This window comes from Rhinolophus ferrumequinum, chromosome 17 (assembly GCF_004115265.2).
Source record: "Rhinolophus ferrumequinum isolate MPI-CBG mRhiFer1 chromosome 17, mRhiFer1_v1.p, whole genome shotgun sequence".
In the NCBI taxonomy this organism is placed as follows: Eukaryota; Metazoa; Chordata; class Mammalia; order Chiroptera; family Rhinolophidae; genus Rhinolophus; species Rhinolophus ferrumequinum.
Window position 1 is genome coordinate 27,625,838 of NC_046300.1, and position 137,356 is coordinate 27,763,193.

A 137,356-nucleotide genomic window follows, 5' to 3' on the forward strand; every position below is an offset into this window, starting at 1 on the left:
TCAAGGCGGGGAATCCTGTGACCATGGTGCTGGCAGATTCAGTGTTTAGGGAGGGCTTCCTGGTTCATAGAAGATAACTTCTTACTGTGTCCTCCCATGGTGGAAGGGGCTAGGGAGCTGAGCTCCATGGGATCTCTTCTATAAGAGCATCAATCAATCCCATTCATGAGGGCTCTGCCTTCATGACTTAAGCACCGCCGAAAGACCCCACCTCCTGCCACTACCACATTGGGCATTAGGATTATAACATGTGAATTTTGGGGGAACACAAACATTCAAACCATAGCAATAAGTAATTCCCAATATTTGAACGAATAACATGCTTCAGAAAAGAAATAAGAGGAATAACCACATACTATTGTGATGATTATCACTACATGTCTCAAATTGTTTTAAGTGTCTTCTACTATGGATATTTTTAAAAGTATAGTAGTCCTCCTTTTCCGGGTGGGGGGGATACATTTCAAGACCCTCAGTGGATGCCTGAAACCACAGATTGTACCAAACCCTATATATATATATATATATATATGTATATATATATATTTTTTTTTTCCATATACACACATACCTGCAAGAGGTGGTATTGCAGATGAGCTTCCATCTAAGTAGGTCTCCATATGGTGTGAGCAATCAGGTATTTAATAAGAGGTGTTTCTAAGGAAACAAAAGAAAACCAAAGGTTAATAGTTGGAGCACATTATAAACTTAGTTTCTGAGTCTAAAGGACAGTCAGTGGAGAAATTTTCTAGATTTGAGCTTGAAGCATCTTTAAGTGGCAGAATGACAGTCTCAATCTGATCAATTTTCCTTGCTTGCAGTTTGAATGTCTGATGATGTCAGGGTGTTCTGGTGAACTCGCTGAGTGGCCTCCACAGAAGTAGACATGAAGATGGTGCATATATGATCTGTTATGGAGATGTCTCTGAAGTTTCTATCTATTTGTCCCCCGTTAGCTAGCTAGGGTTGGGGGGAAAGGACAGTTTAGTGTTTAATGATTGTAAGTCAGAGGGTAGGAGAAAAATGGAACTGTTAGTTTGAAGAGCTATAGCCAGATATTAGAGGAAACTAGAAGAAATCAGGACCCAATCCAGTTTGCAGGTAGATAACAAAACCTCAAAGGCAATAAACAGGACTAGAGTCTAATAGTGGGTACACAATAGTTTTCTATTGAAATACAATTGTTCTCTCTACAGTCACCCCATTTTTAACAAAGATATTCACAGTCACATTCATTTGCTTGCAAAGTAAGTCTAGTCTCATTAAACTTGCCCTGGTTATTTAAATAAGTATAGCAAGAATAGTGACTTTAGGCACATTTTTAGATATAATACCTCAGTTAAAGTTTTGCTAATATCCAAGGGGCTTTATTGGCTCCATAAAGTCAACTTTAGTTTCTTAAAATTGTCTAGTAATAAAGAATCTCAGAACAGATTTTTTTTTAATAGTCTCTTTCGGCAAAGAAGCATGAAAGTTCAATGAGATTCAAAATGAGTACACTGTTCAAAGATAAAATTGTGAAGAATTTCAAGAAGACCACAGAACATTAAACCAAGTGTGAAGCCCTTCTGAATACAGGGCCCCAAGCACAAAGTGCGGGTGTCATGAAAGCCATTTAGTGAGCATTCTAAACACTATGGCAATGAGACAGCAAGAGACAGGGAGGGACATACATATTACACATATCTCATATGTTCATATGCATGCTCCATTGTCTCATCAGACTTCACTTACAAGTCACAAGCTCAAAGATAAATTATTCAGCATTTCATGATGGCAAGTGCAGGGCCTTTCTGAGCCTAGGTCGCACGCCCACGAATCTAGCGCTGCTCTCGCTTTCCACTTCATGCCCTCTAACCTCAAGTAATTAAAACGCCTCTCTGCTCCTTCCTTCCTGATGCCTTTGCACTGTGAGCTGCACTGCCCAGCAACAGTAATCCGAGGACTCATCGAGGTAATCTGGTGGGTGACACTTGGAGAACAAATTATGGGCTGGAGAAGGATGTTCTAATCTCTTCTATGTAAACTAGGAAGGCCTGAGGTGAGGCTGAGACTAGAGTGAGGATGTAAATGTTAGTTATCTTTATAAATAACAACTTGATAATAAATTGAATCCTAAATTCAAAGCACTTGTTTAGGTTTCAATCTATTGTTTGACTGTCCCCGTGAATATTTATTGACTTACTTCAAATGGCTAAACAGATGAATCTTTAAGTATGAACAGACTAGCTCCTACCTTTATGCCACTTGAACAAACAGGCAATGAATGACATTGTCAGTGCCACAAGGAGTACCAAGGGGGCAAGTACATGGCACTAAGAGCGTACAAAGCAAGGTACTAAGGGGGCTTTGCGGGTAAGTCTTCTGGAATTCACCTCTACAATGAAACCTGCGGCATGGATAGTAAGTGGGGCCAGGGTGGGGAAGGAAAAGACTCTTCTTGACAAACATTAACAGCATGGGCAAAAGCAGCAAGAGGAATTACAATGAAAAGAAAATTCAGAAGAGGTGGAAACATGGGGTTCTTTAAGGATCAAACACCGGAGGGAGTTAAATGCAGAGGAGAGCCGTAATTTAAGAGTTTCATGGCCAATCACATCTGCATTGCCAAAATATCAGTCTATGAAAAACAGAAGGGAGTGGAGTGTGCAGTCAGTCAGTACTTGTGCAGCTCATAAAGAGATCAGGTAGTTGGCTGGATTAGGGGATGGAAAATAGTGAGGTTTGGATGTGAGAAATACTTAGAAAGTAGAATTGACAGGACTGGGTGGTTGAATGGATGCGGAAAGGCTAAGGGGAAATAATCAATAAGGAGTCCCCAGACTTCTGGGTCCGTTAATTGGATGGATGCTGGTACCACTTCCTTAGGGTTAAAGAGCCCGAGGTAGCCGGGCAAAGAGGAAGAACCTGGAGCTGAATATTTCAGGTATCTGCAACTTACCTAAAAAATATCCCGTTAATCCAAAATTTGCTCCCTATTTTGGTTTTAATATCCCTAAAATCTGCCTCCGTGCAGCAGGTTCACTGCTTGGGCGGGCAACCAACCAAAGAGATTATTCTCACAAGAGGGAACCCTTGAGCACAAGCTCGAAGACGGAAAGCTAAAACTAAACAAACAGGAAGCTTTTCGACGCCCTAAAATACCCACCCCTCGCAGGACTGGGAGGGGCTGCACCTCTAGAAGCCGGCTACTCAGAGCGGAGGCGTGCCAGCACACCCACGGGCTGACTGGGGGCTCCGCCCTCCGGGGCGGGGGCGGGAATATACCCGGATGTGGATTCTCGGCTAGTGTGTGTCACGTGAGGACGCCCGGTGGGGCGGGACTCGGCCTGCGTGTGTGGCTGCGCCGTTGCCTCACGTGACCGCCTCCTAGCCAGCCAATGGGTGATCGCGGCGGCGAATTTCGAATGTGGTCGCTGTAGTAGGCGGGTAACGGGAGACCGTGCCTTAGACCCGGAGGGTGGGAGCACCGTGCACACTCAGCCGGACAGTTTCACGCAGCCTTGGAATGTGAGGAAGAGGGCGACAGCTGCGGCAGAAGTGGTGGCCAAGATATCGTTGTGGACGTACCTGTGGGAGGCGGATCTCCTGGCCCTTTTCCGGCTACGCACCCACTTCTCCCCCGCCTCCTGGCTTTCCTGGAGCCCCTCGGAGAAAGAAGCCGCAGGATTTTCAGGTGTGGATCTGGCGTATCGTGACCCTTGTTCTTCTTTCGTAGGGGTCTTTCTGTCGTTCTAAGTTTGGTGTGCAAAAGCTCAGGCTGTGGAGTCGGACAGACCGGGTGCCTTTCTCTTTGTTCAGCCACCCGACCCGCGCTTTCCGATGACCTAATTTCCTCTTCTGTTAAATAAACGGGGACCCGAACCTCCTATCCTACCTTCTAGAATTGTGTGAATTAAGTGATGTGTAAATAAAGCATTTACAGTGGTTAAACGCCAGGCTCAACCTAAGGGCGCCCAAACTGGCAGCTCTTTGTGCAGCGCAATACTGTTGACGCACTCCCCTTTGGCTTTCTGGGTTACCATGGAGAACCCGGTGCTGACCAGTGACCTACCTGGCTGCCTCAGTGGCTGGAATGATCAAAGAATTATAACAGAGATCAGATAGTCTAGGTTCTTTTGAATCCAGACCCCTTACCCAAATACTATACAGATCGAGGCTGTCATCCCGCACCTTGACCTGTTTTCATTCGTTCTCTCCATCACACTCCCTATTACCACCATCGGCCTAGATAGGAAATAAAACTAACGATATGGCAAATTTCTTTTGTGATTTTAAGTTGATTAAATGTAATAGCAGTATTTTATATAACGCTGTGCTTTTAAAATACTTTAAACTAAGTTGATCAGTTTCTCAATCTGTATGGCTCTCAAACATCTGTTCCAACTTCAAAAACTCCATTATGGTAGGTTGTTTTATACAACCCACTTTACATTAGTGCATTAAAAATAGTTGTGCTTGCTCTACGGGAAACATCCCAGTAAATATTGTATCTATACTGGCAAAAAGAAATATTTAAATGAAACCTACAATATCTATATTTAAGACCCCAGACACTGCACAGAGGGAAATAAGACTGGAGAAATCCTCAAGAAAATGTAAGGTTCAGGAAAATATTTGACTAAGAGAATATGAACGTAGCCTTTGTAGTGAAAACCATCTACATAGATTGTTGTAGGAAACAATTATGTTTTTGCAATTTTAAGATCCACAAGTGCAATCCAGGGTATACAATGTTCATGAAAAGTAGTTTGACAGGCTTAGTAGCAGAATACTGAGGCACATCTGATTTGCAGCAGTGAAAGATTCGAGTAGACTTATTAATATACTGAGTAGTGTATTCCACTGTCATTGCATGCTTTGCTACTTTTAACTGTGTGTAAAACAATCATTACTTAGTCTGGTTTACTATATTCATGATGTACTGGGAGTTAGCAGACCTGAGTTTTAGAATAACTTTGAGAAAACTGACATTTTCCTGTGCCCCAGTTCCTGCTGGTTCTAACTCCATCATTGTTATAACAGCTTATTAAAATTATATATAGTCCTACATAGTTTAAACCTCGGAAGATCATTTTGACTTTCTAGAGAGTGTGTGCATATCTGAAGTAATAATTGGGTTAAAAGAGTGTGGAAGAGGAGACAAATATTCAGGTGACCTAATCTGATAAATTAATAATATAGAGAAAAACTGGAAAACAAAGCCCAGATATATGATTGCCTCTAAACTAATGCTATAAACCTAATAAACACTAAAACTTGGTCATAAACATTGCCTGAAGGAAACATAAATAATAATATCAAAAACGTAATTTTAAGCATTTCCCATAGTACCTACTATATAGTTAAGCCCCCAATGAGTATTTGTTAAAGAATAAATAAGTAGCATACTGTAGTCTTTGGGTTGGAAATCCATATTTATTAGACCTTCCTTATGAAGTACCTGAGGAGGATGATATGCCAAAAATACTGAGATTTAAAAGCTGCAAAATCTAGATTATTACTAGGTTAGCTGTGTACTTTGTGCTAATTCTTCAGTTACTAAGTCTCTGTTTAATCATTCCTTATGAATAGCCTGTGTTTTCGATCTTTTATGTTTGATGATATTATCTTTATTGTTTTAAATTCCTAGGCAGAAGATGGCCAAGGAAAGGATCCTCAAAAAGTCCTTTCAAGATAGTCTTGAAGATATAAAGAAACGCATGAAAGAAAAAAGGAATAAAAACTTGGCAGAGATTGGGAAACGAAAGTCTTTTATGGCTGCACCATGCCAAATAATCAGTAAGATTTTCATGTTGTCCTTTTGCATCACTTTTTAAAGTTTAGATTTAATAACTAATAAAATATTTTTTATCCTCTTGTAGCCAACACTTCTACACTGCTAAAAAACTACCAAGACAACAACAGAATGTTAGTTTTAGCTTTGGAAAATGAAAAATCCAAAGTAAGAGAAGCCCAAGACATCATCCTACAGCTGAGAAAAGAATGTTACTACCTCACATGTCAGTTATATGCATTGAAAGAAAAACTTACTGCACAACAAACAGAAGAAACTGCTCAGGTATTTTCATTACAGAGTCTGAATTTCTTAGGAAAAATTGTTAAAGCTATGAATTAGTAGATCAATTGTAAACCTATGAAATAGGTCAATTACATTATTTAATTACTGATCTGTTATAATTGATCAAAACATCTTTCTTCAGTGCTTCAGCACAGCTATTGTGTGTGGGCAGTTAAGAACGCTTCAGGCATATAGGTGATTGAGGCTTGTACGTGTATAACTTGGTTTTGAAAGCATGTACCATGTTTCCCCGAAAATAAGACTTAACCGGAAAATAAGCCCTAGCATGATTTTTCAGTATGATGTCCCCTGAACATAAGCCCTTAATGTATCTTTTGGAGCAAAAATTAATATAAGACTGGTCTTATTTTTGGGGAAACATGGTAGCAAGACAAGGTAGAGAAGAAATAGGTTAGCCTTTTGCACTGCTGGTCCTTTTGAATGTTGAGCTAAGTGCATCAAAGATAGGACAACTAAGCTAAAAGTCTAACAGTGGTAGTTGAAGGAGATTAGTCCAAAAGTTTTAATCAGTGCTATAAATCTTACCTTTTCTATGTAGTTTTGCTACATCCAGTGGAGTTTTTATAAGAACGACCTTAATTTGGGAGTGGGAAGAATTTAAGTGCTTTTTAGAGAATCATTTTTACCTACTAGAGGTCTAAATAAAGAAGACTGTACATTAAACTCCCAAATAAGAAATGTCCTGAACATTTTGCTGTCCATATTTTAATCTGAATCTGCTTGTGTCCTGTGCTGTACAGAAGGGCCAGCCAAAATATAACAGACGTGGAGAAAGCTTGTTTTAGGATACTGTTTGTGTCTCATTGCACACTAATGCTGAGAAGCGTAATGATGAACTAATTTCTCCTTTCCTTTTCCCAGAAGTCACTGCCAGGGAAACTCATAGGGCAGACAGAGAAAGAAAAAAGCAGTGCTGAATGTCAGGTGTTAACGGAACAGTTTACTTTCTTCCCAGGTGTCCATTAGTTTGCTATGCCAGTGAAGACAGTTGTGTAGGCAGGAGACCAGAGGAGAAAGCCAGACCACAGTGATTAGGGTAGGGATATGGACTTCAGAAAATTAGTCACCTCCCTGTTGATAGGAGAAGTCAGTGAAAGAGTTCTTGCTTCCCTGCAACTAAGGTGACTCCTTATTTTTTCTATGTATGATATATAGAATGTGTTGTGTGTGTGTGTGTATATACATATATATGCTTATATGTGTAATATACATATGTATACACACATATACACAATATATACATATACAGTGTGATAGAAAATGGTCTCTATAAAGATTAGATATGATTTCTTTACCTTCATGTGAGGGTTAGATTATTTTAAAAAATAATTTGCCTTCAGAATGTAATCTTTCCTAATTTTGTCCTTTTCCTTGTTTGGTCAACTGGTGAGGGGAAAACAATCCCTCCAAAGACATATGAATCTTCCTCTTCCCTTTCCCAAGTTTTTGTTGAAAACACACATAGAATAGTGTAAAGTAAGTACCCAATAAGATAATCACAAAAACAGTGGGGGGGAAATTGTTATTGCAGGCCTTCTGATATTTATCGATGATTTTTAAGTATTTTTTAAAACATGTTAGTTGCTGGGCAAAAGTGTTCTTACATTTACAATATCAAAGTTTGTTTTCTGCCATATACTTGTTGCATATGTCACTCATTCTCAACCATCTCTCTACACTCATACTTCTATATTTATCAAGTCAATTTAGCAGTGATGGAGAAGCTTAAAATGGATTAAGAAGAACGTTTTTCTTGCCTACCAATTGTTAACTTAGCTTATAAAGATTAATCAGAAATTAACTTCTAATAGCCTTTGAGTCCCTGAATTTTACAATGGATCTTTTTAATAATATGTTTTTAAATTATATCACTCTGTAGTTAAATAGTCTCCTTTATTTACCTTCAGTAATAATACTAGTTTTAGAACATTAGCTATACTGATAATAAATTTAAAATTTAACAGGATTAAATTTCTAGTCATTTTGTTTCTGATGAACAGTTTTAACCTATTCATTATAACATTAGCGTATTATATGTGCAACAAATATCAAAAAACAACTGAAATGAATTACAGTGATTTCTAAGGAATCATACTAGACCTCTCATCTTCCTAATTAATACAAGTCTGCAAATCTGCCTTTATCTATACTTGTGTTCTCTATCTTCCCTCTTGTTGCAGTGACAAGTGTCCCTGCTCCTAAGTCCAGGCCCTCCTCTTACGCATCAATTCCCTTCTTTTCATCTCCTCTAGGACTTGGCTCCTGAAAATTTACGCTCTCTTCCAACATGTATCTCCCTCTCTGCTGAATCATTCTAGTTATCATACAAAAGTGCTTTAGAATCCTCAACCTTAAGAGGAAAAGAAAATAAATGAAATCTCTCCTGATCTCATATCTCTCTATGCTTATTTCTGTGCTTCTGTTCCCAATAGAACTTATCCAAAGGGAACTTAGCACTTAAAAACTGTGTTCATTTCCTCAGCTTCCATTCACTTTTTTTTTTTTTTTTGAATATTTTTTTTTTTTATTAATTTATTCCATTCACTTTTGAACTCACTCTTACCAGGCCTTTACCCATGCCATTTAATTGTCAATGTGTGTCAAAGTCACCGAAAATTCCATGTTGCCATATTCAGTGGTCACTTCTTTCTCTTTGACCTTGAAGTAATATACAACACAGGATTTACGCCTTGCTGGAAATACTTTGATGTCTTACCTTTCTTACCGCCATATTCTCCTAGTTTTCTTTCTATCTTTCTGACTGTTCCATGTCAGTCTCTTTTGCTGCCTTCTTTACTTTTAAATGTCAGTTGTCTTAGATCCATCTTTCGAGGTGTGATCAAAAGATACAGTGAATGTTTAATAAAAAAAATTTATTACAGGAAAAGACACATTGCCATTAATCCCCCTGAAAATACACCCCCTTGCTTTGAACACTCTTATACTATCGTTCTTGCCACTTTCTGAAACAGTTCTGGAAGTCCTCTTTCTGAGTGTCTTTACGTCATCCTCCATCATGACAATACTCCACGTTACATATCGCTTCTGGTACTGCAATTTCTGTCAAATAAAAACATTACAGTGTATCCTCATCACCTTATTCACCAGATCTGGTACTGTGTGACTTCTGGCTCTTCCCCAAAGTCAAAATAACCATGAAAGGAAAACGTTTTGAATCGATTCATGACATCCAGGCAGACATGACAGCGCATCTAGAGAAATTCATAAGATTTCCAGAACTGCTTCAGAAAGAGGCAAGAATGTTGGGATAAGTGTGTTTGAAGCGATGGGGTGTGTTTTGAGGGGGATTAATGGCAATGTGTCTTTTACTGTAATAAATTTTTATTTAAACATTCACCGTATTTTGTGATCACACTTCATATCATCCTCTCCCATACCTTTAAATACAGTCTATCTGCTGGTAACTTCCAAATTTATCAGTCAAGACCTAAAGACACATACACACAGAAAAAGAGAGAGCGCTACTGCTTCATATATCCACTTAAATATTTATAAAGGATCTCAAACATATTTTGTACAAAACACAACTCTCTTTTCCTCCTCCCAAACATCTTGTGTACTTCTACATTCCTCTGTAGAAGTAATAAAACAATAAAACAGCCTACCCATTTGCTCAAGTCAAAACCTTAAGAGGCTACCCTCTCCTTGTCCCCACCTCCACTCCTATTCAATCTGAGTACACTTTGTTATCTCAATACCGACTCAGCTTCACCTCCATAGCCGCAGGATTCCAGTCCTGTCTAATATCATGTCTTCCTTGATTTACTGTGCCTTCCTAACACCTGCCCTTGGCTCTTTTCAATCCATGTCTCACACAGTGGCCAGACTGATCTTTTTAAAACTTAGATCATTTTATTCCCTGCTTAATATTTAAGCAACTTCCCATCACACTTAGACTAAAATCCAAACTCATGACTCTCAAGGCCTTACGTTATCTGGCCTCTGCATGCACATCTCCTACTGTTCTTTTCAGTGACTATTTTCCAGCCACAATGGCCTTTCTTTTCTAAACACAGCAAGATTTTCCCTACATCATGACTTTTATATTTGCTATTTCCACAGTTTTCTTTTCCCCCTGCTCTTTCAATCCCTGGCTCCTTTCCATTGTTCAGATTTCAGATGAAAGTCGCCCTATCTAAAAGAGCCCTCTACCTCAGTTACTCTCTGTCACTTCATCCTGAGTATTTCCTTCATAGCACTTAACACTACTGAAATGATATAGACATATAGATATAGATATATATGCAGGGTGCCAAAAAATGTATACACATTTTAAGAAAGGAAAACTTAAAACTGTAATACTCAAAATATACCAATAACAAAAGATGAATACAAGTCACGTTTGACTTCTGCAATTACAAGAGGTGCTCAAAGTGGTTACTATCAGTGTCCAGACACTTCTGATTACGGCAAACTACTGCATGAGCAACGTTGACCAAAGTGTCCACTTGTATACACGTTTTGGTACCGCCGGTATATATCCTTTCCTTTTCTAAAGTTTCTCTCCCTATGCTAGAATGTAAGCTTTAAGAGGGCAGGACTTAATCTCTTTTTTAGCTACTAGACCCAGTTCCCAGAACAGTGCCTGGCAACATGGTAGCCCATCAGTAAGTGTTTATTATTGAATAAATGAATGCTTTGTTACGGATATTTCCGTTTTACCAGTGTTTTCTTTGTTTTAATACATTAACAGAACCATGAAGTATATCCTTGTGGAATGGACTCCAATAGTGACAACTCTGGGGATTTATTTGTGACGGATTTACCGTTAGTATCAAATTCATTATTATGATTACTAATACCAAGAAAGATTTAATTCTGTGATCCATTTATAAAAGAATATTTGCATCATATTGACTCATATTTAGAGTCTGATGTTCTCCCTACTGAGAACGTATTTAAGAATATTTGATATTTTGAAATTCTGTTATATAGAGCCAAGCCAACGCCTTATATTTAGTTACTTTTTTGATGTCTTAGGAATAAGAAGCTTTTGTAGAATTTTAGAATTATTCACTTCAGTTATACTTTTCTTGTATCAAGATTTTATTCTAAGAAGGATTGGTTATTCAAATGATGGTATTTTGCTAGTATTACAAATAGACTGATTTAGAAAAGAAATATAATAAAACATATTTAACACCACTGTCACACTGTCTTGCTGAACCAGTTTATTCTTAAATACAATCAGATCCCATATACACTCTTGCCCTTCTCTCGGATCAAGTGTACTGTTTGCTGATGAATTATTGAGATATAATTACATACAGTAAAATGCACAAATGTTTATTATACAGTTCAGTGAGTTTGACTAATGTATATACCTGTGGAACCGAAACCTCAATTAAGACATAGAGTACTGACATCACTCTACCTCGGCTTTCTCAGTCTTAACACTTTGACATTTGGGCCAAATCATTCCTTGTTGTAGAGAGCTGTCCTAAGCATTGTGGGATATTTAGCAGCATCATTGGCTCTACCCACAAATAGTAGTAGCACTCCTCTCCCCCAGTTATGAGAACCAAAAATGTTTCCAGACGTTGCCAAATATCCCCTGGGGGAATATAATTGTCCTCTAGTAGGAACAACTGCCATAAGCCATTCCCTCAGATCCCTTTTGAGTGTATGCCCCGTTCCTCTCAGAAGTAATCACAAATATGATTTCTATCTCCATATTAATTTTAACCGTGAATAGTTTTAAAACTGCTGAACTTTGACGATTTGATAAAATATTTATGTAATAGGCAAAAAGTAAGATGAGGTAATTGAGTTTTTATAAGATTTCTAAAATTGTAATTAGTTGATTCCCATAACTCTTTTACCTAAAACTATTTAAATTTTGATGTCTAGAGGTGAAAATTTTAAAGAATTTTTAAAAATAAAAAAAATGAAACAGCCAGTAATAGTATTAGAACATAAAGAAAATTTCTTTTTCCATGAACCAAAGGAGGACATGTTTTTTTAAAAAAATGAAGTGTTTACTTCAGAGGAATCAGTAGTTAAGCAACATAAAAGCATTTACCATCAAAAAAATTACAACTTAGCTGATAATAGAGCAGACTCCTAAAGAGCTGAATAATCAAACTACATTTCCTTGATGTATTTTATAAATCAATTCTGATTGGCTAGTTTTCCAGTTAAATGAAATTATGAGTTATGGCATATTTTTAAGGAAGAACGTATCCAGTTTGATACGTTAAGGTATTCCAGTAGGAGTTTAATGTCAGTTGTAACAAATCAGCCTCCATGTAATCAGTATAAATGTGTTTTGGTTTCCTTTAAAATAGAACAGATGTACTAATTTAGAATGGAATTATGAAATAATACTGAAAGAAAGAAAAAATCTTAATTTTAAGAAAAAAATCTTAAATTTATTTTTATTGCGTAACTGTTAAATAAATTTCTGTTTTTCAATGGTATTTTCTAAGGCAAGTTCCTCTTGAGGAAGATCACCTTCCAGGACAAGGAGAATCATTCCAAATGCAAGGTAATTCAAATGAAAATCTGAGAATATCATTACAGGAAAGATGAGATCTTTGAGAACAAGTGACATAATTCAATTTTCCTTTTCACTTTTTAAATCTGCTTCCCTGGTTTGCTTCTACCTACAGCAAATCTGTTTATGTTATACAGACTAATAAGAGATTTAAAATACATCCATTTATTTTGCAAAATCTATAATCAGAAACCTTGGACACAACTGCAGCTACAATTTACTGAGCCAGACTGTGTCAAGCTCTATGTTAGGCATTTTACATATATTGTCTCAGCCTTCACAACAACCTTGGATTACAGGGTCCCATTTTACTCAAAGACTCAAAGAAGGAAAGTATCTCATAAGAAGTAGCCCAGATGGTAAGAGTTAGGGTTTAAACTCAAAGCTGACCTCCAAAATTATCCCCTTCTACTTTTAAATTGGTATGTGCCTGTACTCCAATATCAATCCTCTCTACTTGAACTAAGCTTGAAGCAGGGATAGTATTCGAATAAGCTAAACCAAATATCCTCGCTTTTATTGAAAATACAGATTATATTTCTTACCTGAAAGGTTTTCCAATTGTCCCATTTTACTCATTTTTTAAAGAACAACTTAGCTCCCATCACTGTCTTGGTGTATTTGTCTTACTTTGGAATCCTGTATCCTGTACACATAAGATAATATAGACTACTAGTTATCTTTAAACCAGGAGCACATAAAACCCAAGTTAGAATATTCTTTAAAGTTATGTAAGATTCTATCACAGATCAGATACAAGCCAGCACCTGATCATTGCCAAATAAATAGATGGTAATATAAAGTGCCCCAGATTTTTATTTACTTAAATATGGGGAAACTACAGAATGATTTCATTTATTCTATTTTGAACTTTGAATTCTAAGATTCTTGAAATTAAAATTTCCATAGAGTAAAACTATTTTTCTCATTTACTTTTTAAATTCTCAGAGCAAATACCTACTATTCCTCAAGACAGACTAGGATTTGATTTGGATTCAGGCGAAGATAAATCTACTGATAATGTTTTACCTAGAACTGTATCTCTCCGTCGCAATTTAAAGAAACATTTTGATGATCTATGCGAATTCAGTACTTTGGATAATTTTGAAATCAGTCATTTATCAGAACAGTCTTTTGAATTGGAAACAATTAGATCTGTAGACCCACTAGTAAACATGCATGTGTCTGAAAATGTCGGACAAAATGTTTGTCAATGGAACAAAGATCAAATTAACTTATCACCAAAGCTGATTCACCAAGGAAGATCTAAAACAAAAGAAGACTTTTTAGAATATAAATCTGAAGAAACTAGAAGTAAGTGTAGAGATGCACAAAGAAGAAAAAGAGAAGAGAAAAGAAAAGCTAACAGGAGAAAATTAAAATCTGTATCTAAGTATAAAGAGAGAAAAAGTAAAAATAAAAAAACAGTTTCCAAAAAGACGTTGGATGATTTTGTCACTTCTGGTGATGATGCTTACAATTTTAATTCAGAAGAGGGTGTTCACCTCACTCCTTTCCGACAAAAAATGAGCAACGATTCTAAAAGAGAAGAAAACAGCAGTGACTCCGAAGTGAGCATCTGTGAATCAAGTGATTCAGGAGATGATTCTGATGACCTCTATTTGCCCACTTGCAAGTACATTCAAGGTCTTTCCGAATCAAATAGGAGTCCAGTCACCAGGCCTCGATCTAAAAGAACTCTAAAATGTAGGAATGAAAAAGAGACCGACGGTGTTCAGCCAACAGAAACTCCTACCAGTAAGTGATCTACTTGTTTGCCTGCACTTTCAATGTGTATGATAAATGATCATTCCCGATGCTTATATACTACATTTGCCATCTGTTTCTCTGGGGGAGGTTAGAGACTTACCATCTGTCTCTGAGGGAAGTAACAACAGTCTGATTAAATAGTGGGGCACTGAGGGTAGAAATCACAGTTGTGTTGTTCTGACCTGCTTTCAGCTAATTTAAATCCTCTTTAAGAACAAATACTACTTGTTATGGAGAAAGCATTTTTACTTTCAGTAAAAGAAGCCTTCCAAGGTGAGGAATAAACTGTGGAGTTAGGCTGTTAAAATATCTTTTATACACTCACCTGTAACGTCCCCTTGAAAATGAAATCAAGCTTGAATCCAGTGACTTGTCATTATAATGGCTTTGTTTTATATTCAATTTGACAGGAACCATGATTTTAGGTAATTTTCTACTTAGTGAAGGTGGCCTAATAAGACCAAAAAACTCTTCCCTCAATTGACGGGCTTAGTATTCTTTTGTAAGACATTTGCAAAACATCTAAAAACTGTGGCTTAGAAAATCTTTTGTTAGAGCAAAAGTCAGCATGGTTCAGAGGCTGGTGATACCGCCTGCACCTGCCCACAAAGATACTCATCTGGGAATTTTCGTTAGTATGGTAAAACCCACATATACAGTCAAGCTGTCGCAGTCTCAAAGTTTTGTCATATTTCATTTGATCCTACTAGGAACAACTCTATGAAGTGTAGGTATCAGGACACTAAAGCCAAAGACTTAAATGACTTTCCAGGGTCAACTAGTAAGGTGGTAATATGCTATAATGATGTTACAGTAAGGCAAACAATATTGGCAAAATGTTAATTACTGAAGCTAGGTAACTGGGTTCATTATCATTATACTGTAGTCTCCATCTCTGTGTATACTTGAAAATTTCCTAAGTTTTTAAAAGAAAAAAAGAGTCCATTCTAAAACAGTGCTACTCGGGGTATTGTACCTGGACCAGCAGCATCGGCATTACCTGGAAACTTCTTAGAATTGCAGAATCTAAGGCTCTTCCCCCACACCCTTTAATCAGAATCTGCATCTTTTTAAAGACAAGTTCCTCGGGGGTTTGTATATACATTCAAGTTTGAGAAGCATTGTTCCAGAACATAGCAACTGATGTTCTTGCTTAACCATACTTTTCATAACGCTGGAATAATTTGTGTAATATAGTATGCTTATGTGGCGACACAAAAGAGTATTTGAAACTCAGATAACCCCGGAGAACATGGTTGTTAAATAGTCATTTTACAGTTACAATTTTGCTTGTCTTGTGGCATGATTTGCTTTTAAAGCTATTTGAAGAGATTGTTTGTCTTGCAGTGACCTTACTGTGTGCTGGGTACCTGTCTCCCAATACAGATGTAGCTCCAAAGTAGAATAATTTGCTTATGACAGGAAAAACACTGGGTAACTTGAACCTACTAGCTTTACTAGAGGGAACCCCCTTTCTCCTGGTTTACACAGAGGCTATGGTTTAGAATTCTCATGTATTAATAGAATGAGTTTAAGTAGCATTATAAGACTATAGGGAGCCACTTGATAAACTTTGGTACTGAAAGAGATGGTTTTGATGATTCTAAAGAGCAAGATGTGACTAAAATGAAATTCTATAGTTTAATTCATTATGCCCAAGCTATCCTAGAAAATTTTTAATCCTTTTTTAATTTCTAACAATTTTAAGTTTTAGTAAACTGTTGTGTCAATTTTTCACATCTACAATAATTAATATTTCAGTGTTATCAGGGATGAAAAAATGAACAGGTTAAAAATCTTATAAAGTGCTGGATTTTGTATACATTTAGGATATGTAATTGCATACAATTTTATTTCCTGTGGTTTGTTTTGTTGGTGGTTTTTTTTTTGGAACCATATTCAGCAAAAGTTGTTTTTGTAGGTGCACTACCTGAAACTCACCAGTCACCTCATTTTCGCCTGAGGGACATCACCAATGTCTCCTTGCATCCTGTAGTGCAAATCAGAAAACTTTCTCTACCTCCAAAAAAGAATAAAGAAAGCCCAGCAGTGTCTCTGCCTAAGCGTAGGTGCACGGCTAGTGTGAACTACAAGGAACCCACGCTCAGTTCGTAAGTATTTAATTTGTGGGAACTCACCTTTCACTGGCACATTTTACAATAACTTTATACTGAAGACTAAGGTTAGTATTGGGATGCTAACAATCTCTTTTTACCTTTATAGGAAACTGAGAAGAGGGGACCCTTTTACAGATTTGTGTTTCTTGAATTCGCCTGTTTTCAAACGAAAAAAGGATTCCAGACGCAGTTCTAAAAAAAAAGTATGAAGCAAATAGTATGCAAAAAGTATGAAGCAGTTGTCGGATGCTGTTTAAATTCATCCTACACCCACTTATAATGCTCCAAGAGAATCCGTAAGCTGGTACACAAGGGTGTTGAACTATTGCCATAGAATATTCTGTTGACAGGACTCTAGATCATGAACATTTCTTCAAAACTGTATTTATTTCAATTGTGATTTTTTTTCTTAAACCTTTAATAGATTTAATTCTTTCTTTTAAATATAAATAACTGGACTTACGCACTATTATAGATTTCTTATACTGCCTAAAAACCTTAATTTTAGTCAAAATGTACCTTATACCAACATCTTGGAAATTAATAATTATTCAAATTAAGATGTGTTTTAATTATAAACCTCTGGCATTGTTCTTTTTCCTTTAAGTGGGGAATGCTAGAATGAATGATTTTTGAAGACAGGCTGAGGATCTTTTGAAATTCCTTATATATTTGAATAAAATCAATTCTTGACATTCACAGTAAGGTATACCCTATTGTTTGTGGATCCCTTATATCATCGCTGTATTTAATTTTTTAGAGAAAAATGTGTATGAGATCATGATTAGAGAACTGATGGTGGCTTAAACTGAGTGACTGGATAAGTAACTAACTCTGAACCCCAAGCTCTAGATGTATATTCTTCAAAGTGATCAGCAAAATCACAAATTATGTCATGGACTTTGAGGATAGTTCCTTAGTCAAAAACCTCAAATGTTAAATGTCTGAATGCCAAAGTTTTTGTTGTATTTTTGATCAATTAATGAAAGGGAATTAGTTCAGTTCTGAAAGTTCGAAGCAATGCTTGCATATCTCTTTAAACTTTAAAGCACTGTAGGTTATTCAGTTTTAAAGAGTAATAAAGTTTGTGTAAGATAGTGCATGTGTTTTTCTTCTATTCTTTAAATATCAAAGAGTATGCATCTGGTTGTCTTACTCTCTAGCCTTCACTGTTATCATCAATCTTAGACATTTCTGTACCCACACCTTGGTCTTGTCTATTGTCACTGCCATGAAACTCTTAGCCACCCCACCATACTCAACCTAACACTTCTTTCTTTCAGCTTTTCATTGCGGACTCTTCAGGTCCATGATCAACAAATTCTATTTTACCAGGGGACTTGTCCAATCCTGACCTCAGATTTTAACTGTGTATCTTTCTGCATTCTGTTATCAATCACACCCAAATCCTATTCATCAGCCAAAATTATTTTATTCCTGATGGAATCACTGATTCATGTCTCATACTCTCCTGTCACAATCTCTTATTTTTCCGGTTTGTTTGTTCAACCACTCCCTTTCCACCTGTTCTTTAAATTCATAAAAACAAAACCCTCTAGAATAGCTAGGTTTAATTAAGATTAAATACAATTTAAAATTTCTCAGTCATAGGAGCCACAATTCAAATGCTCAATAGCCACATATGGCTAGCGGTTACCATTTTGGGGTAAATGCAGATATAGACTATTTCCATCACCACAGAAAGTTCTACTGGACAATACTGCTCTAAGCCAGCAGAGGTCAAACTACAGCCAATGGGCCAAATACAGCCCTCTGTCTGCTTTTGCATGGTCTGCAAGCTACAATTGGTTTTTCATGTTCCTAAATGTTTGGGGGGAAAATCTAACAATTGGTATCAATTTTGATGATAGAAAACATTAAATTTGAACCACAGTAAAATACTTACGTAGTAGCTTTGATTTTTACTTTTGGCTTGCAAAGCCTAATACTTAACTCTCAAGCCCTTTATGGGAAAAGTTTGCCAACTCCTGCTCTAGACCATTTACTGCCTTTATTTTTACTTTATAAATCTTTCTCTTCTGACATTTTCTGGGCTCACTTTGATCTTTATCTTCATTTTCAAAATAATCATTCTAAATGTGATGTTTTTGTACTTTTTTTCTGTATTCTTGCTGTAGCGTTTATCCATAGACTATTAAGAATTGTTTTGTATGTTAACATTTAACGTGAATGTTATATTGTATGTCTTTTTGCCACTGACTTTTAATGCAATTGTTTTTGAGATTTTTCCATGTTGGCAGATGTAGGCTATTTTCTTTGTTGTACAGTATTTTGTTATGTAAATAAATCACTTATTCTTTTGGGAGATAATTTGCTTCTACTTTTTCATTATTATAAATCAGTCCTTGTACACATGTAAGTTTACATGAAGTTGATACCTAGAAGTGGAGTGTCTCTCTAAAGTGGTTGTACCAATTCTCCTCAATGAATATATTACTCTAACAGCAATTCATGTTTCCAGTTTCCCCACATACTGTCACTTGGTGTTACTGAACATTAAAATTAGCCAAGCCAATGAGTATGAAATGGTTTCTTTTAATTACTTACACGATTTTATCATATTAATTGCTTGTGAGAATTCAAGTGTTTATTGGTCATTCTCATTCCTTCTGTGAACTGCTTGTTATATCTTTTGCCCACTTTTCTATTAGAATGTCTTTTTCTTACTAAATACTATGGGTTCTTTATATATTCTAGATACTATTCCTTGTCTTTATTTACATGGATTATAACTATCTTTCCTCAGTTTCTACCTTTTCTTTCTTTATTCCTTGTTTATAATGTCAATGTTTGGGAGTTTTAAATATTAGTATCCTCTATCTTCTAAGTAAAATTTGCCTATATCCTATCCCATATACATCTTATATTTTGGGTAGCAAGAATAGCCTCAAAATTAAGTTGAAAATATTTTCTTTTTGCTCTATGGAACAAATTGTACCAAAGGTGTGGTAGCACTTGCCATTAAGACCATTTACCAGGTGCTTTTGTGGGGAAATTTATGTCTTAGTTTTTTAATAATTATAAGTCTAACAGGTTCTCTAATTCTAATTGATTCTATTTACCTTTTTCTTAGGAATTGTCTGTTTCATCTTTTATATAATGGCTTGAGTTATTTATAATATTTAAAAATATTTTTCAAATCTGTACTATCTGTAGTTATGTTAAACTTTATTGCCTAGTTGTACTTGCTTTTGTACTTGAGAAAAATATAAATTCTCTGAGTGCAATGTTACAATTTTCAAATTTTTATCTTTACCAATTTTGTCAGGTTCTCTTATTTACTAAAAGTATAATAATACCTTACATTATTTTTGGATTTGTCAATTTTATTTCGTAGTGAATTGTTGCTTTTGTCACTATTGTACTCACCCCATTTTTCCCTTATAATGGTTTTCTATTATATCTTAAAGTCTGATGTAGCTAAGGCAACTTACATGTAGTTAATATTTACCTGCATTTAGTTATTAGGCGGACAATCAGCTCCAATGCGTCTTTGGGAGCAACAATTAATGTAAGACCATATAAGACCTGGTCTTATAGTAAAATCCTGGTCTTATAGTAAAATATGACCGGGTCTTAAATTAATTTTTAATCCCAAAGATGCATTAGAGCTGATTGTCTGGCTAGGTCTTCTTTTTGGGGAAACACGGTATATCATTTTTCATTTCTTTAAGCCTTCTTCCTATGTTGATATGTTTTAGATGTATCTCTTTAAGAAGCATATTAAATTTTGGTTTTTTTAGTCCAAACTGAATTGTCATCTTTAGTAAATTCAATCCATTTATATTTATTGTGATAAGTGCTATAATTTATTTCTATCAAATATTTTGTGCTGTCTACTTTGCCATTTTATTTTTCTTACTGTTTACCTCTAGACTGATAGAGTTGTCTTTTTTTAAGTGATCATCCTTAAATGGCTTACCTTGTATACTTGACTGTTCCGAAGTCCAAGTTTCTGAAGTACATTTTTTATGTCATTTTGATGACAAATTTTCAGGTTTTTTTCCAGAAATTAAATTTTGCTTCACTAGATTGTTGAATAGCCCCAGCATTTAATTTTCTTATGGTCTTTATTTTGCTGTTGAGAAGTTTTATCAGTCTAATTTTTGCTTATTTTATTAATATATCCTAAGCATTTAATATTGACTTACTATAAATGTATTTTTAAAATTCATTTTCACTCATTTCCTTCTAGTTTATAGAACTGCAAGTGATTTTCATACATAGGTCTTAGTAAATTCACTCACTAGTTCTAGTACTTTTGTAGATTCCTTAGAATATTTTTATGTCCATGATCTTATAGTCTATAAATACAGTTCACTTCTGTCTTACTTGTATGCCTTTCCTTGCCTTATTGCGCCAACTGGAACCTCTGCTATCATGTTGAGAAGTGATGAGAGTAGACATCTTTGCCTTAGTCTCAACCTTGGGAACACATGGTATCTCAGCATTACTATGATGCTGGCTGTAGGTTTCTACTGATAACGCTTATCATATTGAGAAAGTTTCATTGGATTGTTTGCTGCGAGTTTTTTTCCATAAATCATAAATGGGTGTTGAATTTTGTCAAATGCTTTACATGTATCTATTGAGGTGAACTTGTTTTTTTCTCCTTTATTTTGTTCACATCGTTAGTTACATTAATGGATTTCCACTGTTAAAGCATCCTTGAGTTAATGAGATAAATCCCACTTGATCATAATCTATTCTTTTTTATATATTGCTGAATTCCATTTGCTAATCATTTGGTAAAGGTTTTCACATCTATGTGAGGATTATTGGTTGAATAGTTTTCTTGTAATTTTTTTCTGGCTTTAGTATCAGGGTAACAATACTGGTCTCATAAAACGTTTTTTGCAAAACATCCGTTTTCTGAGTTTGTGTAGGATTAATATTACTTTTTTCCTTAAATGTTTGACAGACTAGTGAAGCCATCTGTGCCTTGAGTTTTCTTTGAAAAGTTTTTCATTATGAATCTAGTTTCTTTAATTGATATAGGGATGTTTAGGTTTTATATTTCTTCTTTAGTCAGTTTTGCTAATTTGTGTCACACAAGGTCTTTTTCCATTTCATCTATCAAATGACATGGCATGTTTATAATATCCCCTTATCCTTTTAATACCTTGCATGTGAGCTCTAGCTATGTCCTCTTTCATTCCTGATACTGGTGATTTATGCTTTGTCTTTTTTCTTCATTAGTTAAACTAAAAGTTTATCCATTTTTTTAATGACCTGGTTATTTCACTGATTTATCTCTTTTTGTTCATTCATTTCGTTTCATTGATTTGTACTCCTTTATATTCCTCCTCCTACTTTGGGTTTAATTTGCTTTTTTTCTTAAGATAGGCTGAATTAAGACCTCTTTTGTTTTAATGAGTATTTTAATGGTATAATTTTCCTCTTAAACACTGTATTGGCTGCATCCTACAAATATTAATATGTTGTTTTCACTTTCATTTAGTTCAAGATATTTTCTGATTTCACTTGTGACTTTCAGTCTTTTCCCTCTATGTTTCATTTTGGATAGCTTCTATTGCCGTATCTTCAGTTTTACTTGTATTTTCTTCTGCTTTGTCAAATCTTCTATTGATTCCATCCAGTAAATTTTTCACCTCTGGAAACTGCATTTGGTTCTTTTTATACATTATCTTCTATTTTCCTCTTCATTCTACTCATGTTTTCTTTATATCCTTGAGCATACTGATGTTTACAAAAATTGTTTTAGGGGCGACCAGATGGCTCAGTTGGTTATAGCGTGAGCTCTTAATAACAGGGTTGCCAGTTCGATTCCCACATGGGCCAGTGAGCTGTACCCTCCATAACTAGATTGCAGGACAACTTAGAGCTGATGGGCCCTGGAGAAACACACTGTTCCCCAATATTCCCCAATAAAAGTAAAAATAATAATAATGCTTTCAAATAAATAAAGTTTTAATATCCTTGCCTGTTAATTCCATTATCTTTCATCTCTGGATCAGTTTTTATTGGTCAATTTTTCTTTTAGTTATGTATCTTTCCTACGTCACATTATCTTGTAACTTTTTACTGGATACTGTACATTGACAATTTAACATTTGTATAAACTATATTTTGTTGTATTCCTTTAGAGTTTTGAGCTTTGGTCAAGCAATTAAGTTACTTGGACATCAGCTTAATCCTCTTTAGGCTTGGCTTCAGGCTTTTGGAAGCAGGTCTAGGGTAGCTTTTACTCGAGGGCTCCTTTAGCCCCAGTACTAAGATAGGACACAGCTAAGGTCTCCACTGAATGTCCCACGTATTTAAACAAGGTCTGTCCACTCTGGCTGCTGGGAGCTGGGTGCACCAATGATTCCCAGCCCTCTACAAGCCTGAGAGTTGTTCAGCTTACCATTCCCTGCAATTATTCTTTACCCCACCGCTGTTCTTTTTAGCTTCAGGAAGTATCACCCTACAGATGTGCAGATTAGTATTCAACTAAGACTCAGAGAACCCGAAGCAGAATTCTGGAGCGCTTTCTCTGCATAGCTCCTTTTCCATTACTCTACTAGCAAATTCTAGCTTCCTCGAAACTTCAACATCTTCTCAACTCAGTAGTACTGGACTCTGTTTGGATTCCCCCTCCTTTGGCCACAATTCTGAAACTGTCTTAGAAAGAAATATAGGATGAACGTAGGGCTCACTCTGTTGTTTTTCCTTCTTTCTGGGATCAGAGCTCTGTAAGACCTATCGTCCAATTTCTGGAAACAGTTTATTAATATATTAATACTGAGTCCAATTTCCTCACTTATAATGGGTGACAAGCACTATAGTGGTTATGCCTTCATGGGCAGAAGTGGAAGTCAGTATTCTCCTTGGGATTCACTGACTATAAATATCCACGTCTTTTATTGATGATAAAAAAAAAGTTCTTAGTTTGTTAAGCATTGCCTTTTCCCATTCTCTACTTACACAACTTCTAACATCATTGGACTTTGACTTATCTACTATTCAGCACCAACTGTGCCAGGCACTGTCCTAGGCATTTGGGATACCTCGGTGAGCAAAACAAATATTCTGTCCTAATGGAATTCACATTGTTTATAGCCAATCCTCTGTCTCCTAATTCCTTTTTCCTATTTCTTTGCCTATGTTCTTTCTGTTTCATTCCATTAGTTCTCTATTTCAGGTCGCTCATTCTATCCTTGGCTGTATCATAGCCTATTTAACCTGTCACTTAATGTTTTGCTGTTTTTAACAATTATAAGCACTTCTTTTCTTTTGGAGTATTGGTGTTTTCTCACATTAGGCATCTGAACTTGGTACTTGTTGGGTCTGCTGACTTTTGATTATGATTTGTTTGCTCTATTTCCTAATTTTTTGTGAGCTCATCCTTCACAGGACACAAAATTTGATCATGCTTATCAGCCATTTCCTATTTCCCTTAAAATAAAATCCAGTATTCTCAATATGGCCTATTATGGCACTATACCATTTCACACCATTCCTCTTTGCTCTACCACTTCTGTCCTTTTGGTTCTCTCAATTTTATGATTCTTTACTGCTTCAGGGATTTCTCAGCCTATACTGTCCCTGCCTTCCTTTCTCCAAATTGTGCCTTAGTCAATGCCCATTCATCTTTCAGCACTAGCTTAAAAGTCATTTCCTCTGGGAAGCTTTCCCTAAGCTGCCACTTACCAGATTGTGCTTTCCTTTTTATGGTCTCTTAGCACTATACCAATGGAAGCTCCAGAATTTCCTTATAGACTGGACGCTGTGACGGTGACTTCTGTGAGATTGGGGAAGGGAACCAGAGAGTGCCTAGGAAACTTCTTAAAGCTACATATGCGTGACAAGTATCTTTATAATTTAACTAGTATATTGATAAAGCCACCCTTGGTGCCACCACTGTAAGCTCCCCCTTCCACTGTAACGCTTTTAACAGTTGTAATTACTTGTTGAATGTCTGATCTCCCCATGAAAATGTATGTACCTTTGATCGTTTTTTACCTACAGTAGCTTTTGTGAGCCTATTACTAAAGCCCAGGCTCCTTACCACGGTGTTTCACGACCCTCTCCAACGTGATTCCCGCAATCCATCATCACCCTTCACCCAACCTCATATTAATCTCTTACCTCTGAATTCACATGTTACCTTGTCACATGGTTTACATTTCATTTCCAGTAATAGATTTAAGTCTTAAAAGCTGGCAACTTATCATCTTTGTAAAATATTAAAAACTACATAGGAGAGATGCTGAGTTGTACACAGAGCTACAACTGCGCAAGTATGTGCGTGTGCTAAGGAGCAGCAATGCTGGCACACTTAATAGCGGTCTGCGGAAAAGAAGATTTGAATTAGAGCTTGATCACAAACTTATTATGAACCAAGTGTGTACTCTATTCAACTCTAAAACAGCTGACATCAACCGAACCCAAGGACTTTCTTACAGGACATTCATCTGTTTCACAGATACAAAGTAGGAAAACTGGAGGGGGGGGGCGGGAAACTTTTAATTTCTAAACCAATTAACACTTCTTTAGGTGTATTTTTTTTCTTTGTTTACTGAGTGACAGTGGGCAAGATGCAATGGACAACTCAACAGACACAGATACAGTGTCTCTCCTCTTGAAAACTACTCACTGATGTGCTGTGGATTTTTATGAAACTTCCTACAAATGCAACAATTCTAAACATCTTCAACAAATTGCTTAAGAACTAAGAGTTAAAGATATAATCGATGGTCATCAAACAGATCATACATTTTCCCTGTTAAAATCAAACTGCTAGAAGAAGAAAACACACCACCAGGTTGAGAGCTTTTCAAAATATAATTTAAAACTATTTTGTACCAGTACAATATATTAATTTTACAAATGTAAAATTTTATCAGCTGTTAAAGCATTTGCAAAAACCACACATCCTACTTCAGCTTTATTGCACAATATCTATAAGAAAATATTAATTTTTAAATTAGAAAACATAAAAATGCTTTCAATATAGAAGAGACAATCTGATTTTAAAGACAATACTCTATAAGAATGTCTACCCAGGAAATAACAAACTTTCACAGGATACCAAGCTGGACAGATGCTTCGGCAGATCCAGTACAAAGCACTGTTTAAAACCAGTCTGAGATACCATGTTTCCCCGAAAATAAGACCTAGCCGGACAATCAGCTGTAAAGCGTCTTTTGGAGCAAACAAATATAAGACCCGGTCTTATATTATAGTAAAATAAGACCGGGTCTTATATTAATTTTTGCTCCAAAAGATACATGAGAGCTGATTATCCAGCTAGGTCTTATTTTTGGGGAAACGCGGTACTTAATCCAAACTGTATCATTCTTCATTAGAAATCTAGATGCCACTCAAGGTGGTTTCTTATACTTAAAAAAGTTGAGGCATTTTTCAGTGTGAGCATTCTGAATATCTCTTACATATTAAAAACAATACTTCCAACTTAATAGCCATTTGTAGGTTCTTTTTCCTTCATGCAGATTATCTCTGGCAACTGTTCTTAATGACTATTAAATGATCATCTTAATTCACTTATGCTGATAGAAAACATCAAGTTAAATACACTTTTAAAAGCTAGTCCTTTACAAAAATCAGTTTATAAATTTGTATCATAAAAATTAGTGTCAAGACCATCAAGGTGGCCTTCATTTGTTTTATATTAGTTGGTTCTCCCAGAGTTGGGATGGCAGATGTCCCACTTTTCTATGTAGTGTTAATCAAGAAATAAATCCAAGCACGAATCCTACAACAGGTTAATAAGGTTGTAGGATGGATTTTAGTGGGATATTACCCTGGGTTTATAAACCAATGTCGGTGTGAAAATACTGACAGCAGATCTTGCTGGTAATTTATTTCACTTTAGATAATGAATATACATAATCTAGAGAGGCAAAAGGAAAAATATCCATATATACATTATGACTGAGGTGGTGTGTATCATAGAAAAGGAGAAAAAAATCCTTATTTATTAGAACAAGGGTTCACCATATTTGATACATATATAGAATATACCTCTTTTCCTATTAAAGTATGTTGATTCAGTTTCAAGTGTTTTCAAATTTATGCCTTTGTGGCCCAGGAAATTGCCTTCTGGAACTTATGGCCTGCATAAGCAAAGTCAAAACATTCCACATTTGTGTAGAGAAAATAATTATTAAAATAGTGGTTGTGTACTCACAAGTTTGTTGTAGGTAGACAGAATTATCAAAACCCAGAGGCTTATAAAAAAGTTTGCATTATTTAGAATTTCTTCCTTAGGAATTGAAGCAGTTGCTCTTCTGGAACTGCATTTTTTTCAGAACTGCTCAAAGCACCTCATCTAGATGAGTGTTTTTAAAATATATATATAAAAAGTCTACAATGAGACTTCAAACATCACATATTTCACCTTTTACGGGCTTTTTATCATGTATTCCTTGCTTAAAGTCCTTCAGAAAAAAATAAAAATAAACTCTCACATTCCATTAGGAAAAAATGGAAACATTCATGGTCTGAAATTTTCTGGATTCCCCCAAATCTTGGTACTATGTGCGATTTCCTCAAGTACAGGTTTTGAGGAAATCTCTGATCATCTATTATTGACTATTCAGTTAATAGACATGCCATAGAAAATTTACATGAATAGTAGTAAATAGATTAAAATCTATTTCATAAAATAAAAAATGTTCTATGACTTCAATTTAAATACGTATCTGAAAAGCTAAGAGGAGGTTTTTTGTTTTTCAAAAGTGCTAATTATTACATTTACAAATATCTTCAACACATTATGTCCAATTTTTTGTAAAACTAAACCACCTTGCTTTAGGCACACTGCTTGATGAGTTTCTAAGAAGCAGAGGGGGGAAAATCACTTGTCAATTAATCCAGCTTCCTTAATTTTACTGAAGAAGAATTTCTCCAGGATATTGGCACATTTGTAGTATTCACTCTCAGGGGGGTTGTACTCTTTGCAATTGGTAAAGACTCGCTGTAAGTCTGCCATGAACAATTTCTTAGACACGTAGTACCTATTCTTGAGGCGTTCGCTCATGGTTTTCAGATCTGCACAGGAAAAAAGAAATATTAGCGATCTTTGACTCCTTTTACACATTAGCTGACAAAAGTGAGATTGGAAAAGAAATCTGTGTCATCGATTTGATTCATTTTTACCATCCCAATGCCTTTGTTTAAGAAAAATTCTTATGATCAGGGAAAACAGTTCTTAAATCTTATGTTTTTTCTTTTGTGAGTGTTTCTTGTATAAAGTCAGAGCATTTTAACATTGAGGGGACCATTATTAGTCATCTGGCCGAATCCCCTATTCAGCACAAGAAGCTAAGTAGATCAGCAGTGATACCTAAGTGTGATAAACTAAGTACTGTTAGTTATTCATTCGGAATTGTGAATGAAGAGGCTCATTCTATATGAGGAGAACACGTGGAACCTTTGTACTGAATCATTTCATTACTTAAATCAAAACAATCAAACTGTGTTAGTTTCACTAAAGTCACAGCTGTCTTGGTATTGTAGAGACAGAACTAGAAAACCTGATCAGGAATACATCTGCAAATACAACAGTGACCTTGCAGGTAAAATGGTTCAAATGATTTTAGTTTCACCATCCATCAATGACATAAGAATGACAAACTTTACTTAATAACCTACTTTCTAAAGCCAATAAGCCTTGTGAGACTATTGTAAAAAGAACAGTTTCCCAATACATCTCCTTGCATTAAACTGTATTATTTTTACAAATGAAAACAGTGTTTCATATAAACGTATAAGAATACAATGGGGCTTCCTTAATTTTCAGTCTCAGGATTAATTTAAAGAATTCCATGCAGATTAAAAGATGCTCACATCTTCTACTTATTAACATTAACTTATTAACATTGTCTATTTATAGGTCTCTAGTTGTCTCTTAAGTCTGATTCAATATAATTAAAAATTATATTAACTATGCATGAAAAAATAAGTCAAAATTACTAAAGAAATAGTTTTAAATATCAATAGCCCAAATTCCCACTATATTATCAAATTTTCCAGGGGGAAGGAAATGTATAACCAAATACATTGGGATTATCATTTAATAAGATAAATAAATTTATGTGCAACATCTCAAAATGGGAAGAACTTCATTTGCATCAAAAGCCTAACTTCCCACAAGCCACCAAACAAAAAATGGAAAATATCTGCTTCTGCCTATTTCCTTTGACTAAAGCCAGCTCAGTTAAGAGGTACGTCATCACATCTGTGAGTTCAACCATCAACTTTTCTTCTCAAACTGAAATAGTTTGGAGGGACAGAAAAATTGTAAAGTGTTAAGATACACAAAGGCTCAAAAAAGACCCCAGTAAGTGTCTCACCTAAGTGTGACTGAAGAGATGACGATGTCCTCTCATTTAATGAAGAGCAATGAAATTGTGCTTCTCGAGGTAAAATCAGATGTCTACCTTCCTTCTACCTAAATGCCTACCACTTAATATATGCTGCCACATAAAATATTTAAAAAATTTTTGGAACAAAGAAACGTGCTACCCAAAAAAGAAAAGTAAGGGGGCAGGGGGAGAATAAAACTTGACACAAAGAAGTTTATCCGAAAGCTTTTCAAACTCTTTTTTAGAAGGGAAAGGGTAAGAAGAAATCGGAAGAGCCTAAAATATATCAGAAGCGAAACAAGAATCATAGAAGTGTTTGGACCTTTCTGATTAAATTACAACCAATTTTGCATATTTCCTTTCTAGTCTAAAGTGATAGACAATATCTTTCTTCCTCTAGCCTTCTTATATTCTTTCAATTGACCAAATGGCATGGGTTAAAAAAGATGATTAAACATCAGTGATACCAAATATGGAGATACCATTGAGTTATCCTATTTTCCTTCCCTCCACGCCCACTTGGGAATTCTGCATAAATCGGAAAACCCTGCCTAGCAATCCATGCGTGGTAAGAAGACACGTTTAGGCCAGACTACTCAGACAATGTTCCTCAATAAAACAGGTTACATCTCATTCATTTGGAAGAGTTTTTTTAGGGCACAGGGGAAAGAGAAGACATGTTTTTGGAAACAGCCAAGAAGGTCATGAGGCAAGTCAAATTATGGATTTGTCAATCTTGTCCTCAGACTCATGACCATCTTAAGGGCAAGACTACACGTTTTACCCAGCATCTAAAGGCATCCCAACAAAATCTTTTTAGCTCCACTAAAAAGCACCGTTTCCTGTTTTAATCAACTTCGTCAGGTACACACCTCAGATTTTGTGTGTGTGGCACTCAGCTATACACACAAGTGGTAATCAAGTGGAGAGGCTCACACCCTTCTCAGATGTCACCAAGCAAATGACTTCCAGAAAGCAGGCTGTGAGTAGGCTATGACTGACAGGGGCCACTACACCTACCAACACAGGTCTTCAGAGTGCAGGAGATGGGGGCGGGAAGAGAATCATTCTCCCCAAACACATACAACTTTCCCAGGAGGGTTTCACAAAAGTAGTTGATATGGTCCAGGAGGTGAGAATGCAAAAGTCAGTTAAGTTTGGAAATGGACATAAAGGGTTTCGACATACGTTTTATATCACGGGAAATACTGATTCCCAAATCACCCTTCCATTCAGAACTCTAGACTCTGTCAACCCTCACTTTGGTTTTCATGTAATGGAATACACAGAAGCAAGGCAGAGACAAAAGGGGAAGAAAAGCATATGGATGTGTGTCCACGTTAAGGATACTGACTACTGGTATTATGATGACTGTATAAAACATTCATGTGAAAATGAATGCCAAAGAAAACATCTAAAAATAGCTGTTATCAGGGAGCTAATAGCTCCCTTTCATTCTTCCTTCTACATTTTAATCCTTTCTTAGTACCAGGAATAGATGACAGGTAGAAAAGGGACAGAAGACCCAGGGTCTCTCCAAAAGAAAAAAATGGCCACACACCAATTGAAAAGAAAACACATCGGCTAGCTGTCTATCATCAGCACCATGCCAAATTTGTTTAATTTGGGGATTTTCAATTGATTCAATTAATCATTCATTTTAATATAGTGCAGGCACAGCAGCAAGTTCCACAAGTCTACATTTCTAAAGGCACTTGTTCGTTGTTTGGTTTTGGATTTGGGACAAAGCTCAAAATAGGAACAAGGAGTGACAGTAATAGGATCCAAGAGCATGAAAAATCCAGGACTGCATTAACTACGATTTCCCCGGTAAGTAGAGCAGTCAAGCAGCCTTATCTAACTTCTTCTATACTGCCTTCAAAAATTCTCAGACAGACTCAAAATATATCAAAAGGACAACGTGATGTTTTTCCATTTGCAACCCAACAGGAAGAACATAAGCAAGATCATGTCCAAAGAACCAGTGTTCTTATCTAGTGCTGTCTGCAGTCCCCGGTGGGCTTTCTGCATCTCGTGTTGTTGGTGTAGAGGCTCCCAAAGACAGCTGCAGAATGCCACTCATGAACACAGCCACCCACTTTCCCTTTGTCACGCTGCTCTGACAGCACCGCCCTCCTCGGGTACATGGAATCCCACTGCCCATCATACACACCCTACCCTACTACGGCAGAGTACGAATCAACCTCAGCAACCATTTGTCCCCCACACCGCCATCCACAGAGCTTTAAATCTATACTTAGAAAAGGTTAATGGCATTACCCATGGGGAACCTTATAACTTCATAATATCCCGGAGCTTCTGTTCTCTTCACGGGTTCCATGAAGGGCCAAGCGCTTTGATGGCTCTTGGGTAAAGAAAAAAGTAAGGTCTCTAATATGGAAATTCCATGTGGGAAATCATTTCAAAATATTTGCATGAGGTGAATGAAAAGAAAACACCCACCTTCACCTGCTGGAGGATGCTCTTGAGCGTGCTGTACAGCTGGTCAGGGTCTTTGGGTTCTTTACTTGAAAGGAAAAGAGTGAACACAAGGAACAAGGATTAGTGTTTTACCCTCTTACTTGTTGATTCCTATTCAGCTCATTTTTATAAAAACAAAACAGGAATTATTCCCGAAGTGTTTAATGAAAATTGAAACCCAACAAGTGTTGTACTGGTGACTACAATCAGTTTGCCCACTTTCTCTAAGTTGCTGGCGGGGGTGCGGGGAGGGCGGGGGTGAATCACTCCCATTAATACATCCTCTTGCCCATCCTACTTACCTTTTCTCTTTTCCACTCGGTTTCCAGCCTGTCTCTCCTATACGTCAACGAAATTAAACACTGAATGAGAACTGCTTTTGGTCAAGAGAATAACAGTTAATACTTATCAATAATGCAATAAATTACAGCCGTGCCTCAGTAAGTCTATTTCTGAGAAAAGACTGAAATTAACTGCAGTTACCTCCTTATACAGCTAACAATAGGACACACTTCCAACACTGACAACCCTGCTCTATATGTTAGTGTTTTTTTTAAAGGATCTCCAACCTTTCAAACGAAAGCATAAAAAATAAATACGTCCAGTATTGTGGGCACATGTATTTCTTAAACGCAAAGTCACATTTCTTTGCCAATTACCATGTGAAAGAGTTAAGATGTTATTTTTGGTTAGAACAAACTCTGTCCTGGTCTCTATTTTATTTGGCGAAGACCCTGCTTGTAATGTAAGATGGTTTAGTGTAGCAGAAAGAAAACAAAGCCTGGAGTCCAATAGACCTGGATTTTACTCCTTGCGCTCTCTAAAAGCTAACGTATCCTATAATAACTTAAATAAATATGTTATTTAACCTTTTGTCTCTCAGTTTATCAATCTATAAAACAGAACTCTAAACATTAGATGATGTTATCCACAAACTGGCATGCAGTGATATGGCAGCTATTAAACCATTAATAGGGATAATACGGGAAAGTAAAATTTCTGGGTCTGGCAGTGAAATCAAGATCTGCTATAGAGTAGATTTTTTAATGAAGAAACAAAGTTTTGTGTGTTTTTTTCTGGAGACTTTCAGTTTGTTTGATTTTGTTTTGCTTTTTAAATCTTCAATGTACCAGAAGATCCTGGACTTAAACCAAATGAAAGTGCCAATATTTGATAGCTTTTGATCTACACAAACAGCTACTTTGTATGTTTTAACCCAATGCAACTCACCACTAACATACAGATAAGAACCCTTGGGAAAACTACTGTAAACTAGGGAACTTGAAACAAATTATATGATTTCCAATCACTGTCGAGGAAGTCTGGGAAAACTAGTTCAGTCAAGCACAGACGTAAGTCGGTTACAACCAAGATGGCAATGAGACGTGGAGTGAACAAGCAAGATGTTTGGAGGAGATCAGAATCGGACTGCTTCTAATTCTGACAGTTACTGGCCATGTGCCAGTAAGGTTAAAGGACTTAACCATTCTGAGACTCAATTTCCCCATTTGTAAAAGGAGAATTCCCCTACTTTCAAGGTCACATAGGGGTAGTACCTAGCACTGAGCTACCAATAGCAGGAGCTCAATTAATGATGGACACTAATAGCTACAAAAAGGGATCATCGAAGCGCTCTTTGGTTTGTTTGCATTGGGAAGTAGAGAAAAGATATAAAAGGAAAGCATTTGCTGCCTTCTTAAAAGACTAGACATACCACAAATGGAGCCGGGAGGGCAATAACTTTTAAAGTACTGCACTCTAGTAATTGTTTCAAACACATCTGGTGGCATTACTAAAAGATTTTGCTTTTAAAAGAAGATCTATACATACTAATTCCAGGAATGCTTTCTATTGGAATCTGTCGAACTCCATCTTTAAAACACGAAAGGCCAGGGTAGACTTTTCGAATCTGAGCTTGTTTTCTTTCGATCAGCTTTTTAATGATCTGTAAAGCAGACAAAAAAAAATGTGTTCAGAGACAGAAGTTGATGGCTACAGCTTAAGTCCGCCAACCTAAGGAGTCATTTTCCTAAGAAAATAAAGCGTTTAGGAAACCAAAAGGGAGAAAAAGGTGAATGCCACTTAACAGGTAAGACATGAAAACGTGGTATTACACAAACCAAGCCCATTCAGTGTCATTCACACAGCCTTCTTTGAATACTTGTCCCCTGCCATCAGAAAATCCAATATTGAGACAACACCCTGCCCCGAGAGCCCGCTGTCCTCTTTAGCATGAGATCCAATTATTTTGCCCTGCTTCTTCAAGGAGCCTCTGCCAGAACTACAGTAAAGCAGCTGAGCACCTGCTACCCAGACATGCGTCAGAACCTCTCCAATTCCCAAGACTAGGACCTGTTCCCTTCTGACTGAAGGGGCAAAAGAGCGGGCCTCAGAAAGTCCCCAAAGCCTGGGAGGATGGCCTTACTAGTCACATTTTTCGAGGCTGGATCCCCAACCTATGCCATTTGCATCCAAAAAGCAGCTCTAAGGAGTTGTCTGTTAAGGCATCACAACCATGATGTGAGGGAATTTTGAGAGGTGTGTGTTTCTTTTATACAATAATTCCTAATATACTAAGGTCATTATTTCCAAAACTGAAGTTTTCCCTTTAAAGAAAGAAAATAAACAACAAAAAAAAAAATGAAAAATTAACTGTATCATAACTGATATAACCATTTGGGGTGGGGGGTGGGGAATAATAACAATCATTAAATCACTAAATTCACAAAACAAAACAATGAAAAAAATTCTAGTTTGATCTGAATTTTTCAGATCAACTGTTTGATCTGAAACGTATCACGGGTAAATGATGCAGCATGGATTCATAATCCTAACACTTCAACAAAGAACTTCATAAAATGAATGGACTACTAAAAGCAGATTCCTGTAAATCTAGTTCAGTGCTGTCCAATGGAAATATAAACTACTCATGCAATTTAAAATTTTCCAGTAGCCACATTTTCTTTAAAAAGTAAAAACAGGTGAAATTGATTTTAACAGTTTATTTAATCCAATATATCCAAAATATTATCATTGCAGCATGTAATCAATAGAACAATTATGAAATATTTTACATCCTTTTGTTCATACTATGTCTTCAAAATTGGAATGTATTTTATTCTTATAGCACATCTCAATTTGGACTACCATAAATCAAATACTCAGTAGCCCCAGGTCGCTAGCGGCTGCCACTTGGGACAGGGCAAATCTAGATGGATGCTTCCTTTCATTTATTTATAAGTACAAGTCTTTTTTTAAAAAGATTCCCAATGGCAATCTCTTAAATGAATGCCTTCAGAAAATATAATTTGAAAAGTTATTTTCCCCTTACCAAGGGCTTCTCCAATGTGATAACCCACCAGGTAGTTTCCATACAACACCTTGAAGGTGCTCTCCTGGTGAGTGACTGCCAACGGGGATGAGAGGCTTCCTCTGTGCCTCACTTTGGAGAAAGGAAACATTTCATTTATGTTCCAACCTTTTCACCTCCCCAGAAAATGTCTTTACTTCCTCACTGTGTCGTCATCTTTCTCTCCTCATCTTTCTCTCCATCTGTCAGTCCATTGCTATCAGTTTTAGCCTTCCCAAACAGAAAATTTGGGAAGACTCCCCTATCTTGAATGTGTCACCAAGTCTTAACATGTCTTCTTACAAAAAGTCTCACGGCTGTGCCTCACCCTGACTCTGGCTCCTCCAAACCCAGTCCCTTGTAGTCTCATTATGTGGATTAAGATTTTAAATTATCCCTCCCACCTGGCCCGCACACATACGCACACACATGCACACACACATATACACCCAATTCTGCCAGCTCATAGCCCATTCACACTTTTCTCTGCTAGGGGCTTTCACTATACACCCACCAGTGGTCCTAGTGAGTCACGTGCCCATGAATCTACTTGGACTCCAAGTCTTTGCTCATGCCGATTACCCGACCAGGCTGTCCAGTTCGAAACCCATCTCCCACAGAGCCAGCCCAGATGACGCTAGGGCCCTATGGATCCCACCACTGCCCTGGAGTCAACACTCACAAAACAAGACTGAGCTCTCCATTCTCTGTGCCACCTGTCCAACTGCACTAGGTTTCTCTCTCCATCTCCACTATCCTCAAGCACAACGTATGCTGCTCTTTATGCTTTTAGGGGCTAGGAAAGTCCTCCATATTATTTAGAATTTGTTTGCTACCGCCATCAGTCCCCACCTCCCTCAAGGGGGTTCTCAAGGTTGGAATAAATGATACTTGTAAAAAGTATTTGAATTCTGTGGAAGAAGATACATGGTTAATCCAAATATTTTATTACGGTGACTTCAGATCTCTTTTAAAAGAAGTAGGTTCACAGCTCCACGCCTTCATCATCCATTCAGCATGTTATAGAATGCTGGAGGTAAAGAGGGAAGACGAGGAGAGAGGGAAAAGAGATCCAAGGAGAGACGAGAAAGAGGAAAGGGAAAGGAGGTTTGCGTTCTCAAAGACTGACTGCTTTTATTAGCTCTGTGCTTATGGCTTTCCCCTTTTTGGAGGAAGAGTCAACAGATCTGAGCTATGTGAATTTGCAGACCGTGTCAGGGATGTCCTGCTCTGAGCTTATATTGTGGAGATGAACTGGTGCTGCTGGGAGGAAAAATGAGGGAAGAGCAGCTGACAGCGCTGTGATGGCTTTAGTGGGACAGCAGCCTCTAATGCGGAACAATGAGCTGCTGAATTCAGACCTTCTCATTAAGCCCCAAAGAGAACAATGAAGAAAGCTAGCTCTTCAGAGACAGCCAGAGAGAGGAGCCTGCTGTGCTTTTATTAACTCTCCAAGTACCCTATTTGGAATTCTCTCTGAGGCTGACATTTTGACCAAGAAACAACAAAGGTTGTTTTTATTTTCTAAGTTAAAAAAAAAAAAATGCCTTTTGCTCACCTCACTTCCCTAAGAAGCATAAGGACAAATGTGAGCCACTTCCAAGTAAAAGGAAAATACTTATCAAGCACCTGCTATGCACCAGCCACTTTGTAAATTGTGTCTGTAATACGGCTGATGGTGATACCTGACACATAACTAAGAACTGAGATTAAGGGACATTTGTAGAAACTAGAAAACAAAGGCAGGTTTAAGACAGAACTTCTAGAAGTTACTTCTGGAGAAAAGTGGACTAGACTGAATAACATAAGTATAAAGTAGAATTGATGTGGGATGACACAGATGCAAACGCCCAGTATTTGACCTCCAATGAACTAAGGGAACAAGGAGGTGATCCCAGGCTTAACACACAAAGTTCATTCATTTATTAAACGGCCTCTGTGCACTCCCCAATTATGTTCATTATATGTTATTTTTCCTGTCTTAGAGAAATGTAAAATTGCTGTGTAGTCAAATCTATGAACCTTTCCCTTTACTGCTTCTCTTTTAGTTCATATGCATAAAAGACTTCACCCCTATATTAGATAACCAGTCACTTTAATACCCAGACATGCAAGCTGTCAGAACTTGCCGAGTAAAAGGAGTGATTAATACACACTAAGATAAATGTCTATGTGAGATGATAATAAATAATTGAAATTCTAACGGGTAGATCAAACTAGTGCTAGAGAACGAACACAGGCTAAAGTGGTTCAATTTTTGGGGGATTTGTTGGGAGAGGGAGGTGGCTCACAGATGAAAACACCAAGCAAGAGGGTGAACACGTCAGTAATGACCTCTGGAGAATAGTTTAGAGAGGAAAGTAAAGAGACAAGTTTGGGAAGGATGCTTGAGGCCAGATGAGGCATCATGTTTTCCAAGTTTTATATTTTATACCAATTTAACAAGTGTCGACACTCTTAGGAAAGGTGACCTAGAGAGGAGATAGATGGAGGATGCCTTCAAAGAAGAAATCTAGACAAACCATAGCACACTGAGATTACCACTCCCAGTAGACCGATACACGCACAGTCCAGTGATAGGCAACTCACCCTAACTAAGACTGGCCTGTATAGAGGGAACATGAGTCAGTCAAGAACTCACCTCCTTCTGCTTCTTAATGATGACAGAAAATTCTGTGTATGGGATCCGTGGATTTAGCTCACATCCCATTAAAGTGGCTCCTTCATAATCCTTGATATAGCCAACATATTTGGTTTTAGGTATTTTAATTTCTTTGGAGAAACCCTGCAAAGTAAATAAATTCATTCATATGGGCACTGCACATCAAATATCTACTGAGTGCTAATTATGTGCTAGGTACTGCGCTCGGCATCAAGCTATGTTTCTTTCAAGTTCCTATCATATTTTTACGGCAAATATTAGCATGCTATTTCTCCAAGAAGTTCATAAACAGCAAAAATCAAACTGTGCAAATAGGAAGCAAGACAACATAAAAAAGTAATCCTAGTAAAATACAACATTAAACATTTTTAAAACAGAAACGGCTATTAAATAAAAATTAGGTTTAATTTTGCATTAAATTGCATATTTGCTCCCAAAGTGGGAAAGGGGGTCCCCAGGATTCTCAACAAATCAATAATTAATGATCTAAATTCTGAAAGAAAAGTTTGTGAAAAATACACCAATTAGAATCCTGATGTTGAGAAAATGAAACCCCGAACTTTACAGGCAGAAAACTTCCAGACCATTAGAATGTGTGGTTGTTTCAGTGACATTAATGCTTTGCAATATATTCATTTACATAATTTAAGCTGTAAAAACATAGTGCTACTGGGTATATATTCATATATTTATAATATAAACATAATTTTCCTTACAGTGCCTATTTCAGTTTTTTCCAGAAAATGACTGGGGCTTCAGAACTATCACGAGCAGTTTCCTGCCTCCTCTTCCAGCAAAAACTTACTTTCCAAGCAATTATTGCCATCATCCTCAAAGAGGACCCACTACAGACAAGTCATTTAAGAACCGTGACTGAGATTTCACGTTTTGCAATGTAGTTACAGCCTAGGAAAGCTGATTCTCAAGCTTTCAGTGAAATAATCCCACTGTCTGATGAGTTTGATTATAAAAGCCACAAACATCCCAAAGAATGAGAAAAAAAAACAAACAGGAGATCGATTATGTGACATTGGAAAGTTTTCTAGTCATATAAGGACTTATATTTGAAAAAAAAAAAGTAAATAGAATTTATGTAATAAAATCTTTAAAATTCTACATATTAAAGAAAAAGCCATGAGCAATGTTGAAACAAGTGACAAGCAGAAGGGAAAAAAAAATCATAAAATAAAAGGTTAATATCTTTATATACAAAGAGTTTTGATAAACCAATGTAAAAATAAGTTATTTTAATAGAAAAAGAGGCAAAATACAATGAATTGGCAATTCAAAAAAAAAAAAAGAAAAAGAAACACAAAGGGTCAATGAACAAAGAAAAACAAGTGAAATCTGACCATGACCAAATAAATGCAAACATACACAATTTGTTACCCATGAAAGGGGTAAAAAAAAAAAAAAAAAAAATTTCAATTACCAACTACTTTCCTGAGCCCCCCACATACTGCTGACAAGAACAGAAACTGTTACAGTATTTGGCAATGCATAACAAAACCTTAAATCTGTCTGAAAGCAACTCTACTTCTAGACATTGATTCTAACCAAATTACGATAGATGAGGGTAACACACACGCACATGCACACACATAAACTCACATATGTATACTTATATACAAGAAATACCTAAATGTCCACAAAATGTGGTATTGGTTTAACAGTTTTCTATTTGTACAACAAAATTTCAGAGAATCATCAAACATCACATGAAAAAAGAAATCAGAATATATTAAGTAAAAAGGCATGTGATTAAATTACAGTATGAGCCAATTTTTATATTTATATACACACACTGACAAACACACACACACACACACACACACACAGAGAAAAAAATAGTAGACGGGCATACGTCAAAATATCAACAGTAAATTTCTCTGAGTTGATAGAATTACAAGCCATTTTTCCTTTTTTTCTTTGTGCTTCACTATATTTTCCAAAATTTAAAAAATATGCAACCAAAGAATAATCCTTAAAAAGATGAGCTGAAAACTTCTGGTGAGAAAGGACTGAGATAGCAGCCAAGTTCGCAGCCTGCTGTGGGCTGTTGACCCAGGATTGTCTGGAGCTCTTCCTAAATGTCAGAATTTCCTCTCTGCTGTCACAAAGGGAGGCCTTCTACGGACTGGATGTGTTTCTCTCACACATGGAGAACTCTACTCACCCAGCACTGGGAATTTCTCCTTAGCCTGGGATACCATAATTTAGAATGTCAGGATGCAATATTATGCTTCACTTATAGATGACATTCATTCATTCACTCAACAAATATTTATTTAGTACTCACTATGTGCTGGTCATGCCCTCAAATCCAGTCTGAAGTTTACTTATGGCTTAACGCTTACAAAATAAATGTACGTCCTTCTTATAAGTAGAAAATACTGGAGGGGAAACCTCTTTGAATGAATGCTACCTGAGTGTATATTTTAAAAAAGAAAGGCAGAACAGGGCTGCATAGGGAAAACCTACCTGTTTCTTGAAATATCCAATTGCATATTCATCTGCATATGTGAGGAAGTTCAGGATGTCATGTTTTATATGGTATTCTTTCAAATGATTCATCAGGTGTGTTCCATAGCCCTATGTGAAAGTTAGTAGACAGACAAATACATTATTAGGTTCTCAAGAAAAGAAAGTCCTACAAATTCACTGGGAAATATTAGCAAATTAAAATGTTTGCACTTTAATATATTTTACCAATAAAATACTAACCCCCTTTCTTGCATTTCTGAACTTTGAAAACGAGCTACAATACCAAAAAATTCAAAATCCTTGAATAGAGATATAATAATTATTTAAAATACAAGTTTCTGGTTCTTTGAAAATAACACACAAAGACTACTAGCTCCTAGTTCAATCCTTAAGATTACTTGCTGAATATTAATAAAGAAGTTTTTGGAGTAAATATGGATTATGAATTTCTGCTTATCTTTAAAGTATTTGAGAACCTGAGATAAAAAGAGCAATGTAAATGAAAAGTGCTAATCTTTACTAGAATGGTAACTAATCCCAAGTGACTGCTGTACAGTGCAAATCAGCAATCCTTCAGCTATTTCATCACACACATAGGATTTTCAACTTGGTCTTATCAGACCTTTCCAAAGAAGGTCTAAGAAGCCCAGAATCTCTGAGTAAGCCAGAACACATTATGAAGTAACTAAAGATAGTTGATTAAATAAATGGAATATGGAAAACAAAATGCAATCACCAGGTGTTTCAGTGATGTATAAAGCTTAGGGAAAAAAAACCTATAAATTTAAAGTGATTGTTTTAGAACGTCATAAAAATAGGTGAAAGTAAATCCAAGCATCCAGATACAAATTATATTCACATAAATGTTTTAGAATTTGGTGACACACTTTTCCAAAGAACTCAAACATGCTTACAGGTACGATCTCCTGAAACTGTAGTACCTCAAGAAGAGAAAGAGCTTTGGAAGTCATTTGATCTAACTGTCTATGCCATGTGAAGCTGGAAGTCTCCCTCTTCTGGAAATTATTCTTCTTTTAATGCTACCCAAGGACATTTCAGCTTTTCCCAAACATACTGATATATTGTGAGTTTGAATAAAACGTGAATAAAAGGATGAATGAAATATCTCTCTCTTTGAGATGAAGATAGCTAAGTGGGGAAGATAAACGTATAAAACATAATTACACTATAGAGCTGTGCTATCAACACATGGCTTTTCAGCAACTAAAATGTGACTAGTCCAAATTGAGAGTGTAAAATGCACATCAGGAAAAAAATTCTCACTAGTTACATGTTATACTTACTACATGTTGAAATGACAATATTTTGAACATATCAGGGTAAATTTAAAATATCAAAATTAATTGCACCTGTTTCTTTTTACTTTTTTAAATATGGCTACTGGAAGTTTTAAAATTACACATGTGGCTTGCATTTGAGGCTCAAAATGTATTCTATCGCACAGCACTGGTACAGAGTGATGCATCTATACCTGTAAGAGAGAAAAATGCTAGAAGATAATTAAGGGGAAGAGAGGGAATATAAAAGGTAAAAGAAAATGTTTAAGCTAGACCTTAAAAGAGTTTGCCAAATAGAAAATAAGGTAAGTAGATGGATTGGAAATCTAAATGTAAGGAAAAATAAACCTATACAAAAGAATTATAAAAAGATATAGAGGGGCTGTCCCGGTGGCTCAGGCGGTTAGAGCTCCATGCTCCTAACTCTAAAGGCTGCCGGTTCCATTCCCACATGGGCCAGTGGGCTCTCAACCACAAGGTTGCCAGTTCAATTCCTCGAGTCCTATAAGGGATGGTGGGCTGCACCCCCTGCCACTAGCAACGGCAACTGGACCTGGAGCTGAGCTGTGCCCTCCACAACTAAGACTTGAAAGGACAACAACTTGAAGCTGAATGGCATCCTCTACAACTAAGATTGAAAGCACAACAACTTGACTTGGGAAAAAAAAAAAGTCCTGGAAGTACTGTTCCCCCAATACTGTTCCCCCAATAAAGTCCTGTTCCCCTCCCCCAATAAAATCTTAAAAAAAAAAAAAAAAAGATATAGAAAAGTGGGTTTATATCCTAGGAGTAGAAAAGGCCTTCTTGAAGAAAATACAAAATGCAAAAGCATAAAGGAAAGCACTGATTATTAAGGAGACTACTTCAAATGTTAAAACTGCTTAAAGCTATTACAAGCAATTTAAGATACCATAAACAAAAGGCAAATGACAAATGGGGGGTATAATTGCAAAATATATTATAAAGATTTAATATCAATAATATATAATAAGTATCTTCTACAGGATAGATACAAGAAAAAGAGAGACAGCCTAAAAGAATAATTGTCAAAGGAAAGGAACAAGCAATAAATATTACCAATAAACATAAAAATGATGTGAGGCCACTTTAGTAATCAGAGCACTCCACCAGGAGATGCAACATTTCACTCAGCAGTATGCAAGTATCTTTAAGGTTGATGGTACCCAGCCAATATCAGTAAGGATGGGGGAACAGGGTACCCTCCAATATCACTAGTGAAAATGTAAATTGGTAAGTCCATTTAAAAGGGCAATCTGGAAATTTTTTTTTTAATTTAGAGTGGCCATATTTATTCATGCAGCAAATCTACTTCTCAATTTTTACAAAAACATTTCCAAACAGAGCATTGTTTGTGATAGAAAAAAACATAAATGTCAACAGGGAAATGATTACATAAATTATGGTGCATCTACATTACGAAATACTATACAAAAAAAAATAATATAGCTCTATATTATTACTGTTTAATAGAAATTCCTACAGTGATGAAAATGTTCCTTTTCTATGCTATCCAGTATGGTAGCCATTAGTCACATGTGGCGATTGAGTACTAGAGTGACTAAGAAACTGAATTTTAAATTTTATTAAATTTTAGTTGATCTAAATATAAATGTAAATAACTACATGTATGCACTAACACTGAAAAGATCCCTAAGACATAATGGAAAGTATTGTTTTAAGTACGCACAGTATGAATTCTATTTATGTACACAACAACAATAAAACACATAGTCACCTCTTACATGCAGGTACATTTCCATGTATGTAAATCAGTAGAGAAGCAAGTGGAAGGATGCACATCAAGCTGACAATAGTGGAACGGCAGGGGAAGAGGCAGTGGGATTTTTGTTTTATCTGAAAATGTATGTGTGTGTGACCTATTATTTAAAACTATTTTTAAATTGTATGAGTAATTTAAAATTATTTTTACAAAAAAATAAAAAAACTGAAGAAAAGAGAAGGGTTGGCTACAGAAATAGTAATTTCTAGAAATTAGTAAAAATTGTGTCTTCTATTGAAACTCACTTTAACGTAGATGTAGATGATAGAAGACAGCTAGGCTTTTGTTACATACACCATCTTGTAAAGAATTAATAGAAATATAAGTTTTCTCCAGTTTACCCATAATCCAATGATTTACTCAAGAACATTAATAATGGTTCTTTTATAAATAGCCTCTCAAAATCTACATATTTTTTATCGGTGGCCATTAATTTGTCACCTCGCCAATGAAATTTTCCATATTCCAAGTTGCTTGAGAGTAAAGGCTGCGTCTTTTAACTTGAATCCTCTCTGTTAAGTATTGTGATTGGCAACAGTGGTAGCTTAAATATTTCTTTGGTTAAAGAGGCATTAACAAGATTAAGCTATTATAAGCAAATGTTTAGATTTTCACCCCAGAACTATTTCCCTTGTTTATATGCCTTTATTTTTAACGGCCACCAAAAGGATTCTTTTCCAAATCCATCTGGTAACTTCAATGTTTAAATGTTTATTATGGTAAACAAGTATTAGGTATATAACTTTAAAGTTGCAATATAATATCAAATCCAAATAATTTTTAGTTGACAAGATATTCTAAAACCGGTTGAAGAACTTCAAGTAAATTCTCAAACGTTACCTTGTGTGTATTTTGAGCAAGACAAATTCACATACAAATCTTACTTAAAGCATTCACAGCAATTTTGTTGTAGGCGTGATACTCCAAAATGAGTGGATACAGATTTTAAAGTATTACTTAGCCAAGAGTTTTAATATGTTAAATAAAAATTTTAAACCTCCACTTATGAACTTGCTGTTTTCATAAATAGGTACTAGCAGCACTGGCTTCCACGAAACTCATCCACTCTATTCAGTTTTGAAAGAATACTCTTCATTTTCTAAAACTACCGTTTTCAGTCACTTACAAAAAATGATTTTTTTTCCTAGTTCTTCCTACTGAGTTTGTGATGTTTGGCCACCTTCCTTCAGGTCTTTAGAAAATTACATGGTTTAGGGGGAAAGGAAAAAAAAAAGTGCCCTTCTGGAAAGTAATAAACAAAGCGCCCAATTCATATTAAATCCCTTTAGTTTCCTCTGGTATCCCTGCAAGTGTCCAAGTCAACCTTAATCAACCTTTCCAAACAAGGTGGTTGGTGACACTTTCTTTGAAAACAAATTATGCAATCTTTTTCTGAAATTATAAACCAAGGACACATTTTCCAGCTTTTCTCCCGATGAAAAGCCAAACAAAATTTTCCTTTTAAATAAGTTCCTCAACTCTGGACATTTTGAATTGTTTCTCACTTTGGCGAGAGGGAAATTAAAAAGTGATAAATACAACAACAGCACCATCTAAAGACACCCTGTCAGAAATCCTTAAAAAGGATCAGAGGTCATTTCAAGCAAATCTGGGCCCTCACTTTGCCCCCCGCCAGAATGACGGATGTAAGACTGATGAATTTTGTTTGCCCTTTGATGCTTAGGATTATGAATCAAAGTCAAAAGGCCACATTTGTGCTTCATGAGAATAAACAATTTCATTGGCTGTAACTGGCACCGTGACCAAAGTTGGTAATGAAAGCAAAAGTACCCACACCACTAGCTGGGGCCCTCCAGCAGAGAATGAATGATTCCTTCCAGTGACTTATTTTCCACCTTTGTAAATGGCATTGCTTCTTTGTAGCTGCAGGAGGCAACAACGTCCCTAGACCTGCACTGTACAACACAGGAGCCACTGGCCACATGTGCCCAGTGAGCCCCTGAAATGTGGGTGGTCCGAATTGAGACAGGTACTAGTAAGTGTCAGATACACACTTGATTTCAAAGACTTAGTACAAAACAAAGAATGTAGAATGTCTCATTAATAATTCTTTGTGACGTTGAGTACCTGTTGCAAGGAAAATGGATATACTGGGTAAAATACAGTAAGAAACGAATTTTGCTTTTTTTAAAGTAGCTGCTAGAAAACGTAAAATCACATACACGGCGGCATATGCATGGTGCATTTATATTTCATTAGACAATGCTGCCTCAGACCGTTCCATGATTTTTCTCAGCAGCCATGGAATCCTGAGCTGCTTATCTTTCCATCACCAAACTGTGTTTTTGCATGATCCTCTTTAGGGCTCCCCAAATACCAAATGAATAATATTCTAAAGACATACTTCTTGCTTCCATTTTCCTAAGGGCAGCAGAGTAGAACACAACATCATCTAGATCAGAGTTCTTTCTGCCAAGTGAGAGTCTAGTTTATTCCAGTCAGACTACGATAGCAACTGTGATATCAATGAAACAGCCACAGTTCCTGGGGAGGAAGGGACCGATGCCAAGAATAACTGAGAAGGTAAACTGGCCACACAAACCGACCTCTAAAAAACACTACATTCCAAACCTTGCATGGATACTTTGAAAAATGAGTCATAAATTTCAAATTTTTCACAACTTCCATTACAGAGTTTCTTTAGTTTCTGCCCCCCCTTTAGGGACAAGGCCATAAAAAAATCTTTCTGAAGTGACAGCCAACTAAATCATCTTTCTAATCCACATCACCCCTCATCCTTTCTGGTGCTTCAGTGCCACCAGATGTGTGTGTGTATCTGTGTGCATGTGTAAACTAACAATGAACACTGCAATTTAGTTTCAAATACCCCTTCTTCACTTGCCATAGACTACATTTGAATTGCATTTGGAGCTGTGCAATGTCCCTGTACCTTGCCCCACAGATCAGCAGAGCCTTGGTAAACCTGACCTATTGGTGTATGGAACCATTTACTCTCTTCGCACACATATGCATACACTGAGAGTGAGAGGACTCTTCTCAGAAAGTTCTAAAATCCACTTTGAACCTTCTTGGAACCTTTGACATGACACAGAGACACCTTCTCAAGTTCTGCAGCTTTAGTGAGAAGCAGTACCACATTCTGCTTTTCGTCTAAGACCTTGAGTTACCCTTACCTTGACTTGCTCATTGGAGGTTACAGCACAGAAAACAATCTCGGTGAATCCTTGGGATGGGAACATACGGAAACAGATACCACCAATAACACGGCCATCTTTAATCAAAGCAAGGGTTTTGTGTTTCCTGAAAGAATAAGATTATATCAAAGTTTTATCTACCTTGGTTATACACTTTTTGGGGTGTTCATTACTAACCAACCAGGAAGGAAGGTGGTGTTTTTCTTGAATTTCTATGGAAACCTCCTTTACTTAGCCACTATCTCACTAGACCATCCTTTAATTTAATGTGAACTTTTTAGAGCAAGCTTGCCTGCACAACTTTTTATCAGAGCTTCCACCAGAACAAAATGCTAGCCACATAAGGAGTGTCTGAGGTTTACAAATCAAGAACAGAGTGCACGGTCCAGAGTACTGGAACGGGGGTTCACCCAATGCCAAAGGACCCGTGATAGGGGGAACTGGGGACAGCACACAAAGTCATGGACAAACATAACATATGTTTCTGAAGATTAGTCTTACTCAGAAATATTACAGAAACATTATGGAAAAGAACAGAAAATGCACATGCACAATTTGCCAAAACCTGCATTATAGAATCCTGTCAGACCTCCTGTCTAAAATGTCACTCTGACATTTCATGGCATGAGCGTGTATCACAGTCCACATAGGCTTTTGAGCTATGTTTAAAATACACAAATTAGAGAAGTTCAGTATTTTGGGGAGCGGGGGTTGTTTGTTTTTAAGCAATACGTTTACAAAGTTTACCTGTCCGATATCCCAAAATATTCGCAGGGCTCATAGACCTGGGCAACAGTGGCGCCTAGTTAAGACACCAAAATCAAGAATGCTTTGACTATGAAAAAAGTGGGACAACCTTCTTTTATATTCTTACAGTGCTATAATGAATGAAGCATAGAACAGTCATCAGCAACTTAAAATACTTTGTTATTATTAAGAAAAAAGCTTCGTTATTATTAACAAAAAAAATCTACGAATTGTTGAAAAATTCATCTTAATGCTTTTAGACACGGCAATTATCTTAATGTAGCTCTGTATTCACCGTGTGACAAGAAGCTGCAGGTTTGGTGGGTGACAACAGCTGACTTTCACTTTCTGAGTAGTTCCTCTTTTATTTAAAAAGGAAATGAAAAAGGAAGAGCAATGCACCACTTACGGGTCAAAGACAAGCCGTGTGATGTACTCTTTTGGCATTCGGGGCAGCTGATGGGAGAACACGTTCTGGAGTCCGACCAGCCACATCAGGATCTTCTTATTGGGTTTCTGATTCAGGGAATTGCCGACCACGTGAAATTCAATCACGCCCCTGCGCTCTTCCATCCTGGCTGCCTCATCCCGGGCCGAATGTGCTGACAGAAAATTGGTCTGGGATGCAGAAGACAGAAAAAAATTACAGAGCTCTTATCTTAAAGCAGTGGAGATAGGACGTATCAACACTGCTGTTCTTTTTTCTAATAAGGGATTACATTTGTGGATTTTCAGGGACCCAAACAACACACAAGTTATGAAAACGTAGAAATGGTAGGTAAAGCATTTTGAGAGATCAGAGTGTTATACATGTACATGGGTATTTGGTGTAGATTAAGAGTCACCTAACTTTTCTGTAAAGGGCCAGTTAGTAAATAATTTAGACTTTGCAGGTCATAAGGTCTCTGTGGCAACTAGTCAAGTGTTGTACTGTCAAAGCAGCCACAGACAATACATAAATGAATGGGTGTAGTAGTGTTCCACTAAAACTTTATTTAAAGAGGGAAGGGTGCACTGGATTTGGCCTGTGGCCTATAGTTTGCCAATCCCTGGTTTAGAGGAAACCTGTCTGGATGAGCTTTATAGGACCTTCAGGATGACAGACCCCAAATTCTCACTACAGGACCAACAGTGGTAGTCATATTTATATTCTCTTCACACTCATTTTTGGAAGACAGTTTTCTTTCCAGAAGAGTGTCTGTTGACCCCCTCTCCTCCATAGCTGGCACCACAGTGTTGTACCAGCACTTTCTGCTGCCCTTCCTATTTAATCCACCAAGAACTGTGCAGGGACATGTTCAACAAGCAGGTCGCCAGGGAAGAAAAGCCCTAACTGGTAGCACTTGCTCATATCATGGGTCCACAGCTGGCTGCCCAGGTGACAAGGTGCCACTGTGGTCAATTTCAAGCTATCAACATATTTAACAACTGGCTCCCAAAATTCCTGAAAATGGAACAACTATCTTGTGCACACCAGTACAAGGCAGCTCCAGGACACTAATAAATCCACCCAACAAATTTTGATGTGTGTGATTGCATCTACATTTTAGAGCTGAAAAAAACTGAGTTAAGCTAATCTGTGAAGGTACTAAATCTCTGAAAGACAAGTATACAAAAGGCACTAGTCTTAGTCCCTAGGACTCAGTATCTAGAAGGAAATGGAAAGGGCAATTTTATAATGAGATCTCTCTCTTACAGCATTCCAGTTCTCTGAATTATCCTCAATACCATAAAATAAACATCCAAGGAAACATTGACAAATCAAAAATTGATACTTTCATCTAACAGAGACACACTCAAAACATTTTAAAAAAATGTTTTACAAAATAATCCCCAAGCTATTTCCTGATTTCCTAGAAGCTGCCAAAAATGCCTGAAACTGCCCTGCCCCTCGATGCAATGCATGAGATGACAGCAGTATTTCTCCCAAAAATGCTTTACTTGAATCTAATATAATCATGAGGAAACAGACAAATCCAATGTCCAGAGAGACATAATGAAAAACTAGTGACCAGGACTCTTCAACAATGGCACTGTCATAAAAGACCATAAAAGGGCTGGGAAACTGTATCAGATTAAAGGAGACTAAAGAAATGAAGGGATAAGAACTAAATGCAATGCATGATCCCTGACTGGTCCTTCCAAAGACAGCAACAAATGTTATCAAGGACCTAATTTGGATATATGGAGATTTCGATATGGGCTATATATTAGGCTCTGGCAAACTTTTCTATTAAAGGCCAGATAACAAATGTTTTAGGCTTTGTGGGCCATACAACCTGCCTCAATTACTCAAATCTGCTCTTGTAGGGCAAGGCAGACATAGACAAGATGTTTCAATAAAACTTTATTTACAAAAACACCCAGTGGGCCAGATTTGGCTATAGCTTGCCTACTCAGATGTTAGACAATATTGTAATCTAGCTAAATTTTCTGATAGTGGTCGCTACATTGTGGTAATATAAACGAATAGTCTTAGTCTTAAGCAATACAAGCAAAGATAGTTAGGGGTGAAATGTTACTACATTTGTATTTAATTCTCAAATGGTTCCAAATGGTTCACAAAAGAGAGAAGGAGAGAGACAAAGGGACAGAAGGAAAGTGAATACAGCATAACGTTAACAAATGGTGAATCTAAATAAAGAGTCAATGGATTTTTATCATGGAGTTTCTGCAACATTTGTCAGGGTTTAAATTTTCTAAGATAAAAAGTTGAGGGAGGAGGATACTTTCAACGTTGTGAGATTATAAGTATGCTTCCCTGTGATGTGATATTCATCAAGTGGAATCACCTCCCCACCAGCTTTTCCTGCCCTCCTCACGAGGTTCAACGCAAACCAGGGTAGCAGACATGCTCACTCTCCGTGATACCATCCCCATTTCTGACAACTGGAGTGACCAGGGGAGGAGAAGAAGAGGTCTACAGCTGGCTACCCAGGTTCACCCTGCTGACCTCTGGTCCCAGCATTGCCGCAGGGTCCGTGATGGTAGACATCACCTCATCGATTAATTCCATTGGAATATCCCCCATAACTCGGGGTTTCTTGGCCTCTTCCAATACATGAGTGTCATTCATTTTCCTCTTTTCTCCTGTAATAAGCAAAATAAAAGGGCGAGTAATGGATCATTTTATAAACACAAAGGAGATAACACATGCCAACTGATCCAACCAATTTTCTAATAACACTAATGGATATGAAAGTTAACTCTGTTTACCCAGGGAAGGGGTGGCAGTGGAAGGTGAGAGGACATCACAAAAACTGCCAACCATAAATTCACTGAGCATTTTCTATTATCTATAATAATTTTTGAACTTGATATGTAAGTCACTAAGGCATGAATTTCTTCATATACAAATGCAAGCAGTGGTTCTAGCTATCACTGGTTATTAATCTTTAATTTAGTCCCTTGGTGTTTAGAGAAAGGAGTCCATGAAACACCAAGCTGTCAACATTGTTTGAAACTTGTTTTATGGCCTAAAACATGACCAATTATTTATAAATGTGTAGTGCCTTCTTAGAAAGAATGTGTATTTTCCAAATTTTAGAACTAATGATTGCTATACATCCATTAGATTAGGCTTGTTGATCATGCTTTCAGGGCTTTTATATTGTACTGATAGTTGCAGCTGCGTGGACTACACATTACTGAGATATTTCTCCAAGTTTTCAACTGTTGGTTTATTTATTGCTCCTTGTAGTTCTGCTAATCCTCCCTTTCGCATCCGTATATACGTATGTATCTATGTGTGTATGTATGTTATGCGTATATGTCTATAAATATTTGAAATATACTAATGAACTGTTTTATTTTGCTGGTAAATCTAATTTTTTCATTATAAAACGACTCCCTTTATCTCTCACAATGCTTTTGCGCTTCAAGATGATGCCTCACAAAGTGAGCATTGCCGTTCTCTACATGTCACATGCTGGGAAAGGCCAGGCGAAGAGAAGGAGAACTTTCTTCCACTTTCCTCATTAGATTATATGGTGGCTTTTTGTTTTTTCTAGTTTGGTTTGATTTTCCTTTTTTTTTTTTTTTCTTCAGTCATAAAATGTATTTATTTTTACAATTAAGTTTTAAAAATTTTAGAATTTCCAATCTAATTGATTCTTCAGGTGTGAATCCCACTAATAACGTTTCCATATAGCAATCTCATTCTCTTTAGTTAAAAAGGAGAAGAGCAATGTAAAGTAGCTTGTCCATATGAGACGCTTCCAGAAGTATTACATGTTACTTAACTAACTGGACTTTGTTGAGTTCTTGCTTTAATAACTCTCTTTTATTTGTTGAAGGAGTGAAAATGTTTGCAGTCATTTGCTCAACAAACCTTCAAATTCCATGATTCCCCAAGAGTAATTCTGTGAACTATTTATTCTGTAGCTGAGGTTTATCCCTAATAAGCCCCAAACTTGACAGACTGCTAATAGTGTTACAATAAGAAAGCATCTGAGGGAGCATCCGAGATCCTGCCTCCTAGCAGGTCATCAGCTTGGCTCACATACACTCTTAGAAGAAAAAAGCATCAGAGGCTACATCTGTGCGAAATATTTGCTACTTCATATAAAAATCCTCTCCTCCCTCTCTTTTGTGTCAAACACTTCTTTAATGTCAAACTTTGTCATATCTAAGATTTGCCTGATGTCAAGCCTGTGGACAGAAATGCAATCTTCAAAACATTCTGTAACTGTAAAACGCCTTCAGAATTGAGATGTTTTTGCCCAGGTGGCAGATTACACTCATGATCAAATTCTTTACCCTCCTAGGATCCACACTCTTTGCCATGTGACTCTGCAGGTCTTCCCACAAAAGGAGTACATTTCTCCACCCCTTGACTCTAAGTCTGACTATGTGATTTGCTTTAGATGACAAAAAGAGGCAGGAATGACGCTATATCAGTTCTCAGCCTAGGCTTCAAGAAACTGTATTTCTGCTTGCTCTCTGGAGCTTCTGCTATCATCATAAAGACATATTCTGTTCCAAGGAAAGGAAAAGAAGCCCAATGATCCCAGGAGGAGGATGAGAAATATGGGGAACAGAGATACTTCACCTTAAGTGTTCTTGCCACGTCCAGAACAGAGCCCCAACAGGGAGAACTCATGAGCAAGCCCAGCCAAGACTGAACGAGGCAGCTAAGATCAGCCACCGACCAGGCAACACACAGAATGAGTGAGCGATGATAATAAATGATTATGGTTTCAAGACTCTGCATTTTGGGTTGGTTTGTTACACAGCAGTAACTAACCAATATAGCTCAAAGTGATTTCCAGCCATTGAAATCCTGGACATGCACAGTCTGTAATTGGTCTAAGTCTACCTCTGGCACTCCTCAGATTATAATAGAGCTTCTAGGGCAAATCACAGCTCTCTATTATGCCCCCTAAGAGCTTACCTGGGTTTGCCTCAAGCCCAGAAGAGCCTTTGCAGGAAGGACTGGTGCTTCCTCCATTCGGCTGCTCAAGGGAAGACGAGGTTGAATTGTATGAAATTGTCCCAGCCACAGGAGGTGGATTGATGACTGCCCCAATAAAGGGAAAAGAAAGTATTAGATGACTCCTTTCTTATGCAATAAGGAACCAAGCGCACATGAGACCATCCCATTGCTGCTCAACACCACAAAAAAGTCAACTTTAAAATAAAAGAAATGGGGTCAATGTGAGCATTATAATAAAGAGAGTAATGGATTTAACCCACTGAATGGAATATCTGAGGCCATATTGATAAAAATCAATCAATCAATCAAAGGAGAGAAGGTAAAGCTCTTCCTTAAAGGAAAATGCCAACAACTTAGTAAAGAAGGAATGATGGACGTTAGAAAAAAATTTTCGGAAGCCAACATATAATAATTGATTCAGGGAAGAATCATCTGTCCAGCCTAAACCTTGTGAGTATAATTTTAATGAAGGCAGGATAGTCTCAGAGTATCTCCCCACAAAAGTACTTTTTGATTTACAAAAGGAAAAACGGTAACGTTGCAGTGGAGAAACCTTATAAACAGCACCTTAACCAAGTGATCAAATTTAACACCAACAGTAATGGGAGAGACGAACATTATGTGCCTCCTGATGTGATACAAAAATTGCTATAAACCACACAACTGAGGTAAGAGGCAAAAATGGACAACAGCCTATGAATTAAATAATATTGCATCACTGTTAAAATTCCTCACTTTGATAACTATACTGTTAAGTAAGAGAATGTCCTTGCTCTTGGGAGATAGCCACAGTAGTTGGTCATGATGTTTGCAACTTCCAAATAGTTTAGGAAAAAAATAGATCGATCAATCGATATAGAGGGAGGGAAAAAGGCAGAGAGATACGGACGGAAGGAAGGAAGGAGGGAAGAAGGGAGGGAGGAAGGGAGGGAGGGAAGGGATAATGAAGCAGGTAGGGCATAATGTTAACATTTGGTGAATCTGGGTAAAGGATATGCAATACACAGGATGTCTTTGTCCTATTCTTATAACTCTTTTGTAAGTTTGAGAGTCTTTCCAAACAAAAACATTTTGTTTTAAGCCATTGTAGGAAATAGGATTGCTAAGGCGCTGCTGATCTGTAGCTGATGAGTTAATGACGGATACAGACTTTCTCAGTGACATTGGTCACATATATGACATAATATGGCCGTGCAGACAGATGCCCAGAGACAACGTTCATCCATGTTTCAATACAGCCACAGTTCAGTCACAGAGGACATTCCCAGCAGCCAAGAAAGTGACAGTATAAGAAAACCAAGCAAGAGAAACACGCTAACCTACAGCACTCCTGACTGAATGGCAATCGGTATGTGAAGAATCAGGACGTGCCAAAGCGCCAGGCTATGTGGCTTTCCTTCCAGCAGACAGCCCTCCAGAATTTCAAAGTACAGGGAGTGATTCTACACAAAGAGCATCTTGCATAACTTCAGAGCCATCATTATGAATGTCATGTATTACAGATGCATGGACGTGCAGACATGCCAATTAAGTCGGTGATTACCCTCTTCTTTCTCCCCAGAGAATACACTGCAATTACAGAACAGGAGAAGACAGCCTGCTTCTGATGGCTTCAGGTAATACTGAAGAGCACAATCCAGCTTAACTGGGTCACAACCTTACCCACAGAAATAAACATGAAATTCCCAGAGGGTCAGAGACAACCTCCGTCTTCTCCATCCTGTGCGATGACAGGTAATGAGCTGCAAGTGGCACAGACTGGGAAGCATTTTGAGGAGGAGGAGGTCGGGGGGTTGCACACAGAAAGAAATCCTCTCCAGAAAAGAACTAAGTTGACCCTGCTGAATAGCTTTGGTGTCCCCCTGCCTGAAGGAGGAAACTGTGTTCTTCACTCATTCTTTCTATAAGCATTTGCCTGCACAGCAGAGCCCCACAACGCAGTAGTTAGAGCTCTGGCTTATTATGTGGCATCGTAGTTAGGAATTACACAGACCTGGGTATAAAACACAGTTCCATCATTTAATGAGATCTGATCTTGGGCAACTCGTTGTCCCTCTGTGAGCTTCTATTTCTCATCTATTTTAAGGGGATAATAATAACAACTTCCCAGGATTTGTGCTGAGGCTTAAAGATATGAAGCAAACTTCATGGGTAAGCACATAATGGCACTATTCATTATTATTGGGTCTCTGACCATCCAGAAGTCACTCTCATAGGAGAGAGACCACGTACAAGAAAAAATGGGGCTAGGATAGCATGAGGTGTTCTCTGACACAGCAGCTCTCAAATATTGCTGCATTTCAGAATCACCTGGGCCACTTTTAAGAGTCTCACCGTCCAAGCAATACCCTGGGCAAATCACATCACCCTCACTTGGGGAGGGACTGAAATCTATTATTTTAAGTCACTGTGGGTGATGCTATGGAGCAACCAAGTTTGAGAACCAAGAACAGAATATAGTAAAGGTTGTGTGAAAGTGTGGAAGAAAGGAGTTCCAGTGCTTGCTAGAAAGCACAGGAAGAATCAGGAAAGAGTTTGTGGGAGCAATGCTATTTGAAGGCTAGCTGGGATCAACACAAAGGTAACGTGAACAGTGCCAGGACAGAGAACCATACGGGGGATAAGCCCAGTGACCACAGAGAACTCGAGTAAACTCGAGTCTGGAGGGAGCATGTTATATGCATAGACGGGTCCCAAAGCTCTGCAGGTTTGGGACCAGACAAACAAGAAATTATATTCTACGACCTAAGGTTAAAAAAATAAAAAAACACGCAAAGATTTTTTGACATGTTTTGGGTAACAAGAATTCAAAAAAAAGCATTTGATCCAAACCAAAATACCTCATTCCCTAAGCACCTTGCTTTGTAAGACTTTAGTTATATTTACATCCAAACTTGGGCTCTAGATGAAAGAAAGAAAAAAAAATTTAATCACCTTCTCAAATGCATTATGCTGAGTCAAAGAAGCTAGACTCAAAAAGCTATGCACTATATGATTCCATTCACATGACATTCTGGAAAAGGCAACAACAAAAAACTATAGGAAAAAAGAATCAGTGATTGCCAGGGCTGGGGGTAGGGCAATAAATGGGCTACTCAGGGGTACAACAGAATTTTCTGGGGTGATGCAACTGTCCCCTATTTTTAAGGCAGTGGTCATTACACAACTATATGTGTTTGTCAAAATTCACAGACCCATATACCAAAAAGGGTAACTTTCATTGCATATAATTTTTTTTTTTTTTAAAGCAAGAAGAAAATCACCTTTGCTGGAGGTGATACTGACAAGTCCCCATATTACACATTGAGCTACATCTACTAAAAACTGACATCCAAATTCTTCATTTTGTCTTTCCCCATGGCCACATATAAATGACTGCTTTGGTACCTCCTGCCAAACTTCTCCGAATCCTTAGTGTCAAAGGCAGGAATTCAGATCATCTCTCTGGGATCGGTGTGACTCCAGAAGTCACATGTCTTCCATCCTCACAAAATGCCAGGTGATATCACTGTCTGAGACTCAAGGCAATAGCCAGGGCATCTTGGCCCCCCTGGGAAGTTCTTCATGCCCTGAGACTCAAGACTGCTGTCCTCCACTCACTGTCTATCATTATCCATGACAGTAACTTGATGCATAAAACAGACATGGATTCAAAAACCAGATTGAGTCTTGATTCCTAGGCCTATCTGGCCCTGACTGAAACTATACGTGTCTTTAAAAAGAGTCAGCATTTGACTACAGAGCTGAGCTGCATGGTATTTTGCATCTCCCATAAAACTGTAACATGCAGGCTAAGCAAACCCAATAGTAGGAGTAGTAGTGGTGTTTTTTTCTGTTTGATTTGCACCTGCTTTCCTCATTAATAGAGATGCAGACGCAAAATTTGCTGAAGTGTTTACTTTTTGCTGGCTCCAGTCTTCAATTTCTTGATGAAAAGCACAACTAAATGCAGAGTGAGCTAAAAAGTTAACACTTCCTGGTTGTTCTCTTATTTATGCAAAAAGACATTTACCTGTTTGGATTCCTAGCTGGCTGGTTCTGGAAGAGGCTGTGAGAAAATCCTGATCCCAGATGGGCGAGTTTTGACTATAAACTTCTTCCTCTAACATGGACAGGAACCTAGACACAAGAGTAAAAGCAACAGTGAGATCAAAAACTAAAATACTACCAGAAGGACAAAAGCCCTAACCATCTATGGCAATAACCTGAATCAGCATCTTACCTACAACTCAAAAATATGCTAGTAAATTGACTCAAAGGATGATTTAGTTGGGCAGCCCTGGTGTAGTCAAATACAGAAATGCACTTCTACAAATTCATTTTCTTCTGACTCTGCATAGATTGACACAACATAGAGCATTACATCAATGGAAATGCATTCCACTGAGTCCTTCTCCGTGAGTCTGAGAAAGATTTCAGCCCTCCAGGTAGCTATCATTATCATTCTCATTATTATAACAAAAGTTGCTACCTTTTATCGAGTGCTTGCTATGTACCTGCACTGTTCTAAGACCTTATTGAATCCTCACATCAACGCAATGAATTACATGTTTTATTTTTATTTATTACATACACATGTAGCTCTTACTCTATGACAGACGTTGTTCTGATTGATGTATTTTAACTCTCTTGATCTTCATCACTTCACAGATGAAAAAACTTAAGGCATGGGGAGAGGTTAACTAACTGGTACAAAGTCCCTCAACTAGTAAACTCGGGGCCAAGTTTGAACCAGTGATTAATTAAGTTATACTTTTCTGTCATGTTGTAAACCAAATGGATCTCAAGTTTTGAGGGTCCATGGAAATTACCTGGAGACCTTGGTTGAAATACAGCTACCCAAACTCCGCTTAGGCTTACTGAATCAGTCTGTGAGAATGGGCCTGGGTAACTAAATTTTGGTAAGTACCTTAGACAGTTCTTATGTACGCCAAAATTGAAGATCTATGGTTAAAATACCACCATAAATCTGCACTTCTGATACTGGAATATATTCCTGCAAGCCTCTTTTTTAAGGCCCATTAATTCTAGTGGAGAAGCACAGAATAATGGCTAAGATCTTGGGCTCTACAATCCACTTGAGAAGCTCACCACTTATTATTTGCATATTCTTGAAATGAGTTCTTAACTTTCCTCTTCCTCGGTTTCCTCTTTTATAAAATGGAAATATCAACAGTAATTTTTGCATAGAGAGGCAGTGAGGGACAAGCTATTGTGCATGCCTGACCCCTGGCAGGTGCTCCATTCATTCAATAAATAGTGATTGAACGCTTACCACGTGCCAGGCACTGTATTAGGTTCTGGCAGGACAGGGTGAACAAAACAACCACCTGACCCTCATGAAGTTTACACTGCAATGATGCAATAAAGGTTAGCTATTATAAGTCCGCTATCCTTTCTCTGAAACTGTAAACTCCAAAAGCCCTTAAAAAAAAGATTTTCCATAGCCCATTTTGCAACAAAAATTTGACCTTAACATACATAAGACTATTATAGTCTTTGTAATTATAAATGGATTTGATTTGGGGAATTGCCCCCACCCCTGCAGCTGTGGGATATGGTACAAGGTACATGTGTTATACTACCTTTATGAAATTTTTAAAATTTTGAATTGTGAAACATATCTAGTACCAAGGTTTTGGATAATTGTTCAAAGATCTGTATTATCATCATCATCACTGTTACTAAAAGTACCACTATTCTTCTCATTTATCAATGTCTGCAAGATTTTACATGGCTTCAGGGGAGGGAGAGGTTGATTTCTTACAAGTGAAAACATGTGGGAAAAGGTCCTGAGGGTCTTCTGACTTGCTGCTCATCGAAGATTTAAGAACAAGGTACCATTTGAGTGAATACCTACCCGCACTCACCAGTGTAATTCATTTCATGGCTTATAGAAAATGCATCAGTCACTTCTTTTTGCTCAGCAAGCCACCATTAAAGTATGTTTTAAAACACTTCAGTATGTTTCTTAACAAACACAGAGAGATGGACAGCAATAAGAGGTAAAATCCTTACTGAGACCATACTCTGATCTTGCCGAGCGAGAAGGTTCTTGATGCATTTTCCTAAGCAGACCCTGCCCTTCCTTTACACAGCCCTCAAGCTTTCCCCACCTGCCCTTTACCATGGAAGTCAATTTCCTTTCCTCTTCTTCTTCTTTAATAATAATTATATAATCAGAACACTCTTCACAAAGCTCTGCTAGAGACTCACCAAAGAAGAATTCCATTAATAATTTAGGGAAATAATTATCTGTGTTATATATGTGTATACATATAGTTATTTCATTATAATAAAGAACAGTCTCACATAATGACATGAAAACGTACTTGTTTATATACACAGGATACAAAATTATATGTAGAATGAAAGAACACAATACATGGATCAAAAATAGAAATATCTAAAAGCACCAAAGGTAGTTCAGAGTGGTAGGGCTATGGCTGGTGTTTTGCTTTTTAACCACATTTTCATTGACATGTACATTTATCATTTTTAGAATGAAATGTGGATATTAAACCTTTTTAACAACCTTTTAAGTCGGTGGACGGGGGAAAAGGCACAAGTTAAAGCCAAGTGGAAGAAAGGGCAACATACGAAGAGGAGGCAGATAAGGACGTAAGCCCCGAAAATGTCTCTGAGAACCACAGAGACCTCACGGGGTGATGCAACTCACATTTTGCAACAGTGCCCAAGAGCACCTCAGGCTTCAATACCAGGGGTGCCAAAAAACATGTATACATATTTTAAGAGATGTTATCTATGTATTACTTTTCGAAGTTGAACTGAATTACAGTAGCAATGTGTAGTATGATGTTTCTTCAAAAGACGGCGTTAATCAAATGAATGCGAGCATCACCATGCGACAGGCAGGACTGTCAAAGAAAATGGCAGAAGTACAGTTGTCGTTCCAGGAGTACAAGACCATTTTGAAGTGGTATTTGAAATTCAAGAACGAAAGTACAACAATGGAGGCGTGAGTACTCCAACACGGCTAACGATTGCACGCATTCATGATAAGTTTGAGACACATGGTACCGTGTGAAGAAACTGAAAAACAGTCTGTGCAGCGATACAAATGGACACTTTGGTCAACGTTGCTCAAGCAGGAGTTCGCCGTAATCAGAACTGTCTGGACACTGATCGTAACCACTTTGAGCACCTCTTGTAATTGCAGAAGTCAAATGTGACTCGTACTCATCTTTTGTTATCGATATATATTGAGTATTAAAATTGTAATAGGTTTTTCCTTTATGAAAACATGTATACATTTTTTGGCACCCTCTGTATATGTGATTCTGCTGCCAAACCTGTAGGTATAAATCCCTAACAGCCTCAAATATAGTCCTAGACCATGAAAAGGGATTTAAAAGGAGAAGTGGGTGGTAGTTTTACCCTACCATTAGTAACAGAGAAGAAAAGAAAGCAGCATTGATTTTTTTTTAGCTCAATAGCATAAGCATGCCAGAACTCTGGGTTGAAGGAACAAAACACACTATAATTAGCAAATATCTGCAAGAAGCAAAATACATTTGCTGTGGGGGAAAAAAATTGTTAATATGCAAGGTAATTAAAATTTTTCTGTAAGCACTATCAAACGGAAGGGGGAATCCTCTTTGTCCCTTGGCTTAGAGACAGAATGACAACTGTAATCTGAAAACATAAAATGCTGCTTATGTGACAAATGTAATAGAGAAATAAGTAAGAAAATTCCTTTACTCTCTAAGGAAAGGAAGTTAGACCAGTTAGAAAGCAGCCATGAAATACACGAGCACGCCCAGAGTTCACAACCCTTCAGGGGCGACATCCAAACTGCAGATAAGTGCTTTGGAGTCTTTCTCCCTGGAGAAAGCCAAAATATTTGTGTCATGCCTCAGTCGCAGGTGTTCGTTTCCTCAAGAAAGCACAGAAAATCAGGATGTGAGGATTTATGTATGAAGATTATACACTCAGCGAAAGCTCATCAGAATTACCCACGAAAGGCTCTACCTAACGCTTAGGATTTGTGTTAAATCACAAAGGAATTTCCAGTCCCTTTCTATCTGGAAACCATTTTTGTTGTTGTTTTGGACCCAACTTATTTTTAAAAATTAAAACGATCTTTCTTGAGACACAAGTTAGGTAATCTGGTAATACTAACTTAATAATAAAAACCTAGTTTCTCAACTAAAACAGGGTTTCATCCATCTTTGGTCCGAGAATATAATACCTCCTCTCTTTTCTTCACTAGCAGTTCTCAATGGCATGGGGAAGGAAGGCTCTAGCACGCATAGAAAGCCTTTTCATATTATAAAAGTTCTAACCTTCCCCGTCAAGTGCTACTCTAGGCAGAATGACACCCACAAAATAAACTGTCTCATCCCTGTCTTGCTGTCATTGCTCCATGACAAGTCATTAACTGCACACTCAGCCCCTCTCACCAGCAGCCAGACTCTTAGCTTAAATACGTGGTCCTCAGAAGGAAAAAAGCATTTCCAAGGTCAATGGTGCAACACTACAACTTCCTATTCCTTGACACATGGCCTTCATTTGAAAAACATTTAAACATTTACATGTTGGAGCTCTGGCAGGTGCAAGAAGCACGGCGCGCAACAGTATGTATATTGTACAAGAAACTAAGCGTAGAGGTACAGAGAGCATTCTGAAGGAGGCCTCTCGCTTCCTGTCCAGCCCTTTTCTTGGGACCCAGTTTACAAACAGTGAGGGGGCAGGCCTACTGTCGCCGAGGCAGGAGCCATTCACCAGTCGTGGAAAGGGTTGGACATCTGGGATGGAAAAAAGCAGCTACTTGAGTTCTCTTGCACCACTTCTGAGTAAATGGAAACTGCTCTGCACATTCCCCCCAGCCCCCTCTAGCTTCCTGGCAGCTGAATACACAAAACAAAGCACCACTCCCATTCTATGAGACTCAATGACACGCAGGTGGGAGGAGGGAGGGCTGAGGGAGCTGTAACTGCAGTCAACACAAATTCAAATAATGGATGGACTGCCCAGTACCCACAAGGACTTGAAAAGATGGCTGAGAAGGAGAGTCCCTTCCTGCTCCCTGGGATGTATCTCCTGTCAGTCCTGATTTTGTTACTGATGCAGGCTTTGGCATGAATTTACCAATCTCAAACCCCCACAGGAAACAAAGATCTGCAAGAGTGCTCCCTTACTTTGGGAAATGGGTGAGGATTAGAGTTCGTTTCTCAAGTGGCAGTTTGTCTTTTTCCTGTCTTGCTTGTTCCAGGAGTTGTCGTCTCATAACGGTGAAGACGGAGCGAAGCAGTGTTCTCCCAAACACCTGCGTGGTTTCATACCGAGGCAGGCTATCACAGAACTGTGGCACGTTGCAGTAACACAGCCACCTGTGACGAGATGAGACAAGCATCAGTATCTCGGAACCCCCAGATCATTTGAAATATCCAACTGGGGCTGCTCTCATACCATTAACCACAGCAGAGGAAAGTAGGGCTGCAGTGACAAACAGTGGTATCACGCACAACCAGCTGGTGAAACTTGGCAATTAGATTAGCTCGCCCTTATACAACCACTTGGGTCCAGTTCTGTGAAAATTGTTCCTTCCATTCTGTAGTATCGTGCAATGAGTCCTGAAGTCAAGACAGCCCTGGGATCCAAACCCTGTTTTGCCACTTAACTGGTTGCATGACATTGGGGATTTAATTATGTTCTTAAGTCTCCGTTTCCTTACTTGTAAAATGGCGACAGCAATAATACCTACTTCATTGGGTTGTTATGAGCATTATATGAGATATTACATAGAAAGTGCATAATGCAATTTGAGTTTCTGGCAGATCAATGATAGTTTAAATAAAAGAAGAAATTAATGGAAAAGCTAAGGAAGTCCCTTTTGTGAAAGAATCAGAATGCCACCATCTAGCACTTGACTTATGGGGGGGAAAATCACTTCACAAATCATGTAAACATCTAACCATTATGCTATACACCTGAAACTAATATAAAATATTAATGTCAACTGTAATTGAAATATAACAATAAATTTTAAAAAAGAATTCCACCATCTAGTCCTCTGAGCAAAATTTAAGGTTTCTTTAAAATGCCTACACAGCACTCAACATACCCTTGAAGCTTTGGTGGGAAGATAAAGATCTTCAAGACTTCAAAACTCAGTCAAAACGCAGGAAGTAATAAGGTCCACCATCTGTCGCTAGGTACATTTTCAGTGACTCAGACTCAGAGTCAAACATGCACTCCGGCATTGCACTAAGCTGGAGGAGTGCCCAGACCCAGAGGGAAACCAAGGGCTTTCTTGAGATCTGACCACAGTTCTGGGGTACACTGGCTATGTAGGGCATACAGTTTGGAAAGCTCGTTCAGCCCACAGAAGCTATTTTCAAAATCGACCCTCTTTCTTCTTGGTCTTCCAGAGCTCCAAGGTCTCAAATTCCCAGCCACATGAATTTACAGGGGGGGGGGGGGAACGGGTGGGGGGACGGCAGGGAGAGCAGCACCAAACCACAGAAGGCTCAGAAGCTTCACTGCACATATCCTTATTGCCAGGAAGCAGATACAAACATCCTCTTCCATGACAGGCCTGCTGTCTAAAAATTAAAACCTCTCTCCCTGTGTGTTTTCCTGATCTCCTTTAAAGTGGAGGGAAGGTCTCTCATGTGCCCAAGCAGCTATGGGAAGCTCCCCAGGAACTTTTAACCCCTTAACAAAGAGTGAAACAATATTCATTTATTCATGCTTATTGGCTTTTTTTTTTTTTTAAGGAGGACGCAGCTCACAGTGGCCCATGTGGGGATCAAACTGACAACCTTGGTGCTACCAGCACCACCCTCTAACCAACAGAGCTAACCAGCCACCCCGGCTTTTTTTTTTTTCCTTACTCTGTATTGCTTCGTATTTCCCCTGTGTGTGGTGGTGATGGCGTTTCATCTTTGGGAAAGAAAACTTTCATTAGCGTTAGTCCATCTGCCTAGATTCAAAATTAACCTTAAAATCCTGCTATTGTTTCTATTCTTCTCTCAAATTCTCTGTCGTAATAATTTACACCCAAATCTCATTTTATGACTCCATTACCAAAATGGGCATCTTAGATGTTATGCTGTATCTCGTCAGGTCAGAAACAACGCTCCTGGTGGCAGAAAAAGCTAGGAAGTGCATTTATTTTGTAATTCACAGGGCACTTCATGTAGAAGAGCATCACCTTCGAAGACCAATATTTGAGGAATGTTAGTCTGTGGCCACTTAATGAAATTAAGAGACTATCTGGAGCTGAAGGGAGGCCAGCTCCCAAGTCACTAATTATGAAACTACAAGTGAAAGAGTTAAACAGTCACAAACCTCAATCATCAGAAACGCAGTTTCATAAGACGTAGACTCTCACAAGGCTATTTGTAAGATTTCATATTAAAACATGTCCCATCTTGCACAATGGAAGATGTAAGGTTTTAACGATTCAGACCAGTACTGTCCAATAAAGCTATTTATGCTGATGGGACTGTGCTGGATGGATCAGCAGCCACCAGCCACATGTTAACTACTGAGCACGTGAAATGTGGCGAGTACAACCAAGGAACTTCAGTTTTAATGTTATTTCATTTTAATTAAACATTTACTTTTAAATGGACACAGTGTGAAGCATTTTTCCATTAAACACAACTTTGTTTTAGTAGGACTCCATTTAGCTTCAACCACGTAAAAGTTAGTGAATGAATTAAGATGTGCTGTAAGTGTAATTAATATACACTGGATTGGGAAGACTTAGTAACAAAAATAAAATAAAATAAAAATACAACATTAATAATTTTTCATATTGATTACACAATAAAATGATAATACTTTTATATACTGGGTAAAATTAAACATTAAAATGAATGTCCTAGGTCTATTTACATTTTCATACATGGCTACTAGAAAATTTTAAATTACATATATGGTTCACATTATGTATCTATTCGGCAGTGCTGAGTTTGAGTCTAAAGAATATTTCCATCTGTGAATGGGTCACAGATGACTGAGACTCTACTTAAGACTAATGTTAGTTCTGCTATAGCAATGGTAAGTTATAAATATTATCATAAAAATCATAAAATGTTATCCGAAAGTGCTCAATAGGTCATTTAATCTTCCCAGGATAGAGAAAGGCGGCATACATTGTTATTATCTAGTAAAATTTTTCAAAAAATAAGTTTCTTTACATTTCCTCAAGAATTTCTTATAGACCTCAGTTTATTATTAGTTTTGTTTTTATTTCCAAATTAATCTTATTTTATAAATCTGTAAAGTGCATGGTTTGATAATACAGAGACTGAATCAAAATGTGGTTTTTCGGTGCTATTTGAATAAAAATGACACACGGTCATTGCATGTAGTGAGATGGAAAGAAGAAAATGGGAATTTGTTTGCCTTGTCTCTGCACACACATTCCTTCAAAAACTTAACTGTAGAAAAAGATTTTATCTAAATGACTGGTTTCAGGTCTGCCAAAAAGAAGTGAAAGGCTAGTTCTTTCATTTTTGCATGCCTAATAGAGATGGCATGTGTGTGCAAGTTACTGATTGTTCAAATAACTCTCTCAGATTTCTTATAGTATTATGATGATTTGCAACCACCTTGCTTTTTTTCAAACATGAATAGAATTGGAGAGCTTGAGGTCAGAAGACCATGTCATCCTACTTACTTGCTGGAAAGTCCTAAGATTTTCAGGAATTAAGTGACCTCACCTAAACTAAAGGTCAGTTACTATAGAGTCCAGATTAGAAGCTATGTCTCCTATCCCCTAGTCCACTGTTCTTTCCATGCTTCCTGTTACTGTCCTAGACTCACATGCCTAATTATGAATTCTCAATAAGCATGGAGGCTGGCTATATTTCATCGAACAATGGTTACATAAAACAGTTTCACCAAAATCAACTCATTTATATATAACTTGCCCTGTATTTTGAAACATCTCCCCAATACAGGGTGACATTAACTTTCAAGTGTTCTTCACAACTCAGAATCTAATAAGATTAATTATTTGCCACTTTCCTTCAGCAAATTCTGTTGGTCAAATGTGTTTTAAGAGGTCATATTCCTCTGACACTTTATTATCAGGTTACTTCTTCATGGATTTATATTAGTGCACTATCATGAAATCAGGGAACTTCAAAAGATTTGTCCAGTTTTTTTCCTAAAACTAGTGATTTCTGGGGGATGTATATCTATAATGTATATTTAACACATACTTATATTAATTATTAATATTAAGTATGTTAACATTAATGTGTCAAACATTTTCAATATATAAAGTATTTATATTTTTCCTTTATTCAGAGCAGAGAGTGCAAGTTATTTAAGCAATTCTACTGTTCAATCTGCATTTAATTTCTTATTGGATAAAGCTTTAAAGGTTAGCTCTGTAATGAACATAATCATTTTACTAAGTCCAGTCTTTTCCACAGAGAATCCTATTTCACCCCATTTTTATGCTGATGTGTGCTCCAGAAGTTTTCGGCCCCTTTGTTCTAATCGCTACAACTGCTGTGAATTATATGCTGAACCAGCGTTACGGGTCCCGAGGCTCACTTACACATCAAGATAAAGTCTAGTGGTGCCTGCAGCCTGTAATATTACCCATTTTTGAGGAGATTAATATCAGTGAGACACCATGTTGCAGTGGTCTGTGGTTTTTAAATCCAAGTGGTTATGACAGTGAGGTTTTACTCTGAAACAATTACTGTTTCTCATAATTTTCACAGGTTGTTTCTACTTCCCTTTCTTCATCAACATGGCGTGATGGTGGGGAAGCAGGGGCGGTGTTGTCTACCTTCATTTCCTTATTTATTATTAACAGAGACTCTTGGTCTACATTCCACCTAGAAATCAGCAGGTTTCAGAACTCATCAAGGCATATTCATTTCAGTCTCTCAGCAGGTTTCTCTTCACCATTGTGCAACCCCACCCTTCTGCCGTCAGCTGTTGACTCAGGATGCTTGGCTGGAAAGGACTCTGATGCTGTCTTTCTACTCCTCATTATCTTAGTTTCTAAACAGATATTCCAATAATTACACGTTCATTCAACTGTCCATGCTCTAGCTTAAGCGTTCCAGGTTGGCAGTGACTGAGTTTTAGGGAAGAACGTGTGTAGGAGGGAAATGATAACTAGCACCTTCCCAGCACCTGCTGTGTGTGCCAGACACGACGCACAAACCACCTCAAGGAACACCCACAACATGCATGAGGCTTGGACAGAGGGAGAAACTGAAGGTCAAGGAGGTGAAGTAAGTGAGATGGTCTAAAGAACACAGAACTAGGGAGGGATGGAGCCACAATTCAAACCCATCGCTCATTCCAAAGCTCGATTTCTATTTTAACTACTCCTTAAGTATTCATACGTAGGTTCAACCCATTTCTTGGTAAATGCCGAGTGCTACATAGTACTTCTATTCTGCTTTCTAAAATACAGTAATATCTCCTATGCAACTTCACATTTAATTCTCCTTCTTGATGAAAATTTTTCCTCTGTTAAGAGTGACAAATATTTTCAGGGGTTTGGCTTTGTCAATCATTCACAGATGGGGTTAAAAGATACTTATTTTTGAGAGATTTATTATCTCAACTATTACTATAAACAACAGTTATCATATAGGAACTACTGCTAATGTAAAAGTCTGAAATGAAGCTGTAAAAAGGAGATACCATTTAAAAAACTGATTTTGAAGAAATCTGTAAATCCCTTAAAAGTCAGTAACTAAGAGAAAATACTTTAAAACTCAAATTGCATATACTGTAAAAGGGGTAGGAGAAGAAACGGGGCTTTTCCTCATGAAATCAGGACAGTGATCAGAGAGGAAAGCTTATCTTAAACTATACACACTTCTACATGTCCCTAGGTTATTATAGAAAATAACCTGTGTACAAGTGGTCTTTACAGGCTCTCAAAATACACTGCCTACTTTAAATCAGAAAGATGTGTGTGTACACACACACACACACACACACACTCATAATACCCCCTGAAGCAAGCTTGATGTGCCTACAAAACATATGGGTAAACTATTAAAAAGATAAATAGAATGGATAGTCCTAGTCACTTTCTCACTTAAATGAAAATAAATGTAGGTCATTCTAGTTTGTATGGGCGATGTTTAAGATTTTTAAAGTCAATTTTATTATTCTGCAGTTCATAAGCAATAAATATAAATTCCCACTTTGGAAAAAAATATATGTGCAACCCAAGAATATTTGCAGTTTGATGTCCAGGGAAACGGTTAGGTAAATTATGACACATCAACTCAACAGACTGTGATGTAACCAGTAAAATGTTTGATATGATGTTAAGTGGAGGGGACAAAAAAGAATGCAAATTCTGTTACTTTCTTTCATTCTAACTAATGTAAAATATTCACTGAAAGGGGTGAAGACTGGAAGACAATATGTATAATGATTTTAGTTCCATCATGGTGCTGGGAAACTAGGGTGATCTTCCTGTTTTTTAAAAAATGTTTTAACACTATTATATTTGTGGTCATTGTTTTCTTTTTTTTTAATGAGTGAGGTCTTTATATCATAATTACAGAATCATGGTGTAATTATGTAGATCAGTGATGTTCAACAGAAATACAATGTAAGCTACATATGGAATTTAAAATGTTCCAGTCATCAAAAAAGTAAAAACAGGTAAAATTACTGTACTTTACTGAATCTAATATATCCAAAATATTATCATTTTAACATGTAATCAACATAAAAAAACTATTAATGAAATATTTTGCATTCTTTTCTTTTGTACAATCTTAGAAATCTGAACTAATACTAGCCACATTTCAAGTATTCAACAGCCACATGTGGCTAGGACTTATCACACTGGATAGTACAGGTCTCCCTCACTCCCCAAAACATCATATTTGTGAAAAGTACTAATATTAACACGAAGGAGTCTGGAGAGTTAAATTATAGAGACGTTCTCTCTGAATTGACGGAGTCGCCATGATAACTGGGCAACCCTCTGCTTACAGAGACAAGTAGCAACTTTATTGCCTGCAACGTGCTCTATGGGGCCAAAGGGAAGAACTGTTCACATGATTACCTTGTGTAGTTTTCTTTGTACCCAGAAATATCCTCACTGGGAGAGCGCAGTCTTCGTTGAGATGGTGCTTCCAGATGCCAATAGTTGATGCGATTTAGGAACATTTTTGCCAACTCAACGATTGTTTGCCTTTCTTTGGATGGCAGGTGACTAAATTTGTACTGTACAAAGTTATTCACACCCTTAAAAGAAGGGAAGGTAGTTTAGTCATGTAGCTATGCAATCACACTCATTCTGAATACCCACACAGTTGGCACCATTAGTGGCTTATTAGCAAAAGAACCGCCATTTTTCTAGTCACAAAAATCTCTTCCTTTCCCCTATTAGAAAATAGAAATGCCCAGAGGGAATCATGCCTCAGATCATAGTGGATGAAAAGTGACAAGACAGAGAGGCTGTGAGTTGCGAGTCTAAGCCTGCTGCAATTCTGAAGCTTTAAAGAGAAAATCAAAATCACAGACTAAAAAGGTCAAAACCCCTTAAATAATAAAGTATGACTATTTTGCAAAATAATGATTGCTGTACTATCTACACAGTAGCTTACATATAATGAGGTTCTTGAATAAATATTATGTTTTTACATTAGCAAATTGTAATCAGAAAGCTACTAGCATGGCTTCTGCTGAACTTACACTCCATTAGAATTTAAATTCTTTACTATTACTCTCAGCTTCAGCAAGCTCACCAAAAAAAGAAAAAGTTCTTATTCCAAATTATGAGCTTTTGAAAGAATCTGTGAATTAATTTAATCTTTCTGCATAACTCTCCCATCTAATCTAATTTCCAGTAAATGAACAATGAATTCTTACTTAATAGGGTTTACAGACAAAATAAAATTTCTTCTGCTGAACACAGATAAAACTTCACTATTTGCAAGGACTCTGATATCATGTCTTCTGTAATCATTCTCATCAAGAAACTCAGTCAAGAGTACCTGAGATTTATTCAGCCCCACAATGATAAGCTAAAAAGGGATGTTGATGAGATACTGACAACATCTAACAGAAAAAGTCTATACACGTCAACAGATTCCCCAGTAAGTCGGCTTCTTTCCAGGAATCATAATGGAGCAAGAAGTCAATTTTCAGATACAAAATCTCATTTCTTTTTTGTGTTTTTGCTGGACTTACAACGTTTTTCACACTGCTACTGAATTCCCTCACCTCAATAGGCTTTTTCAAACAGTGCCAAACAAAAGGACAAAGACTTAATTTTAAAACATCAACACCAAGAAAAGTACATTTCATGCCTTCTTACGAACTACATGTTCTACTTATTTTTTTCTTTCTCAAATACACAATGAATTCTGAGTATACAGCAATGCTAAAAGACATAAACTAGATCATTTAGTATATTAAGTATTCACTTTTGAACTAAAAGGTCCAAGACAATTTCTACAGACTTGGTAAGGAGGACAGAAGAAAGATGTTTACAGAGACGTAAAAGGAAGTTTAGAAGGTTTGTTCAGCCTTAAAGCAAGAGAAAAAGGGCTTCTCTTTTTTCTTTTTACCTGTTCAATACTAGGTTTTTCAAAAGGGGGTTTCTTCTCCAAAGAGCCTTCAACCACAGGTTTTCCTCTTTGCAAAATAGACTTTCTCAAGAGCTGCAAAGAAATCATTTAAAAAAAAAAATCAATCAATATCTTCCTTTCTCTCTCTCTCTCTCTCTCTCTCTCTCTCTCTCTCACACACACACACACACACAGCCTTTTGAAGGGAGGTCACCATATTCTATTTATCTCAACTACATGTAAATAAATCCTTAAATCAATAAGGACTGACTGCCAGTGTGCCTACCAGGTAACCCAAGTTTGCCCTCAGCCCATAACCAGAGCTGTGAGGAACTAGACAACTTTCACCTTCTGGGCAGCCTAGTGCACCCAGCAGTGACCACCAGACCCCTATCCTACTCACTTTCCCCTCTCCCTGCTCTGTTTCTGGCTTTCCACTGACCCTGAGGCCTGGGATCCACTGTGCACACTTTGCACGTACCCATGTAGACCAGTGCAGGTGTGCTGACACTCTAGAGAGTGTTATTCAAGCCCCTGAAAGGCAAGAGTTCCATTGTGCATAAATGAGGTGGGGAGTGGGGTGGGCGGGGTGCCATCTGTAAGCAGCTGCGTTTCATATGCACAATCTAGGGCCCGGGCTCTTTGGGAAGGAATTTTGCAGGGCTCTCAATTGGCAACTTTCACTGTTGCGGTCTTTTTCATTTCCTCTCCATCCACAGAATGCAGGCCAAGTGTCTGGCATCTCAATACCCACAAAACAAAACACTGCTCTTAATCCCTGCCACTGGGATTTGAAGCCCTCAAAGAGCAAATATCAGAGAAAAAAAGAGAACACAGAGCCAATAATCAGGACCTAATAAATTTAATATTGAAATTCTTTACCATCAATCTTTGCTTGAATCTTCTGTAACCTTTGTATGTGGGCCAGCTGACATAGGACCCTGTTACTTTTTTCCCTCCTTTCTCCACTGACTACCTTTTCAATAGAAACAAAACATGGCAACCATTCTTCCAGGAGTTAATGGAGATATGTTAATGACCCCCCAAGGTTGAAGAAAACCATGTGTCCCCAACTGGGTGTGTCTTGCAAGGGCCTTGGTTCCCTCTAGGGGTGTCATGTCCCGTGGTGTTATCAGCACGGGACATTTGTTGATCCTGTCAATGTATTATGCCCATCTTCACAAAAAGAAGTAAATCACTGTATGTGATCCTAAGGATAAAGATTAATCATAAAATATAAATACAAATAATTCTGGTGGCCTAGTTTTTTTACCCAGTTAAAATAAGACCATTTGGGAACTTGACCCATTGGAGGTTTCAATTTGGAGATAAACTGATGGATTAGGGAGATGTGGGATCTCAGATCCTTCATCCACAAAAAGATGGAGCTGGGATAAGTAAGCATACAAAAAAAGTTAGGAATAGCAGCAAGCATTTGCTTCCTTACTTTTGACAGGTACTCTTCATAGTTCTTTGCATGTATTGTCTCATTTAATACTCGTAGCAACCTTTTGAGGTAGGTGCTATTATTGTCAGTATTTTACAGATACGGAAACGGGAAATAACTTGCCCAGGGTCACATTTAGTAAGTGATAAAGCTGGATTCAAACCCAGATAGTTGGGCACCAGAGACACATTTACAGGCAGTAGGATACAGGGAGCTTTTAGAAAGCAGCTTTTCACTGAGTGTATTTTTAACATCTAAGCCTGAAGTATTTTAAATGCTACTAAAATGTATACTTCATTTTAATTCAATTATTGAGACATAGGAGACACAGGAACTGAACTGCTTTCTAAAAACTAAGGAATGGATGATTTAGAACTGATTTGCCCAAAGAATGATTTTGCGGGGAGGGAACAGGGACAGTGCTGACTATTTTGGATTTCTTTCCCGGAGCAAATTTATTTGCAATGTTAGAGATAAGGTAGATAAAAGAGAGAGAAAATGTACTTCAGAGCAGAGCAGTGCTTTCTGGCCTATATGGCTGGTTATAAACAGAATCAAGAGGAGGCTAACAGGATGGAAACCTTGACACCACCTTTACTTCCAACAGGGTGGAGGGGGACTGCCAGGGCGCTTAGTTCCAAGACAAATAATAGCTGCAGTCATGCAGATGTTGTTTTTCTTCAACTAAGATCTTTTTCCAAAGAAGCTCTAAAAAGTATGAACCTGCCAGGGTTCAATCTGGATGACTCAGGCCTCACAACCATGTCAACAAGTTGTCACCTGGAGTAGCGCAGTGCCTGTTAATGGCTGTGTAGAATTCAGTTGTTCATATTCTCTTCTCTTTCTCTCTCTCTCGCTCTCTCACTGTGTGTGTGTGTGTGTGTGTATATGTGTCTTCTTCATTCTCTTTCTGCCCTCCATTAACCATTTTAGAGTTACTATCACATGACCCCCAAAGTTTAAAAATATACTTCTCCCTCCCACTCCTATCATACCCTATTTACCCCCCAAAAATACAATTTTTTTAAGTTAATAAAAAGGGAGATGGGGAAATTATGTACCACATAAATTCTGACCCCCCCCCCAAAAAAAAGAAAGAAAAAAAAAAACTATAGGAATCGGGCCCAAAATTTGCACCCAGATTCCTAGCAGCCAAAGCCAAAGAGGGGACACAATGGAAAACTGCTCTATCCTTGTCGTACAAAAGGAAGCACGCGCTCATTGGAAGAGGCAAACCTTTCCTAGCTGTAAGCTGAGTGGAGTGTTTTGCTTTTTGTTTTTGTTTTTAAAGATCCGTATAAGGGTCACACACTATAACGTAATTAGCAGTGCCCTCAATAGCAGGATGTTTTTGTTTTTTTTTTTTCATTATTCCTTCTGTCAGCCTCCTTTGTGAATCTATTTTTGGAAACCTGAAGTTCTTCTATGGGTTCCCACCACTAAGTTTCCCGCTCACACCTGTCAGGCGTCACTCCCATCAGAAGCTCGGGCAGATGTACATCCGTGGAATGGGAGGTCACATGACCCAAACGGAGCTGAGGTAGAGCTAGTTATGGGGACTGGTAGCAATAATCAGTGACTGGTGTCAATGAGACACAGGGAACAGTGGTTACGATGCCAAAACAAATTAGGAAATTCTCGATTCCTCCCCCTTGAAGTGTAAGAGTCAAGGCCCTGGCACCGCCACCCCCCAAGCACAACTCCTCCCACCCCCTCCCCCTTGCTCACTGGGCTCCACCAGCTGGCCTCCTTGCGGTTCCCACATCACATCAAGCTCACTTGCTGCACAGCCCAGATGCCTATTCTTTCTGGCGCCTGGCAGGCTCTTCCTGCAGCCCTCCTCAGGGATGGCTCCTGTCACCCCCCTCTCCAGTTTCTGCTCAACTGTCTGTCATCTCCTCAGAGAAGCCTTTCCTAACTGCCTTCCTCATTACCACGTCCCCCCACCCACTACCATCCCTGCCATTCTGATTCCACTTACCCTACTTTGTTTGTCTTCACAGCACTTAGCACCACCTGCAAATATATTATTTACTTGTTGGTTGTCTGCCTCTTCTAATGAAATGTAAACTCCATGAAGGCACAGATCTATCCCTCATGCCTACATGAGTGCCATGCACGGAGCAGGTGTGCAAGAAATATTTCTGGATGGATGAATGGATGGGTGCATGGAAAGAAATCCGTAAGCATAAGCAAGTAAAGGTATTCAACTCTGCAAACAAGTATGAAGGCTCTCAAAGACAGTGATGTGTTCAACATACGGTGCGTCATTTTAGAGACTCCCTCATGAAGAAACGCATGCTTCGGCAAACGCTGAGGGCAGACATACCATGAGCTGAGAGCCTGCCCACCCGTGCCCTGGAGTACAAACACTGAGCACATCTGAACAATGAGAGAAAGAAGAAAAGCCTTTTAAAATGTTAAAATCGCACCTTGAAAAGGTAGAAATAGACTTGTTTAGTATCTGCATCCTCTTCCTTGTGGACACAGGTGAAGAGATATTCCACATCCAGCACTATTCCCAGGAGTCTGTTCATTTCTTCTTCTGACACATTCTCCAAGTGGGAAACATGAGCAGCTTAAGACAAAGACCCAAGGAACATATGTGGAAGGTTAGTTGGAAATCGCAAACATTCTCAATTTCAAAATGGAAGGTTTTCTCTCACAAACCTTCCGGAACACCAACCCATTAGATTGTATTGTAAATAGAGGAAATTTCTGAACCCCTGTAAGATTTAAGTCTTCCTCACAGAACTGACTTATAATTAAGAGATTGCCACATTGTTGAGCCTTAGCGTCTCCATCCAACACCAAAAATGGACCAGTAGCTCATGTATTCTAATACTAATGTATAATTTAACATCCAGAACTTGTTGGCACCAAGTCGGGTCGCGACAGCATTAAACTTTTATATGTTTCCATAGAGGCAAATTCTCTACCACGTCAAGAGGGTTCTGTGGTCTCCAGGATTTATGGGTCTGCGGTTCAGCGGGGCATAAAACCAAGCTCCCGAAAAGTTTAGCTCTAGTTACTGTGAAAAGCTCGGTTAGCCAAGAATAGCATATTAGTATAAAGGCTGAATGAAGGCCCTAATCTCAGCCTTTTTGAGACACGCTGATACCTCAATGTCTCTGTAGCCAAGTTCCTATTGGAGCTTGAGATCCAACATCCTCCATGGTCAAGCCCCCAAACCCACTTTTCCTACCTTTGTTCTACTGTCTTACTATAGTTAAGTAACCTATCCATTCACCTTCTTCTCCCCCATGTTCCTGTGCTCTCTTCTACCTATATCCAGTCCATTTTTCAAGGTTATCTCATTTAATCCTCAAACAATCCCAAGAAGGAGGTATTAATAATCCCATTTTACATCTGAGGAAACTGAGGCTCAGAGAGACTGAATGCTGTTTCATCCAACGTCGCTCAGTCAACAAGGAAGAATCAGGGTCTGAACATGAAGACTATTTGACCCAAATTCTAATGTACCCACAAACACTTTTTTTTTAATGATTGGTTGATGCACTTCCTTTCTCACTTGAAAAGGACTGTCTAGGTAAGCCAACCAATAGCCAACCACCCACCAGCCCACGAGCTCCTCTGGGCCGGGATCATGTCTCAATTCTGTATCCCCAGCACCTAGGTATCACTATGCTTGCTGCATAACGGGAGACAGCACTTGCAGAGCGATCCTCTTAGGGGTAGGTAGCTCTTGGTGACTGGCTTAAAAAGGCTTGAACACACAAGTGCTTGAGACGGTCTTTAAAGAAAGACTAAAATGTGTACAAGAGTGAGAAGCTTTTCCTTGCCTTTTTAAAGGGAGATGGAACTGTAGGTTATTGAGGAATACTTGCTAGGTGTCAGCATGGGTCAGTCTACTCCAGAAACCACCGTGCTCTTGTCATTAAACCACGAAGCTCAATCAGGAGCCTGGGAGAGAAAATGCTGCTGGTACCCTATACATATTCCTTTCCTACCACTTCAGGGCACACCGCCAGGCTTCCAGCTACCAGCAGCTCCACTATTCCATATTAGGCCTTTTCCTGTCACTCTACTCTGCTCTGCCACCCACCTGCCCCTCAAGAGCAGCCTTCAACCAAAGACTACCTACCCCGTGGGTGGAATAACTGTAAGGTAAGTGTGCTACACCCGCTTCCCCATTTCCCTCCATAGAATGAAGCACCAGTTCATTCTGGGAAGTGGCTGGGTAACTCACCCTTTATGGACCACCTTTTTTTTTTCCTCCTCAGGTCGCTTTTCCACTCCTTATTTTATTCCCAAATAAATTACTTGCATTCAAATCCCTGCCTTGCAGTCTGCTTCTGAGGGAGCTCAAACTAAGGTAAATCTGATCAAAAGCAATTTCAGAGTTAAGAGGATTAAAAAACAAGAGAGTGGGCCTTCCAAAGGTCCATGAGGAAGCCAGGTCAATGGGGTTAAAATTAGAGGTGCAGAGGCCACCCAGGTTAAATTTCTTTCTAATTCAGAAAAGTAATGGAAAGGCAGAGTCATGGGACCCTCGTGATGAGTGTGCATGTGCACACACTTACAGGTGCATGCGTGTGCACCCCTAGAGAGCATTTTTAAAAGGTAAGAGGGAGGAAGGAAATTTGGTGCTCTGTCTACCTTGGGTATTATACAATAAATCTAATGACAAATCTAAACCTGAAAATGCCAACAATGTATTACACTATCAAATGGAAAAGGAGTAATTGACTAAACTGCTGCTAAGAGCATAAATACCTTACACATCACAGAAAAATTACAAATACGTTTGTGTAAACACCAAAATTAATATCCAAATCTATTACTTCACACGTGGCTATACAATATGTAGCTTCACCACTTTCTAAAAGATGCCTGAAATTTGACTTCCTTTTAAGTAGTACATTTGCCAGGTCATTTTTTTTTTTCTGAAAACTGTGCAAAATTGTCCTTGAGGTCAGTTTGAAGCCTTTGGGAGACAGCCCTCATTCTGGAGACAATTGGGTCAAGATTTTTATGTCACTTATTTACGGAAATAATTTAAGACTATTTTTACCTTGCAATGTTTTCATCTCTTTCCAGTGATGAGCTATGAAAGCCATCAGTCTACAAGATAACATAAAGTCCTTCTGATTCTCCATAATATGAAACACTCTACCTACCATATCGTGGGTTTAACTCATAGAGGAACATGCCATTATTTATTGTTGAAACCAGGGGCTCATTTTTTTTTTTTAACCCACAAAACACTTTACCCAAATGAATTCTTAATCAGCATTAGAAAGAGTTGCTCTGAAACAGAGGTGTGAACTCCTATTTTCAGAAAGCTGGAGGGAGAGGGGCATCTCCTTCCCTTGTTGGAGCTCCATGGTTTCAAAAACCGCTGGCTGGAACCATCTTCTCACACATTGTTAAAAGGAGACCAGATAAAAATTAAAATGCTTAAGAAGCGAGACCTGAGAAGGTTAATTTCCCTCTGACTCTGCCCATGAGGAAATCCGTGATCTCTCTTCAAAGCTCTGTGTGTAACCCAAAGTACAAAGGAATAAGGAGCTGGACATGGGGTGAAATGTAAACGAAACAGCAAGCTTCCCAGAAAGGAGGAAGGGCGAGGCTCCGCTGGACAAACGAGGGTAACTGTTACAGCAGAGGAGGGTATCTTTTCCTCTGAGAATGAAGGAAAGATAGGGCCGGGGTGGAAGGGGACATACAGTGGCAGAAGGACGACACCGTATGGAAAGGGTTAAGCTTCCGAGAATGGATAGGGTAAGGGAAGATCAGATGAAACTAGAGAGAGTGAGCCACTTGCCTGAGAAGGAAAAAAGAAGGTCTGGACAAGTTGCTGGAGGGGGGGCAGAGAGAGGAAAAATAAAAACCCTTTCCTGTGATAAGAAAGGCAGACACGGGCAGTTATAACTACACTATAAATACTTAGTCTTTGGGCTGTCATGTTCCCACAGTCTCCCACTATGGGCTCCTTTTGACCAAGACTCCATTTTAGTCTCTGAGCATCTCTCGGTGTTTCCCTCTCATCAAATCCCCAAGTCAGCGCAACTCTCCTCACGCTCAGATCTTCCCCACACCCCACCTCACAGCCTTCCCATCCCAACATCATGGGTGAACCACCATCATGGCAAACTGGACTCTAGGATTAAAATTCATGGCCCTTCTCAAAATGGTGACTCCCTCTTGCCAGCCCCGTTTCTGCCAAGGGGCCAACATTCATTCCTTCATTATTCTCTACCTTCCACTTATTACCAGTCACCAGATTCAGCGGAGTTTCCTCACCTTGTCTCAGAGTCATCACTTTTCCCCATTCTTAACTTTGTGGTCACTGGGATCTCAAGCCTACAGTACCAAAACAGCCCCCGGACTATTCTTTCCACTGCCATGGTAGTCTTCCCAAAATACCACTGCCCCCAACATTGTCCCACATCTGAAGGCTGCTCCTGACTCTTTGTGACTGCTGATCAGGACTTGCTTAGATAGGATCTACTCAGGAGCCCACAACCAACACCAAGCCTTGTCAAACTTCACTGCAAAGTTAAACCATTTACTGTACGGATAATCAACTCACATTTAACCCAAAAGGGTCACTCATTATTGAAAGAAACCCTCCTCTTAATCTTTTTTAAGAGCTTTTCTGATGTAAATAAGTTCCATTCAATTATTTAAAAGTATGTTTTCTTAAAGAGATATGCCTCTATTATTTACAAATGTATGGGTTTAGAACAGGCCCCTCCCCCTAAAAGTTGCTCTTTGACATGTGAATTATTTTGAGCTGAAGGCAATCAAGACCCTGTGGGCTCAGGAGAAAACTTCTTCCTCTCACTTACAGAATTTAAATTAGGGGCCTTGCCCATAATGAGAGTTATCGCTAGAAATAACTTTTTTTAACCTATCTGTAGGGCAGGGCAAACGACTAATTACTGAACAACTGCTCTTCTTATTGTCCTATGATCTTCCTCCCCTCTGAAGCCCCAGGTGCCTTCTCAGAATGTCATATATACCTCATTTTCCCTTTCTGTCTTGGAACCTCTCAGGCATATAGGGTCTCTGACTCTCTCGTGTACTCATATGTGGGGTTCCCATGCATACTCATATAATTAAATTTGGTTCTTTTCTCTTGTTAATATGGCTCGTATCGATTTAATTATTAGAAAATTAAAATACCAGCTGAAAGAACCTAGGATGGTGGAGAAGACTTTCTTCCTCCCCATGTAAATCTGCAAGTATATTATTAATTTTTTCAAAATAAGATGAAATAAAAATCTGTAAACTCCAATGCACAAATCAATAGCAATTAATCTGCCACAGAACTCATAACACTAAGTCATTGTTACTTAAGGCTTTGATATATGCTCCCTAATCCCCGCTCCATACAGTTTGCATCAATGCACACTATACCAGCAGTGTGACAGAATACCCCTCTCCCCACTCTTGCCAACAGTGGAGAATCAGTCTCAGTAACTTCCTCAATGTTTCAAAAAATTAATGTGATCCCCCACTGTTCTGATTTGCATTCACTGGGATGCCCTTGGAATTGTTTGTTTGTCACGTTCCTGGCTATCTGTATTTGTTCTGCCTATTCATGTCCTCTGCCTGCTTTTTTAGGATGTTGGTCTTTTTCTTCTTGCCTTGAAAGAGCTTTATTGTCTGTCATATTCATTGCCAATGCTCCTGGATTTTGTTGGGGTTTTTTGGTTGGTTTAGTTGTATAGGAATTTTAAATTTTTTAGAAAGCCAAATCTATGGCTGGCATTTCTTTAAGGTCTTGCTGGCAAAGGTCTTTCCTACAGAAACGAAAGAAAAATGTATTTTCTTCCAGTTCTTCAAAAGGTTTGTTTTTAAAATTTAAAACATCCTTCCACCAAAATGTCAAAGTCATAAAAGACCAAAAAAAAAAAAAAAAAAAGGCTGAGGAACTGTTCCAGGTTAGGAGACTAAAGAGACCTGCTGTGATATTGTGATACAAAAGAACAAATACATATTTGGTCTTCATTCCCTTTCCTGGCACAGTGTTTCAAACACTGGTGGAATTTCACAAGTAATGAGAGCAAGAAAGGTGAAAGGAGTGTCTTTTGTTATTGGTAACAAGTCCCTTTCAACCGTGCCTGAGTTTATGCTAATGAGGTGACTTTTGGAAACCCCTCAGGATGGGAGGCTGGTTGCCGGAGGAACCAAACAACTGATTAGAGAGTTGGAATTTTCAGCCCATCCACTCCACCTCCAGAAGGGGGAGGGTCTAGAGGTTGAGTTAATCACTAGTAGACAATGATTTAATCAAATGTGCCTTCGTAATAAAGCCTCCATAAAAACCCTCACTGAAGGGGTTCAGAGAGCTTCAGGGTTAGTGAATATGTGGGGGTGCTGGGAGGGGACACATTTGGAGAGGCACAGAAGCTCCATGTCCCTCTTCGCCCATACCTTGCTCTATGCGTCTCTTCCATCTGGCTGTTCTGAGTTGCATACTTTCCTAACAAACTGGTCATCCATCTAGTAAGTAAACTGTTCTCCTGAGTTCTGTGAGCCACTCTAGAAAATTACCGAACTTGAGGAGGGGTCATAGGAACCTCCAATTTACAGCGGGTCAGTCAGAAGCCCAGATAACAACTTGGATTTGCAACTGGCATCTGAAGTGAGGAGAAGGAGAGAGACTGAGCCCTTAACCTGTGGGGTCTGTGTACTACCTTCAGGCAGTTAACGTTAGAATTGAGTTAAATCGTAGGACATCCACTCAGTGTCCACTGGAGAGCTGAAGAATTGCTTGGTGTGGAAAAACCCACACAGCTGATGTCAGAACTTTTGAGTGTGAGTAGCGTAGGCAAACTGTGTCTTCCTTCCATATAACAACTAAATACATATGTGATTCCAGACTAGATGCTTAATGAGAGGAAAATATGCTACTGATAAAACTGGGTCAACTGATAAAACTGGAATCAAACAGTAGATTAAAGTATTACACATTAATGTTAAAATTTAATGCAGTTGGTAACTGACCTGAGGTTATATAAAAGAATATCCTTACTTTTAGGAAATACATACTTAAGTATTTAGAGGAAAGGGGTCATGATGTCTATGCAACTTATTCTCACATAGTCCAGGAAAAACAAATATATACATACAAATACACACACATATACAGACAGACTCATATACATACCATATATATAAGCCTGTCTGTGTATGTGTGTATTTGTATGTACTGGGGGGGTGCCCAAAAAATGTATACACATGACTTGTATTCATCTTTTGTTATCAGTATATATTGAGTATTACAATTTTAATACCGTTTTATTCCTTTCTTAAAATGTGTATATATATTTTTGGGCACCCGCTGTATACATGAGAACAAGTGACAAAGCCAATAGGGAAAAGTATTAGCCATAAGTAAATCTAGGGAAAAAATATACTGGATAGTCTTCATTACTATTCTCATGACTTTTCTGTAAGTCTGAAATTATTTCCAAATTAAAAAAAAAAAATTTGAAGTCTTCCTTCCACCTGGAATTTGAGTCAAATGTAAACTATCCTTCTTTCATTTCAAATAGTCTTCCAAAACCCTGGTACGAAGCATCGATAAAGGTACTCAAAAATGGCCAACCCTTGACTGGAGGGAAAAGCTCACTCCTCCCAGTCGGTCTTGTGTGGAGGATGAGGAAGCGACAGGAAGGTGTGAGTGAGTCCGAGGACTGGGGGGGGCTTTTCTGTCTTTACATCTCTCTAGGAGGGTGTACCTTGGCACCTCTCCGTGCTGTGTCAGACTTGCAAATACCCAGGGTGCCACCGAGTCAACCACCAAAAGCCTACTGCCAAGAACCATGGTGCAGCTGTTGCCTTGCTGGGAACAGGAAGTACATTGTCACGGTGTGCTGTGCCCCTCCCTAAGCTCTGGCTCCATGTATCACTGGCATGCACTTCTCTTGAGGACAGCTTGCCAGGCCTCACAGGCCCTGCAGGGTGAACAGGCAGCAGCTGGGCAGGCAGCTAACATGTCTCTGCTCCTTGTGACTGGAAAGCAAACGGCACTACATTCATAGGATTTGAAATCTGTTTTTCATAAGCTGTTCAAATACGTTTTTCGTTCATGGGAATTTGAGGTCAAGGCAAAAAGAGGTAAAACAAATTCCCTCAATGAAACCTTCTGCACTATGTGCAAAAGGCTTCTAGTTTAAAAAAATGGTTTCATCTTTTGTAATCTCAACTCTGGAATGGAGAAAAAGAGGAATTGAAGATCAAAAGCCCTTTAGATGAGTGCAGTCCAATGGAAATACAATGCAAGCCACCTACGTCCATTTAAACATTCTAGCAGCCACTTTAAAAAAAGGTAAAAGATATAGGTGAAATTTTATCAATACATCTTATTTAACCTAATTATTTATATATATGTACATATATATCAGATTATTCATTTCAACATGTATTCAATATAAAAAATTACTAACATTTAACATTCTTTTGTCATACTAACTCTTCAACACCTGTCTGCATTTTCTACTTGCAGCACATTTCAGTTCTAGCTAGTACATTTCCAGTGCCCAGCAGCCACACGTGGCTAGTGGCTACTGTGTTGGCCAGTGCAGTATAGAGGACAAACTAGGAAAGCTCCTCTGCAAATAAATGCAACCAGCCACCTGTTTAGTATTACTGAATTTAATGAATATTTATCAATGAAGAAATAAACCCAAGGAGCTAACCATATTAGGAACTAGAGAAAAAGTCAGGCATTCGTCTCAGTCCAATATAGAAAACCAACGAGGGTATAGACAATTACAGTCATCCAAGAAGGAACATTGCATTAAAAAATAATAATAATAATAATAAAAATAAATAAAAAAACAAAAACAGACTATCTGAAGGAAAAAAAAAAAGAAGGAACATTGTAATCGAGCTCCAAGAAGGCCTTTATTCTCTCTAACAAGTTCTATAGTAGTAGAATCTTGAAGGTGAGTAGGATTCCCCTGGCTGAAGATAAAGGAAAGGCATTGCAGGTGGTGTGAGCCTCCACATCTGAAGCAGAGGTGGGGGAAAGTGCAAAGAACTTCAGAGAGGACATAGGGCGGGGGAGTGGGGAGCAAAGCTAGACAGTGGAGGCCTGAAGGATCCCTCACACTGAGCTAACATCGGACTTCATTCTGAGAATGGGAAGCTCAGAGAGGTTAAGCAGGAGAATGTGATCAGATTAGATCGCTACTTCCTTGGGAAGTTGGGCACACAAGAATGGAGAGAGGTTCTCCAGGTGCTGGTGCAGAAACAGCCAAATACAGAGAACAAGCCTGAATTGGGGCAGTGCTTGAGGGAAACTCACGGAAGGAAAATCAACAGGACTTCATGACTAGAGGAAGGTAGGGAAAAGCGACGTATACCAAGCAGGAAAAATATTAACAGGTTTATTATCCCCTTAATTCCTGCTGTACCAGGCTCACAGCTCCTGACAACTCTGAAACCTGTGTATAAAAGGCGGTATTAGGAGAACAGAGGACACCCAGCCAAGAGAAATATGCTGACTCAGGTGGCTGTGTCAGTGTGCTGGCTGAGTACCAGGTCATTTGGCTTCTGCACAGTACACACGTAAATGGGAACCAGGGGGTGATTAAGTGGCAGAGGTCTATGCAAATGTGATAAGGCCAAAGAAAAGGAGTTGGACCACATGATCTGCCTATGATCTAAATGTTTAAAACAGTCCATGAGAAAAATAGCAGCAGTCCCTTCATACTTGATACTATTCAAGAAATAAGGTCCGGTGTAATCAATGCTAGCTAATCAATGCTAGCTCTTCACTTTCCTTGGAAAGTTTCTACTGTAAATAAGCAAGTAAGCAAGCAGAAGTAACCATAATAATAAAGAATTGCAATTTCCACTCTTGTAATGTTATCATATCTGTGTATATATAATGTGTATATTAAAAATACATATATCATATATATATTTGTATATGTCAGAAAAAACTGATGGCACTGAAAAATAATCAAAATCCTACATAAAACTGTAAAAAACTTACCACTAGTCAAATTTAGTAATCAGTAAGTTCTGGTACAGTTCACAACAATGGACCCAAAAAAATCACAATAAAAATCCAACTGTTTTGATCACAAGGGTGTGTTTACTCCTTTCCTGGTCATAAAAGCAGGTTGTTAGTTAAACAAGCAGTCGCAAAAGAAGTTTTTATTAATAATAAAAATAAGGAGAAATATTTGGGCCAACTGAAATGCTTTGTTGAAATCTTTGGTCAAATTTTTGTAAATGAATTTAACTGTACCAATCCCAAATGTCAAATAATTTCAGAAAATGAACTAGAATATTCTAGGCCAGCACTATGCACTAGAAATACAACATAAGCCATATATGTATTTTAGGTTTAAAACCCAGGTGAAATTAATTGTAATAAATTTTATTGACACAATATATCCAAAATATTTCAGCATGTAATCAATATTAATACGGTATCTGTTTTTTTCCATACTAAGGTTTCAAAATCTCACATGTATTTTACACTACAGCACATCTCAATTTGGAGTGGCTACATTTCAAGTGCTCATTAGCCACATGTATCAAGCAGCTATAACATTAGACAGTAGGTCTAAACTAACCATTTCATTCTGTGGATGAAGACAATGAACTACAAAGAGGTTAAGGGACTTGGTAAACTGATGAGCCAGGCCTAGAATTCTTATTTCCTAACTCCCAGTTGAATGGTCTTTCCACCTGATCTGACTGTCGTCAGTCCTGTGTTTTGTACCCAAGAGACACAGAAGAGTATCAAATGATGGAAGGCCAAGGACTCCTGGGATGGAAGTAACTGTCAGGAGACCACATGAAACCAGAGCTCACTGTCAAAAGAACATGTACGGCTGAGCCAAAAGATGCTCAACAAGTCAATAGAATAGACATCATCTCAATGGATAAGTCTGAATGTTTTATTTTGACAAATCCAGCAGTGTTACATATTGACACATGTATATGATTACTGGTAACTAAGTTAACCATGCTCAGAACAGTAACTGTGAAAACAGACCAGCAGACCCAAATTGAAAAGTACTGGAGAACTCAGGCTTGAATGAAGCTTGACAGAATTCCTTAGACCCCAATCTCTACTTTGTTGGAAATCCTTAAAATGTAATCTGCATGAAAGACGCTGGAACTTGCTTAAAATACTCTGGCAAATAAAATGGGGGGGGGAGTGGCAAATATTAATAATTGTTAAAGCCACGTGATGGGTAGAAGGTGGTTTATTAAACTATTCTTTCCACTTTACATATATTTGAAACTTTCTATAATAAAAAGTTTTTTAAAGGGGGTGCGGGGGCAGGTGGGTACTAGACTAGTCAGGGGGATCACTTCTTAAATTACATAAACGTCTAACCACTATGTGCACACAAAATAATACTGAATGTCTAAAATAAATAAATAAATAAAGTGTAAAAAGAGAATAGAAAAAAATAATATACATGAACAAAATAACATGATAGTGGTTAAGAAATGTTTGAAATCATATTTCAAAACATTTATCTTAGGGGCTGGCCCGGTGGCTCAGGCGGTTAGAGCTCCATGCTCCTAACTCCGAAGGCTGCCGGTTCGATTCCCACATGGGCCAGTAGGCTCTCAACCACAAGGTTGCCAGTTCAATTCCTCCAGTCCCATGAGGGATGGTGGGCTGTGCCCCCTGCAACTAGCAACGGCAACTGGACCTGGAGCTGAGCTGCGCCCTCTACAAGTAAGACTGAGAGGACAACAACTTGAAGCTGAACGGCACCCTCCACAACTAAGATTGAAAGGACAACAACTTGACTTGGAAAACAGGCCTGGAAGTACACACTGTTCCCCAATAAAGTCCTGTTCCCCTTCCCCAATAAAAACCTAAAAAAAAAAAAAAAAAAAAAAACATGTATCTTAGTTACCCAGTAATTAAGATAAGTTTTGGAATAGAAAATAGATTTTAGTATTTAGCGAATTTACTTGAAATGCTCGTAACTTTTCTCCCTTTTAGTATCGCCTTAAATGTTTAATAAACGTAATTTGACATTTCAATAAATAAATAAATAAAGGGGGGTGAAGGGACAGGTGGGAGCAAGCGTAATCTCTGAAAAAAATGGTTCTCAACAGCCTTGATACTAAGACATCATGGCATTCTGGAAATAATTCCAAGAGTACTTGAAAAGGTGCAGACATTTCAATTTTTAAAAAGCAGACTGAAGAGGGATTGAGGGGGAAAGAGGGAGAAAAGAAGGGAAAAAATATTTTTAAAACACCTATAAACCCCCAAACCCTGAGAAAATCGCTGTCAGAAACTCTATAAATACATCCTTCCTGATCTTTTTCTGTTTATACATCTTAAAATATGCCATATATTCTGAGCTAAGAAAATGAGATTATACTCCTGATGCTGTTCTTGCATTTGGGAATGATTAACTTCCATGTAGTTCTCCGTGAAGGTGACACGCCGAGAGGTTGGGCATGTGACAGGCCAATCAGATCCCCTTCTCGGGGGATTTAAATCCTGAATCAACACTCACAGGGACAGAGGCCATTAAAACAGATTCATCGGGCGGCCCTGTCCCGGACAGAAGGCCCATGCATTCCTGCAGCTGATCCTCAGATCAGACTGAAACCGGGTTTCCATTTGTTTTCAGTTTCTGAGAGCTACCAGTACCCTTCTTATAAACACAGTTTTCTTAGTTAAACTACACAGAATTCATATCTGTTGTTCGAACTGAAAGAACCAGAAGAGTAGGTAATACTAACAACAAGAAGAGCTCATAATAATGCATGGATTTGCCAGGCACTGTTCTAAAATTTTTTACATGTGTTATTTCATTTCATCCTCACAAAAATCCTAAGAGGTAGATACTATTAACGCCATTTTTGAATGGAGAAAACTGAGGTGCAGGCAGATTAAATAAGACGCTCCAACTCTGAGCTACCAGTTGTAGAGCCAGGATTTGAACTTGGGCTGGCAGGTACTGTGATTCCTAAATTATAAAACCTCCAATTAAGCTGCTTTATGACCTGCTTTTTCATATGAAGTATCTTTCCATGTTGGAAAACGTATCTTTTTTAATGGCCATATTAAATTTCATAACGTAGATTTTCATAATTCAACCAATTATCTCTTACATTGGGAAGTTTAAAAGGAGTTTCCAGTTTTTTTAATGTCATGAATAAGTAAGTCTATAATAAATGTTCTATTAGCTCATTTGAAGGCACTTAACTTCTATATAATGTTAAATTTTTGGCATAGATTTGCCAGATCAACGGTAGGTACCTTCTTTCCCCATTCTTGATTATGTATTGTCAAATAAAGGTATATGTTTTCAAAGCCTGTTAAGAAATATAAAAGGGAAGAAAGTTGGCTTTTCTTTGTAAAAGGCTGTTTCTGCCTTTGGGTATTCATGTGTGTTTACATGCTCAGAATGGAGACATTCTGCTCAGCTAAGAAGGCTCTGTTTTTAAATGTTAATTGATGTAGGATAATTGGATTTTCCCAATCAATACCCAATACAGTTCAAGCCCAGTGCTTAAGGAGTGCTTGCCCCTTTTATTGCATCGTATTTCCTGAGGCAATCATAAAGGGATCAAGTGTGAAAAAAGTAACTTACAAGCAAAGGTGTTTCTGTAACTTTCAAAATCTTTGCCTTACACTGGCTGCTTCAAAAATGAGAACTTACATTACTTTACATACCAGTTAAAATCAACACCATGATGTAATCATCAGTGTGTTTCTTTCTTTTGTGAGATCAACGTTCTCTATTTCCTTTTGCAGAAGGTTACTCCAGTACAGTAACTTCCTGGGAAGATCACGCTATCTATCTTTTTGCTCTGAAGTATTGAAATACTCTCCAGCTGAGTACAAAATGAAACCTCAGACTCGGCCTAACACCATGCTGACCTTGAAGGCTGATGCTACACCATCTGATGTCAGCTGGAAGCCTGCGAGCAAGATGATGGCAAAAAGAAGGCACCCACTTAATAAATGGTCAGATGGAAAAAGCCACTTGAATTAGAATATTCTGCCCTGTTACGTATGATGCCCTTGCAATACGGGACAGTGAACGGGACATAAAGACATTCTCTGGGAGACTGGATAAAGGCAAAAAATTAAGTATAATCTTCCCAAGATCCTTTATGAACTGGAATTTTAATATCTAGGGGAACTAATTACCCATTAACGTTTATCTACTCAAACAAGACACAATTTTAAAAAAATATTTATCTTAAAACTACTATCAGGACAAGAACATATGAGCATAGCTGAGTTGAGTAACTCTGACAGTCTATCCTGCCAGAGTGACAATGATTATCTTGCAGGGACAGATAAAGTTGAAAGAGAAAACATAAGCAAACATTTACTGAACATGACCCCCATGAAGAAAGAGCTACCAGATGCAAGAAACTAAAGAGTATGAAAACAAAATGAAGCATTTCGAAAAAGTTCAGGGCATCATAAAATAATAATAAAAATAAGACAATGAACCAGTTGGTTGAGGTTTCAACCTTCGGGGGTTGGGGGGTTCACAGACCCTTAGGCCCCCATCAAAATGAATCAGGACACGTTACACATTATTCTAACTAGCTCAGCTGTCCATGGTTCATCTTATTTGGAAATCCCCCAGTCCAACCAACCCAGCTCTTGGGGAAAGAGGGGAGTCAGTGCGAACAGCGTAGGGTTTGTCTCTCACATGAAGCCCTCCCCAGCAAATTCATAAAAGTAAAGAGACTCTTTTGTTGTTGCCTCATATAGAGGTAAATAGTGTGCAAGTTGGTTTAACCCACGGAATTCATGTAAGTTAGAACTTTCAGGCAATAATGACATCATTGGAGTTGCCTTGAAGATTTAGGAACTCACCTAGGGCATGGCTACAACTCCGGCAGGATTCTGTCAGACTGACAATTATTTGCTGCAGATCGGCTCTGGGGGGAGTGGGAGAAGGGTTGGGGTTTTTCCAGCCATTACATTTACAAGACTCCTCGGCCTAAAAAAGGAATAAAGAGAGAGACAAAATTATGTAACAGGCATCAATGGACTGAATGTTTTACATGAGAACAATAGACACTAGTTATATGGCTGTTACTCTCCCTGCTCCTGACTTTGTAATTTTCTACATATGCAGACGAAACAAAAACAGAGAAAAGGCCAAGAGGGTGTCTGATTCGGCCATTTGGGTTTCTGTTATGTTGTTTGTTCTGCTGGCTGGAATCTGAGTAATGCAGGCCCACACACTTTGGTCCCGCTGCCCCAAGTAAATGTCCATGGAGAAGAACGTCCATCCGGAAAGCTCCCCAAAGCGGCAAGTCACACTCCCGAGGTCCCTGGAACACAGGTGAGCCTTGCCCATCCATGGACCAGAAGGGAAAGCCACAGAAATGAAGAAGTTAAGCAATCTTAAGGACATGAAAAGGGACACACTCAGTTGAAGCCACACTTGCAGGCTCCTCCCAATCCTTTGTGGGCTCCCAGCTTTAGAAATGGAGAGGGCCTCCTCATGTAGTCTGGGATTTATACCTGTGTCTACTTCCCAAGTTTCCTGTACTAGAACACTGTTATTTTAGCAACACTTGCTAGAAATCTTCCTGTTTTTTCCACAAACTCTTCACATTTCCCTGCCTTCTGAGAGAACAGTGACTATTATTTAGCCTTTTTGTGGTGACTCGGATTATGAAGTAGAGGACAAGCATGCAAAGATACTGATTATTTCCACTCTGCCAAGCTACTGCGTTGCATGCTTCTGGGGTCATAAGGATTGGAAGGCTAGCATGCTTGCACTGAATGACACCCGCCACCTACAATTCTTCTGCCCATTCCCTGCTATCCTTTACCACTCAACTACTCGCGCCATTTATTTATTGCTTCAAATCTGCCGTGGCTGGGAAACCAGAAAATTGTTAGAATAACATGCAACATACGCTGCTTCATTTGGGGTGAGAGTCTTCCATATACACTGTCCAATACGGCAGCCTTGAACGTGGCTGCCATATTGAGCACTTGAAACGTGGCTAGTTCAAACTAAAATGGACTGTAACTATAAAATACGTACCAGATTTATTAGACTAGTGCAAAAATAAAATCTCAATAATTTTCATAATTATTACATGCTGCAACGTTAGTATTTTAGATATATAAAGTTAAATAAAAGATATTAAAATTCATTTGACCTGTATCTTTTTACTTTTTTAACGTGGCTACCAGAACATTTAATAACACATATGGTTCACATTATACTTCTACTGGACAGCACTAGTCTATAAAACAAACTGCACAGCTTTTTGTGCTTGGGCTTTGTGTTAGATCTTCGGTTCCCTCATAGGTCTGTTCTCCCTGCTTAGGCTTCCCCACACCTACAACCCAATCCCCCAAGCTCTGCCATGTACCAGATGGCGGAAGTTAGGAGAAGTCCTAACTTCCCAGAACACACCTAACTTTCTAGAACACACCAGAATGGCTGCTGCCGTAAGCGCATACCAAAAATTCTTCACAACAGAGACAGTTTCTGAAGTGTGTGTGCATGTACAAAAAGTAAGAGAAGAAAGAATAATTGTCAAGGCAAGAAGGGTCAAGGTGGAGGAAGAAAAATCTGTTTCTGAACCTAAGTCCCTTACAGAGGGCCCTATGAATCTGGCAAGCCCAACCTGACTGCATTTCATATTTCATCACAGTGAACATGGAAAAGACAGAACCAAAAGAAGGACCTTACATCAGCGTCCACAACAGCACAACCGTAGTGAGTAGCTCAAGTGACCCTCTTGTTTAGCCAGACATCAGGCAGGACCTATTACCCCCACACTGCTCTGTTACAAAGCTGAACCAGGCCTTAAAATTCTCTGCAATAAGCCATCCACCTCTTCAGAGACTGGAAAGGTCTCAGAGGACACGTTCTTGAGAAGACTCTCATGAGAAATTGCACCCAAGAAAGCATCCCTAAAATACTTGTAGGGATGGAGGAAACCAGCCCCATTGTGGGCTACTCCTCTCCTAATAGTGGAACAGCTACTTCAAGGGACTTCTAAAGCCTCCTGCTGGCTTTTCTGAGCAGTTGTTCTGATCCGGCTGCCCTTTCCAAAAAGCCTTTGGTTAGAGAAACTATGCATTCTATTACACAGCAAAGTACAATAATGACTAATACAATCCAGAACTTTCCAATCTCTTTGATATCTAGATGAAAAGGAACAGGAATACCTTCACCAAGGCCCACGAAGAGAACACAGGAGTCTCCTTAAAATTATCATCAAGATGCCAAGTCAAGGGTTTCATTACTTATTAAGGCCCAAGATTTACTTGAGGGTTAGTTGTCAAGTGGGTAACGACTAAAGTTCAAAACTCCAAAGAATCATGTGGTTTAGGAGTCTGTCCTCATTTGCCTCGGTAACTACTTTACCTTTTGACAGATGTAATGGATTTTGCTTCTGGGCACATTAGCAACCACAGCTCAAGTCTCCTGTGGCAGGCTGTCTGTAGGCAGGAAGTAAAACCGTCAGGAACTTTGTATGGACCAGAATAACATCAACCATAGCTAGCACTGTAACTCCAGTTTCTCAGAGAGACAGTGACCTAGTTAAGTATGAAGTTCCTTCATTACAGGGAAGCGAAAGAAGCCAACTTGCTCAGAATGAATCCAAAAGCTGGCCTATATACTTACTATTCTTCTATAGGAATGGCCATCAACCTTGAGAAAACACCATTTTTGGTTCAAAGGTCTGCATCCACAGCTAAGAAATCTCTCAGTACTGTGCTTGGTTGGAGTTGATACTTATGGAACCAAACCACTGCTTTTCACACAAGACAGTGTAAGGACTGTATTAGCTCAGAAGACAATGCTAATGGGGAGTGTTTTCTCTGCATTGGGAGGGTGAGTGGGAAGAATGCATAGGGAAGAAACAGAAAAAGAATAAACAAAACATGAATTTCTCCTACTATCTCATGCACTTCTCATCTCATCTACCTACTTATTCTTAAAACACTAACTGAGCACCTACTACATGTCAATTACAGGACCAGGTACTGAAGACACAAGACATCTGAGCAGAAATAAAAATCTACCCCTGTGGTTCTCAACCTTAGAGACACACTGGAATTACTAGGGAGCTCGTTAAAGCTCAATACACACACCTGACCCCAGACCAATTAAATCAGAATCTCTGGGGGCAGGTCACAGGGACCAGCATTTTTTTTTAAGTTAGTGATTCCAATGTGTAGCCACAGTTGCGCATCTCTAATCTAAAAAAAGGATACTAATAATGGATCCATTATAAAAACAATGTGCTGGATCATATGGTAGTTTTATTCTCAATATTTTGAGGAACTTACATACTGTTTTCCACAGTGGCTACACCAATTTACAATCCCACCAACAGTGTATAAGGGTTCCGTTTTCTCCAATGCTCTCCAACATTTGTTTTTTTCTTGTGTTTTTTATAATACCATAGCCACTCTAACAGGTGTGAGGTGATAGCTCACTGTGGCTTCGATTTGCATTTCCCTAATAATTAAACATATTGAACATCTTTTCACGTGTCCATTGCCCATCTGTATGTCTTCCCTGGAAAAATGTCTATTTAGATCTTCTGCCCATTTTTATAATCAAGTTGTTTGATTTTTGTTGTTGAGTTGTGTGAGTTTTTTAAAATATATTTTGGATATTAGCCCTTATTGGAAATAGCATTTGCAAATATCTTCTTTTCCCATTTGGTTGGTTGCCTTTTTATTTTATTTCCACTTCTGGGTATTTATCCGTAAAACATGAAAACACTAATTCTAAAAGATATGTATCCTTATGTTCACTGCAGCATTATTTACAACAGCCAAGATATGGAAAGAACCTAAGTGTCTTATCAACTGATGAATAAAGAAGATGTAGTATAGACAATGGAATACTACTCGGCCATAAAAAAGATGAAATATTGCCATTTGCAACAATAGGATGGACTGAAGGTATTATGCTAAGTAAAATAAGTCAGATGGAAAAGGATAAAAATCATATGACTTCACTCATATGTGGAATATAAAGCAAACAGAAAAGAAAACAAAACAAAAATAAAGTTACAGACAGGAACAAGAGATTGCTGGTAGGGGGAGGACAAACTGCGTAAAAGGGGTCAAACCTATGGTGATGGGTGGACACTATAGACTTTTGAGCACACTATAGTGTACACAGATACAAATTATAATGTTGTACACCTGAAACTTATATAATGTTATAAACCAATATCACCTCAATTAAAAAAAACTAAAAAAACATGGATGGCAGGTGGCTCAGTTGGGTTAGAGGGCGAGCTCTGAACAACAGGGTTACCGGTTCGATTCCCACATGGACCAGTGAGCTGCACCCTCCACAACTAGATTGAAGACAAAGCTGCCGCTGAGCTTCTGGAGGGGCGGCCAGATGGCTCAGTTGGTTAGAGGGCGAGCTCTGAACAACAGGACTGCTGGTTCAATTCCCGCATGGGATAATGGGCTGCACCCCCTACAACTAAAGATTGAAAACGGCAACTGGACGCGGAGCTGAGCTGCGCCCTCCACAACTAGACTGAAGGACAATGACTTGGAGCTGATGGGCCCTGGAGAGACACACTGTTCCCCAATATTCCCCAATAAAAAATAAATACATAAATAAATAAACATGCTAACAGGGGCATGTCAGGGAGATCTAAACATATGAGGGTCATGAGAGGAGGGGAAGAGCAGTTCATTTCAGAAGAAAGTAGTACGTGCATGCTTCTGAACACACCTGCCTCACGTACAGTTAAGCATGTAGGCATGTACTTCCTTTAGAGTATTTTTATGTGATAAGACCGGTGGTGCTCACCCAAAGCAGTATGACAGAGGGAAAAAGAAGGGAGTTAACTCCTTCCCTATGTCAGACTTTTCTAGGGTTTTTGTGAAGGGATAGAAGAATACATGCAGTTTAAAATTCTAAAATTATCACTAAACAATTGTATTATAAATAAAATTATCCTTGCCTCTTTTAGTTATGATATTTATCTTAAAAATTCAACCTAAGTTAAAAACAAAAGGTTGAGAACCTTTGGCCTAGAATAGATAAGACTTTGGAATTGAATCAAAGAGGTGAGGAATACCTATTCCTCCTGAAGCTCCGCTTAGCAAATAGATTCCTGGAAATTTTCCCAAATAACTTTGTGGAAAGAGACCAGATTTTCTTGCAGCAAAGCCTAAGAACTGGAATGTTCTTTCAGAATATACTGCCTTCCTCAGACTCTGGAGAAGCAAAGAAGCCAGGGTAGAGGAAAGGGGCAGGAGGATAGGGAGATACGAAGCTGGAGGCTATCCTCCCTCACAAGAGACTGGCAAGAGACTCTGGGAAAGGGGTCCTTTCCGAGCACACATGCAAAGGCTTGTTCCCTTTCTCTACTTTCCTTCAACACCCTGCCCTCAACCCACAGCAGCAACAGGAGAAGGAATGGAAGCAAAGTCATGGTCAGCAAAATGTCTCAGCTTAGGTGGAAGTTGGTAGTAGGGACGCAGGTGACAGTATACATACAGTACCAGTGACACGGCCAAGAGAGTAGGCCTTGCAGTTATACACACATAGTTTCAAATCTTAGCTCCAACATTTCCTAACTATGTGAACCCTGGATGAATCGCTTAATTTCTCCAAGCTTCCCAATCTATAAAATGGGTCTAAAAATAACCATCACACAAGACTGCTGGAGCATTAAATAATGAATGTGGGTAGGTGCTGCATAAACGGAAGTAGTGATAAAGATGATGATGGCATTGCCAATATGCTAGGACTGCCCTGTTAGGTAAAGGGTGAGCAGGAGAGAAGGGCTTTATAAGTCGTGATGAACTGTGCCAGTGACTACTTTAAAGCAAGGACTTGAAGAGGATACAGACACTGAAAATAGCCTGAGGATACGCCTGGCCCCAATCAGTATGAAACAGGCCACAGCACTTACTAAACAAATGACTGGGTAGCTTACAAAATTTAAAGTTATGCTACTGACAGAAAGAATTGGCTCCGTTCCCACTATAGGTGATAGCAGTGGGAAGTCACTCAAAAGGCTCACTGAGTGATCTCAGTGGAGATTTTTGTAACAAAGCAGAAGGAAAGAGAAAGAGATAGCCAAGTTACACATACACAATCATCCAGTGAGAACAAAATATATCCAATATGGGATATGATCAAAGCAACACTTCAAGGAAAACATACACCCTTGAAAGATTTATCGGAAAAACAGAAAGATTAAAGATAAACAAACTAATCATTCAACTCAATAATACTGAAAAAGAATAAGATAAACTCAAGGAAAATAGACAAAAGGAATTACTGTAAAAAATTAAGGAAATAAATAATGAACAAAATCATGTACCCAGCCACTATAACCAATGGTTGGTTTTTGAAAAGACCATTAAAATAAACAAACTCTTGGCAAGTCTAACAAGGAAAAAAGAAATCACAGGCAAAAAAAAAAAAAAAAAAGTGAAAGGGGAGAGAAAACTATACATTTATTTTTCTATTTTATGAATAGTACTCTAGAACTTTATGACAATAAATTTGAAAAACTGGGTGAAACAAATGACATCCCAAGAAAATAAAAATTATCAAAACTGATTTAGTATGTAATAAAGTTTTCTAACAACCCTAGAAGAAAATGAAAAATTAGTCAAAACTCTACTCCTAAAAGGTCTCAGGTCAAGATGGTTTTATAGGAAAGTTCTAGTTAACTCTGAAGAGCTGGATCAGCACTGTCCAACATAAATATAATGTGGACTACATATAAAATTTTTACTTTTCTAGCAGCCAAATTTTAAAAAAGAAACAGGTGAAATCATTTCAGTAATTTATTTAATATAAAATGTCTAAAGTATCATTGTTTCAACATGTAATTGGTATAAAAAGTATTCATAAAGCATTTTACAGAGTTTTTCATGTTAAGTCTTCAAAATCCAAGGGATATGCTCATATATATATATATCATACTTACAGCATATTTTAATTCAGACTAGCTTTTTTTCTGACGCTCCCTTGTCATCTGTGGTTAGCGTCTACCACAACGAACAGGAACAATTTGTAAATTGTTCCAGAGCATTAGAAAATGATAAACACACATGTCATTCTATGAATCCAGGGTAACCCTGACACTAAATCAGAATACAAACAGCAAAAATCACCAGAAAAGTCACTAGCCCAATCTCACAAAAACAAAAATTGAAATGAAATATTTGCAAATCAAATCTAATAGGACACAATTAAAATCATGCATCTTGACTGCTATATAATAACTAAGTGAAGTTTATCACAGGAAGACAAAGGCAGATCATTGGGAAGAAACTAATTGCATTGAAAAATTAAAGGAAGAAAAAAATAACTACAATTGATGCTTTAAAAAAGGCTTTTCATAGAATTCAACATCAATTTCTTATTTTTTTAAAAAATAGCAAATTTGGTATACAAGGAAATTATCTTAACTTGAAATGGAATGTTACACAAGACAGACATAAAGTCATTCCTATTAAAATCACCAAAAAAGGAAGCCCTCAATATGTTTACTGCTCAACACTGCACTAGAAGTACACAAAAAGTATAAAAATTGGTAAGCAGTTCTTAGAGATTATCAAAACTAACAAAGAAATCAATTGGTTGCATATAAGATCAACATACAAAACTTGTTTTTTCTCTGTATCAGCAATAACCGCCTACAAAATGTAACAGAAAAAAAAAATCCTAATAGCAAAAGTCATAAATACTTAAATCTTCAAGGAGATGAGTAAGACCTATGAACAGAAAACCACAACTTTCTACTAAAGACTGAATAAATTAAAATAAAAATAAGCATTGATCTTGGGCCACTGGGTGGCTCAGGTGGTTGGAGCTCCGTGCTCCTAACTCTGAAGGCTGCTGGTTCGATTCCCACATGGGCCAGTGGGCTCTCAACCACAAGGGTGCCGGTTCATCGAATCCCGCAAGGGATGGTTGGCTCGGCCCCCTGCAACTAAGATTGAACACAGCACCTTGAGATGAGCTGCCACTGAGCTCCCAGATGGCTCAGTTTGTTGGAGCACGTCCTCTCAACCACAAGGTTACCGGTTCGACTCCCGCAAGGGATGGTGGGCTGCGCCCCCTGGAACTAGCAACGGCAACTGGACCTGGAGCTGAGCTGCGCCCTCCACAACTAAGACTAAAAGGACAACAAAAGCTGAACAGCACCCTCTACAACTAAGATTGAAAGGACAACAACAACTTGACTTGGAAAAAAAAAAAAGTCCTGAAAATACACACTGTACCCCAATAAAGTCCTGTTCCCCTTCCCCAATAAAAAATCTTTAAAAAAAAAAGAAATAAGCATTGTTCTTGATAGGAAGACTTGATATTGTAAAGGTATCAATTCTCAAATTCATCTATAAATTTGGTAAATCAGATCAGTTGAGAGAATATATACTCACAACATATTTATCAATACCTGGAATATTTAAAAATCATCTATGAGACAATAAGAAAAAGGCATAGTGTGATAGAAAAAAAGGCAAACCCAGGTGATTCAAAGAAAAATGAATGCTAATGGCAAATAAACCTATACAAAATGGTCAGAATAACTAGTAATGGAGAAATGAAAAATTAAAAGTCCTGTGAGATATTTTTTCATACTAATTAGATTGGCAAAAATAAAAATGAAAGGTTGACACTGATAATATCTAACGTTGACCACGATCTGAAGAAACACACACCCTCATATGCCATGTGTAGGAGGAGACACTGGTACAGCCTTTCGGAAGCCAGACTAGAATGTTCAGGCCCTTTGGCCCAATGGTACTACTAGGAATCTCTTCTATAGAAATAGTCACATGTGCTCAATGATATTTGTGTAACATTTATTAGCACAAAAGAAAAAAGTAATCTAAAATTGTATCAATAAGAGAATTTATTAAATTATGTAGATTGGTACCACAGAATATTATGTCAACTTTATCGAGAATAAGGCTATTTGTACAGACATGCAGCCTCTCTAGATCTCAGTGAATGGCAGAAAAGCAAACTACAGAAATACACAGTATAATCTAATTGTTTTTTAAGTACATGAATAAGTAATTTATATATATAAGTATGTGGCTATGTAGAGAAACTGGATAGATACATTCTTATGGCAAGCAAGGGTGGGGTAGGGGAAGGGACATTCACATTGTACTTTATATATCCTTCTCTATGATTTTCATATGCAAGGGTTGCTTGCTAATTTTCTTTAACATTAGTTCATCTGAGGGAAAAATTCCAGCAAAATTCCAATGACAGCAACAGAGGCTCAGCTAAATCAGTTAGTGGAATGGATGGTGGAAACCTCATCCTTATCACAAACCACAGTTAAGAATTCAAGGATACAACACGTTTCTCCCTGTGGGTCTGCTTATAAAGCCCTCTACCCCTCATTGAGGTGCAAGCCAAGAACTAACAAGCTTGCAATTCTTGGAGACACAATACAGATTTTTAAAGATATAATCTTAACTTCATCATTGCAACAGACTTCACAGCAACTGGCCCAGAAAGAAGTTTATGTCACTTCTTGTCTTAACTTAAAATAATGGCGGTATTCATGGGGACAGATAAATCAGTGGGCCACAAATCTCATGGCAGGGAGATCTGTAATAATAAAGTCTTGCATTTCCCTGACTCAATAAAAATATTGCATCCCAAATATTAAACACACTTATTTAAGCCACTTGTGATTGAAGTGCTTGATGAATTCTACCAACAACAACACTGCTGCTTCAAAATGTAACTGAATAAAGAACTTTTCTTTCAAAACTGGCTAACTTTGCTTCCTCCAATGAGTCTTGGGATCCCGGTAGCTTTTACAAAGTAGATTTTTATTTCTTTTTCTCAGAATGACTGAGACTTTACCCAAATAAATAGAAAATGCCCTGAAAGCAAAGAGGAAGATGAAGGAAGGGAGGAAGGGACAGAGGAAGAAAACATAGGGCAAAATACTGAGAAGTATAAAAGCATTGTCCCCCACACAGGATTCCAGCTGTGCTGGCCAATACATGGCAGACAGCCACATGTGGATATCGCATCTTTGAAAGGTGGCACATCCAGGTTGAGATGCATTGTAAGTGTAAAATACACACTAGATTTCAAAAACTTAGTACCAAAAAAAAACATATTAAATTAAAATATCTCATTAAAAATTCTTGGGGGAAGCCGGTTGGTTCAATGGTTAGAGCGCCGTTCTCATAACACCCAAGGTCGCCAGTTCAAGTCCCACATGGGCCAGTGAGCTGCGCCCTCCACAACTAGATTGAAAACAATGATTTGACTTGAAGCTGATGGGTCCTGGAAAAACACCCTGTTCCCCAAATTCCCTAATTAAAAAAATAAATAATTCTTTTACAGTGATTACATGTTCTAATGACATTTTGGACTATTAGGTTAAACAAAACATCAAAATTAATGAAATTATTGGTCTTTCTCATGTTTTTATAATGTGTAGTGGGTTGAATAGTGTCCCCCAATGTTCATGTCCACCTGGAACCTCATAATGTCCATCTGGGGCCTTATTTGGAAATAGACATGATTATTTAGGCTTCTTGAGACAAAATTATTCTAGATTTAGACTGGGCCCTGAAACCAGTAACTGGTGCTTTTATAAGAGAAAGGAGTGGGAGATTTGGACGCCAAGTCGCAGACACACAGGGAGACAGCGATGTAAACACAGCAGCAGAGACTGGGGTGATATGATACATCTACACACCAAGGAACACCACGACTGCCAGGAACCACCAGATGCTGGGAACCGGCCAGGAAGGAGTCTTCCCAGAGCCTTCAGAGGGAGCACGACACCTGGATTTCAGACCTCTGGCCTCCAAAACTGTGAATACAGGAACTTTCTGTGGCTTAATCAGATGGGTCCTGGAAAAACTGTTTGTGATCATTTGTTATGGGAGCCCTACGAAACTAACACGTGTGGCTATCAGAAAATGTTAAGTTATATATGTGGCTCACGCTGTATTTCTATTGGTCTTTGCTGCACTCGAGTTTAAAAGGAACCCACCCCCAAAACCCAAGTCTTCACTATGGACCCTAACAGCTTAGGCACAGCATAGTCCCAACAGTTTCTGAGTGGTTGTAAGTGGTTCAAGTTACACCCTATTGAGATATCTGGAAGTCCTTTCAGCTCTGATCACTAGTTTTAGAATGTTTTTGGGGTAGGATATGAAAAGTACTTCCTACGTGTGTACCTGCACCAATGGGACACATCAAAACCTGAGTGCATAAAATTCTTAATGTGTGTGGGACTTATTATCCGATTGACTAAAGAGGACACACTTAGTCCTGTAGAAAGCATTCAAACATTATCCTTTGACTGCCAGCAAAGCATTTTTTGCCAAGTGTTCCAAGCCGCTGCCACCATGCCCTCTGCCTTGGCCTTCATATCTCCCTTCCAGATGCTCAGGCTCCTCCACTGTTCTCTGAGATAAAGAGGTCTCCTTCAAAACACCTTTCCCACTTCGCACCTTAATTAGGCAAGACAGCTGCTGCCTAAGGGAATACCCAAGGGGATTGGTCTTGCAGCTTTAACAAAGTACCAGCGGAAGGACAGCCTTTTAGGGAGGGCGCTGCCAAGCTAATTACTGCAGAAACTAGCAACCCAGGCACAAGGAGAAAGCTGAACAGATGACTTCATCTCCCCCAAGAGCAAGTCTCTGCAGACGTGGCAGAACCACGGGAAAAAAAAGGCCACTGCATTGCTTTTGATGGGGCTAGGATAAAAATGTTTATGCCCCAACAGAATCCAAGGTTAGAGGTCAAGAGAATGCAACAGAATTTGTCATAGGATGCAACAGCCAGGATGGATGAGGAGAAGGAAGCTAAACTGGAGAAACAGTGATCATGACCCAGATGACAGACAAGGGAGGAGGGCGCTCGCAGTTCACTCAGTGTCGATGAGTAAGACGGGTGTGAAGATGTTTGGGTGACATCCAAAGGAACAGGAGAAAGACAGCCAAACTGTCTAACAAGATTCTGTCAATGCTTAAAATACTGGAAAGTCCTATTTGCTAGAAAATTTCAGTGACAGGGATGCCCCATAGCAAGAACACACTGATTAGAAATGCAGGAAATTCAGGAATAAAACTGAATTCAACATTAATTAAGCACCTAAAATGAGAAAGACACTGTCTACTTGTTCTTATCTCACCCTGTGTGAGTAAAGTATTAATTATGTCCATTATTCAGAAGATCTAAGATTCTGAGGATCTAAGATGTGAAGAGACTTGCCTGTGCATATTCAGTCTACACTGCAGAAGGACTGAATGCAGGCAGATAATTGGTCCTGTGGTTGTATGAGGGGAGGTCCTCATTCTCTTTTACTGCCTCTCTGCTCCAGGTTGGACAGAGGCAGAATGTTTAAAAGTCAAGGACCAAAACCATGAGATACAACTTCACACCCATGAGGATGGCTATAATCAAAACAGCAGATACCATGTTTCCCCGAAAATAAGACCTAGCCGGACCATCAGCTCTAATGTGTCTTTTGGAGCAAAACTTTATATAAGACCCGGTCTTACTATGGTAAAATAAAACCAGGTATAGTATAATATAATACTGGGTCTTATATTAATTTTTGCTCCAAAAGACAAGTTAGAGCTGATGGTCCGGCTAGGTCTTATTCTCAGGGGAAACACGGTAGTAACAAGTGCTGTCAAGGATGTGGAGGAATGGGAATCCTTATAAGTTGCTGGACAGGGTGAAAAATGGCGCAGACACTTTAATAAACAGTTTGGCAGTGCCTCAAAAAGTTAAATATAGACCAGTGGAATAGAATACACAGCCCAAAAATAAACCCTAACACATATGGTCAAATGATTTTCCACAAGGGTGCCAAGACCATTCAATGGAGGAAGGGGAGGCTTTTCAACAAACGATGCTGGAGAAACTGGATATTCACAGGCAAAAGAATTAAGATGCTGGAGCCTTACCTTAACATCGTATACAAAAATTAACTCCAAATAGATCAAAGCCTCAAACATAAAACCTAAAACTATAAAACTCTTAGAAGAAAACATGGGAGGAAAGCTTCATGACATTGATTTGGCGATGATTTCTTGGAGTATGACACCAAAATGACAAACAACAAAAGAAAAATACATAAACTGGACAATCAAAATTAAAAACTTCTGTGCATCAAAGAACACAATCAACAGAGTGAAAAAGCAACACACAAAATGAGAGAAAATATTTACAAATCAACTATCTGATAAGGATTTAAGATCCAGAATCAATAAATAACTCTAACAACTTAAGAAAAAATAAACAACCTGGTAAAATAACAGGCAATTGATGAACAGGCATTTCTTCAAAGACATACAAATGGCCAATAAGCACATGAAAAGATGTTCAACATCACTAATCACTAGGGAAATGCAAATCGAAACCACAATGAGATACCACTCACACAAATAGGATGGCTATTATCAAACACGGAAAACAAGTGTTGGTGAGGATGTGGAGAAATTGGGATCCTTGTGCAATCTTGGTGGGAATGCAAAATGGCGCAGTCACTGTAGAAGACCATATGTGATGGTTCCTCAAAAATTTTTAAATAGAATTACCATATGATCTAGTAATATGATCCTCTTCTGGGTATACAACCAAAAGAATTGAAAGCAGGAACTTGAAGAGATAGTTGCCCACACATGTTAACAGAAACATTTTTTACAACAGCCAAAAGGTAGAAATAACCCAAGGATCCATCAACAGATGAATGGATAAACAAAATGTAGCATATGCATACAATGGAATATTATTCACACTTAAAAAGAAAGGAAATTCTGACACCGGCTACATCGATGAACCATGAGGACATTATGCTAAGTGAAATAAGCCAGTCACAAAAGGACAAATACTGTATGAGATTACTTATATTAAGTACCTAGGTTAGTCAAATCATAAAGAAAGTAGAATCAAGTCTAACTGCTATGCTGTACACCTGAAACTAATAGAAAATAATATTGAATGTCAATTTTGACTTTAAAAAAAATTTTTTTTAAGTTAAAATAAAGAAACCCAAGTATAATAGAATGGTGGTTGCAGGAGTTGAGAGCAGAGAGAAATGGGGAGATATTGGTGAATGGATATAGAGTTTTAGTTTTGCAAGATGAAAAGAGCTCTGTGGATAGATGGTGGTAATGATTACACAACAATGTGAATTACTTAATGCTACTGAACTGTATCCTTAAAAAATAGTTAAGATGGTAAATTTTATGTGATATGTATTTTACCACAATTAAAAATAAAAAAAAACGTTTTTCAAAATTAAACATAAATTTACCACATGACTCATCAAACCATTCCTAGTATCTAACATTCCTAGAGAAATGGTAACATGAAGTCTGACAATTATTAATAAGTTTGAGAACTTCTTGCAATGATGTTTTCCTTTGATATAAGGGATTATTCATTATGAATTTGTACCAACTGGACAAACAGTTAACAAAGTTTACTATTTGGAAGTGCTGAAAAGGCTGCGTGAAAACGTTAGATGACCTGAACTATTCGCCAACAATTCATGGCTCTTGCATCATGACAATGTACCTACCAGCTTCCACAGCACTGTCTGTGAGGGAGCTTTTAGCCAGTAAACAAATAACTGTATTGGAACACCCTCCCTACTCACCTGATCTGGCCCCCAATGACTTCTTTCTTTACCCAAAGATAAAGGAAATATTGAAAGAAAGATATTTTGATGACATTCAGGACATCAAGAGTAATCTGATGACAGCTCTGATAGCCATTCCAGAAAAAGGGTTCCAAAATTGCTTTGAAAGGTGGACTAGACACTGGCATCGGTGCACAGCTTTCCAAGGGGAGTACTTCGAAGGTGGCAGCAGTGATATTCAGCAATAAGGTAGCACTTTTTCTAGGATTAGTTCATGAACTTAATTGTCAGACCTCATACGTATATCCACACAAAGATTGCACACAGATATCCACAGCAACATTATTCATATTAGCTAACCAGGGAAATAACCCAAATTTCCATCAACTGCTGAATACATAAACAAAATGTGGCATAACCATATACTGGAATATTACTTGGCAATAAAAAAGAATGAGATGCTGATGTATGCTACAACTTGGATGAACCTCAAAAACAGAATGTAAGTGTAAGAAGCCAGTCACAAATGACCACATATTGTATAATTCCATTTATATCAATGTCCAGAAAAGGCAAATTTATAGAGATAGAAAGATTAACAGGCTGGGGGAGCAAATGAGGTTAACCATGAACGGACGCAAGGATCTTTTTGGGGCGATGGGAAACTTCTAAAGATGAATTGCAATGATGATTGTACAACTCAATTTCCTAAAAAATATTGAATTGTACCCTTAAAAACAGAGAATTTTTGTTGGCATACAAATTACAGTTCAATAAAGCTGTTCTTTACAACGGCAAGAACAGCAAGTAACTAAATATCACTACAAATATGGGTCTTCTGTAAAGTGGTCCCAAAGCGTATCCCAAAATTGAGAGTTATGTTCTCCTTACAAATTAAAGAGCTTAATAAGTTACATTTGGTGGAATTAAAAAAAAAAAAAAAAAAAGACCGGCACATAGCAGGCACCACCTGTCCTTTTCTGATCTAAAAGAGTAAAAGAAGTTACAGTGTCTAGGTGTCCACACCTCCGCTATCAGAATTTGTCTCCATGAAAGAGAAACAGAAAATGACAGGAATAAGTGAGTCACTAAGTAGGTTGCCCTGTTTTTAAAATTAGTGGAGTTTGAAACAATTAAAACTTGCTAATAAGAAGGCCCCGTTGAGGGTGCTGCTTTTGGGCTCGCTCTCTCAAACACCTTTGGCTTGACGACATCCAAGTTTCTGGCATGTTCACAAATTCATCGGAGACCACTTGAAATCTAAAGCGGATTTCTGTGCCGTGACTCTAGTTCCCCTCCTTGCGCTGTAGCATAAAATGTAAGCTACAGATCAGGAGGATGAGGGAGGGGAGAAGGACAATTTCTGGAAACGATTAGAAAAGGGAGTGAGGAGTGAGGCTGGGGATGACGGGAGGAGAGAAAAAGGGTTTACATTTTCATTTGCTACCTCTATGGGCTGTCGGAACTTCCCTCTTGACGGTGTGCATGTATTACGCAGGGGAAGACAAAAAAAATCTTTGAAGCCTCTTTTCCAACCACACCACCACCTGGAGTCCGCTGTATGGAGTTGTGACCCTAACCAATTTTCCCTTTGGAAGTGAACTGCTTTGGAAGCAGTCTGACGAATGCTCTTGTGATTTGGAGCGGCACGGCTGCTCAAATTTTAATCCACTCAGGAATCACCTAGGAAATGTTGTGAAAACGCAGATTCTGAATCAGTAGGTCCAGGCCTGAGATTCTGTATTTCTAACAAGCTCTCACGTGAGGACCACACTTTTAAGTAGCAAAGATTTGAAGGGGAAAAAAGTGGTCTGACGGATGTGGGTGCCAAATACTGCTCTCCTCTCCCTACATTAGCTTTAGCTTTCCACATACCACTTAAACGGAAACGGTTAAGTAATCCTTGCAGGGACATAACCCCTTTTTCTTTCTCCACTGTGTGATAACACTTCAGGTCACACAGTTAAGTTGTATGTGGAAGCTGAGCAGACATCATTAAGCTAGGAGTTGAAACTGGGACTTTAAAAATCTGGGGACTTTTGGCACAAGTGAAAAGAAGAAAGTGGGAGTGAGTGAGGGGGCCTTACCTCAGGAGATCAAATTTGCCTGGAATTGAAAGTGAAAACAGAACTACAAGGGGAAAAAAGATAACCGGTAAGGAAATTTCTGTAGCAGAAGTCTCTGAATACCTCAATTAAGAGTGCCATTTTGGTCTGGAAAGCCACAAGGAACCACAAAAACAAATACTGAAGGAGTGGTCAAGGACATTGAAGGAGATTGGAATCATATCATGAAGAAATAACCCAGGGATAAACACCCTATTCAAGTGCTTTTCTTCTACCCTCTCCAAGATTAGCCCAACCTCAAAATCAACAGAAAACCATCAGGACATCGGCGTCTGGAAGCAGCCTGTGCCCGAGATGAATAAGGAACTGCTGCCCTCTTTGTGCTAAATAATCAGGTCTGACTGAAGTAAAGGCCCAGGACCCTCAGACATTGTCTCAGAAGATACTAGAATGACTCCAGTGCTACCAAATGCCCTAAGTGTGGGCCAGACCCTTCATTACGTCTGAGTCACCTCTTCAGGACGAAACCCAAACACATGAACCACCCCTGAAAGGGCCTCAAGAGGTCCTGAGCGATACCAGGCCCGGAAACTGGTGTCCCAGACCCTAAATCCAACACAATTCCTGGAATCGCTTTTAATGTACACATCCAACCTCAAGACTTGATCGGGGAACTTGCCAGAGCAATCAGCTCAGTCTTCAGCACAGTGGAAAGATTTGTCAAACTGGCTGGCCTTGAGCAGCCCAGACAACCCGCTGACTGACAGAATTTTTCACTCTTCAGCCGGTTGTTTTGGCACCGGGTCAACCAGGATGAGCAAAATAAACAGCACCATGTATGCTGCTTCCTTGGACAGCTCAGGATCACATGGTATCGGTCATTATCTGGGCTGATGACTTGTAAATCCACATAACCAGCCCAACCTGCAAAACAGAACTTCCAGCCCACATTCCCAACGGCCTACGTCTGGCATGTCTACCCAGTGAGTTTTACATGAAGGCTTGCCCTCAACTCCACCAGCCCCACTTCAACTATCCTGTTCTCTTCACTGCCATTACCTTTTTCCCAGATCCTGGGGCTCAATTCATCTGCATTCAATGCCCTCACCCTCGGCCATCTGATTCTTCTTTCAAAGTCTCCCACAGATTTATACCCTCTCCATTCTCCCTATCAGGGCCCCAGGTCCAGCCCTTAATAGCCAGTGAAATGAAAACAGCTTCCTCCCCACTTGCAACACATTTCCCCCCCCAACCCTGCACCTAACACCCACTGTCTAACACATCACCCTACACTCTTGAAGCCATTTAATAAATGTTGAGCATTTCTGTCTGATACTTTCCAACACAATTTTTTAGCCTACATCATCTTATTTTCCCCTCCCCACGACCCAACAGGACAAGTAATTCAAGGATTAGAGAGGAGGGGTGTGTAGCTTGCCTGAGTTCACCCAGCTAGCAAAAGAGCAAGTAGCCAAAACCTAGAGCTCCTGCTAGCACTCAAAATGTCTTGTGTCTCCTCCTCCTTAAAATGTAAAGAGTCACCATTATCAAGTGGATTCAGTTCACAATTTTCTACCTGAAATTCAAGACCTAGAAACTGATTTCTTCCTTATCCAGTGGATCCTATCTCCTACTATTCCTGTTTACCATTCTTCCTTTTTCTGCAATTTAGCTAGTCTCTTTAGTAAGCTTCATAATTATGACTCAGTACTGCTTTTAACTGTAACAGTAGCTACCATTTGTTGAGCATTTAGAATGTTCCAGATACTACAGCAAACTGCTAAACGGATGATCTCATTTTTTTGTCAAAACAACATGTGACTCCTAAGAGGCATACCTAATTTAACACATCCCCAAAAGGACTCTTGATTCTCATCCACCCCATACCTGCTTCTCACATGGTATTCCCCAACTTGGTAAATGGAACCAGCATCCTCTCAGTTCCTCAGGCCAACAACCTAGACCTTAGGTTCATTTCTGTCTTCTCTCACATGCCACCCTCACCCCACGACATACCAAGTCCTGCTGTCGCTACACTCATAACCCTCCACTGCCACCACCCTCGGCCAAGCGACCACTATACACTTACACCTAGATGGCAGTAACTCCCTTTGACCCTCTTTTTCTACTCTTTCTGAAGTACACTTTATTCTTCCCAGAATAGCCAAAGGGGATGCTTTAAAATGCAAATCAAATCTGAATCCACTAGAAAGAGCACAGATATCTATAACAGATGGATAAACAAATTGTGGTACATCCATACAGTAGAATACTCAGCAATAAAAAGAAATTTACTACTGATACATGCAACAACGGGAATCTCAAAAATACGATGCTGAGTGAAAGAAGAAGAGTATGTACCATGTAGTATCATTTATATACTCTAGAATGTCAAAACTAACCTGTGGTGACACAAATTTAGCTCAGTGGTTGCTTCTAGAGGAGAGGGATTTGAATCGCAAGGAGCAGTTAGGAACTTTGTAAGGCAATGAAAATGTTCTATGCATTTGTCAAAACTGATCAGAACTGAAGATCAGGTCATTTCACTGTGAAAATTCTGCTTCGGCAATCTGGCCGCCATCGATCTCTTCCACCTCATCTACACTCACCCCCCAGCCCACCCCTATCTAGCCACAATGGTTGCCTGGCAGCCTTTGAACACGCCAAGCCATTTCCGGCCAAGTATTTGCACTCCCACCTGGCACCCTCCCCCTTGGCTTCTCATTATCATTCAGGCCCCAGACTGTCCCTTCCACAGAGAGACCTTTCTGGACACACATCTGAAGGAGCTCCCCAGGCACTCTCATTTACTTTTCTGTTTACATTCTCTGTGTGGCACTTACCATTTTCTGTTATTTTGTTGTTTACTGTCTGCTTCTGCTACCAGAAAGCAAGCTCTGCAAGAGTAAGGACCCATCTGTCACTATATCCCCAGATCTAAATCAGTGCCTGGCACGTTCAGTAACAAATTTGTTGAATGAATGGGAAAAGTTGACAACATCACGATCTCCATTTTACAGCTATGAGATCTGAGGCTCGTAAAGGGTTAAGTAATCTCCCTCAAGGCCACACAGCAAGAAAGCAGCACATCAAGATTCAAACCCAGGCCCATCTGTTGCCCAGGTCCACATTTAAACCACTCTGAAGTCTTGCTCCCTTCAGTTTTGCTTCTCTGCTTCATCATATACTGTTCACTCCACCGGGCCGGGCCTGTCTCCTACGCTTCTACCTGTCCCTAGCTCATAAGGGCTTCTCTGTGTATGGACTTCATGCTTGACTATTCATTTTAATTTTTCTTTCCCTCTGTATCTGTCTCCCAGCAAGATGAGGGGGCTTCTAGCGAAGTTCTGTTTCCTTTTGTCACTCACCACACACCTAGGAGAGCACTGGGCACAGACCCTTAACCAACACTTGTGGGTGTGTTCACTGGAGGAGGGGTTAGTCAGGTAGCCCTGTGGGTATGTGCAAATCCTGGGTTATGTGACTCACTTCACTATTTCAAAGTATGCTGACCTTGACTTCTGTGGCATCCTGCCAGTCAGTTTCAACACCAGCTTGTTAGAGCTGATGCAAATGAGAGCTGTTGCCATCAGGCACTGTATTACTCAGGTCTCATCTCTGTACTTCTGGAATCTGCTGCATAACAGAAGCCTGTGCACAGGCCGAGAGCACACAACGCATGGGGACTGGTTAGGATGGTGTGGAATTCATGGAACCATCCCACACATCTTTCCCTGAGGTCACTTAAGAGATGACTCAAAGCCTTCTCGAAAGGTTAGGCGGTGTAACCACAACAAAACAACATTCCAAGTGGATCATTAAAGATATTGTTCACACAGTTTTCCAAAATAAATGCATTCATCTCCTGATTTAAAAAACAAGCCCTGTGTCTGGGCCTCTGGATGCAAACCGAAGAACAAATTAAAGAAAGCCTATCGTAGCCTTTAGTTTAAAGCAGGCAGCAAAGCAATAAAAATCATAAACCGTAGCTAGAAAATGGACTTTATACGCGATATTTGTTTCTAGTTCACTGGACATAACATTGACTTTTAGAATATATCGTAGGGCCTTTTTCTCAGCTCATAGGTTTCAACTCACTGGTCACACAATGCTCATGATACTCTTGTGAGAATTTATTAGTAATTTCCCATTTGAGGAACAGGAAATGGTGGTCACAGAAGTTCACATCATTTGTTCAGAGGATTAAAAGTGGGTGTGACTTCTCCTTGCTCCATCTTATAGCAAAAGTCCAGGCCATCAGACAAGTACTCATGACCTGATGGGAATCACACATCTCGTAAGTGTCCGGCCATGTTCATCCACCCCCAGCTCAGGGCTACCCTGCTGCTGACCACGTGGCTTTGGGTAAGTTACTCAACCTCTCTGAGGCTCGGTTTCCTCATCTTTAAGACACGATTTGGTTTCCTCCAATCTCACAAAGCGCATATGAAATTCACTGTGAATATGAAATGGCCCATTTATTCAACAAATATGTACCGAGTACCTACTATGTGCAAGACACGGCCCATGTGGGATAGGGAATGAACTAAAAGTCTCTGCTTCATGGAGCTTCTGTTGTCATAAACGAAACAGACGAGAAATGATTTAAAATATACATGTGATTTCCAAGTACTGACAAACGCAGAACAAGGTATGATTCCAGAGTGATGCGGTGCTGCTATTTCAGACCAAGAGGTAGGGGATGTCAGGAAAGCTTCTCTGAGAAATGGGCCTTTGGAAACACATTGGAATAAGGTTTAACAACAAGCCACCCCAACACTTGGAAAAGAAAAGGTATAGTGCAGGGGGTACCAGCATGCCCAATGAGATGCCAGAGATGAAAGCAATTCAGTATTAGAAAGGATTCACTTCTACTTCAATTATCACTAGGTGACGAACTGTCATAAAGAGTTTGGACAGGCGCTACCTGAGTAGACATCTTCTAAAGCAGCCCATGGAAATAAATGTTAAATGAATAAATGGCAATAGGTATAACACCCCTGTGTATGGACACACACAAGTAAATAAGATAAAAATCCCTTCATATATATACATATATATATGAAGATTAATTTGTAAGTGGATGGTCCATATGATTCCATTAAATAATGTTTATCTTATATATTTAGTACAAGTTTTCATGGATGAATGGTTGCCAATATCGATGTCCGCTGGAGCTTTATGCACTGGGCTCTGGCCAGTCTTCCAGGAACCCTGCCACAGCTCCCAACACGTATGGTTCTATGTGGCCTCGAAGACACAGGGTATAACTCTAGGCATCTTCCAGAACCAGGGTGGGTGACAGCAGGACTTCCCACGCATATTTCCCAGTAAGGACTCACCGATACAGACGCCATGGGAGAGGAACTGTGCAGACTAGGCATTCCACCATCTGTGACATCACAGGCCTCCTGCACCCACCTCCCCAACAGTCTGCCTTGCCTCCATTACAATCCTTGACTGCATCTGCGTGGCCAGGTACACATTCCCTGATTTCTAGTCCACGTTCCTGCCCTCGTGGGTTCTTCCCAGTATACCTGAATTTCAAATTCCCATCTTTTCTTTCAAAAGCCTAATTAAAGTTCATTTTATAAAGCTGTCCGTATCCAATGCCTTCCATCCTGAAAATGGTTGACAACTTTGAACTTGTTTTTTAGTTTAAAAAATGCATCTTTACACACGACTGCTGGTCGCCGCAATGGGGATGCGGCTCACAGACATCATGTTGAGTGACAGAAGCCAGATGCAAGAGAGTTCATAGGGTGTGAGTCCATTTACGGGAACTTTAAGAAAGGCAAAAACCAACCTCTGGTGATAAAGTCAGAATAAGGGTTACCAGAGGTGGGGAGGGCACAAGGGAGCCCTCTGAGGTGCTGCAAATACACTTTGGCTGTCACTGGGTGGCAGGTGCATGGATACATGCATATGTGAAAAAATCCTTGGGGTATATATACAGTACTTAGGATTTCGGCACTTTACTTTCTGTTTATACAATTAAAAGTTAAGAAGTGACTTTCCTCTGGATCATCCTGCAATACTGCTATGGTATGTGTGCAGTCCTCTGTTTCGGGACTTCTAAACATCCCGGACCGTCAATTCCTTCCCTCTCTGGCATATCTGGCACTTTCTACAGCTTGAGTTGGTATCTCTTTCATCTTCTTTCCTTCCTACAGGAAATTACTGGGCCAGCATAGTTACCACTCTTGATTGTTAGCTTTAAAACAATCAAGGGCATGCATCTGTCTGCCCTGGGCCAGTAATAAAGAACGCTTATTTTGTCTGCTTTATGGCCTGCACGGTTTCAATGAACTAGAAAAGCCTTTGAACATACCTCTCAATAGGGGGACAATAGACATCAAGTGAGAGCAGTAGAATATCTGAAACAAGTGAAATCCTCTATGTAAACCATTTGGTGGAACAGCAACGCCTCCACTGCATGAGAAACTTTGGGAAGAGGATGCAAAATGGTACACTGGAAGGAGACTCCCTGAGCAACCACTGCAGCTTGAGGAAATTGCTTAACCTTTGGGTCTCAGTTCCCTGCTAGTAAAATGACCTTCCTTACCTCTCTCTTGCCACAGGTAGAAGAATCAAGTGACATGAGGCCTAACACTTTAGCAAAACAAGAACTGCTAAGACCAATGGAAAGTTGTTAAAAATAAAATAGACATCCGTGAAGTGCCTATCTTCCAAGAACTTTCACAGAAGCTAAACTGTTTCATCTTTACTGTATGTCAATGAGGTGACGCCTTGACTCCACTAAAGAGGAAACTGAAACACAAAGCAGTTAAGTCGGTGCCCAAGGCGCCCAGCACAGAGAGGAGGGCGGCTGCTCCAGGTTTTTCACCAGGTTGCCAGGTAGTCCACATGCCTGCTATTCTGCCACAGATACCTTCGTGTTTGAATCAGATTAGGAGTAGGAAACCATTAAGAGTAGGAAACCATTGACAACTGTTCCTAAATAGCTACCTGTCTCTCATGAAGAGACAAATGAACTCAATCAGAAGCCACTGAGCTTTGGAAATCCATTTTGGCACTGTACTGCATCTCCAGATCTTTCATCTGAGAAGCAGATGTTCTGATTGTTCCAAGGTACCTCACATGAAACTGTATATTTTACTCTTAAGACTCCCTATGACATGTCCAACGCTACGGATTTACCTGATGGGCACAGAATAAATCCTGAGAAATGTGGACTGGTAACTAGGTTTAAATCTTAGTGGTAAAAAACAACAACAACAAAAGCCACCAGCTCTGCATCACAAATGTTATTTGCAAGCACATGTTTCTAAAACAAAACAGTCCTCAGCAGATTTTGTTCCATTTTGCCCTATAAACTATTTTCTCAGTTACATAAAACTGCAAATTGCAATCTGAAGGCTTTTGCAGGCTTGAATTTCCATCTTCCCTGAAAGTTTATGAGGAAACAGAATTAAATTTGTTCCTCTTTCTCTCAGGCTTTTTGTATTGTGCCTGCCAAATGAAACATTTTTCCTGTGTGTGTTGGCTCCATGATACCGCCTTTTAGAGAAGTCACCACACATGAAATAACCGTATGCTACAAGACTTATGTAGCTAAAGACTGATTTTCTTAAAACATTTTATTTACCCCCTTCATGTTTTGTGCTTTGCTATAACAATACTACTTATCTAAAGAATCTCCAAAAAGATATTTTTTTTTATTTTGTTTCTGTTTGCAAATCCACAATCCACTGTTACAAAAATCTCACCTTAAAAAAATGGTGCCCACTGCAGGAGATAGAAGAGTTACAAAACTGGACTGTGGTAATGGATGCACAACTAGATACATTTACTCAAAAGCAACTGACTATGCATTTAAGTTTGTGAGTTTCATGATCTATAATTTATACCACAATTAAGCTGTTTAAAAATATGCCCATGCTTCACAAAGTGAGATGCTTCAGATTTTGAGTGTTCAGATTCAAATTAACATTAAAAGCATTAATTTTTCCTATACTGCCAATGTATTTATTTATGGCATTATGGGACAACACAATTTTCCTCTGAAGCAGGGTGTCTCAAATTTGGCACTGCTATCATTTGGGGCCAGATGATTCTTTGTTGTGGGGGGCTGTCCTACACATCATGGGATATTTAGCAAGATCCCTGGCCTCTAATCACTAGTTGCCAGTAGCACACTCCTCCTCCCAATTACAAGGACCAAACATGTCTCCAGACATTGCCAAATACCCCCTGGGGGAGCAAAACAGCTCGGGAGAGAGTCACTACTCTAGATGCTGACAGTTGAAACAGAAATTTGCCCTCTGAAGGCGTAACATGACAAATACAAAGGTGCAGGGGGCACTCCCCAACTCTAAGCCTTGTTCTAGTGCCCCACTCACCAGCCCTTGGCCAACACAGGACACTTTGTCTCCCATGGTGGCATCGCTGCCTCCACACTCTGCACATTTCTACAGTCAGTGTTAACTTCTAGACTATAAACCATTCTTTTTAAGGCTAATTGTATAGCCCTGTGCCCATGTAACTCTCTAGGTATGGCACTCAGCCCAGAATCGAAGCAACTGGGTTTTCTATAAATGCTTCATGGCCAATGACTCTGACAGACAATGAATGAGTAAAGCACCAGGCAATTCAGTTCAGCCAGCACTTTTAGCTTCTAGAAACTCTGGGGGAATCTTCTCTCTTTTAACTTCAAGGTGAAAGTCATGGTCCCCATTTTATAAATGAACTAACCAAGGCTCAAAGAATAACTAAGTGACTTGTGCCCAAGATCACACAAGTGGCAGGGCTGGGATTCGACACTAAGTCCCAGGTTCTCTCTTGACTTCCAAGTTAAAAGTACGTCCCCCACTCTGAGCTGCTGCGAGGGCTCACCAGAGGCCAGACACCCTGCTGGATGCTGCATACACACTAGCCCATTTTAAATCCTCACTGCTTTGCCCTGAGGGCAGTATTATTATTCCTACTTTACAGACAAGGAAATGGAGGCTGAGGTGAAGTCCTTGTCCAAGGTCACACAGTTGGATATCCTGAAATTTGAACTCCGGTGAGTCTAAACGCTGAAGCACATATTCTTGGCCACTACAACCTACTTCCTCCCCTCACGTATAAACAGCCCATTTCATTAAGAAGAATCAGCCAAAAAAAAAAAAAAAAAAGTCAGCCAATGATTTTTGGGATTTTTCAGTAGATAAATTACACTTTAATTCAAGGAGACTTGGATTTGGGCTACTCATACATTCACTTCAAGTTTCTTTTATAACACTAAAACCCAGTCCTATGGATACCTGTGAGATACCTAAAACTGTCCTGACTGAAAAATCCCCTCTACCAATTGTCAAGAAGTAGTCAAGCTAAAATCTCACTACTGCTCTCCTAACAGCTAATCATTTCCTCAGTGTCTTTCTTCTCCAGTTCACCCATTCAGTCAATAACCACTTCACTTAGAATCTAGTCGAAGATTCGAAGAGACAAACACATACCAAATAATCACACAATTTAGAACTATGATAAAAGCACCAGGAAGGAAACGTAAGTATAGAGGGGTTCAGAAAACTTATAATGGTAAGGCTGGTAAAGGAAATGCAAGGAGTCTGACATTTGCAAGAAGACTGGGGAGTTAATTTGAAAGTGAGATGAGAAGAGCTTTTAATGCCAATGAACAGTGTGTGCAAAGGCCCTGAGGCAGAAGGGAAGCATGTACCCAAGGCCCTGAAAAGGAGCCAGAGATAACAATGGCTAAGCCATGCAGGGTTTTGTGGTCTCCAGTAAAGAGAAACTGAAGGGTCCTAAGTAGAGGTTAATCATGGTCAGACTACAGTTTTAATGATCACTCTAGCTATGTCACAGGCCAGCCAAGTGACTCTCTGAAGCAATCTTTGCCAGCACACAGTTCAAAGAACTGTACCCTGGATCCTGCAAAACAAGTTTGTTTCTTTTTTTTCCTTGTCTCCAGGGTGTGGCACACCACCCTGGCTGTGAACTAGCTCCCTTCGTTTTCTGCTTCACTTGTGAAGTTTAAAGGCCAGATCTTTTATCAGGTCTGGGACCTATTCTTCTCTCAATAGCGCCCAGTAAGGCACTTCCCATCTTTCCAGGTTGCTCTTCATTCCCTAACCTCTCTACTCTCTCCGACTTGTCAAGGGGCCGGTCAGTACCAAAAGGAAGGGCAACCTGTTCTTTTGGGCTTTCTTAAATGAAGTGCACAGAAAAGCTAAAAAAGAACCACAGATTCTGTTCTCTTGCACCCCACATACCCAATCAAGCACAGTTTAAAAAAAAAAAAAAAGCATATCTGAGATAATGTCACTCCCCAGGTGTTAAGATTCCTAGATTCCCCAATGCCCTCTTGGCCACACACACACCCTAATCTGGTGGCCCCAGCCAGTGGACCTCTAGCTCCTGTTGGCACAGCTCCAAGTTTTCATAACTGCTTTCAGTTTCTCCACTACAGGAAGCTTCACCTCACCCCACTCTGCTCTGCCAAGATTCCTTGGCACCCACTGACACTTCCTCCAGGAAGCCATTCCTACCCCAATGGTGCTCCAGACCAGGAACTGCCAGCTCTGAGTTCCAGCAACACTTTAAGAAAGCAGTTCTTTTTAATTTCATTGTAATTGGTTCCCTGCCCACACCTCCCCAGGCCCCCAACACATGTGTGTGCACGGCACATGCTCGCGCACACATACACATACATACACACACACACAAACACACACACACACACACACTCTGTAACTCCAGAAGGATAAATTCTGGGTGTCATAGCCCCAGCATCCAGCACAATGCCGGGCACCCAGTTGGGACCTCTCTAAATATTTACTGAATAAATGAGCAAATACAAAGTGACACTTTCAGAGTCTCCCCGGAGCAGGAAGAAGGGTCTTTATTAAGAGATTCTCGCTTCCTATAAGTTTGATTGTGAATGTGAACATGAAACACGCAAGTCACAAACCTTACAAAAGGTGCTACATCTCACTCTTGGAAATTTGAAAGGATCCAAAATATCAATGCAAGGCTCCTAGTTTTAGAAAGGACCAAAACTTCAGGAAAGTTTTTGGATATTAAAGCAATAGCGGGCAACAGGAAGAGAAGGTGCTCATGATGGAAAAACCTATAAAAAGGCAGGGCAGAAACACTAAGTGGACACAGTGCCTATATGAGCCCACTCTGGCTGCAAAACACCGAGTCCACTAAGTAACTGACCTTGTTCCTGATTACTCTAAAGCCTTCAATAACCAGCTCCTGGCCGTCACCTTTCTTAAGCACACTCCACATTTTATCTTTTTTGCATTCCGTCTTCAGAAATACCAACCACATGGCATTATTGTTTCACAGTTTCAGAATTCAAAAGAGTCGTATAATATACTGTCCCGTTCTGAACTTGGGACTTGCTATCTGGAGTGAAGTCAGTGAACTAGCATCAAGCCACCTAAGAATGTGTTAGAAATGCAGATTCTCAGCCCCACCCCAATTCCACTAATTTAGAATCATCATTTTCAACCAGCTCCCCAGGTGATTCCCATGCACATTAAAGTTCGAGAAACACTGGGCTAGATCCTACATCCACTCAACAAGTATTTATTGAACGAGTGTCAGGTACTCAACAGGCGTTCAACATATACAAGAGGATGTGAATGGTGTGGGAAAACAGTAAGCACAGACACTCCAATGCAGCTGAGAAGCTCCTGTAACTACTAAAAACAACATCACCAGGGGGGAGAGAGGTTCTGGAAGGATTAATAATCTTTACACCAAAATTCAAAACTGGCCACTGCAGCTCGGTTGTGGGAATCTGGAAACATGACCCTGTTTGCAGCAGGCGGGAGGAATACATAAGAGGTGTGTGAGTGTGTGAGGGTGTCTCTTCCCTGCCTCAGCCACAGGCCGCAGGAGCTGACAAGGCCAAGTCCCCGCCCCCTTCAGCTGTCACCCTGTCAAAACAAAGCCGCTGCTGACAGCGCTGGGCCAGGCTGCCCTGCGGCCTCGGGCAATCCTGCCACTGCGGGAGCACGGCGTCCACATCTGGATCTGCAGCTGAGGGGCTACGGGGTGCCGAAAGCTAGGATGGAGAGGGGATGGCAAGAAATGTGTGTCCTCAAACTGAGCAGCAGCGCCTGCCGCGCTGGGCTGTCACCTTGCCAAAGCCTGTTTACACCCCGAGCAGCTGGGACAGCGTTTTAACTAAACAAGTAATAACACAATAATGACGGGGCTGTCGCCGCACGCCGCAGTGCCTCCACCCTCAGTGGAAGGAGCCCAAAGCTACAGGACCCTCGCAGTGAGATGTGCCCACCTTCTCACCCGGTGCGTTCCACCCCTTCGATCTCCCAACGCTCCGGGAGTCCCGCAGCCCATTCCACCCTCACTCCTTCTTCCAGCTCCTCCCAATGGGGCACAGGGAGACGATGCGCGAAGAGGGGGTGCTCAGATTCCCCCAAAAGATGTTTCCTTGGCCCTGGGGCGCTCGTTACACAGTGAGCACTGCTCCACTCCCGGGAAGGCACCCCTGGCGAGCTCCTACAGAGCAACAAAGCCCCAGGGCAGCACAGCAGCGCGGACACAGAGGCTACTCCTTCCAAATGGGAGGAAAGAAAAGCTCTCGGTCTTGGTGATCCCCCTTCTTCCAACCCAAAAGCGCTCCTGTCCGAGAAGCAGCTAATTGGGCGCGGGCGACAACAGCACTTCCGCGGTGCAGCGGCCCCAGGCGGGAGGCGGGAGGCGGGAGGCGCGGGCGGGAGGGGGAGGGGGCGGGGGTCCCGTGAGCTGGGCCCGAGTCCCCTTCGGCGGTCCGGGAGCGGCGAGCGAATACCTTGCAGGCGGAGTACACTCCGAGTTTCTCCAGTTTCTTGGCCCGCGGAGCGGAGCGCAGTTGCGCCTTCTTCACGGCGATTCGGGCCGAGCCGCCGCCTCCTGGTCCTTCGGCCGTGCCCGCCGCCGCCACTGCCGTCGCCGGTCCGCAGGCGCCCGAGCCCCCGGCGGCGGCGGCGGCGAACGGGGAGCCCTGCGGCGGCACGGGGGGCGGCGCGGGGGGCTGTGGGGGCAGCGCCCCGAGCCCAGCCCCGGCTCCTGCCCCACCGCCACCCGGCCCGGCCCCGCCAGCCTCGGACATGCCGCCCCGCAGCACCGCAGGAGGCGCCGAGTGTCAGGCGCCGCCGCCGCCGCCAGGGTCTCCCTCTCGGGCTCTGGTCTCAGGGAGAGCGAGACCCTCCCCCCACGCCCTCCCGCCCCCTTTGCCCACCCCCCTCCCCGCCCCCGCCCGCCCCCGCGCGCGCCGCTCGCCCGGCTAGCTCCGGCCGCGGCCCGCGCGCTGATGGTGGCGGCGGCGGCAGCTGCTCCCCCAGGAGGGAGGGGACTAGCGGCTCCGCGGCCGCCGCCGCCACTGCACACGCCCTCCCCCGGTTCTCCTCCCCGGGGCTCTGTGAGCCCTGGCCGCGGACATGTTCCTCGGGGCTGCGGACTGAGGGTGCGTGCAGGCGGTGCCAACCTCTCGGCGATGCCAGAGCCGGGAAGCCACCCCCCCTCGGCCTCTTTCCCGCTGCCCGCGGGGTTTTGCACCCCCCACCCCCGCGCCTCTACTCCTAGCGCTCACCCGCCAGGGGGCGAGGCCAAGCTCGGGAGGGGGTGATGGATGGGGGCGGGGAGGTAGGGGGCTGGAGCCCAGGCACCTGCTGGCCGCCTCTATCCCCACAGCCCCCGCTGCTGACCCCCGCACTTGCAAGCCGAGGGTGCGGGGGGGACTCCCAGTCATTTGTTCTTCCACTCTGTTCCACCCTCTCTCGGAACAGAGAACTTCCTCCACCCTAGCGGGAGCCAGAGGAAAATAAATATTTTTTTAAAGTACCCGTCTATGTTAATCCTTTTCTTTGTTGCTAATTCACCAAAATAGAGGCGTAATGTTTTCTGTTTCTCTTTTTAAATACTTTTCTGTCCAACTTTTTTCTTTTTAATTAAGAACGCTTTCTTCCTGCAGTAAATTCTGGGTCCAATCGGCCAGAAGAAGAAAAAGACTTAATATTTTTGTAATTTTTGTTTGAAAGTGCTGGTTGTTAAAACACACACACACACACACACGGTTGTCTAAAAGCACTGTCAAAATGAAAACTGCGTACTGGGGAAAGTTTGAATACAAGTTTGTTAATAGGGCTCATCTCGGTATAGTGTGGTGATAATCTTGCTATATTCTTTTCTATAATGTACCATAGTTTTCAAAATTGATACCACCAGCAGGCATATTAACCATGAAAAAAAATTAAGCACACCAAATATGAGTACTGATTTTGGCCTCAAAGTTAAAAAATCAACGCAGCGTTTAAACTGTTGAAAACTATCGTTTTCCTTGTCCATGACGATGAGGGTTGTGTTTAGTAATGTGGAATGAACATTGCATTTTTTCATTTGAACGTTGTGCATCCTTGGTCAGTCTTTCTAAAACAGTTTTTTAAAGCCCAGGGCTGCTTTTCAGGACCCTTCACAAGTGCCCTGCTTTCATAATGTGAATGATAACTTTTATGTAATATGGGTCATAATGTGCATATTATCAAATTCTTTGCATGCTGTATTATTCTCACCCAAATCCAGCCAGAAATATTAAGGAATGTGCTTTTCCCTGGAAATATTTCCCTTCCCATTCCTGTTTTTGCCAGTTAATTTTCTTTTTTATAGATTCTCTACATTCTTTTGATTTTTAATGCAGAGTGATATGTAAAAATGGAAAAGTGTTCAAAGTTTGTACATCTAACCAGTGGCATTAGACGAGGCAAAAGGAAATATCCTCTCCCACCTTGAGTCCAATCTGAAGGTCTGAAATGGCAAACTCTCCTCAGGTCGTTCCCATTGGAAGAGTTGCTTGGGTGCTTCACTTTACCACTGTTACTCTCGCCTTACTCTGCTGAGGTGTTTCACAGGTGTTTTTTTTTTTTTGCCATTCTTGCCAAAGCAGCATGGGAGTATTAAAGGCTGTGATCCTCTGGTCAAAATCTAACATCATGATGTTAGCAGATATTGATAGGGGTTTGGGTTCCACATGTAGGCATTTGTCAAACTGATGGACTGGTCCACTTGATATTTGTGCATTTCACTGGATATAAATTTCCCTCAAATATGTTTTTAACATCATACATATTGACCTCTACTTAAAGTTTCTCATGCTGAAAGTTTAGGTGTGCAGTGCCCTGATATCTGCAATGTGCTTTGTAATGCACAAAAAAATCAGATGGATCGATGTATCTGTGAATGGGAAAATAAGCAGATGAGCATATATATGATAAAGAAGTGTCAAATGTTAAGAGTGTATCTAGATAGAGGGTATAGAAGTGTTCACACTGCACAATTCTTCCAAATTTTCAGTATGTTTGAAATTTTCCATAATAAAATGTTGGGGGCTGGGAGGAACCCAGCTTTACTATTAACTCACCCATCACCTCCTTCTCCCAAAGCCACTCCCAGAATTCAAATTGCAGGCTATTTGCAGAATGTTTGAAGAAGAAAACAACCTCATTTCAATACACCCTGAAAACCATCACTGTCTGAATGGTGAATGGCTTGTGACATCTACTGAACATTGTTTTTCATTATTTTCTTGCTCAGGGCACCCAAATGACATACTGCCTTAGGCTGAAGGCCTAGAGTTTGAAGGCCTATTCAAAGTGTGTTATGAGCACCAGGCAGGGACATTTCAAGGGCAAAGGATTCCGGAGACTTCCTAACCAGGCTGTTGTGAGTATTTAGCTCCTGTGTACAGAGCCCTTTTAGGAAATGGGTACCCAGAAAATAAAAGTCAATGTTTTAGTTTACAAAGTATTTACAACTTACTGACGTAAAGAGAAGCCACAATTACAAAATAAAGGGCGTGGGGAGTAGGAATTATACGGGTCAGGTTGACCACTGGAGGTTACTTTTGGCGTATTAATACTATTATGAGATTATTACAAAGAATGACCTTTATATAAATATAACAGCATAGATAGATCTCCAAGAAATACTGTTGAATGAACCCCTGTACAGTGTAATATCATTTATGTTAAAAACAAACTGCCCCCCGCGAGGAAAAATAAATAAATAAATAAAAACAAACTCATTGGCATATAAGCACAATCCTGTATGTGTTCAATAATGCATATAAAAATGCAAAAGCAAGAGAAAGATTTAGAAAGACACACAGCAAATTCTTAAAAGTAGTTCCCTTCCACTGGGCACCCTTGAGAATAAAACTTATTTTCTCACTTTGTATTCCCCTGTTCCTCACTCAAAGAAAGTTTTCAATAAACACTAGTCATCATTTCTACCTGTAAACTCTATCTTCAATCTTTTCATACCTGTCTCCGTGGCCATCATCTCTCGCCCTGACTATTGACAGCGACTTCCTAACTGGTCTCCATGATTTTACCCTTGCTCTTCCACAATCCCCTCTTCATAGTTGTACAGAGGTTTCAAACTGTAAATGCAAAACGTATTCCATACTTCCCTGCTTGAAACCTTCCAGTGGTTTCTCATAACACTTAAAGCACAATCTCAACTCTATAACCTGATCGGCAAGATCCACCTCTCCTGGCCCTTCTCCCCATGTGGTAGTACATACTCCAGCCAGACTCAGGAAGCTCTTTCCAGCCTTAGGGCCTCTGCATTTGCTTTGCTGCCTGAAACCCTCCCCCAAACAGCATGGCTGGCCCAAAATACCTTTAGCGTTACTTTATTCATTTTTATTTTTAGTTGTTCTTAATAACAATTTTACATATTTAATATGGAAAATAGGAAAATAATAGGCCTAAATGTGTTGGCTGAGCATTGCTCTTGTAGAGAGAGAAGGTTTTTCCCCATTGTTTTGTTTTAAATACTAACATATGTGCTTGTTTTACCAGCCTACCTACCATTTACAATGAAGGTAGAAAGTAAGTAGAAGAAATGAAGTCTCCTTTCTTCCGAACTCAGGCTAAATGGCTGACAGCTTTTCTAAAGCAATATCTGAGTATCTATGTCTTCAAGCATCTTGAAAATTATGGAAGAAAATAAAATTTCCAAAGAACCAAACTTTGATATGACCTACATTTTCTGTAGCAATCTGAATAGCATGAATTTTATTTTTGTTAGTGCCAGATAATTGTTTTTTTAAAAAAACCTAAGAGGGATTCTAATTCCCTAACTCTGTGAAAATGGTCATACACATAATTTCACAAATTTAGAAAAAAAATTTTATCAGGACAGGTTTTCTAAGTTTAGGGTTCCCTTAGATGGGCAAACCAACTACCTCTATTCCCTTAATCTTAGGTCCTGGTTGGCTGAGCACAGCAGCTGACTCTCTAGGTCTAAAATCAAAGCTCAGAGCAGGGTTTTCAACTTATGAAACAAGTGTTATACATCAGCAACCACTTTGGGTAAAGAACTCAAAAAAGAAAAATGGAAAGTAGTACGGTACAGTTGTTAGACAAGGCGAGAGGAATGAGCCGTCGTGGGAACTATACTATAGTAACATGATATCTTCTGAAAGCACAAACATATTTGTGTATAGTAACATGATATTTTCCCAAAACACAAAAATCTGTATATTGTTATATTTCAAACACATAGAAAAGTTCAGTGAGTGAGATAATGTCTATATTCACTAACCAAATTTTCTCGTTTTCATTAGCCAGATATGCTATATGTACTAGTAATTAATTAGTTTAAGAAATCCTTCATATCTCCCTTTATCTCATATATATATTATTAGGTTAAGAAATCCTCCTTCGTATCTCTCTTTATCTCATTTCCCAAGTATCCTTGTATCCTCCTTCCTCGTGTTTTTTAACATTTACAAAATAAACCCTGTAGAGAAGGGTTGGGTGAGCCTTTACTGTAAAGGGCTAGATTGTAGATTAGGCTTTGTGGGTCATAGTCTCTATTGCAACTACTCAGCTTTGCCAAGGTATAGTGTTCTGGAAAAGAACACTTCTTTCTCTTACATGGCTGGAAACCAAGAGGATATTAGCCTGTTATAACTACCCACCAAACACTCCCATCTTGCTTGTTATTGTTGTTTCACTCTACATTTTGTTTATGACACAAACCAACTTCCTATGTGACTGTAATATGTTAGTTTGCTGGGGATGCCATAACAAAGTACCAGAAACTGGATGGCTAAAATAGCAGAAATTTATTTCCTCACAGTTGGAATGTTAGAAGTCCAAGATCAAGGTCTTGGTGGGGTTGGCCATTTTCCTCCAATGTCTTCACGCGGTCTTCCCTCTGTGTATCCCTGTGTCCTAATCTCATCTTCATATAAGGACACCAATTATATATGACCTCATTTAACCTTAATTACTTCTTTAAAGACCCTATCTCCAAGTATAATCACATCTGAGGTACTAAGGTTTAGGAATTCAACGTATGAATTTGGGGTAGGGGACACAATTCAGTCCATAACATGCAATAAATAGTGAATTAACATACTGAACACTTCTGCCAATATATTTGAACAATTCCCATGTTCACCATTTCTTGCACTGTACTCCTTCAATCTAGGTTTGCTTCTTTTTTCTTGCTGAACGTGCCTTTTCATATGTAGTTCTTTCAGAGAAGATCTAATTCATTACTTAGTCCTCCATTTAGGAAAGGCCTTAAATCTACAAAGGTGAAACATTTGCAACAAATGTGTTATATCTAGTCAGGATGAGTTTAATATTATTTGAAAATCTATAAAGGAAAATGATGACTGCATTGAAATAGTATTTTATGTCAATTAAAAAAAATAGACATTTGTGTTTCTTTCACACCAAAAGAAAAAAGAAAGAAAAGAATAAGAATCAGAGTCCATCATGTTTGTATTTTCAGCTGCTTTTACTCCTTTGTCTCTCTGTTCTGGGATATTTACCCTTTTGGGTTTTTTTAGAGACTTTTTTTTTCCCAAGATAAAACGTTTAGTTAAGTGCACTAATTTTAATTGTCCAGCTCAATGAATTTTTATATGCATATACTTAGCTATTCAACATTCAGATCAATACATAGACTATGCCCAACACCCAAGAGGGCTTCTTCTGCCCCTTTCTAGACAGTACCCTAAGGTAACTGTTATTCTGGCGTTCTCATCATAAATCAGTCTTGCCTGTTCTTCATACAGCATGGACCCTTGTTGAATACCATTAAGTTTATGACATCCATCATGTTCTATGTAGCCATGTCACTTATTTGTATTGTTGTGTAGTAGTGCATTATATGACTATACCACAGTTTATCCATTCTCTTACTGATGAATATTTCCAGTTTTTCACTACTGTGAATAAAGTTGCTATGAATATGACTATGATGCCTTTTGATGGTTATATGCACTCATTTCTCTGGGGTACATACCTAGGAGTATAGGTGCTGGATCATAGGAAAAGTGTATGTTGCGATTCAATCAACAGTGCCAGTTTTGCAAAGTGATTGTACCAACTTTTACACCTACCTGCAAGGAATGAAAATGACTGTGCTGAACACCTTCCTCAAACTCTGATATCGTTAATCTCTTTAATTTTCACCGTTTTTGTGGTTGTATAGTGGTATCTCTTTATGGTTTTAATTAGTATTTACAACATGCATAATAAGATTTTCTTTTTCATTTGCCTATTGGCATTTTGGATATCTTCTTTTGTGAAATAAATGCCTGTTTAAATCTTTTGCCCATTTTAAAATTAGCTGGCCTTTTTCTTATTGATTTGTGATAAATTTTCAGTTTTTATTTTGGATTGGAATCCTTCAATGGATATATGTGTTGCAAACATTTTCTTAGCGTGCAGCTTGACCTTTCCTTTCCTAATACTGTCCTTTGACGAACAGAAGCTCTTTTATTGGTCTGATTTCTCAATTAACATTAAGTGCTCTTTTGTCCCATTTAAAACCACTTTGCCTAACCCATGTTTGTGAAGATACTAGTGTCCACTGTGATTTTTCAGTTCTATTGTCCTTATCGTTCACAATTAAGTCCCTGTTACATCTCAATCAATTGCTGAGATAATGTGAGGCAGCAGTCACCATCTTACTAAAATTTTCCCTTTGTATTTCATTTTTAAAACATCAGTGTTAAACGTTTGGAGAAGGAGCGCCTTGTAGCATGACCTTATACCTCAATCTACTGGAAGTTCACGGCAATGCTTTTAAAATGTCTTTTACCCAGTTTAAGATCGCATGTTCTTTACTTAGTTATTAAAGCCCTATTACTCTTAGCCTCAGGCAAGAGGAGGCCTTACTCTGGGACACATAGTTTAGAAAGTTACTCACGTCAGAAAAACTCAACGGCAGAGTCAGGGTGAGGGGGGCATCTCCGTCACTTGTCATTTGGTAGGAGCTCCAGACAAGGCAATTCTGTACACCTAGACATTCACCCTTCTGCTTAACTGTCTCAAGCCCTAGGGAGACATACTTCCTTGTACCTCGTCCTACTTCCTCAAAACAGAAGGCGCCTGCATCAGAATACAGAGAAGTTTTGCATTTGAGAGAGGCACCGTTTAGGAGAGCAGGATTTGAGTGGCAGTAATGCTTAGGTAAGAGAAAAGACAAATTAATTAACTTGTCAAATCCTCCTTCTTAGCATGAATGCAAAAGATTCTTGCATAACAAAGTATTGGTTCCCAGAGTGCCAAGCAGCCATTTTCTTGCTTTTCTTTGTGTTCCAATTCATGCTTTTAAAAATCCTCATAAATTAGCACAGGATTCACTGACATGCACAGGGTCTGAGGAACATTTTGTAATATTAAACAATTCATTTTACCCTTAAATTTATATGTACATAGATCTAAACATTACATATGGGAAGTGTGACTTTATTTTTTTTTCCATTGGCAAATTGATGAACATTGACTGTAAAGACTGTGAACAGTTTTTAAAAATTATTTTAAAAGACTTACTGAATTTTCCAAAATGATAAAATATTTAGCTTATTTTAATATCTTTAGCTAAAAATTTGATAGTGATTAACTAGAACTTCGTTTTGCCTTTTCATTTTGATGAAAAGTCCTTTTCAATATTTTAGAAAATAACATTTTTAAAAACATAAAAAATAAGTTTAATTTTTGAATTGTTTTACATTTACTGTCGTTCACATTTTTTGAATGAAAATACACTCAAAATTTGTGCACTTTAAAGGCAATTACATTTGACCATGTACATGTATTACTTTAAAAATTAGAAAAGAAAAAAAAGAAAGTCAATAAGGAAAAAATAAAAATAATTTGGTAATTGGTGGGTATTCAAAAAATATTAGTAATCCCCTTTTGCCACCCCCACTTTCCTTCTCTTGCTTTTAACTTGACATCAGATTACACATCATTTCCCTCCCTTCTTTCCCAGTCTCCACCCTCCAAACACAAACATACATATCCTGTTTGGAATTTGGTTGCCTGATGGAAACAAGTCTAAAATTTGGAAGAAAACATTGGAGCTAGCACAATTGACAGGAGATATTAAAGGAATTTGGTTGAGTCCAACTAGAAAACTTTGATAAAAATTGAGTTGTTGGGGTCAGCCCGGTGGCTCAGGCGGTTAGAGCTCCATGCTCCTAATTCCGAAGGCTGCCGGTTCGATTCCCACATGGGCCACTGGGCTCTCAACCACAAGGTTGCCAGTTCAATTCCTCAAGTCCCGCAAGGGATGGTGGGCTGTGCCCCCTGCAACTAGCAACGGCAACTGGACCTGGAGCTGAGCTGTGCCCTCCACAACTAAGACTGAAAGGACAACATCTTGAACCTGAACGGCACCCTCCACAACTAAGATTGAAAGGACAACAACTTTGACTTGGAAAAAAAAGTCCTGGAAGTACACACTGTTCCCCAATAAAGTCCTGTTCCCCTTCCCCAATAAAAAAAAAAAAAAGTTCAGTTGTTTACGACGACCAATACATTTTAGTAGAATTCTGACACATAGCCTGTATCAGGCGCTTCATGGCCTGGTGAGAAGTCACGGGCATCTCAGAAATGTAACTGACTCTTACTAACAGTTGGGCTCACAGGGTGGGCTGCCAGCCCCAGCAAAACCAAATGAAAGTTTCAGGAAGTTAGCTCTACTGGCCACATCCACACATCTTCAGGCCCATACCTGGAATGTTTTCACAGCTGGAATCCAATTTCTGAGGTGATTCTTGAGAAATTCATGTTTGTTACAGCATTCAACAATAACAAAATAAGGATAGCCAACAATTTTCCGGTACTTAGTAGATGTCAGGCACTGTACTAAGCCCTTTTGGCAAAATATCCTATGTAATCCTTACTAGGATGTTGACTTTATTATTCCCTTTTTCACAATAAGGAACTTAAGGCTCAGAGAAGTTAAGTAACTTGCACCAGAGTCTCTCTTGCTCTTTACTATTTGAACTCTCAGCTGGTAATGAGAGTGACTACCATTTATTGAGAACTCAGGGCCTGAACATGTGTTGTAAGTAACTTAATCTTCCTAAGAACCCCAATCAGGAGCACCTAGGAGTCCCATTTACAGATGAAGAACCTTTAGCTGTAGCACCTGGAGTTACCTGTTATCGAGGCAGTAACTGTAATGGATGCAGAGTCTCTCTCCCCCACCTCCTGATTTGAAAGCGGAAGGGAAAGTGGGCTTTCTTCTTTCACCCTTTAGAGAATCCTATGCTCTGTACAGGTGAGATGTTTTAGTCTAGAGCAGCACCATTCAACAGAATTTTCTGTGATAATAGAACTGGTCTACATCGGTACTGTCCAGTAATGGAAGCTCCTGACCACATGTGGCCATTGAGCATGTGAAATGTGGTCATTGAGACTGGTGAACTGAAATTTTAATTGTATTTAATTTGAACTAGTTTAAATTTAAATAGCACATGTGGCCAGTGGCTGCCATATTGGACGGTACAGTTGTAGATCAGATTGCTTGGTGGCCAAGCTCCCAGCAGAGTCTAAGAGTTTCTGATTCTCCACTCTCCTTTCTCTTCGCCCTACTATTGGCCAGCTTCTGAAACCTGTGTCTTCAGACTGGGGCACTGCTACGAACTGATGAAGAGGGGAAAGAATTCGTTCTTTCTTACTCCACTTATTAAAAACTAAATATTGAAGGGCTCAAACACTTATGTCATTTGTTCATTTATTTATTTAATTAATATTTATTGATAGAACTCTTCTTATATAGCAGGCATAGCTACTGTTAAGTCTATGCATTGGTTCTAGGGTTAAAATGTTTATAATGGCTAGCGAGACAGAACCGGAGAGAGAAACATTAATTACATAATTATACAAATACAGCATTAGAAAGTTGAGTAAATGAAAAGTATAAATTGTGCTGGTATTTGATAAGGATGGAGGATTCGTGTGAGACACTGGGAAATATCTTTCTGATGGTGCAACAGTTTAGCTTGTAGAAGAGATGTGTTTAGCTGGACAATGAACAATGAGTTAGAATTAGTGACAGTGAAGGGAAAAGCATTCAAGGGGGAGGAAATAGCATGTATAGGCCTGAGGTGGGCAGTGTGCAGACATGTTTGAGGAACTTCAGTGAAAAAGAGAGTGGGGAGGGATGAGATGGAAGAGGCAAACTCGGCAGAGCCTCCTCAGCGTTATTAGGGCTTTTGACCTTTATCCTAAAAGCAGTGATGAGCTACCAAAAGGTTTTAAGCAGAGGAATGATAGGATCAGAATATTAACTTAAAAAACAAAACTAAACCAAAAAAATTGGCTTTTAACAAATGGTTCTTTGTTCCCTGTTCCTTCCTTCCTTCCTCCTCCAGCAGGCAGGCAGGTGACTTCCCCAGCCACAGGGCTGCAGCTGGCTCCAGAGGCAGATCCTCAAAACAGACTAGAAGTGCTTGGTCCAGGGCCCAGAGGATGAATGGAGCTAAGCTGTGTTCTTTCCTCTAATGCTCTGTGTGTTCTGTGTGTTTCTGCCATTAAATAAATACTGGGGTATTTATAAAAACTGTCAGCAAACCACCCACTCCATTTTCTCCGCCGCAGGCTGAGAAGCCCTCAAACAGTAACAGCCTGTACTAGAATCTCAGTGATATCCTGAGACAGATCCTAAAGGACTACTAAATATAACTCTCTTCCACGGGACTGCTGTCTACTGCCTTAACTTTTTTTTTTTTTTTTTGCCTTAATTTTTATGATCATAGTTGTTGTGGAACATCTAGTAAACTTGAATTTCACGGGCAGGTTTAAGCTGAACAAGGGCAGCCCACTAGAGAGGTTCACTTGCAGCCTTTTCTAGTCAGGCCACCTCTCCATTGAGCCACATGAGGTCGATTGACCTTTAGTTAGGAGAAGGACAAGCCAAAGAATGTCTTCCCACAGGAAAAAGGCAACAAGAGCGAAAATGAAAGACTGGTGAATGTATTTGAACTTCAAAAGTTTCCAGTAGTAAGAATCCTACTTCCTGAAGCAATATGAATCACTGATTGTCCTCGTCTTCCAAAATGAATTGATTTTTACCTCTGTTCCTGGCATACTAGAAGTTACCCATTTTGCTGGTCAACACACTTGAGCTTGATTCCCTACTCTGCCACTTCCTCTAGGCAAGTTAACTCACCTTCCGGAGCTTCAGTGTCCTTGTCTGTAAAATGGGTTAATAGTGTCTGTTTGCAGCATTGTATGGATGTGAGATAATGTGGATGGAATGCTTAGAAACCATTTCCTGCACGTAGTAAGCACTGACATTGTTATTATCCAGTAATGCATCTGTAGGTGTAGGTCTATTTTCCCCATGACACTGAGCTCCTCAAGGTAGAGACCTGCCATTGGCCTTTAGGTCTAGTGCCTACTCCTGTAGTAGCTCAATATACAAATTAAATAATTGATATAGCCATCTTATAGGAAAAGAATTCTTCTTTTGTACTATCAGCCTTCCCAATATAGTTAATCTTCTAATTTCCTACAATCTTTACTGTTTATTTGCTTTAGACATGAATTAGGAAAATAAAATTATTGGATACACTTCCAAAAAGATGTTTTCCTGGAATATTTCTACTTACACACAAATACATATTTTAATTAATAAACTAATAAAAATAATAAAATATTTCTGAGCAGTTTTTGAATTACAGAAAAATTGAGCAGAAAGTACAGATTTCCCATATGCCCCCTCACTCCCTTCCCTCCATATTATCTTTTATTTTTTTAAGGGCACAGCTTACAGTGGCCCATGCGGGGATCGAGCTGGCAACGCTGGTGCTACCAGCACTACTCTCTAACCAACTGAGCTAACCGGGCACTCCCCCGCCTCCATATTATTAATATCCTGCATGAGTGTGGCACATTTGTTATAATTGATGAGCCAGTATTGATACATTATTACCTAAATTCATAGTTTACATTATAGTTCATTCTTTGTGTTGTACATTCTAGGAGTTTTGACAAATGTATAATATGATCCACCATTACATCATCATACAGGATAGTTTTACTGCTCTGAAAATCCCCTGTGCTCCATACATTCATCCCTCTCTCCCCCAACTCTTGCTAACCACTGATCCTTTTATTATTTCCATAATTTTGCTTGGTTCAGAATGTCACGTGGCTGGATTCATACAATATGTAGCCTTTCCAGGTAGGCTTCTTTCTTTTTTTTTTATGTTTATATTGTTATATCTCCTTTTTTTAATTAAAAAAAAATTTTTTCAACTACAGTTGATATTCAATATTATGTTAGTTTCAGGTGCATTGCCTAGTGGTTAGACCTTTATATAACTTACGAACTGATTTCCCTCAATAAGTTTAGTACTCACCTAGAACCATATATAATTATAATAATATTGTTGACTTCTTTCATTTAGCAATATGCATTTAAGATTCATCCATGTCTTTTCATGGCCTGACAGCTCAGTTCTTTTTATCACTGAGTAATATTCCATTGTATGACTATACCAAGTTTATTTATCCATTCACCTACTGAAGCACATCTTGGTTGCTTCCAAGTTTTTGGCAATTATGAATAAAGCTGCTTTAAACATTCATGTGCAGGTTTTTGTGTAGACACAAGTTTTCAACTCATTTGGGTAAATATCAAGAATGGTAATTACTGGATCATACGGTAAATATATGTTTAGTTTGTAAGAAACTGCCAAGCTGTGTTCCAAAGCAGCTGTACCGTTTTAAATTCCCACCAGCAATGAGTGAGAGTTCCTGTTGCTCTTCATCTTCTCCAGCATCTGATGGTGTCAGTGTTCTGGACTTCAGCCATTTTAATAGGTATTAGTGGTATCTCGTTGTTTTAATTTATAATTCTCTAACGATTTATGACGTTGAGCATCATTTCATATGCTCATTTGCCATTTGTTTGTTTTCTTTGGTAAATGTCTGTTCATACTGTGTTTCCCCAAAAATAAGACCTCCAGGACCATCAGCTCTAATGTGTCTTTTGGAGCAAAAATTAATATAAGACCCGGTATTATTTTATATTATATTATGTTATGTTATATTATATTATATTATATTATATTATATTATATTATATAAGAGCCAGTCTTATATTATAGTAAAATAAGAGCGGGTCCTATATTAACTTTTGCTCCAAAAGACACATTAGAGCTGATGGTCCAGCTAGGTCTTATTTTCGGGGAAACACAGTATTTTATACCTATTTTTAATCTGTGTTGTTTGCAGATATTTTTGGTTGAATTCTAAGAATCTTTGTATATTTTGAGTACTAGTCATTTATCAGATATGTGTTTTGCAAATATTTTCTCCCAAATTGTGGCTTGTCTTTTCATTCCATTAGTATCTTTTGCAGAGCAGAAGTTTTTAATTTTAATGAAGTTCGATTTAACAAATTTTCTTCCATGGATTGTGCTTTTATATCTAAAAAGTCATGACCAAACCCAAGGTCACCTAGATTTTTTTTCTTATGTTGCCTTTTAGAAGTTTTATAGTTTTGTGGTTTGCATTTACTATTTAAACCATTTTGAGTTAATTTTGTGAAAAGTGTAAGATCTATGTCTAGATTCTTTTTTTTTTAAACATAAAGATATCCGGTTGTTATAGTATCATTTGTTGAAAAGATTATCCTTTCTCCATTGAATTGTTTTTGCTCCTTTGTCAAAGATTAGTTGACTATATCTATGTAGGTTTATTTCTGGGCTGCCTATTTTGTCCCATTGACCCATTTGTCTGTTCTTTTACCAATTCCACATTGTCTTGATTACCGTAGTTTTATACTAAGTCTTGATGTTGGGTAGTGTCAGTCCTCCAACTTTGTTCCTCTCCTTAAATATTGTATTCGCTACTTATATTTTTAAAGTAGTTTCATTGATTTCAGAGAAATTATGCATAGATATTTTAAAAAATTAACAATACAAAAAAGTAACACATATGTTAAAAGTTTACTTTATTATAGAAGACTGGTTCCTAACCGATGAAATAAAGATCAACAACATAATAGGAAAAAAAGGTACCTGATTCATCAGTTTCAGGGAAAAAGAAAGTCTGATGCCCTATAAATATTTGTAAAAATATCAATCTCTCTTAATTTAAAATGCCAAATAAATAGCACTAAAGTCCATTTTTTTTTCTTTATTCTCATTATTAATCAAGATAGAGGAAATACAACTCAAAAATGGTGTAAATTGGTATAAAAGGTATAGGGGCAATATTTTGAGCAAGTGTGTGCTCCTTGCAGGAAGGAATTTGTTTTCTTCACATGGAATCCCCAGTGCTAAAAACAGTGCCTGGCACAGAGAATGTCCTCCATAAAGTTTTGTTGAATAAATTTGAAAAATTCAAAATGAACTTAGTCATTGACAGAGGAATTCCACTACTAGGAATTTACCTTATGGATATATACACAAGGATTTTGTTGTTCCAAACTAAAGGCCCATCAATACAGAAAACATTAAATAATGTTTTGTATACTGATATAATGGGATATTATGTAGCTATCAAAAAGAATAAGGTAGTCCAAAAAACACACACATACACAAAACAAAAAAATAAGAAAAACAAAAAATTAAAAAAGAATAATCTGTATGAACTGATAATGAAACAGAGTCAACAATATTACTGCTAAGCGAAAAAGCAAATTATAGAACAGTATCTATATAAGAATATGTGAAATATAATCAACTTGTTTTTCGACTTGGAAGGATTCATGTCATCCAGTTAGTCCACCTTTGGATGATGGATTGAGGAAGGAGGAAAAGAACATTTTCACTTAAGAGTTCACTTACTTGCTTAATTTTTTCCACTTTAAAAAGAAGCAAGTACAATTTTTTATGACTTTTCTTTTAAATTGATTTATTTTTTAAATTTAAAAATGCATGAATGTTTTTATGTAAAAATATAAAAAGGGCATAGATTTATTTAATTTGAAAATATCTTAATTACTTGGGGGAAATGATGCATTCTCATTTTAAAATCTTTATATAAAAGCAAAAATAAGAAAGTAAAAATCTCTTACAAAGCTAAAACTAAGGTTAGCAATTTGGTAAACATATTTCTAAGCTATTTCTTTATGCATCTATACAATCTTACATAAATGGGCTCATCCTATTTATGCTGTTCTGCAGTTGGCTTTTTTATCAAACATTTAGTCAACTTCTTTATGAATAAAATGGATTGTTTATATAGGTTTTATAGTATTCTATTGTGTTTATGACTCGTTTGATAAACTAACCACTTATTTTGGAGCACTGTAAACAATGCTGCCTTATTCATTTTTACAATAGTGAATAGGCACAAAGTAACATTTTAAATGTATATACAAAATATTATATTATGAAGAATAACGTATCCATCGTCTAGTGAGTATTACCTTGAAGACCTCAATTCCATTTATTTCCCTGACCTCTCTGAGATAAGTGCTTTTTTGGATATTGGTTTATCACTACCTTGTTTTTATTCATCATTTTATCACATATATTTGCATCCTAAAAATGTATTGTTTAGTTTGCAAGTTTATGTACTTCACATGAATGGAATCTTCCTCTAGAAACTCCTGAGACTGGCAGTTCTTTACCATCAATATATACTTCCTGATATTCTTCTACATTGTGGGTAGTTGGAGCAGTTATTTCCACTGAGGCATATTTCATTGCATGAATATATGACGATTTATTTATTCATTCTCCTTGTGGCAGAAGGTGACCCTCAAAGATCACACATCTTCTGGTCTTCACATCCTTGTGAAATCCTCTCCCTTTGATTGTGGGTGGGACCTGTGACTTGCTTCTCACCATTAGAATATGGCAAAGGTGACGGGACATCCATTATTCAAAGGTGAAAGCGACTCTCATGATTATATTACATAAAACCCAGCGTTGCTTGCATACTTTCTCCATTGCTAGCCTATTTCATATGAAATATTAATTGATTATAATTTAAATCTTCATCTTCCTGATTATTATTGAGGTAGAGTAATTTTTCATAGTTATTAATTAATCATATTTCCTCTTCTGAAATGTCTCTCAAGTCTTCTGCCTTTGGGGGGGAAGGAAATGTTTTCTATTATTGATTTGTTTGCAATGTTTATATTTTTACATATTCTGGATTTAAGTACTTTGTCAAGCTGATGTGTTGTAAAGATCTTCTCCCTGTGGATGGTTTGCTTCCCCCCTTTTATGCTGACATCTATCTAATACTGAGTTTTCCAATCCAAAAACAAGGTAAGTCTTTGTCCTTATTCATATTCTTTTTTATGTTCTTGGTAGAGTTTTATGGATTTTTCCTATAATATTTTTCCTCATACATTTTTTTTTAAAGAGTTTATTGGGGAAGGGGAACAGGACTTTATTGGGGAACAGTGTGTACTTCCAGGACTATTTTTTTCCAAGTCAAGTTGTTGTCCTTTCAATCTTAATTGTGGAGGGCGCAGCTCAGCTCCAGGTCCAGTTGCCACTGCTAATTGCAGGGGGCGCAGCCCACCATCCCTTGTGGGACTCGAGGAATTGAACCGGCAGCCTTGTGGTTGAGAGCCCACTGGCCCATGTGGGAATCGAACCGGCAGCCTTAGGAGTTAGGAGCACGGAGCTCTAAACGCCTGAGCCACTGGGCCAGCCCATACGTTTTTATTTCTGATGAAATTATTTATTTTCTTCTTGTAATATGTTCTTTTTTGTATTTTCAAATTAGTTTTTCCACACTAATTATGTAATCCTCCACTATAGTAAATTACCTTATTTTTCTTCTTTATATTGGAGCAAATCTAATACAAGTTGCATTTTAGTGGACACATATTCTCAAGAATATAAATGGCTTCAGACTCTGAAATAGCTCTACATCGTGTTTCCTGTCTACTCTCTTTCCAGTTGCTTTTGAAGTGTGTGTGTGTGCATAAATACTTATATCTGTGTGTGTGTATAGGCAAAGATGATGTGGAGCTAGGGTGATGAGCTTAGATGTAGGCATAAGGGAGGGCTAAAGTGAGCAGAAAGATACAAATAGATGAAAGCAGATCAGGGGAAGATTGTTTAATGGAAATACGTGTGCAAAGAGGATTGTGAAACGTGGAGATAGTAAATAATATTACTAGGTTAATATTAATGATAATAACAATTGCTTATTGAGAATCTACCCTGTAACTGAGCTCAGTGCTTTTTTTTTTTTTTTAATTTTATTGGGGAAGGGGAACAGGACTTTATTGGGGAACGGTGTGTACTTCCAGGACTTTTTTTTCCAAGTCGTTGTCCTTTCAATCTTTGTTGTGGAGGGCGCAGCTCAGCCCCAGCTGGTGTTGCTAGTTGCAGGGGTCGCAGCCCACCATCCCTTGCAGGAGTCAAACCGGCAACCTTGTAGTTGAGAAGACACACTCCAACCAACTGAGCCATCTGGGAGGCAGCTCAGCTCAAGGTGCCTCAGCTCTTAGTTGCAGGGATTGCTACCCACCATCCCTTGTGGGACTCCAGAAGTTGAACCGACAACCTTGTGGTTGAGAGTCCACTGGCCCATGTGGGAATCAAACTGTCAGCCTTCGGAGTTAGGAGCACGGAGCTCTGACCGCCTGAGCCACTGGGCCGGCCCGAGCTCAATGTTTGATAGACGTTTCTCATTTCACACCCACCCAGCAAGGTCACTATTATCTGTACTTTACAGTGGACAAAACTGTGGCCCAAACTGGGCTAACGAATTTGAAAGCACCAGCAAATCAGCAGCAAGCTGGGATTTGAGTCCAGCCTGCCTGCCCCTAAGGCCTTGCTCCTTCCACTCGGTGTGCAGACTTTCTGTGGTTTGGACATCCAACAAGCACCAGCATGTGTACAAAGAGGCCAGTACACGTGTTCATGTTCACTGTAATGTTAATTATTAAAACAAAAATAATTTCCGTCATTATACGTAAATGGTTACATAATCTATTATATGTTACGTCTCTACATTCACTATGGAATATAATACAGCAGTTAAAAAGAATGGGGTAGGTTGATAGGCAGTAACCTGAAAAATCCCTACCCCAAACTAGTGACAGATAACATTTACAAAATAATATTATGATTATGTTGCCAAGTTATTTTTTTAAAATACAGGAGGCTTAATGAAGTTTACAAGTATATTCTTATATAAAAATCCATCAAGGTATACATTTAGAATTTGTGCAGTTGACTGTATGCAAATTAAACCTAAATCTAAAAATAGATTGTGTCTATGTTTTCATGTATATATGAAAATCCATAGAAGACAGTCTAGAACAATACATACCCGATTTTTGGCAGTGGTTCCCTTGGGGAAAGAGAGATGTCTGCTTTTCTTCTGCATACTTCTTTACTGTTTGAACCTTAAAAAAGGAGAATGCATTAATTGGGTATCAAATAAATAAACAAAATTGCAACATGTTTTTAAGTCAATAAAATAACATAAATAAAATAATTAATAGGTAAACAACAAATACACTTTGGAAGACTGAGAATCCATGTTAAGATACACCCACCTTCTCCCTTCGGAAGAATTTCATATGGAATGTGTTTTCTCTACTTTTGTCTCTCTGGAAAGAAGTTGACATTAAGTCACTGGTTAACTTCTGTAAGGGGGTTTTCCTACTACCCGAAATACCATCTGGCCTGAGGGCTGCATGCTGATTAGAGGGATACTGAAGAGAGAGCTCTGATGGACCTTAATGATTAATGTATACATCCTGAAAGGGAGGACAGGGTGGTGGTGGTGGTGCCTGTTTCAGAGAGGGTTCAATCAATATAGTCGAACCCTAGCAATTATGGAATAAAAAAATTCACTGTTGAAATTAGACCTTACATACATAGTTTGTAGGAGGAGCTGGGTGGGCAATTGGACATCTGGGGAGAGGAGTTGATAAACCAGAGAAATCACCAACCAGTCAGGCTGAGAAGCCAAGGATATCCAGCCACCGAAGTAGGCCCACGAGGGGGTGGCTGATAGAGAAGTCTGAAGGAAGCAGTTGCCTTGGTGGGTCCAACGGCAGGCATCTGCTGATGGATCTGAGGTTGCTGTTGGTCGGCAGGGCCTGCCTGCAGCCTGGAGGAAGAGCTGACTGCAGCGTGGGGGGATCAAAGACAAGCTGGAACCCCCTAGGCATCTCTGCCTCTGGGGGTCATCTCAT

The 137,356-nt window shown here is 38.9% G+C and overlaps 2 protein-coding genes across 3 annotated transcripts; one reads left to right on the forward strand and one right to left on the reverse strand.

Moving 5' to 3' along the window:
- Window positions 1–3,412: 3,412 nt before the first annotated feature.
- SGO1 (shugoshin 1) lies at window positions 3,413–18,864 on the forward strand. 2 transcript variants are annotated; one of them, XM_033131484.1, is made up of 8 exons: window positions 3,413–3,676; window positions 5,633–5,781; window positions 5,865–6,061; window positions 10,794–10,870; window positions 12,532–12,590; window positions 13,548–14,357; window positions 16,291–16,480; window positions 16,593–18,864. In XM_033131484.1, the coding sequence occupies exons 2-8, from the start codon at window positions 5,640–5,642 to the stop codon at window positions 16,693–16,695; spliced, it is 1,578 nt and encodes a 525-aa protein (XP_032987375.1). In that variant the 5' UTR covers window positions 3,413–3,676; window positions 5,633–5,639; the 3' UTR covers window positions 16,696–18,864. The 2 variants fall into 2 exon arrangements, with proteins under 2 accessions (XP_032987375.1, XP_032987376.1); XM_033131485.1 differs by having other exon boundaries at window positions 10,797–10,870.
- A 7,853-nt stretch (window positions 18,865–26,717) lies between these two features.
- On the reverse strand, window positions 26,718–118,436 carry KAT2B (lysine acetyltransferase 2B). Its single transcript, XM_033132557.1, has 18 exons — window positions 117,714–118,436; window positions 88,096–88,222; window positions 73,706–73,851; window positions 69,827–69,919; window positions 68,317–68,498; window positions 61,433–61,624; window positions 56,284–56,390; window positions 52,230–52,355; window positions 49,791–49,927; window positions 47,247–47,455; window positions 46,070–46,196; window positions 39,813–39,923; window positions 37,311–37,454; window positions 33,151–33,265; window positions 31,623–31,659; window positions 31,303–31,366; window positions 31,120–31,204; window positions 26,718–27,523 (listed from the first exon to the last, which is right to left on the reverse strand). Exons 1-18 carry the CDS (start codon window positions 118,011–118,013, stop codon window positions 27,330–27,332), a joined length of 2,496 nt encoding a protein of 831 aa, XP_032988448.1. The 5' UTR covers window positions 118,014–118,436; the 3' UTR covers window positions 26,718–27,329.
- Window positions 118,437–137,356: the final 18,920 nt, after the last annotated feature.

Excerpts from the sequence above, each read along its gene's own strand:
- SGO1 (XM_033131484.1), top strand. The coding sequence starts at position 5,640 with ATGGCCAAGGAAAGGATCCTCAAAAAGTCCTTTCAAGATAGTCTTGAA. Across the intron at positions 10,871-12,531 it reads TTATTTGTGACGGATTTACC|GCAAGTTCCTCTTGAGGAAG; the intron begins GTTAGTATCAAA and ends GTATTTTCTAAG. Across the intron at positions 16,481-16,592 it reads AAGGAACCCACGCTCAGTTC|GAAACTGAGAAGAGGGGACC; the intron begins GTAAGTATTTAA and ends TTACCTTTATAG.
- KAT2B (XM_033132557.1), bottom strand. The coding sequence starts at position 118,013 with ATGTCCGAGGCTGGCGGGGCCGGGCCGGGTGGCGGTGGGGCAGGAGCC. Across the intron at positions 69,920-73,705 it reads TCTATTTCTACCTTTTCAAG|CTCTTGAGAAAGTCTATTTT; the intron begins GTGCGATTTTAA and ends ATTTCTTTGCAG. Across the intron at positions 39,924-46,069 it reads CCTCCAATGAGCAAGTCAAG|GGCTATGGAACACACCTGAT; the intron begins GTAAGGGTAACT and ends ACTTTCACATAG.